This window comes from Pipistrellus kuhlii, unplaced genomic scaffold (assembly GCF_014108245.1).
Source record: "Pipistrellus kuhlii isolate mPipKuh1 unplaced genomic scaffold, mPipKuh1.p scaffold_m20_p_8, whole genome shotgun sequence".
NCBI classification, from domain to species: domain Eukaryota; kingdom Metazoa; phylum Chordata; class Mammalia; order Chiroptera; family Vespertilionidae; genus Pipistrellus; species Pipistrellus kuhlii.
In genome coordinates this window covers 59,552,185-59,696,363 of record NW_023425584.1, presented here as the reverse complement: position 1 = coordinate 59,696,363, position 144,179 = coordinate 59,552,185, and the positions used below count along the sequence as shown (strand labels likewise).

General features: G+C 38.5%; 2 protein-coding genes and 1 pseudogene across 6 annotated transcripts; all 3 read left to right on the top strand.

Moving 5' to 3' along the window:
* The first annotated feature begins 34,580 nt into the window (after positions 1 to 34,580).
* On the top strand, positions 34,581 to 34,750 carry LOC118711993 (annotated as a pseudogene).
* Positions 34,751 to 37,668: 2,918 nt separating this feature from the next.
* Positions 37,669 to 82,845, top strand: GUCY1A1 (guanylate cyclase 1 soluble subunit alpha 1). Of its 4 annotated transcripts, XM_045576428.1 has the most exons (10): positions 37,669 to 37,920; positions 38,276 to 38,353; positions 60,732 to 61,105; positions 64,319 to 64,380; positions 67,947 to 68,005; positions 69,893 to 70,602; positions 72,063 to 72,548; positions 75,419 to 75,562; positions 79,676 to 79,830; positions 82,452 to 82,845. In XM_045576428.1, the coding sequence occupies exons 3-10, from the start codon at positions 60,839 to 60,841 to the stop codon at positions 82,651 to 82,653; spliced, it is 2,085 nt and encodes a 694-aa protein (XP_045432384.1). In that variant the 5' UTR covers positions 37,669 to 37,920; positions 38,276 to 38,353; positions 60,732 to 60,838; the 3' UTR covers positions 82,654 to 82,845. The 4 variants fall into 4 exon arrangements, with proteins under 4 accessions (XP_045432384.1, XP_036280102.1, XP_036280101.1 ...); XM_036424209.2 differs by lacking the exon at positions 38,276 to 38,353; XM_036424208.2 differs by lacking the exon at positions 37,669 to 37,920 and having other exon boundaries at positions 38,043 to 38,353.
* Positions 82,846 to 97,735: 14,890 nt separating this feature from the next.
* GUCY1B1 (guanylate cyclase 1 soluble subunit beta 1) lies at positions 97,736 to 137,896 on the top strand. 2 transcript variants are annotated; one of them, XM_036424206.2, is made up of 14 exons: positions 97,736 to 97,887; positions 98,488 to 98,561; positions 115,165 to 115,265; positions 117,300 to 117,418; positions 125,062 to 125,259; positions 126,603 to 126,833; positions 128,309 to 128,425; positions 129,348 to 129,481; positions 131,519 to 131,716; positions 132,502 to 132,739; positions 134,042 to 134,182; positions 134,702 to 134,856; positions 135,205 to 135,331; positions 136,712 to 137,896. In XM_036424206.2, the coding sequence occupies exons 1-14, from the start codon at positions 97,885 to 97,887 to the stop codon at positions 136,733 to 136,735; spliced, it is 1,860 nt and encodes a 619-aa protein (XP_036280099.1). In that variant the 5' UTR covers positions 97,736 to 97,884; the 3' UTR covers positions 136,736 to 137,896. The 2 variants fall into 2 exon arrangements, with proteins under 2 accessions (XP_036280099.1, XP_045432438.1); XM_045576482.1 differs by lacking the exon at positions 97,736 to 97,887 and having other exon boundaries at positions 98,506 to 98,565.
* Positions 137,897 to 144,179: the final 6,283 nt, after the last annotated feature.

The window sequence follows — 144,179 nt, the reverse complement described above, 5'->3', positions numbered from 1 at the left end:
GAAAGAGATGAGGGACCTCAGATAGATTTACACAGAGTGACTTAGGCTGTTTTTGTTTGTTTGTTTGTTTTGTTTGTTTGTTTGTTTTATTATTATTATCAGAGGAACTACTTCACTTTTATTGCTGTAGACCTAACTAGACCTGGAAGTCATACATGATAAAGGCTAAAGGTTGAGAATGCCAGCAGGCAGTGTCATTGGGACTTTAGGAACTCCAGGTATCATAATATACTCTCTTTTTTTTTTTTAAGACAAAGAGAATGGAGAGGAGTGGAGAGGGGAGTAGAGAGAGAAAAGCATGGACATGGATGTGAGAGAGAGACACATACATCAATTGGTTGCCTCCTGTTCCCACCTGACTGGAAGCCCACAAGGGAGGTATGTGTCCTGACTGGGAATTGGACCCATTACCCTTCAGTCCTCAGGCCAACAGTCTAACCACTGAGCAAAACAGGCCAGGGTTCATAATTTACTCTTTAGATGGAAGAAGTTCCCACCAACTTTTTCCCAGAAATATAACTGTCCATTTCCCAGAAACATTCAGGAATAAAACTTCCTATCTTCTCATGGGAATACACTTTTCTTCAAGAAAATAAAATGCTTCCCATTATCTTTTCATGGCAGACCCAAGTGTGAGAAAAAGGTTGCCTGATGATTTAGCACTTCCCTGTCTGAGTAATCCCAGGCACACATTTTTAAAACATACACAAAGTTATCTTTGTGAAATGTATTCCGTACCAGCTTCCAGCATCCACAGCCTGCATTTACACAGATCACTCTGTTTAATTCGTGCTCACTGGTACTAAGTAGTCAGTCAGAGTTCAGATGCTTGTGAAAATTCTCCCCTGAAGGCCAATCTATTCGTAATGAAACCACATTTTGAGTAGTCAAAGCGTCCAGCTGGATACACTGGAAAGTCGTTTTCATCTTCTTGAGAACATTTCAGCTTTCCAAGTATTGCACATTTGGAATGGAGAATGGTTTCTGAATTTAAGCTCAATGAAACATGAAGTGCAATAAGCAAACATCCCCTCACTCCCCTCTGTCTGAGGAAACATTATTAGGAAAACTCACTGCTCACTAGAGAATTCATCAGATCCGCTGCTTAGCTATTAACATTCCTCGGATCAAATGAAGCTGCTCAGATGAAAGAAGAAACACAAGAACTCAACCAGGGAACTATTACTCCAAAGTGAAACACTCTAAGATACAAAACATAACTGACTTCAATCTCACATGACTACTACCCATGCACACTTTAGACCTGCTTGTTGAGTGTAAGTCATGTGAGAACTTTCACTTTGTGTAATTCTCCTCAGACCCATGGTTTTCATGTTTTATAGGACATCCAGAATTTCATCATTTTATTTACTCCATCAGTAAAAATGCACTGCACAAGAACTAAATAGATTCCTTATATAGAATTTTCCAAAAACACGTTTTGTTAAGACTTTGCTTTCATTAGAAGTTTCTGCAAAGTCATGTTAGGTAAGAAAGCCATAAGCAATTTAGAGCTTCATGACTAATTCAATGCCAGTCCCTTTCCCCAGGATTATCTTCTTTTCCATATTTATTTACATTCTCATTATCTTTTTCTGATAATTCTTTGTCCCTTACAATATTGGATAATACAAATGATAAATATGTTTAAACAGATTTTGTTTACATCTTTGACTAAAGACTAAACTTAAGAATATCTTAGGTAAGTTTACTTAGAGTATCTTAATAATCAAATTAAGCTGTATTTTGCTATGTGATTTCTAAACTATCCACTTAAATTTAATTACAAGCTTCAGAGAATTATAAGGATACCTTCTAAGGCAGATTTCCTTGTTGGTGCCCACACACTCTTATTTGTTATTTATCGTATTACTGGGACAGCTTGTCCGTAGCATCAGGCATTTTCTCCTGTACCTGGTCAACTACTGCTTAACTCACTCCACATGTGTATTAGTTGGACCTCCAGCAAAAACTGATAGCTTCTTCAACCTGGTTAATTGGGAAGCAAACATTTAATAAAAACTATTTTAAAAGATGTGGGCTGAGCCTAGGAAAAGCAACAGATATGATGACCACTTCAAAGCTGGTGACAGCAAAGCCATTACTAGTCTTCCTCTCAGAGAGGCAAGGAGAGGAAGCCACTACTGGGATACAGAGAGTGAGAGCTCTGCTGAGAAGGGAGGTCCCTTGATGGGAGTGTGTACTTTGGTTGAGGGATGAGAACCACTCATGGGACTACCTTCTAGGAAGAGCCAAAAAAGTAAGTACCAGGTCTTTATGCCCCTCCCTCCCTCCCTCTGATCTCTTCCCAACATCCCTCATTTGTTGAGTCCAACTAGAAATCAGAGAGCAAAAAAGACTTGATGCATTCTTCACAAGTTGGGATCTCAGGACATAGAGCAAAGTGGAGAGGATGGAGAATGGATATCAAGAGCAAATGGGGCATTTCCAGCACATCTTCCAAATCATGTTCTGGTCCGCTGGTTAGTGAACTGAAGCAATCAGGTAAGCAGCCTCCTCTGCTGAGGATGACTAGAAGTTCTTATGGAAAACCTGTAATAGTTGAGTCTACTTATGTTTCTTCAGAAGGGCCTCTTGAGAGGCCTGTGTAAGAATCATTGCATGTGTAATCAATTTCTGTTGACAGCCCTTCAAATATATCTATGATTAACATGCTATTGTTAGTAATTTTTTAAAAAAGTGACCAATTTGTACCTATTTTTAATTTAGTGGAACTACTTAGGCATTGACAGAGGTTCAAACCATGAGTTTGAAGGGAATCAATACAAATAAGAAAGCTGTATATAATAACTGCTGGCACTGTTCAAGTTTCATCCTATTCAACAAAAGGCCAGATTTCAGAATGTCATTAAATTTTAGAATCACTTTGAGTTATTTTATTAATTCTCTTTGGAACCAACCTCAATTCATGCTCCCTAAAATGAATCCATTAAAAGAACCTTTTAACAATGTCAGGCCATCCTATGGTTCACCTGAGAGGAGCTGACTCTGAACCTCAAATATTATTGGAGTGCCATTCTGAGCCAGGTCAAGTTCCAGGCACAGACACCCATTATTTTGAGGGATCAAACTCTGTTCCAAGAGTTGTAAACACCTAATTTGTAGGCATGCATTTGGTTCAAATGTACAGTGATTTCTATTTGTTTTCATTCGTCTTTAGATGAATTACAGCATCTTCAGATGTGCTATCTGTTCTCAACTTCAGTGTAGTCTGTTTCCTAACTAGCTTCTGGAATTTGAGTTATGAACCAAGGTCTATGCTTAGAGACAAAGCTCTGGCCTGTGTACAAATAAAGAAGAGAAGGAAAGCATCCATGACCAAATAACATTATTATTCTTTTTCTCTAAATTTTAATGTTGGATATAAAGTAATCTGTTCTGGGTTCCATTCATAAAATCTGTCTCAGTCACATATCCTTTCATTTTTAACATGTTTGTGTCTTTGTGTTAAAAACAGGTAGCATTTAATTATATTTTTTCTTTTTCATGTTATTGAAATACTTTTCTTTTTAATTCATTTCTTAAGGTTATTTATAATTAATATGATCACTGACATGTTTGGGTTTAAATCTACCATCATATTTGACTTTCCTTCCTTACATCTGCTCTTTGCTTTCCTTTCCTCCTCTTCTGCATTCCTTCAGATTAATAGACTTTTTTTATTATTGCTGTTTTATTTTATCCCCTTTGCTGGCTTCTTAACTGTAACTGTAACTCTTTTTTATTTTTTCATACAGCTTTAGGAGCTATATCCAGAGCAGATAAGCTGTGTTGGTTATTTCTGGTGGGAGAGTAAATCTGGATCATCTTAACTTTAACTTGGTTGGAACCATGTGTGGATTTTAAGGGTGTTTTTAGGTCTTCAAAGCAATCTCTGTCTATTATAACTTTTTCTTTGCATTACTTATATAAGATGTTAAAAGGGAGCATAACCATGTTCACATTAAATCTTTGAGCAAAACCATTCTTATCTATGATCACCCAGCTCCTTAGGAGGAAATGTTTGCCCTAGGACAAATGGTTGCACTGGAGGCAACCATAAGGATTCCCTAAATAACCATGTCATAAAATGACATTTTCACTTTGAAAGGTAAATAGTTTCAGATCTTAAAAAGGCTATGAGGAAATTATTTGCATAACCTTTTCCCTAAAGCTTTTGAGCTTTTGTTAAATAATTTTTTAAAAACTGGTGTTTTTTATTTTATTTTGTTTTTGTCAAAGATTGAATTATTTTCATCTGAAGCTAAATTTCCAAATGAGATGGAAGATATATAAATAGAATTGACAGTATATTATTAGTGTCATCTTATCAAATACACCTTTCAGTCTGAACTTTCTACACCTCATTTTGGGTGCATGAATTTACTGCTAATGTTGATATACAAATATAAGACAAAATTTCCAAGGTTAGTTTTAAGGACTAATTAAAAATCAAGTGTACCAAAAAAAACCTATTTTCAGTAATATTTCATAAAAAGCAATGTGATTTTTTGACATAATTCTAAGCAATTTTATTGTAAATATCATGCACATCAATTGTTAACATTTAAAATAGGAGAAAAAACTAAAATTACTTATATTTTTAGAATCAGAAAAACTGTTATTTGCATTTTGATGTATTTCTTTTTAGTCTTTATGCTTCTCTATTCAAATAGTTCTTTATTAATATATATTTACTTTTGTTGTAAAACAATATATTATAGTTAAATTGCACATATTTTGTAAACTTGCTTTTTGGCTTTAATATCAGTTCATAGCTTTCTAACAGTTTCAGTTCATCAGTTTTATGATTTAATATTTATGGCATGTTTCTCTTCTATGTAAAAGGCAGCTGTTTGTCATTTGTGAATATAAAAGTAATTGTTATCCATAAAGGAAAAAAAAAATTTTGTCTGTACCCCAAAACCATTCAAGGTGAATATTTATATTGGTTAATCAATTATTTGTTGAACCAATCTTTATTGTTAGGGTGGATAATTTTTCCAAAGCTTTGTTTCAGGAAGCTTCCCCTTTTGGATGTTTCACAGGGACTGGCAGAATTATGCTTGGGCTTGTCAAGACCTTCACATAACAGGCCTGTTCCTTTCAGAGGTGCTAATGATTGATGTTACAATGGCAAACAGGGAATCAAGGTGGCAGCAACACTGTAAGTGTTCAAACTTTCTGAGAATAAATACCCTCATTACTCCTTAATTAATGAGTATAAGGAGACAGTATTAACAACATGTCACCCAACATATTTGAGCAGTGAGATATTCTATTAAATAGAGATATGCATTTCTTTGCTTCTGTGTTTTCCATTCAGCCTGTACAAAACACTTATGAAAATTCCACATCCCTTTTCTACCCCAGAAGCACTAAACCAACATTTCTAGGGAAGATTCTACTTTTAACAATCCCCCTTCCCAGGCAATTCTAAAGATACGGCAAGTTTGAAGAAAAACACTTCATATGAATATGCTTTTTTCCCCCTCAAAATATTAAACTTCAGCCAAAAAAAAAATGTGGTTCTAAAACTATATTGAATACATTTGTCTCTGCTGCTTCAGAAAAGGCATTGCATGATCTTATTGGATGCCAAGAACAGCAATAATAACACACACACAATTACTCAGAGGGTGTTTTATGTTATGTGTTTTTTGCTTGGGGGAAGGGGAGAGGGGGAAGAGCATACATTATAATGGAATTAAGTAGGTTATAGGAAAGAGTGTGCTATTTAACAGATCATTTTAATAGAAAGTTCATATATTGTTGATGTTGAGGTTATTTCATGGTGTTCTATAGCATTCACACTCTACCTGTGTTGATTAGCAAAATAGAGTTGTTAAACTCTAAGTTATTTTATACAGGTTTATCTACAGAAATGTATTAAATATATTTTGTTTCACCATTTCAATGGTTCATGCCATTTCTTACAAAACTAGAGACCTGGTGCACAAAAATCATGCACAGGTGCAGTCCCTAGGCCTGGCTGGCAATCCAAGTGCAAGTGTCTTGTGGGGAGGGGCAGATCCCAGCTGACTTCTGGGCCCTGGGCAGCACCTGGGTGTCTCCACCTGAATCACAGCACGTGAGTCCCCATGTGGAGATGCGGTGAGCGGGGCCGGACACTGTGGGCCACCCAGTGGTGCCACACGGAAACCAAGCAGCCAGAGTGCTCTCCCCCAGCCGGCCTCACAGACTGGCTCCTGTGTGAACCCACAGGGAGCCCAACGGGCCCCTGCAGTCCTGGTGGCTGCGACCCAGCTCACCCAGAAGAGGCTGTGCGGGTGTGGGGTGGGCCCCTCATGGGTGTCCGGCATTTGAGGGGAGGAGGAGGGCTTCCCTGGCATGCAGGCCCTGGCGTCCCAGGGGAGGGTAGCAGGAGGAGTGAGAATGAGCTCAGCAGACTCCCGGCATTCTCACTGCACCTTTCTCCCCATCACACTGGCCCCCAGGTAGTCAGCGAGAGGTGGCAACCCCCTGCCTGGGTTCTGTGGAGATTGGTCGCTACCACCCACCCCCAGTTCTCCATCCTAGCCTGAGGCCTGGCTCCAATTGGGCAATCAGGACCTACCGAAGGCTAGTTGCCATCTATGAGATGATTGATTGGGACGGCCTCCCCCCCCACCCCCCCCCCCCCCCCCCACACACACACACTCCCTCAGCTCCTGGAAGCAGGATGGCAGCCCTGACATGGCCTCTGGTCACTGTTTCTGGGGGAATCAGTCGGATGGGACGATCAGGTCCCCACTCGTACTGCCTTGTCCTGGTGCCACCTGCTCACCTGATGTGTTCCTGCTCTCATTGGGGCCTGTCAGAGTCAGAAGCACCTCTATTGCCACCCACTGCCAGCACTTTGCTGCTGATGCCTGTCATGTTCAGCGCCGCCTCCGGGTGGTCAGCGTAAGTCATAGTGAGTGGTTGAACTCCCTGCCTCCTGGTCAAATGACCGCCCAACGGGACAATTTGCATATTAGGCTTTTATTATAAAGGATAACTCCTTTCCTGCTAACTTGAGCCAAAACTCCTTCAGGACAAAGCTAGTTTCTCTATTAAAAAAAAGTAAACTCCTAATACATTTACTAAGAGGTAAATGTATTAATGCTTTTCTAATAATCACACTTACTAAGGCATGAGGGGGTAAAACACATGGATTTACTCAAAAGTTTAAGAGAAAGGTACAGAAATACCTGCTGTGATGGGTCATCAGAGTGAGATGCTCTCATAATAGTAATCGGTAAAACACAAACTTAGGATTAAGTTCTCTCTTATGAGAAATTTCTCTTCTTCTAGATTCCCAAGTGGTGGCCTGGGAATAGCATGCACCGGCAGCTATAAATCTTGACCAGCTTGTTTCTATTTTTCCTGGTTACTAATAATTCAAGCAAGTCTAGCAATTACTGTTTTTAATTCACTACTTTTCCTTTTTGGGTTTTTTTTGGTCGCCTTTTCCCCTCTTTGATAACCTTACTTCATTTCTACATTTTAATACTTACATGGTTTTCCATTCCAATCCCTTTAATATTTATATAAGTTAGTATGTGAGATAGTGATTATTAAGTATTCATAATTTAAATGTCTGTTAAAATTTGCTCCTGTTCCTTTTGTAATGTGCATTTTATTTCATAATACAAAAGAGAATGGCATAGATTTTGGAACTGATTTTCCTTCGGGTAGAAAAGTAGTAGTATGGGTAATAGCATGGATGGGGTAGCAGGGCCGAGTAAGGTCTGTGTAATGCAAATGAGTTTCTAAATTTGGGGACACATGTTTTGAGTATCTGTATCTTTGACTTTCTTTTATTTAATCAGTGAGCTAAGAGCAAACTGCAGGTATTTTCCTTGAGATAAGGTAAATGCTTTGAAACACTACAAAAGAACAAGGAAGACAAAGCCAGTATATGTCATTGCTTTGTCTGGCATGCACACGATATTCCAGTTTTCATGGATTATAAAGCATCACTTTGGCTCTTGGTTTGGGAAGCCTTAAACAGTCACAGTTTCATATCAATGACTTTAAATATCCCTATCGTTAAATAGTTATTTTCATTCTCTATTTTCTTTTTTTTTTTTAAATTAATTCTTTAAGCACAGTAGCATCAATGACCTCAGTTATTTTATGTATATCCTACATTGGTAGATGGTATATCGGTGCATAGTGTGTGTGTGTGTGTGTGTGTGTGTGTGTGTGTATGTGTGTATATATATATATATATATATATATATATATATATATACATATATGCACATGGTACATTCTCTCCAATTACTTTGGTGCTATGTATTTGTGATACTATTGTTTACAAATATATACTCACCTCTGTTTCTGGCACAGATTTCCCCAAACCCTTGAAATTTTTTAAGTGAGGAGAGCAAGGTATCTTTTGTAGTGTTAATGAGACGTTAGAAGCTCCTTAAGTAAAGGTGTTGGCTGGTTGCCAGGAGAAACACAACCTTGTAATTAGAGGATTAGAGCAGTTCCACCCCTGACCTGGAGATAGAGTTTAATCATCTATCCAACAAGGGACAGTGATTTAATCAATTATGCCTATATAATGAAAAACCCAAAGGGAAGCTCTATGCCCTTTGTCCCATGCATCCCTTCCATCTGGCTGTTTCTGAGTCATATTCATTTATATTAAAGGAGTGATCTAGTAAGCAAAATGTTTCTCTGAATTTCCTAAATTTTGGGAGATGCTCTAGTAAAATAATCAAACTCAAAGAGGAGGTTGTGAAAACCTCTGATTTTTAGCCAGTTGGTCAGAAGTACAGGTAACAACCAGGGTTTGTGGTTGGCAACCTAAGGAAGAGGGGGTCTTTGGAACCTATAATTTGTAGCTGGTGTTGGTCCTGGCCAGGTAGCTCAGTTGGATAGAGCATCATCCCAATATGTCAAGCTTATTGGTTCAATCCCATCAGGTCACAGACAAGGAGCAACCAATGAATGTATAAAAAAGTGGAAAAACAAATTGATCTCTCTCTCTCAAAATCAATCAATCAATAAAAAAAATTTAAAAGATAAAAAAGAGTAATTGCCTGGCCGGTGTTGCTCAGTGGTTGAGCATTGAATTATGAACATGGAGGCCACAATTCAATTCCTGGTCAGGGTAAATGCCTGGATTGTGGGCTCCATTCCCAGTGTGGGGTATGTAGGAGGCAGCCCATCAACCATTCTTTCTCATCTTTGATTTTTCTCTTTCTCTCCTTCATCCTTCTTTTCTGAAATGAATAAAAATATATATTTTTTAAAGAAAATATAAAAAAGAAGCATAGGTAATAACCTGAATTTGTGATTAGAATGTGTATCAGTGGGGAGTGGTACAATCTTGTAGGTTAAATCATTAACCTGTGGAGTCTGATGCTATTTCCAAGTAGATGTATCAAAATTAAGTTGAATTTTAGGACACTGAGCTGGTGTCCAGAGCACATATTGTTGGAGATCTAGGGCACCATCCCCCTTCCACCCTTCACACATAAACTGTACTCACACATTCATTAGAATTTGGTTACAGAACCAGATTTAGTATAAATTGTTCTAAAGTTTTCAAGCCATTCTTATTTTGTCATGTAAAAGACAAATCTTAGTATAATATAATGATGGTATTTTATCAGGAAGGGATTATACAGGCATCTGATCCATTATTTCTACAAAAGTATTCTGCAATAATGTCTATATTCATCATAAATCACCAAACTCCTATGAAGCTAGCCACATTATTGAAACCTATTAGTACCTGATATGCCTTAATTAAGTATCATTTATGAAAGGGATGGAAGGGAGAGGGCATGGTGACAGGCTTATATAGGATGAATAGTGGAAGGACTACTAATTATGAATTCTCTTTAGAAGAGATCTGCCAAAGACTATTTCATTTTTTAAGGAAAAATAATCCTAAGAGATAGATATTGTCATTTTCATTTTACTGATGAAGGTACTGGGGCTAAGTGATGTCAAAGACTTATAACAGTTCAGCTAACTATTATGTCAGAGAGCAGGGATTGTAAAACAAATCTGTCTGCCAAGCACTCATCTTATTAGATAACACTTAAGAAATAATGTTTCCTTATTAAATCATAATTATTAATATCCAATACTGTCTCCCTTAGTCTATATCAATAATTTTCAACTTTTTTTCATCTCATGGCACACATAATTCTAATTACTAAAATCCTGCAGCACACTGAAAAAAAAAATTTTGCCAATCTGACAAAAAAATAGGTATAATTTTGATTCATTCAGACTGGAAGTCTATTGTGTTGGCTATTGTTATTTTTTGTTTTGACAGTCTAAGGGAAAAGAGGTCATTGTCCCAGACTGAATAGTCAGCTATTGCATGTTTTAAAAATTCTTGCACCACACAGGTTGAAAATAGCAGGTTTATTATGAAAATATCATTTTCATTCTACTGTCACAATGTTCATTCATTAATTTCCTTAGTTATGAAAATGACTTCATCTTTTATGTCATTTACACTAATAAAAGAGAAATATGCAAATTGACCATATCTCCATGATGCCCACCAACAAATCAGGAGTGAGTTTGCAAATTAACCAACAAAGATGGTGTATTAATTTGCATACACAGGCAATGAGTAGCAGGGCAGGGCGGGATGCTTGCTATGAGGGAGTGGGTGGGGAGAAGGAGGGAGCTAAAGGGAGTGGAGCTCCTGTCAAAGCGGAGAAGACTGAAGGCCCTGGCCGAAGCGAACACTGAAGGCTCCAGCCGGAGTGAAGGCGGAAGGTGGGAGCCAGAGCAAAGGCCTGGGTCCTGGAAGTCGGAGGAAAACCAGTGCCAGCAGCCAGGAGAAGGAAGGTCTATTGCACGAATTTTTGTGCAATGGGTCTCCAGTTAATTATAAGACTACAAATGGAAGTTGGGTTTGAAATCTTTAGTAGCAAAAGTTTATATTGACTGTCATTTTTAAAATAGAAATGAAATGAATAATATAATTTTATTCACTTCTATGTGCAAAAAACCCTGTATTGTTCCCTAATGGACATTCATATTCAATGACATTGTAGAATTACATTATATTTTGAACTCTGTAACTTATCTTGAAGTTTGTTTGTAATTTATTTCTTTAAAAAAGTTTTATGTCGTAAAAAGCATCCAAGTTAAAGGAGAAAAAAGACTGGCTAAATATAACTCTAATTTATTTTATTTTTAAAAATAATTCTTCTTATCTAAAAAGCACTAGGCTCCGAAACCGGTTTGGCTCAGTGGATAGAGCGTCAGCTTGCGTACTAAATGCCCAGGTTCGATTCCCGTCAAGGGCATGTCCATGGGTTGCGGGCACATCCCCAGTGGGGGGTGTGCAGGAGGCAGCTGATCGATGTTCTCTCTCATCGATGTTTCTGACTATCTGTCCCTCTCTCTTCCTCTCTGTGAAAAATCAAAAAAATATTAAAAGGCACTGGGCTAAACTTTGGATGTAAGTTTTTTGAAAAGCCATCCCAGCAGTGTATCACAGTATCAGAATACCAGGCATCATTTTTCTGAGATGTTGCTGGTGAATTTTTCTCCAAAATTAAAGAAACAATCTCTACTCTGCCTCACCTGACAACTCCTTGAATTGCTGGTAAAGACACCCTCAGCACCATCTGCGCAGGCCTCCATCACTCTGAACTCTTTGGACCCTCATCTCACACTATCCTTGGGTCTCTGAGAGCAGAAGGGCCCAGACTGGGGAGGGGACAAGGGTAAAAGCACTCTTTGGTCTCCCTCACCAGAATGTGGGGCAGAGGGATGTGAACAATTTCATGAATTTACCTTTTTTTCCATATATATATAATATCAACCTAAGGACATGCTTATTGATGAGAGAGAGAGATAGAGAGAACTGCTTTCCATTTGGGACCCAATCAGGAATTGAACCGGAAACCTAGGTATGTGCCCTGACTGGGAATCCAACCCACAACCTTTAAAAAAATATATATATATATTGTTTTTTTTTACAGAGAGGAAGGGAGAGGGATAGAGAGTTAGAAACATCAATTAGAGAGAAACGTCAATCAACTGCCTCCTGCACAGCTCGTATTGGGGATATGCCCATAATGAAGGTACATGCCCTTGACCGAAATAGAACCTGGGACCCTTCAGTCTGCCACTGACCTGACGCTCTGTCCACTGAGCCAAACTGATTAGGGCCAACCCACAACCTTTTGATGTATAGGACGATATTCCAACCAACTGAGCCACCTGGTAAGGGAATAAACTTACTTTTTTAAGTGCTTACTACATGCCAGTGGTTATATTACTTTACAAATTTTCTCTCATTTATCATCAAAATAAATCTGAGAAATGTAAAACTCAAGCTCAGAAGGCTTGTCACATATATCCAATTCCACAGTTTGAAAGTACTGGAATGTGTATTCAAATCTAGTTGGGTCTGGCCCTTGCATTTTTCTTTGTTCAGTGCTGTCCCTCAAGGACAAAACAAAGACTGGGTGTTAGGTTTTCACATCCTCAGTGGCAGTTATAGCAAGGTCTCAACAAGCAGTTATTAGAAGGAGGAAGGAAGGAAGGAAGGAAGGAAGGAAGGAAGGAAGGAAGGAAGGAAGGAAGGAAGGAAGGAAGGAAGGAAAGACAAGAGAGGCAGGGACAAGGAGATACAGTGAAGAGAAGTTAGAAGAGAGTAAAAAAGCCATTCGGCAATCCAGAACCAGAGGCAGAAAGTTATATAGTGTCCACCAGGTTACATCTGCTTCTCAGGGCGATCAGATCCTCTGAGCTTAGCTTGGCAGTATTTTGTTGCTGCCTGAATCACTGAAGATGCAAGGTAGTGATTTTATAATTGCCTCATTTGGCAATTATTAGTTGGAATACTTATAAAAAGCATTTTCTAGCCGAAACCGGTTTGGCTCAGCGGTAGAGCGTCGGTCTGCGGACTGAGGAGTCCCCCCGGGTTCGATTCCGGTCAAGGGCATGTATTAATATGTTGGTTGCAAGCATATCCCCTGTAGGGGATGTGCAAGAGGCAGCTGGTCGATGTTTCTCTCTCATCGACGTTTCTAGCTCTCTGTTTCCCTTCCTCTCTGTAAAAAATCAATAAAATAAAATAAAATAAAATAAAATAGCATTTTCTATCTTCAACTAGTACTCTTTAGTTGTGCTGAGGCCTTTTCAAGAAGGAAAAGCTTAGAAGTATTATGCTTTCAAGGCCAATCATTGGGCTTGGAAAACTTTGTGCTTTCCACATCTTCTGACTAAGCAAACCAGCACTTCAAGTAACTGGCCACAGCTCTGGGCATTCATGTCTCTGACTTTAAAGTGTTTGTATTCTTAGGACAAAAACCACAGAAACTTGGACATTTTCCTAAACATTCTGAAGTTTTGAGCCATTGACAGATAAGCCGAATTACTTGATGTCATTCATATATTATATAATTGTGAATTTGGCAAAGGCTTGTGGAAGAGAGAAGCAAACAGAGGGTTTTTAATATGCTCAGTCCATGACAGTAATCCGCTTCATATTCTGCAATATATTTATACAAAGGAGGTTTATGATTTAGAAACTACTTAGGAAGACACACCCTCCTGGCTAAGCATTTCTTTCTTCACCGTCTAACCTTGAAAGCCATGAATTGGAACTAGTAATTAGATGTTATTTCTCCATATTATCCCCACCTTCAGCACTATGGGAGTCTCCCATGGTCTAGGGGATTGAATTGGATTTTATAGATAATAAGCGACACCCACTGAAGAGTCATTTCTGCTTTCCTGTAAAACAATGTGTTTGCCTACACAACTTGTCAGGTTGTTTTCCTCAATCAGTGTTTCCGTTTGTGTCAAAAGCAAATCAGTGTCAGCACTCTGCCAATGGAGACATGCTTTTTAATTGTTTATGAAGGGTTGCTTGATTACAGCAGAATCAATGTGATCTTTGAAATACTAAAGTTAATTTATTAGTAACTAAAGTTAATTTATTAACTTTAAAAAGCCCTATAGAATTATTCTGATATATTACTAGAGGCCCAGTGCATGAAATTCATGCACAGGGTTGTGCATCCCTCAGCCCAGCCTGAACCCTCTCCAATCTTGCACCCCTTGAGGGATGTCTGACTGCCAGTATGGATCAGGCCTAAATGGGCAGTTGGACATCCCTCTCACAATCCAGGACTGCTGGCTCCCAACTGCTTGTCTCCCTGCCTTCCTGATTGCCCCTAACCCCTTCTGCCTACCAGCTTGATCACCCTCTAACCACTCCCCTGCCAGCCTGATTAATGCCTAACTGCCCTCCCCTGTGGGCCTGGTTCCCCCCCAACTGCCCTTCCTTATAGGCCTGGATGCCCCCAACTTCCCTCCTTTGCCATCCTGGTCACCCCTAACTGCCCTCTCCTGAAGGCTTGATCACCCCCAACTTCCCTCCTCTGCAGGCTTGATTGCTCACAACTGCCCTCCCTTGCAGGCCTGGTCTCTACCAACTGCCCTTCACTGCTGGCTGTCTTGTGGTGACCATCTTGTGTCCACATGGAGACATCAATTTTTGACCACATGGGACCAGCCATCTTGTGTGTCGAAGTGATGGTCAACATGTATATTACTCTTTTATTAGATAGGATAGGGGCCTGGTGCATGGGTGGGGGCCAGCTGGTTTGTCCTGAAGAGTGTCCAGGATCAGGGTGGGGATTCCCTTGGGCCATGGGGTGGCCTGAGTGAGGGGCATGTGGTGGTTTTCAGGCTGGCCACACACACACACACACACACACACACACACAACCCTGGCAACCCAAGAAGAGACCCTGGTATCTGGTATTTATTTATCTTCTATTATTGAAACTTTGTAGACTTGAGCAGAGGCCATGGCTGGCCAGGGTGGGCAGGAAGCTTGGCTTCCTGCATTGCTGGGAGAATCCCAAGCCTCCTGCTTGCTCCAGCTCTGTGGCCACCACCATATTTGTTGTGTTAATTTGCATACTTGCTCTTGATTGGATGGTGGGCATGGCTTGTGACCATAGTGGAGGTATAGTCAATTTGCATGTTTCTTTTTTATTAGATAGGATTACTATTTCTTCTTTACTGATAAGAGTTTTTTAAAATATATTTTTATTGATTTCATAGATGAAGGGAGAGGGAGAGAAACATGAATGCATGTATGCTGAGGGATAATCATTGATTGGCTACATCCTTCATACTCCCTACTAGAGATCGAGTTTGCATCCTGGGCATGTGCCCTTGACCAGAACTGAGCCCATGTCCCTTCATTCTGCAGGATGACACTTTTGCCACTGAGCCAAACCAGCGAGGGCCCTGATAAGTCTTAATTTGTGGGAGGAACCATTTGTTAATACTTATTATTAAATCAGATTGAATGAACATTTAATTTTTATTTATTCATTTGTTTTTTGCCAGTGCCAAAATTCTTGGTCATAGATACAGGACAAATGTCGTGTTCTTATGACAGAGTTTGAATATACTGGATTGTGTATGTGTGTGTGTTTGTGTGTTTGTGTGGCCAAGATGAATCAAAAACAAGTTTTTCATAAAAGAATGAAGGCAACTTGCTGATAATGAGTTTAGATCTATCTCTAAATTTGAAAAGACCTTTTATGAGCATTACAATACCTATAGCAAAGAAGCATAGGTATTATAACTATATAACTTGGATATTATAACTTGGATATAAAAATATTGATTTTATTTTTGGTTATGTACATTTTATCCATTGGTCTTAAGAGAAAATTTAAAAATAAATCATGCAAAATATTAACTTTGGGTATTATAACTATATAACTTACTTATTGTTAAGTCCTTTTAAGATGATTCTGACTATTACCCCAAGCCACAGTAAAAATAAGCTGCTTTTGCTGCTCATTGGCAATTGTATTCTCTTCTATTCAGAATAAGATTCCATGTATGTGAGGGCAAGTCAGAGGACCCAGACTTCAGCTAACACTTCTCCTTAGCTACAGGGAGCTTTCTTAGTAGAACAAGATAGCTGGCAAATGAGCCAAGTCTCTTCATCTCTTCTTAGCTTAGACATGTACCTATTAGATAAGTGCCCAGACACAAACACTGGGGACAGAGGGCACTCCATGAAGCTGACCAATCACAGACACCCAGAGGATTGATGAAATGAATGTCCAAGTCACAGAGAGTGGCACCATCCATCAGGAAAGAAGTACAGTTTTGATCTTTGGTAATTTCAAGAACAAATGTCTACTGCCAAATAGCTATCATCTCTTCTAATCTCTCCCTCTTTTTTTTTACCCCCCCTTTTAACCTCTTATCTGCTTACTTTGTTCTTTTTCTTTTCTTTCTTCTTGCTAAACATTCTCTTTCTCCTGTTATACTCCTCTCTTTTTTTCTTACCATACATCTCCTTAACTTTATATATATATATTTTTTTCTCCTTCTATTCTCTATCTTATTTTTCCTTTTCACTTCCAATTTCCTTTTATTATTGTTCTCTTCCTCTTTATAAAACCTACTTTGTGTTGTTCTAATATGTTTTGATTCAAGTAAAGATTTATTAACTTTTTGTTCATTGTAAGGATTTTTAAAAGGATAAGCATTATTCAGATGGCAAAGAGTACTTTACACTTCCTTCTAAACCTACACTAATAAAATATTAAGACTCAAATTGACCACACCTTCACGATACCCACCAGCCAATCAGGAGTGAGTATGCAAATTAACCCAACAAAGATGGTCCACACTACCCCCTGCCACTCTAGGCCTCTAGGCAACATGGGAAGTTGGAAAGGTGGTTCTGGTCTCAGAGGGAAGGTGGTTCTGGCAGCCAGGGGAAGGAAGGCCCATTCTTACACAAATCTTTGTGCACCAGGCCTCTAGTAAAATACATTTTCCAAAAGAAGGAAGTAAAAATTAAAATCATATAAGCTAATTTTATTTTTTCTACTATCATTCAAGGTACATTTGGTCTTTTGAGGTTTAAGTTCCTATACTGACTGAAGATTATTTTTTTCTATCATTTCAAAATTGACAAAATTTTCTCTTAAGCCCAATGGATAAAATGTATATAACCAAAAATAAATCATGCAAAATCAATGTGAAAAAGTAGTTGCCTATCAGATTCTTATGTATCATACTTACTATATGTTTTAGCAATCTACTTTCAGAATGGAAATGATTCCAATTTCTTCAATTTTATATTTGATAATAGAATAACCGATTCTATTTGATAAGAATATAACTTTCTAGTTAGTTTTCTTCTCTCCGTCTAAACAAAAATTAAGTTTCTTCCATTCCTCCTAACTGAAGTTACTAATTTTATCTAAAATATTTTTATATCCAAGTTAAAAAGTCAATTCTGAAATTGCATTTTTTCAATGAGACTAACACTTGTGATAAAAGACCAGATTGTTTTATACCTTTTCCAAAGCAGCTACATGACAAGCCTAAATAAAAACATGTTGAAGGAAGATTATTTAGTAAGAAAATGTGTATGGCCTGTTTATTCTCATTAAATTGTTTAGTTAGTGTCTGGTCTTAACTCCATATTCACTGACATTTCTGTCTGCTTATTCTCAGAGAACAAATAACAACAATGCTTGTTTAGGGAGGAGGGAAGACATATCTAATCCTTTCCAGAAACATTTTGAACTTCCTAAAGTAGGGTGAATGGACTTTGGGGGAAAATAAATTAGCTCTTGATCAAAGGAACAATTTATTCAAAACAGATTTTAATCAGGGCAGCTACAATCATTCAATTGGGAAGAAGAAAACGAAAAGCAGAAATTTTGTTATTCAAGAGAGTTTAGAGGATTTCTTTCAAGTCTAAAAATTACAACCAAAAAGATATAAAGCTTAACCAAAAATAACAGCATTATGATTCTTGAAGAAGAATCAAGATTTTTTTCAATAAAATAATTAGTATATCTAAGGGATATACTGCACCAGCAATTTTATAATATTTATATTGATGTTGCAACATAGAACACTGTATATTTTGGACCAAAGTCATGCTAAAATAAGGCATTGCAGCACATGGTAGATCCCAGAGAAGTTATTTTACAGTGTAAATTTCCATTAATAACAATATAGATACATATCATAAAGCTTACACTAGATTTAATATGAAACAACCATTCCCACAATTTGATTTCAGTAATTTACATGACTGACTCACTTTAAGTCAATTTTCTAAAACATAAAAGTGTCAAATTAATATAACTTTATATATATTAAAATAAGGAAAATGCTATTATATATAGTCATGTATGAAATCACAGTTTATTTAATTAATAATGTTCTCTAAAGATTCAATGAAATCATGATATTGTAAAAACATAAAAATGCGTTAGGGGCTAATTGTATAATGGACATATTTTATCTGAAAAATATGATGTCTATAAAACCATTTAAGCATGTATGCAAAAATATATTAGAAACTTTTTATTTATTTTGTAAATATCTAAGCCATTTATAATAAAGAAGAAACTACATCATTGGGTTTTTAAAACAATCTATAGCAGAATTTCCAAATTAATGGAACAAAATAGAAAAAAGTACTTAAACCATAAGTTATATTTAGGTATTTGTCAAGAAGCCAGATTCCATGGGTTTTGAATATCTGACCCTTTGGCATCTTTCCACATAATCAACCCTTTAACCCAGACTTGGAGTAAAGAAAATAACTGTTTTTTTCCCCTTCTCTGTTTAACTTGGCTTAACTTTCTGTAGAAACTCCTCTTTCCCACAGCCTAATTCCAAACAAATTGTAATGTTAACAATGCCCTTACCGTGGTTAATTCAGTCATTTTGCCTGTTTAACTGATGAAAGGCCAATGTTAGATATCATTTCCTTTTTAGGTGAAAAAGTAATTAGGAATTTCACCCTAGTGAAATTCTGACTAGTAAAGTTACTCTTTCCCTTACTTGAGAGAGAAAAAAAAAACAGTCATGGGGAGATCGTAACAAAAATACAGGTGGGAGATATCAGATGATCTAGGAAAATAGATCTTTCCTTCATAAGTAACCAATAAATAATAGAATGCTGGAAAATGAATCACAAACCCTAGAAATTAGCACTTTTCCAGGGTAAATTTGACAGCATCAAATATCTTTTTTTTTTTTTTTTCCTGAGAAGAGAAAACATAAGAATTTAAGAAATGATTATACTTCCTAAATCAGGAGAGAACAAAGTGAAAACTTTTCTATGGTCCTTTTGGTAGAAATTAAAGAATAGCTAGAGATTAAAGCAAGACCATCTAATCCTTTATAAGGAAATTGAACATGATACTATTGGGATTCTCTAATGGATTATTTCAGCTTTCCTCCATGTTTGGATAGTTCATTTGACAGATAAGTAATAACCAGAAAACATGTCAAAAGTCTTCCTTAATGAGGCAAGGAGGATTCAGGGATTGCAGGTGTGCTAGACATCACACTGGGCAAGTAGCTGGCCAGTCTCTGTGTCAGCATTTTCTAGGGTAGACCCCAATGGAACACATTATTTAAATAGTGTCCACAGTGGTGAGAGTAAAAGGTTCTGGGTGGTAGTGATTACATATGTTATATACTTTTTATTCATGGTTTGAAACTTTACTGTGCTAAAACGAAGCTTTAACTTTGTTTAATCTAATGCTTTTTAAATGAACTTTGGCAAAGAATGTCCTTCTCTGTTCCTCCCATATACCCCAAATCTTTAATAACCCACATAGGTGTCCTGCAAAAATATATTTCACTAAATTAGGATCATCATTGTCAGCTGTCTGAACCAATGATTGAGTGTATTGATGAAAAAGGAGAAAAATGCTAAGGCCTTTTGAATTCCCAGGATATATACAATAGTAATTGGTCTAATACTTTTGATGAAAGCTAAGGAAAAGCTCAAAGGTTAATGCCCATTTTTAGAGACCTAAAACTGAATCATCCAGGAGATTATCACTCAACTATTTAGAGTACTTTATGCTGACTGACAGGGAAAAAATGGAGTCTTTACTATCTTTCCCAGTAACCAAAGAAGGAATGTGACATTCTTACTCAAGTTTGAGTGATCATAGGGATTGGTATTTAAAGACTTTTAAAAATTTTTCTTTATCAAGTTAATTGACTTCAAAATCTCCTCTAGACCATTAGATATTTTCTATAACTGTAGTTCTTTTTTTCTCATTGCAAATTAATTTTCCCAATTTAGAGAGGATCATTAAATGCAATTGATTTAAGAGGCAATTCTGTTTAATACAGTACCTATAAATAAAAACCAGGCCCTAGAAATAATTTAGTTGATAATCACTGCCTATTCCTGAACACTGTAGGAAGGAAGAAATGTCTGAGAAAAGCAGAATTGGAAAAATATTGAGGATGTTATGTGTATGTTATGGTATCTTTGAAGAACTCCTCTGATTTGAAATTGAAGTATTTTGTTCTCATCCTATAGGTTCCAAAAGAGTTTTTTTTTTTTTAATATATTTTATTGATTTTTTACAGAGAGGAAGGGAGAGAGACAGAGAGCCAGAAATGTTGATGAGAGAGAAACATCAACCAGCCGCCTCCTGCCCATCCCCTACTGGGGATGTGCCCACAGCCAATGTACATGCCCTTGACCGGAATCAAACCCGGGACCTTTCAGTCCGCAGACCGACGCTCTACCACTGAGCCAAACCGGTTTCGGCAGGTTCCAAAAGAGTTTTAAAATAGCATAATTATAAGTCTTTGTTTGTGATCATTTTATTTTCTATGGTATTCCTACACTTCGAAGATCCACATGTGGGTGGGTAATGGGCGGTTCTCATACTAGATAATAATTTACAAAAATATCCACTCTTTATTGTTGTTATTGGAAGTCAGGAGAACCATATTTAAATAATGTCCTTTTACAATTAACATATGACCTGAATATAATGTCTTTTTATAATTAACATATGACCTGAATATAAACATTCTTACTCTCTTTGCTGGTAGATATTAGTAGTCTTCATGGTATAAAATTAAAAAAAAATATGGTTCAGGTATGGTTCAGGTAATTAAAATGTATTTAGTAGAAAGGAATCCTGAGGATTAGCCCCCAGTTTGTGTCTTCATTAGCTGTATGATTGTGGAATCAAGACAATTAATCCTTCTGACATGATATTTTATTTTTAGATTAGAAAAATTAATATCTCCCATCTTGTGGTATATGGTTTTGTGGTAATCTCATGTTGGAACAAACACATTTTTAAAAATATATATTTTATTGATTTTTTTACAGAGAGGAAGAGAGAGGGACAGAGAGTCAGAAACATTGACGAGAGAGAATCATCGATCAGCTGCCTCTTGCACACCCCCTACTGTGGATGTGCCTGCAACCAAGGCACATGCCCTTGACCGGAATCAAACCCGGGACCTTTCAGTCTGCAGGCTGACACTTTATCCATTGAGCCAAACCGGTTTCGGTGGAACAAACAAATTTTTAAAATATTTTTTTTTTATTGATTTTAGAGAAGATAGTGAGAGAGAGAGAGAGAGAGAGAGAGAGAGAGAGAGAGAGAGAGAGAGAGAGAGAGAGAGATTCTCTCTATCAATGATGAGAGAGAATCATTGGTTGGCTGCCTCCTACATGCCCCACACTGGAGATTAAGCCTGCATCATCTAGGGCATGTGTTCTGGCCAGGAATTGAACCATGACCTCCTGGTTCATTGGTTGCCACTCAACCACTGAGCCAGGTAGAACAAACACATTTTGAACAATGAAAGTTGCTATGTTTCTTTAAGATAGTATTAAATTATAGCTCTTCGCAGAATAGGAGGGTCTCATCAAGAAAACTAGCAACAACGTAAGGGTCTTAGAGGATCCACTTGTGTCAAGTTCTTTTTGCTAGAGCAGTGTATTGTTCTCACACTACAAACACCTGATATATTTTAATCTCCAACCTTCTTTGTGTAAGAGTCAAAGTTTTCTTCAAGTTAAGAGTCAAAGTCCCAGAGAGAACATCAGATTGGACAAACCAAACACATCTCCATGCTTCCTCCCATATGCAGTCTTGACTGTTTCCACAGAATCTGTCCACTGTGGTTTCCATGAACCCGTATCAAAGTTTTTCAGAGAAAGAGAACACATCTCTACATCTCCTCTGCTTCCTTTGCTAGAAGTCCACCTAATCTCTCATCCGAGAATTTCCTTCTTTTTGTTAATCTCCAGTGTCTGCTAGATATTTCCACTTGGGTGGATCACTGTCATCCCATATTCAATATATTTAAACTTAAATTTACAAATCTTTCCTCCACTAAAACACCTTGATGTCACATTAACCCAAGCAGGAACATGCTGTCAGCTTCCTTGTAGGCTGAAAACCTTGAGTTATTTTTAATTCTCAGTAAATGACTGCTCTAGTTCCTGTTCTCTTCCAACTTGTTCATCTGAGATATCAGTTTATTTAATTTACTATCCATTAGTGACCCCATGTGCAGAATGACTGGGATCTGTACCAGGTCCACTGATGGGCTGACTGTAAAATGTCAACAACAGTAAGTCCAATCAGGTTCAGAAACTTCTTTTGAAAAATAGGTAATGATAGAGAGAGAGAGAAAGAGAAAGGGGAAGAAGGAAGTAATGGAGAGAGGAATGAGCAGAGGGAGGGAGGAAGGGAGAGAGGAATAAAGGAAGAAAGGGAAGAAGGAAGAGAGGAAGAGAGGAAGGAAGGAAGGAAGGAAGGAAGGAAGGAAGGAAGGAAGGAAGGAAGGAAGGAAGGAAGGAAGGAAGAAGAAAGGCAGGAACAAACAAGAAGAGAAAGGGGAAAGATGATGTAAATAAATAAGCTAATCTATAATAATAAAAATGTAATATGCTAATTAGACCATTAGACAGGATGTCCTTTTGGGCATCATTTCAGAGGAAGCCAGGGAGGAGTGAAGCTGAGTCTGAGTCTCTGGTGCCTGGTGGTGAGAGTTAGAAGGAAGCAGCCTGGGTCCTGGATGCTGGAGGGAAGCCAATGCCGGCAGCCAGGGAAAGGAAGGCCTACTCTTGCACAAATTTTTGTGCATCAGGCCTCTAGTTAGTAAATAAATAGCTAATTAGTGCAAAGTATAGAAAACTAATTCTCCTAAAATTTTGTTGATTCAATTTGGAAAAAATAAATCAGCAATGGTTGGCAAATGCTTAGATATGAGGGATTAACAGGGAAGAAGCAAAGATGTAGTTTAAATTTTGGTTACTTCATTAAAGAGTAGTATCAATTCCAATACAGAAAACAGAGAGGGATTGGGATTGGGAATAAGATAGTAAATTACATTTGGGACATTATTAGTCTGGCTCTTTTAGAAGGCATTCCAGCAGAGGTACTAGTAGGTAGGTAAACATTTAGGTTTAAAATTATGGAAGAAAGAAAATCTTAGTTAGACATATAAACCTGGGACTCATCAGAATATAGATTATAAACTAAGCTAGGGGGTGATTGTTGTTATCCAGAGTGATGGTATGAAGAATGAAAAGTAGAAAGGATAACAATGATAATGGTATTTTCTATGGCTTACTGAACAGCATTTATGGATGTCCATAGAGAAAAGGCATTGGTTCTTGAAGAAATGCCATGGGTTCTGCTTCCTCAGGATCTCCTCCCCAAACATTCGACCTGCAGTGGTCAGAAGTACAATTAAGATGTAAGTCAGACTGGGATCCAGGTCCAACTTTTGCTCATAGCAACCGGGTGACCATGGAAACCCCCTTAATCAGCCATGTCTTACCTTCCTCATTTGTAAAACAGAAGCGCTAACACCTCGCTTCCATTCTAAACAAGGTTCGCAGGACTCACAAAACTTCATAACATAGGAGAAAGCCCTTTGGAGACTAAGAGGTACCCTTTAAATACAAGCTGGTATTATAATAATGTTCACACTCAGAGGGGAAATTCCTAACTCTATTTTGAGGTCTCATAAAATATGAAGAAAATGGAAAGTCCTTTGCCAAAGCTCATAAAAGCAAAATTGACAACATTTCTGACATGACTCATTTTTCCTTTGAAAACCAACTATCAGATAAGGGTCAGCCCATTTTAAATAGAAACTTAAGAAAAATAAAGCTTTTAAAGAGTTTTTTGTGTTTGTTTGTTTTTGTTTTTTTTTGATGAGACTGTTCTTTTTTGCATTGCTTATTTTGAAGGTGTCTATTACTTATATACAAGTTAATGCTTGGCTTTAACCCTAGCACTAATTTTTAAATTTTTCCCTTCAGAAAAAATATATTTGAATGGTGGCAAAATAATTAACATTTTCTATTATGTCATCAAATCTCCAATAACATTTCTTGTAGAGCTCTCAGTATTAACTAAAAGTTTTTAATGTTCTTATACTTATAAAATATTAATTCCATATGACTGGTCTAGAGACAAAAACAAAACAGGAAGTAGAGCATTTGCACTCCCAATGCTCCAGAGAATCTGTATTCTATAACTTACATTTTCTTTTATTTTTTTAACATATTTTTATTTCAAAGAGGAAGGGAGAAGGAGAGAGAGATGGAAACATCAATCATGAGAGAGAATTATTGATTGGCTGTCTTCTGCATGTCCCACACTGGGGATCTAGCCCACCCGGGCATGTGCCCTGAGGGAGAATGGAACATGGCCTACTGGTTCATAGGTCAACATTCAACCACTAAATCACACCAGCTGGGCTCTAACTTAAATTTTCAAATAGTAATTTGATCTCCTTTTCAAAAGTTTTTATTTATTTATATTAGAACCAACCTTCATTATCATTGTTCATGTATTTTGTTCTTGTAAACTCCAATTTAAAAACACTCTAGAACCTGTTATCCCAGCAGTTTATAAAAAAAATTTGGACTCTTGGTTGTATGTCAAGTGTTATTTGAAATACTCTGTCAAGAGTAGGACTTATGCTTTATGCTCATTATAATCTCTTCATTTTATTTTCACAACCAAAAATGTGCTCCAAATAAGAAAACATTATGAAAGTCACCATATGGCTTAGAAAATATTATATTTGGAGGGGGAAAAAAACACTTTGACTATACATTTGAATTTTGTAAAGCTTTGTAGAATAAGATGTTAAATACATATTCAGTGATATATGAATCATCAAATTTATTTTGTCTTTGCAGGTAATTTCTAAGTTGCATTGGCTCTAGGGAAATAAATATTAAAATTGTGGGCTATCACTCAATCATCACTAATATATCATTACACACTTTCTCAATGGGTCCTCAGACTCTTTCTCAACACAATGCCCCAGGCAGCCATCTCCAATGATTTAGAGTTGACAAAAAGATAAAATTTATTTACCATCCTGATAAATATTAATAATCAAATGTGTTTCATCCTACTTCATCTATAGCATAATATATAAAGTTATCTTTTTAAATATATATATATATATATTTTTTTATTGATTTCAGAGAGGAAGGGAGAGGAAGAGAGAGAGAGAAACATTGATGATTTGAATTATTGACTGGCTGCCTCCTGCACGCCCCACATTGGGGATGGAACCAGCAACCTGGGCATGTGCTCTTGATAGGAATTTTCAGTTCTCAGGCTGATGCTTTATCCAAGGAGCAAATCCGCCTGGAGCTAAACTTTATCTTTAAGTGTAAAAAACAAACAAAAACTTTCTTGTATCTTAATTTACAATATAAGTATTAACCCTACCAACAACTGTCTATTTTTCACAGGTATTAACACTAAAATTATCACTGTCCTATCAGTCCGCTCTCTGTCACCCCTCACTGCCATCCAAAAAAAGTGTTTGCTAATTCTTAATCACTAAATGCTTATTTAGTAATTATCACTACAATCATTTCAGATAAACTCTTAATTTAGGAAGGGAAGAGAATGTTGATTTTAAATCTTATGCAAACTTTGTTTTATCACTTCCATGACTACAGCCTTCTTTTACAATCTCAGCTAATCTTTTCATTACAAAATGGACATTTATTATGCACTAATGTGGAAAGTTATCATTATTCTTCTAGAATACATCCTTTTGTCTCTTATTGAATAACATTTGCTCCTTTTTTACATTCTTGTAGACTCTTCCAAATGAAACTCCACTAATTGCATCATAAAGTCACACCATGTAGCTTTTGAAATCATGCAGATGTATGTTGACAAAATAGCTATTTTGAACCTTGTACGTCGTCTTGAAGGAAGTGTGGTAATGACTGGGAAAGGAGATGTGTGAGAGAAATGAGTTGACGGTAAGCAGCTGTTCCTGTTTTAAACATCCCATCACGGGGAGCACATTTTATATCTGTCCCCCTTTCAAGTCAAAGCTTCAATAGATTCATCTTAGTCATTATTTACTTAATAGTATTTGGTAGGGTTTGGTTCTGATATTTGGAATAAGCTGCTTCGTGAGTATTATATTGCTCCCCTTGGCTGGGTACCCCTGGAAACTTTATTGTAGTGCACCATTCTTACTGACAATATAAAACTGACTTCTAATTTCTGTGGGAGAATGGAATAATATCTCTTTATAGCACAATAATGTGAGATCTTAAAAATGCAGCTCCTGTAAAAACACATTTGACAATATCCAGGGGTCCTCAAACTTTTTTAAGTGGGGGCCAGATCACGGTCCCTCAGAGAGGTGGAGGGCCGGACTATATGAACTACTAATTCCTACTGTAACACCTTGGCTGCGCTCACTGCCCAAAAAACCTGGCGGGCCGGATCAGACTCCTCTGCGGGCCGTAGTTTGAAGACCCCTGATATAGGCTTTAGAAGTGTGTTTTGTACAGACACATAATATGTGTATTTGTAGATTCCACATTTAAAACTCACCTTCTATCCACTTAGTAAGTCCTTGCTATGAGAAATCTTAATGACTACTTAAGAAAGGATCTTTATGTAAAAAAAAAAAAAAATGAATGTAAGTTGCTACAAAGATTTTATGTAAAACTATGAGTTGAACTTCACAGTTGAATGGTACATGTGACTGATATCCCTGGATTTGTGCAGTGCAACTTACACAATAGTTAGAGTCCCATGAGCCTGTAAAAATCTTGATATTAATATTTTGACCAATAGGTTTTATGGTAGAAAATGGGATAGTATGACTATGATATGATTCTTAGCTTTATGTCAATATAAACCCTAAAACAAAATATCCCCAAGTTTGCCAAGAGATTTACCATTTCATGTCTGTCCCAGTCAAACTGATTCTATTAAATGACATAAAAGTTCTAAATTGTGGTTTGCCATGCTCAGCTGTGAAGTGTGTTAAAAAATTCACTAACTTTAGCAGAACAGACAAGTAAATTAGAGTAGATTCAAGGTTATCCCTCCAACAGTGTCACTCTCACATGCATCTCAAAGTGTTTTCTTAAGTGGGAGTGACATCACTGCAAGTGCCCCTAAGACTCCATCAATCCTGCTCCTGTCTTGTCTATACCACAGTCCTTAGAAGAGGTAGACCCACATGGCATAGTGCAGCGTTTTTCAACCGCTGTTCCGCGGCACACTAGTGTGCCGCGAGATGTTGCCTGGTGTGCCGTAAGTGCAGACAAGACAAGAATTTTATAATTTTTCACTATTTTGTTTACTTAATATTTCATAATAAAGTAATTATAAAATACTTTCTTTGTGTTTATTTGATTCCTATTCAAGAGAATTACTTTATATATAGTCAATATAGGCACAGAGTTAAATTTTTTAACATTTTCTAATAATGGTGTGCCTCGTGATTTTTTTCATGAAACAAGTGTGCCTTTGCCCAAAAAAGGTTGAAAAACACTGGCATAGTGCATGTCATTTTCTCTGTTGGGCAAAGGAAGAGAAGCTCTATTCTGAGCACTAAACTGGACTCTCATATACAGACTAGTCAGAGGAAGTTCAGACTTTTGTTGAGAATGGGAAAGAAAGAAAACCTTGAGACCATCGTCAAGAGCAGCAGATTTGCATTGGAGCTGTTTCTGGCCCGATTCGATGCCTCCTTTGGCCACCTTTCCATGAGAACTGCAAGGCGAGACCCTCTGCTCACTGGGCCACTCATCTCAGTTAAAACTTAAAGGGAACAAATAATTCAATCTAACTATTGAGTGACTACATAAGTTTTATTGTTATCATCCATTTAACAAATATTTATAAATTCCATTGTTCTTATCCTCAGAAAGCTCATAGTCAAGTAGTGCAGACAGATGTAAACAAAATACTGCACTATAGTATCTTAAGTCCTAAATACATATATGAGCAAAATAGACAAATGCTTGCTCAACTTTGTTCAGGGTTTGGGCATAGAAAGGAAAGACCTTATACGGGAGAAGTTAGAGCAGGTAAAGGGAGTGGGAGGGGGGATCCAGAAGCATGTCAGTACCCCTTTTAGCCTCTCTAATCGCTGAAGGGTCTGCAAGGGGCTGTGGCTGGGACTTCCTCACAACAGAGCCAACTTTACCTACATCCTCGAGGTGGTGATGCCTTCTGGAAAGAAAGTGGATGTGGGTCCAAAGTGGATGAGGCGATAACAGAATGTGATCTCTGATTCCTACCTGGACCAATGTGCTTTTAAACACAGATCAGAGGAAATAATTCCTACCATTGTCACGGCCACTATTTCTTTCTCTCTGTGATTTCTGCACCAGCTACACACACCTCCTTTCCGTTCTATCAAAATGCTTTGTTTCCTGTCCTCAGGGTTCTCATATATACTGTTCCTGAAATCCTCCTCCTTCCCCAATGATCCAGTTATTTGCCATGTACACTTAATATTTCAGCTTCAACTTCATTCCCTCTGGAAGGTTCCCTGACCCCATATCCACCTCTGATCTGTGGAAATCAGATTCCCTTTATAAGTTCTCATGTTTCTCTGTACAAAACTTTTATAACACTTAGGCTATTTTAAATACTTGGCTAGTGTTTCCCATCTCACTAATTATGGACCAGTTGGCAACATATTAAACTGTTTTGTTCACAGTTATATTTTGTGAATGTGTTAATCTAGGCTTTATTTAATACACAAAAATAAAATGTGTGGTTAAATCAATTTGAAAAAGTTATCTGTGACAGTCTCCTTTATTGTGCCTACCTTGGTGATATCCTCCATTTTTTAATCTCCTAGATGTTTTTAGTTCTTTTTTATTGTACCCTCTCTTCTATAATCTCAAATAGCCAAAGGAAAAAAGATCTTTGCTCTATTAAGAGTAAGACTTAAAGAAAAAATCCTTAGTGTCTCCTTTTTCAACTTTGCTGTTCTTTTGATATATCTAACTTGGCAGTTAAAAAAAAAAATCTGAGAAAGAAAAGATCTCTGAACCACAGGCCCTTCCACAGTGGGATGGAGGAAATTTCTGTTATAAACAGAGGATGTCAGATGTTTCCTCTTCCATAACTTCTAAGAAAATTATTATTGCTAATAGCTAATCCCACTTAGGAATAAAGTAATTTAATACAAATCCAAGAAAATGAATCACAGAAATGTATTTGTTCCAGCCAGAGAAATAGATGGTAAACAACCTTCTCATCAAATTTGCTGTTGGTAAATTAAGAGAGATACGTGTACTTTAGTTATTGATAAGTTTATACCTCTTGATACTAAAGCAGAAACTATGTAAATGGTACCAGCGGGCATTAAAGTCAAACACTGGCACAGGTCTTCATAACTGTAGGTGCTTGAGTCTTCCCATATAATTTATAATCCAAGTCAAACTTTTTTTGAGAGTGTGAGAGGATACAAAAATAATTGAAATTATATAACTCTTGAAATGTTTAATTTTTTTCTAAGAAGATAGTCTTAGTACATAGTGGATATGTATTTTATTATTAAAATATGTTTTTAAAAGCATTTTCTTTTTAAATTGAAAAATAGCATGTCTGTGAAAATTAAAGCACAATGATGTTTCAATTCTTTTTATATCAACTATCTTGAATTCTATATAATAAAAGGCTAATTTGCAAATTGGCCAAACAGCAGAACATCTGGTTGCTATGATGCTCATTGGCCAACAGGGGGCAGACACTCAATGCAGAAGCTGCCCCCTGGTGGTCAGTGCGCTCCCATAGGTAGAGTACTGCTCAGCCAGAAACGGGGCTCTCAGCTGGCAAGCACAGCAGCTGTGACAGAAGCTCCCCAGCCTCTGCTGCAGTGCTAAGGATGCACCACTCCCTGCCGGCTCCCAAGCTGTCAGTCAGACATCCCCCAAGTGCTCCCGGACTGTGAGAGGGTGCAGGCCAGGCTGAGGAACTCCCCTGAGTACACGAATTTCATGTACTGGGCCTCTAGTATAACATAAATAGAACTTTCAGTTTTAACTCTGACATGTAAAGGGCTTGGAGGTTGTCACTCCCACCTATAAAAGAAGAAAAATGCTGGATAGCCTGACAATTAACTACTTGTTTATTTTATTGATAGGTTTTTAGAGAGGAAGGGAGAGAAAGAGAGATTTTTTATTTCACTTAGTTATGCATTCATTGGTTGATTTTTGTATGTACTGGGGATCAAACCCCAAATTTTGGCATCTTGATGTATTGGGATGATTCTCTAACCAACTGAACTACCTGGCTGGGGCCTCATCTAATGTTTTTGACCCAACAGAGGATTAGATAGAATGGAAAACCACAATCCCTAACTCTGGAGAGATGGGAGAATCGAGAGAATCAGAGCTAAGTCACAGCCACTGGAGACATACACTGGTAGGAACATTTAAATGGTGATTTGGATTAATTTCTGGGTGCTGACAGTAGACTGGGGCGAGAATGAGAAACTCCTGGAGACCACAGTCTTAGAAGGGGTCCCATACTTTTGTGGATTTTACCTGCAGGAGTCCTATCAGATTCTCATGGTAGAGAGATCTAGGAAAAATGCCTATAGAGTTATATATATCATAGAGAAAATTAAATGTATTTACATATATTGAATTATATAACAGTATATATGTAATATATTATACTTTATAAGTTGACATTTAATTGTAGATAATTTTAGTTTTTCTCTGGACACTTTTAAGATCTTTTTATCTTTGGCTTTATCATTGTATCAAATAAATTTATGAGTGGATATTTTACATGTTTATGTATCCCTCTTGTAAATTGTTGGGCAAAAAGAGGATGAATAATTAAATTAAATTCTGAGAAACCTAAGGTGTTGTCCCTTTTAATATTGTATTTCCACTAAACCTCTACTCTTTCAGTAGCACCCTGCATACATCTTAACCTACCCATATTTTCATCCAACTCTTTGACAATTTCTTTAGACCTATTTTCCAATTTATTAATATTCTCACATTCCCAACACCTGACCACTTTAAAATTAAGGTTCTGCCTGTGGGTGTCCACACATTGAATTTGTATGAATTTCCATTCCAAAATGGTGGAAGTGCAGGCTTAAGATCAGGAAAACTCAGGAGACACTCTGTCTCTCCCCTGCTCCATTCTGAGTCAATACCCAAGGAGAGAGACTACTTTGTGCGAAAATAACCCCTCCAAGATTTCTCCGAAGTGTTTTTGTCATTCCTATTTGCATTTGGCTTTGCCTTCTATTTCCCATGCACATATTGCCCAGTATCCCAAGCTCCTGCCCACTAATTACAAGCTGGCGACCTCAGAGCAATTGCCAGCTATTGAAGTGAAGCCTTCTTTCTCATCGTTTCTAGTCTTAGCTTGTCCTCTATGGACACCAGCCTGGATAAGCCTTAAAATCGTGTTTCAATCCCACCCCCTCATGTAGTAGCTATTTATTGTGTTTCAATTTTTACCCAATATGGACAGATCCTCTCCACTAGGAAGAGTTTCGCTACATATTTGCCATGAAGTTGGAAAGGGAGGGGCCCTCTTGCCACTTGCATTACTTTTATGATCAGACCAGAATAAAATATTCTACGGAGTAAGAAGAAAGATTTGGTAAGACACCAATTTTCCTTAGAATATTGTCAAATGTTTAAACAGAGTATTTTATAAATATAAGAGCAGCAGTCATAATTGTCATTTTCATAAAATGATATTTCCAGAAAGTCTGTCTCTGCATAATTTGCCTTCTCTTTGTGTCAAAACAGAGCTCTCTTTGCTCTGAAGAAGCTTGAATCAATTTATTTTTCTCAAACCAAGGCGCAGGATATACGGTCCGGCCCATCATTGAAGCAACCATCATTGAAGAGCATGTCATTCTACTTGGCTGCCTTTTGGCTTTGAGGTCTCTGTGCTTCACCTCTCCCGGAAGAAGAAGCACGTGTGAAAAACTTTTATGAGCACGGCTCAGTGAAGACATCTTGACTTCGGGATTAAACTGAAAACCAAAAGCAAAGTTAATAGCCACGCATTAGCTGGTTCAGGCACTGACTCATTAGCTTGTTAGCGCAACACATCACCAGTTGGTCACTCTCCTGTGAAGAGTAATGCAAACCATCCGGCCTTCCTCCCATTGGGCTGCCCAGTGAGAGGCATGTGATTTTCTTCTCATACCAGCTTGAAATGAGGCAAGTTTAATAGCAAGCAGGAAGAGCTTTCTCTGTTGCAATATTTAAAAGGAGAGTGGGCACGTCATTTCTTTCACCATTACTTGAAAAGTTGCAAACATGCCTTTCTGCACGGATAGCTTCTTTTCTGTAGGTCAGTAGGTCATGTTGCTTTGGAGAGCTGCTCTTAAAATTAAAGGACATGTAGATGTTCACATATTTACAGTCCCATGTAAAAAATCTTCTCATTTTGATTAAGTGATTTCCTCTAAAAGTGATATTCTAGCCCTGCAGCTTGGCTCAGTGGTTGAGTGTCGACATATGAACCAGGAGATCAGGGTTCAATTCCCAGTCAGGCCACATGCTCTGGTTGTAGGCTCAATCCCCAGTAGGGGGCATGCTGAAGGCAGCCAATCAATGATTCTCTCTCATCACTGATGTTTCTATCTCTCTCTCCCTCTCCCTTGCTGTCTGAAACCAATAAAAATATATTTAAAAAATAAAAAGTTGTATTCTATTATAGCTATGGGTGTATTTTTTAAAAAACTTTATTTCAAATCAGCTTTGCAGGGAACCCCTGGAATAGTATACTATTAAGGAAGAAGCTTGGGGACTTAACCACAGGAGCTTTGGAGTTGTTTATAAGTCTGGTGCCTAGAAATAGAAAGTTTTAAAACATTTTCAACTCTCTATAAAAGGCATTCATTTGATCAATAATTATTATTTAACATGTCTTACTATAAAAGAAAGCATGAACAAGTTAACCTTTAAGATATAAAGGAATTGGATGCAAGTTACCTGGGTGTACTTTCTTAATATTTTCTTCTATAAGTAGCTTTAGTGATTATACTTTCGATGCTTTGCCTATCTGCTTCAGTAACCTTCCTTCTTTCTCACCTTTCCTCCTCACCTCCCTCCCTCATTCCCTTTATTCCCCCCCCCTCTCTCTCTCAATGAAAATATCCTACTCCTATTTAGTTAACCATTCTATTAGAAAACAAAGCTATTGAAACTCATGTTCTCCACTGCTTACTTGGTAGCTTAAACTAATGTCAAACAAAGAAATAAGAGAATATATAAATAGTTTGAAGGCAAGTGTTGAATATGATGGTGTCAGGAATATGTACCTGCCAAGGACTTCCTCAATAAGACAATTTTACTATCTTGAAATAGTCAGTGTTCCTGGGTACAATCCTCAACCATCAGAGTGATTCAGGGATGCTAGTTAAAATGCAGTTTCTGGGACCTGCCAGTACCCAAAGAATCTGATTTAGGGAGTATAAACTGGGACTTTTGGTTTCACATAATTAATAAGCCCTTTGCAGGATGACCAGAGTGATTCATACCCCAGGGCGCTGAGCCAGATGGCCGGAGTTTGAGTCTTGCTTTTTCCACTCGCTCGCTGTGTGATTTGGGAAACTTACTTAATCTCCCTATACCTCAGTTTCCTCATATGTTAAGCAGCTATAATAATAGTGCTTGCTGGAGGAAACAAATAGCACAACACAGATAGTGTTTAGAAGCGTGGCTGGCACATAATTAACAACCTACAATGTTAACAATTGTGATTCTATTTTTAGCAATTAAAATGTTAGAACCCCAGAACATTTCCATCACCCCAAAGAGCTCCTTATGCCCCTTTGCTGGTAACATCACCCTGGCTCCGGGCAACTACCAATCTGCCCTTTATTAGTTTTTCTCTTTGTAAAGTTTTATATAAATGGAATCATGTGGTACATACCCTTTAGCGTCTGTTTTCCTCCCTCAGCATGTTTTTGAGATTCATCTATGTTGCTGTGTGTATTCGTAGTTCCTTCCTTCATATTGCTGAGTAGTATTTCATTACATGAATGTGCCATAATGTGTTCATCCACTCATCTGTTGCTGGACATTTGAGTTCTTTCCAATTTGGGGCTGTTATGAATATGTTATGAATAGTCCAAATAGCTTATTTGTTGGCAGACAGTGTTAGTTTTTCTATTAAAAAAAAAATATGAAGGCAAAGACCTAGGGTGTGCTCCTGTAAACATTCCCACGCCTTTCTTCCCTCTCAGGCATGCGTCTCCTTAAGGTCCCCACAGGACTTTCAACCAGGAGAGCAATGGGCGGAGGCAACTCCGCCCAGGCTAACCCCCTGAATCTGTCCCCAGAGCCCCCTTTTCTACGACCTTTCAGGGAGCCAAAAGCCACCCTATCTAGGCTCTCTTATTGCTTCTTCTGTCGTAAAAGCCTTTCCTTGCTTCACTGTCCCCAGCTTTTAATAAACACACTCTCAAAGTAACAATATAATCAACAACATATTGCTTCTTGGCCTTTTGGTTCAGATCGAGTATAATATCTGTTCTTACCAGTTTAACATCTAATAAGGTGTCTGTCTGAGGACAATATATTAAATGGCACTGGGAGCAGGGAGGTGGAATAGAGCTTGCTCCATCCACCCAGTATTGCTCTGGGAATGGTGCACACAAAAAGTAAACTCAGAGTCTGCCTTCATATGGCCAATTATTTTGGAATACCAAGACTCTTGTAAAAGCAGGGTGCAGTGAGGGACTAATTTAGAGAAGGAAAAGCAATATTAGAAACTAAGTGTGTTTTTGAACTAATTTAGAGAAGCGCTTAACCATAGCAATGGACTCTTGTTTACACACATCATATCATTGTATGGCTACACTGTTCTTTTTAAACTTGTCAATTTTTATTCATGTGAAATATCTTTAACTGGATCGAGAAAACATAGTTACCCTCAACAAATACTTTTGAACAAGTTTCCCACACTTTTGTTTTGTAGTATCCCATGAATGTTAACCCATTCATCTCAGGGACCTTTTATGTCCTTGTCTTCACTGGATGCTTTCTTTTCAATTTCTGGAAGTCAATGGAATTGTAAGTTACTTCTATGGTGAAGCATTTTAAAAGAATCATTAAAATGGATACCAGTTTGGTCTCTTTTTGAAGCACAATTTATGGAATGCTAGCGCTATGTAATGATATTAGGGACAAAGAAGTCAATATAATTATTACTTTAGGGCATAAAATAAAAATATGGGGATCTGCCATACTTTTAAATATAAAAAGCAATAAAATGCCCCAGTATCGCCACAGTCCAAGGATGCTATGTTTACCTGGATAAGGATGGCGTAGCTTCTTCAATCTAGATAAGCTGAGGATTTTCTAAATCACCAGACCCTGGTTCCTTTCTTCCTTAATAGTTATTCCTTCAGTTTCCCCTTCCTCTCACATTTTACAATAAGCTGCAAGAGGAAGTCAGGCAATGCCTTCAACACTTTGCTTAGAATCTTCTCTTCTAAATATGTAAATTCTTCATTTCTGCATATGGCAAACTACAATTCAACTAAGATCTGCCACTTTCCAATAACAGGATCTTCATTTCCATCTGTGTCCTCACCAGCAGCACTCTTAATCATCATATTACTACCAGCAGTCCCTTTATGGCACAGTAAGTATTCCCTGAGAAGACGCAGGTGTTCTTTTCCATGGCTTCTGATTCTCTACCAGGCTTTTGAGTCCTATCTTGCAGGGTGAACATCCATGTCCTTTCCAACAGTGCACACAAAGCCACTTAAGGTTTTTAAAAACCATGCTCCACAAAATTCTCCCAGCCATTGCCATTTCCCCATCCCGAAGCTACTGTCATATTTTTAGGTATTGGTTACATCAGCACCCCATTTCCCAGTTCCAAAATCTGTATTGACTTCCTATTGCTGCTATAACAAATAACCATAAACCTAATTACTTAAGACAACATACATGTATTATCCTACATGAAGGTCAGATGTTTGAAATGAGTCTTACTAGACTAAAATCAAAGTGTTGGCAGGGCTGTGCTCCTTTCTGGAGGCTCTTAGGGAGCATCGTTTTCCAGGCTGATCCAGCTTCTCCAGGTGCACACATCCCTTTGTAATAACTCCCTTCCATCTTCAAAGCTGGCAATTACAGGTGAACTCCTTTTGACATTGCACCTCTCTAACTCTGACTCTGACTCTCTTGCTTCCATCTTTCCTTTAGAGCAGTGGTTCTCAACCTTTCTAATGCCGTGACCCTTTAATACAGTTTCTCTTGTTGTATTATTCTCGTTGCTACTTCATAACTGTAAAGTTGCTACTGTTAATGCATCATAATGTAAATAACTGTGTTTTCCGATGGTCTTAAGCTCTACAGCAGCGGTTCTCAACCTGTGAGTTGTGACTCACAGGTTGAGAACCGCTAGCAGGGTTGCCTATCTCCCTATACTTGTAAATTTTACTTTGTATACATATATATATATATATATATAATCAACTGATACCAGTTCCTGTTTCTTGAATATCCATTTCATGCCTTCCCATCTCCATGCCTTTGCCCAGACTGAAAAAAATAAAGCAAAAACAAAAACAAACTATTATATATTTTTCCAAATATCACCAACCTTTTAAGGTTCAACTCTAAAGCTTCTTCTTTATGAAGTATTTCTCCTTCTGTGCTCTCATATCATTGAATTTATTTTTAAAATAGCATGAGATTTTGGTTCAATGATGTGCTAGTAGGTATTTCTTTTTCTACCTTTCGATCTTAAATTCTAAGTACCCTGAAGAGAAAAGCTTTACTGACCCGAGATTACCATAGGTGGATGGGCTGGGAGTTGAGGAAAAGCAGGTTTCAGAGGTGGCAAAGTTTATTTAAATGTGTTTTTTTTTTAATATTTAAATGTCCTTTTTTTCTTTACTTATTCTGACTGATACTTGATATGAGAAGATGATAGGCAAAAAATAGGAGAAAATTTGCAAATGTGAAAAGTCTAAAATGAGATCGGATTGTGTGGTAAGTTTGGGGACAAATATAAGAATTGGAGATAACCACGAACAATTTGTCTTAGAGTTCCTGAGTTTGCAGAAAGATCACATAATCATGATTAATTGTGAATTCACAATGAAACCACATGAGATTTTTTTTTTTTTTTAAGTCAGAAAGATGACCTCAAATACTATATCAGAACTTAATTTTCTGTGCTGGAATACACACCACACGTGCAGCCTTCTCCTTTCCCACCACCACCACCAAATAGAACTATATATATGAAACCAAGCAGAATCAGGACCTTACTGGACAGATGTAAATATCTGCAACCACTGAACTGCGCTGACAAGAGAAGATGGGCTTGAAACCTGGAAACCAGGACAAGAAAACCATCCCTGCGGACGTCAACTTCGCTGCAGAAATGTTGGAATGTTTAACTGTGGTAACCTCCAGTTTTTCTGGACCAGAGCGTAGTGGAGAAGATCTTTTATTTTTTTTAAGTAGGCCAAATTTTTCTTGAGTCCCCTCCTTCCCTTTTTCTTTCTCTTCTTTTTGTCCCTTCCCCTGGCCTTTGTCTCCACAGAGTAGCTGTTGGGATGGCCATTGGGTAGCTGCAGGGTCCAGGAGTCAGTTCCCCAGCCCTAGTCTGGTTGTAGTGGGTGGGACTTCAGAGGTGGTTTTCCACAAGCAGTTGTCTATGCTGATCTCCTACATGATCCCGAGCTAGACTGGAGGCCAGGAGCAGGCAGCAGCCTGGGAGCCGCCCCCAGCGACCTCCACCTGCGCGCAGAGGGAGCATCGCCCGCCCGCAGCACAGCCCAAGGACCCCGAGTGACCTCGCCATGGTGCGTTTTAGCCGCTACTTTCTTTTTCAGCTTTTCCCTGCAGAGAAGGGGAGGGGTTCCGAACACAAGTCCAGGGCCGTGGGGAAAGGAACTGCCGGGGATCTTTTGGGATCATCGCAGAGAAAGAGAGAGAGAAAGAGAGAGAGACACGAGATACAGGGAGAGACCGCTACCCTAACGCTTGAATGGGAAGCGGGTGCGAGAGGCAAGCGTCCCGCCCAGCCTGTTGAGCAGGGAGACAGGGGCCTGAGAGCTGTGGCCGCGGGTGCGGTGGGTGCACTCCCGCGGGGACCGGCAGGTGCCACCGGGGGTCCCCGCCCCCGCCCTGACACCCGCTCCCTCTCCACGTTGGCAGCGCGGGCTGGCCAGGCGCGCCCCGGAGCAGCGGGCGATCCATCCGGAAACGCAGCCCCGAGCTCCGCGAGGCCACCGAGTAAGTGGTCCCTGCGCGGGCTCCCCGGAGGGCCGGGTGCTGCTCCGGGGCCCCGGCCTGGGCTCGTCCTTCCCCCTCTTCCCCACCCGGGAAGCCTACTGGGTGCTCCCACCTGCCCAGTCCCGGGGGCGGGGGGCAGGGGCCGGTTCCCACGCTGGGAAGGAGCGAGGGGACAAAGGAGCTGCGCCCAGGAGCCCGGCTGAGGGCCCGGGGGACTTAGGGCGCCCGAAGGACCGGGACGGACTGGGAAGGGCCGGACGGGGCTGCGCCCGCGCCGCGGGGCCGTGGGAACCGGGAGCACCGGGCCGCCCTCTCCCACGGCCTGGGCGCTCAGCCTCCGGCCCCGCGGCGCCACGGCCTCGGGCGCCTGGGAGGGCGAGCTGGGAGGTCGGGCTGGGGCCTCCAAGGGACCGGGACCTGGAGCCTGGGCATAGCTGCAACTCCGTCCCGCGCGCTCCGCTCCGGCGTGGGGAGCCTTTCGCCCTCCCTGAGCCAGCGGCTACAATCCGAGGACTGCTCGTAGGAAACAGCCGCGAAACTTGCAGTGGGGCTGCTCCAGGGGCTCCACTGAAGAGTAAGTGTGTGTGTGTGTGTGTGTGTGTGTGTGTGTGTGTGTGTGTGTGTGTGTGCCTGTGTGCATGGTGTGTGCGCGCGCGCCCATGTGTTAATTACTGCATGGCAGTCTAATTTCTGTTGCCCTTGTGCCTGCCCCACCTGGGGAAACAGTGCCCCAGGGGTCACCACCGCCTCTGCCCCTCAGGAGGGCTGTGCCTGGAGCCTGTCATCCGTGAGCTGAGCAGCTGCCCTGTGACATGGGTGTCAGGGGCTAGGGAAGCAATGGGGTCATGTGGTTTCTTTCCGGGTTTGCATTCATGAATCTCCCCCCCCCCCCTCACTTGTTTTCACAATTAATCCTTCATTTTGCACTTGATAAGCAGTTAACATCTTCTGAAGTAAACCAGAAGGTTGTACATTTCATATATATGTATATAAATATAAATGAAACTACATATATTAAAGTAGAGCTTCATTTATAACATATCAATAGTGGTTTTTTTCAGGGTTAGTTCTCTGATGGTGATTTCATTAAATTCCCACCTACTTATTAGAACTAGCCTTGGTTAGAAAATAGTTAACCCTCTGGTTACATATATAAGATTTTGAAGCACTTGATGATAGATACAGATTTAATATCTTCGTTCATAAGATACAATTAGTCTGTTGCTTTTCCTAATATGGTTATATTTTTTTCCTTCAGCTGTGGTATTTCAGGTAGTATACTATGAAGAGTGGTCAGAACCATTGACAATGTAAAGACAATATGAATGTCTAAAATTCCAAAGCAAACCTTATTGGTCAAAAAGCTGTGTAACTTGACTGCTTTTCCGAGGAGGTTGCTTGTGTGGTCTGTGTTCCATTCAGTTACCAAACAGCTCGTTCTGAGGCTGTGCTTCCAGGAGCCCTGACGTCGGTACCTGAAATTGCATTCACACATCTGAGTTGCTGCATTTTTAGGGAAATATTTCATAGCCCTTCGATAGCCAGAGGTCTGTGACTCCATAGAAAAACAAGAACCATAAAGTTAAAACTTATAAGGTACACTTTTCCTTGTCAAAACAATAGGCTTCCTACATAAAGCCTTCTGGCAGAAGAGCAGGAAAAATTCTAGAATAAATAGAATTACAATAATGAGACATGTCATTGAAAATAGATCCACCTGTATGATTTTAAATGTGTCAGATAGGAAACTTAGGTAGGTGCAATTTATTTAGTAGAAACTTAAAATGAATAAATGGGTATCTTCTGATTCTTCTTGTAAGATCTCTTTCTAATCTGGTGTATAACATAGAAATACAATTATATTTCTCTCTTTGAAACCCAACAAAAGTATAAAGTACTTACGCTTGCTATGGTGTTTCATAGGGTATAAATACAAAGAGCCTCTTATAGGCCCTGCTTCTAGATGTCCAGGGAGAAAATGACTGGTCTAAGACAAATGTCATTCACAGAAGGCGGAAGGAAATGTAAAGATATTTTACTTATACCTGGCAATACCACAGGAAAAAGAAATGTGGAAAACTTCCAATGCTTAGTATTAATATTTCTTATGACTATGGCTTATTAAATAATCTTGCTTTAAGGGGTTATTTTGAAACCTGTTTTAGTTAACATTACCTTGTGCTAAAAACTAAAAAAAAGCAATAACTAAAATTAATTTACATTATAACTATGCCAATAAAATATTATATGACTAAAGGTCAACAGTTTTGTCATAGAATTTTCAGGCAAAAAAAAATCTTTATTTAGCATTGCTTTTTTGATTTTGTCTGAAACTATACAAGAATTAAATTCTATATTTACACTTGTAGGCTGCATTCCCCAACAATTAAAGTGAGTATAGGGAGGAGAATACTGACATTTTTACAAGCTAATTTTAAACAACAGCTATACCCACAACATTTCTATTTAAACTTTTTCTAAAATAGATAAAAAATCAAATTAGCCTTAAGAAGTTATCTCTCCAGGAAAAGAGAAATGAAGATTTAAAGCAATATTTGAAAATTCCAAGCCAAAAAGTATGTTACTAATGGGATAAAATTTTGGAGGAAATTATTTATTCATAATATTTTCTGTATGTCAGATTTCCCAGAAAGTTTCTATGCTTTTCTTTTATCTGCTAGGATATATAACTTGTATAGTACTGATTTTTCTATCACTTAAATTATAAATATTTACCCAAACAACTTCTTTAAACATTACTATTTATTAACTTTCTGCATAGTTGTAGAAATGGATAATTTTAATTCTAAATTATCAATAATGTCAATGCTTATTAGTCTCTAGACCATCTAGATTTATTCAGTAAGTATTGATTAGGTGCCTGTCCAATAGCTTTGTTTTGGATATCTTCATTTTGACTTGATGGAAGAAGAGGTTTTGGCAATTTTTAGGTCTTTAGATGAACACATTTAGTTGCCCATAGAGTAGTTGACTTAGTTTGGCTTGGATTGATTTTTTGGCTACTCTGAATCACATTTGCTTCTGTTTCTCTCAAACAGTTTATAAGTATCTGATGGAAGTCTCTGACCTGTTCCATATTTTTTTCTCTCTCTCTCCCTCTCCTGGTTTCAGGCCAATAGGTTTGATCTTCCTATGGATAGAATTATTTGCAAGGAGTGAAGAGCTGTAGACTACATTATAAAACTCTGGGGTCTCTGGGTCATGGCGCACCCGCCATCCGCGCCCCCCCCCCCGCCCCACCCCCCAGCCCTTACCATAAATGTGTGATTTATGTGATTCTTAGTACTCGTAATTACTAACTTCACCAACCTGGAATGCTTTCTGTCCATTAATAATCTTTTATTAAAATGAACCATCTCTTTTAGAAAATCAAAGGCAATTCAAATTAATTAGCTTACACACCACCTCTTTCTTCTCACCACAGTAGGAATTAGCAAGAGGCCAACAGAAGACAATGGCCTGGGGAGTGGACACCTGGGGAGAGAAGGTTGGGTAGATCAAGGAAAGCATCTTAATCCTGAAATTATTTCCAGGTCTGACCTAACCTGCATATTCCCTTTCGCTATGCTGCGTTGCATTAAAAATACTTATTTAAGTGTCTGTATCTTACTAACCCCAGTATCCCTCAATATATTCATCATTAGCCTCAGTGCCTGACACATAGGAAGTGTCTAATAAGTGTAATTGTGTGATTCTTGTAATTATTAAATTAAGTTGTTTTGTTTTATATGCCTTGATCCTATAGGTTGGTCTGTTTAAGAATGCAAGTTAAAGAATGATGTTCGTTTTGCAATGACCTTACAAGGAATATTATGGTTTTCTCTCAGAGATGCCTTGCAGCCTATTCAGAACTGCTTGTAAACTGTATTTCTCTCACCATTGCCCCATTACCCATTGTCTTTCTAAGTTTACAGCCTTCATTAATGTTATCTATCCTGTCCCCATTAGCAATGCTTAATGGCCTGAGCATTCCACTTTCCTCAGGAATCTGAAACAATGGAGGTTTTTCTTCCTTCACTTTAGTCAGCTGGAATTTTTCAGGACTTCATTGAACATCTGTGTGTTTGGCTCTCACAGGACCTTAACCTGCTGCCCTTCCCTTCAGAAATCCACTGGTATTCACCCACCTAGGCCTTCATGTCACTCAGAATGACCACAGCTGAAAAAGCTGAGAATTTTATATTCTCCTTCTGACCACAATTGCCTATCCGTCCAATAATTCCACTCCCTCGCCGTTACCTGACACCAGCCTCTTCCATTATTTTTCTTTGGCTACCCTTAATCTTCTCATATTTCTCTTTTTACTTATCACAGTGGTCTCAGCAATGTCAACTCTGCTCCAACCCTCAAATCGCCAGCCCCTAGACCTGATTCACTCTAATCTGATTAAGTTAAAGGGATGGTTAACAGCCCTTGGAATTTGATTCTTTCTTAGATAATTTCATATGAAAATCTCTATAGTACATGTTCCAGATTTTTCCAGGTTTTAAAGTCCACTCAAATTATCCTTACTCTTTTCTTTCTTAGCAGATAAAGTTATTTCTGAATTCATAGAAAATATGAAGATTAATGTAGGCAAACTATCACGATTGATCTTCAATGTATTGTAGGAGGCATGTCTCTATTTCTTCTGCTCTTAGCCTAAGAACCCCTTTCTTACATTGAACTATACTATTTGTCTCTATCAATTTATATCCCAATGTTTACCTCATAGAATACCCATACAAAATGCTTTCATAGGTGACAACTCTTCTAGTCCCTTGGGTAGTATTCAGTTCCTTCAACTCATCCTGAACTGGCAAGGTTTGAGAGTCTCATTCGTCCTTTACACTCATACTGCACTATGTAATTATGCATTTTTTCTGCTTCTTCTTGTGCAAATGTACTTCTCCACAATTGCACACTTGGCCACTGGATTTGGGATTTTTAAAAATACTGCAATTAAATTTAACCTTTACCTTTAGTCAGTCCATTGTTTTGGAAGGTCAAGCTATTTTTGGATTCTGAGTCTATGATACAGGTTAGCAATTCTTCCCAATGTGGAGGCCTTAACAGATTTGGTCAGGAAGTAATTAATAGCTTCTTCTGAGTAAATGTGTAGAATGCTGACATGAAAGGACTTTGGGCATGATCCTGGCCACTTTCCTCTTGCTTTTCAAGAGTTCATAAATCAATCTCTTTTATAAGGCTGTTCAACCAGTTATATAGTCAAGTAACTCTGTTTCCTCAGTTTACATTCCTTTGTGTGGCCCCGGAGTATTCTCTCACACACTTGGTCGAATTCCTTGCTGAAATGCATTTCTACTTTCTGCAGAATAGATATCAAGTAACCTTATTAAAACAAAGAGGAAACAACACGAGCTTGTAAGTAAGGACACTTCTCATTGTAAGTGCTCACATTCCATAGTTTGGGAATCGAGTCTGGAACTAATGTCAAGCTCTCTGGGCTGGAGTTGCTGGAATCTATGTTCTCTACTTTGAAAATTGAGACAGTGGCTCTTTGTTCTCTGTAAACCATTCTATCCACTGTAGTATCTGTAAAAATAATTTAAATTTTTCACTTACGATATCTACAAATGCTTTCAGTACTTTGCAGTATAATTTCTCCAAATTAGTGAAATCTAACTTATTTAGAATATTTAATGTCCTGCTATATCTTGGGCTTTAAATTTTATAATTTTTATTTTTGTCTTACTTTTGCCAGCATGAATATTATTATTTTTTGATGAAACAGAGTAAGAATAGAGTATTATTATTTGAATTTCTTCATTTCCCCCCATCAGTGAACTCTTTCTATTGATATATCTAATAAGTGCCATTATCACCACTTTGTCTAACAATATTAACAAGAAGGAGAAGAATATTCTTTTGAATTTGTAATTTTTAAAAGCTTAGCTTGTTTTATGTTTTATGACACTCTTCTCAGAGGTCTGTCACCTTTTGTACTTCTCACAATGAAGTTTATAATGGGTTATGCTTGCCACTGCCAGAGATAGAAGCGAAGTTTACGACATGGTCCCTGACTTGAGGGGATTTAAAGTCTGCATGTGGAGATAAGAAAACCCAGAAATAGTCTCAGAATCATACATGTCAGCACTTAACAATCAGCTTAAGACTTGTGGTGCAATTTTAATAACTGCTAAACAACTTAAAAGAAGGGAGAGAATTCTGCAAGATGGAGATACTGAAGAAGGCTGTCTAGTTAACATGGAGCACTTGTCGAGGTTTTAAAATGGGGCTAAGGTGTTGGACTTCGCAGGACTTGTAGGGTTTAAATACAGAGAATAGTGGAAGAGTGTTTTCTAGACAGAGGAAAGGAGCATCACAGAAAGCAGGTGAGTGGTGTGTGTGTGTGGGGTGTGTGTGTGTGTGTGTGTGTGTGTGTGTGTGACCAAGGCATGGAAGGAGAAAGGGTAACACCAAGTCTTTTTAAGCCACAGCTTTGAAGTATTTCTTTGTGGAAAATACTTCTTCCCTTCCCCTTTTCTAGATTTTCTTTTCCCTTGCTAGACCATTGACAGGCCCACTCATTCTTTAAATCTCTACTTCTCAGAAACTTGTCCTGACCTTCCAAATCTGAATTGAATGCTTTCTGTTTTTTGTCAACTCCCTATACCCTATTACAGTATTAAGCTCTACTATAGCTGCTTGCTGAATTGTTATTTTCCCCATTAGCCTGATACTCTGTGGGAGCAGATATTATTTCTGCTCAGTTCTCATTCTATTCACAGACACCTAATAGAAGTGCTCCATGGATCATAAGCACTCAGTAAAAATGTGTGAGACGATATGGGTCTGCTTGGAGCAATGAGGTTTGCTGGAGAATATTTATAAAAAGATTGAAGGTGAAGAGGGGTTAGATTACAAGACCAGAATGGCAGGCTGGCTCTGCTGGACTAGGTCATGTGGAAGCATTTTGTTAATTAGATCTTCATAAATCAATTTCAAACTATCCAAAGTTAGATATGCATGTCTAGACTTAATGAGGAAATGTGTCTCCTTACTTATATCAGGTGTTTCTATTTGTGAAATTGAGAAACTCTGTAACTTAAATACTGTGTGTTTATATTAGAGAAAATTTGTTATTTTAATAAGCTGGTTTTATATGTATGCACTGAAATAAACAAACTGCTTATTGTTCTCAATTTTCAACCAGTTTGTATTCATGCTCTATTATAATTAGTTAACTGTGCAGTTTATACATCATTAGTAAACATAGGACAGGGGATTTCAATGTTTCATTAAGCTGTGTATTTGTGAGTGTAAAGTTCAATCAATATAGCAACATTTTTGAAATATATAGAAGATTACAAAAGTAACCTGGAAGAGATTTAGATAACACAATAACATCAATACTTGCTAGATTTAAAGCAAGATAGATTGGATTAGCATTATCCATTTGTAAATTCGATTAGCAAAAGGCAGTCTTCCCAGTGAAAACTCTTCCCTTTAAAACTCTTTTAATGTTTTAAAATATTTGCAGTCACCAAGTGTAAGTAACATTCCTCCTTGTCCACTTCTACCCCAAATGACAATTTAATATATCACAACACTTATTTCTGTGTTTCTCCCCCCTCCCCCCCTCCCCCCATGGTAGTTATGGAGAATAATATTCTTTTTCTTGTTGTTAATCCTCATCCAAGAATATATTTTTCCATTGGTTTTTAGAGAGAGTGGGAAGGAGTCTGGGGGTGGGGGGTGGGGAGCGCTGTAGGGAAACATCAATGTGAGAGAGACACATCAATTGGTTGCATCCCTCACAAGTCCCTATGGGCTGGGGATTGAACCTGCAACCCAGGTATTGTACATGCTCTTGACCAGGAATTGAACCCAAGACCCTTTAGTGCACAGGCCGATGCTCTAGCCTAGGGGTGTCAAACTCAATCAGAGAAGGGGCCAAAATCTAAAATCCAGCCTAAATCGCGGGCCGAATGGTTTACTGAACAGTCATAAACTGTCATTGTGATGGAAACGCAGCGGAGTGCAGTGATGACAGCGCGGTGAGGGCCACATTGGAAGGCCTGGCGGGACGGATTTGGCCCGCGGGCCTTGTGTTTGACTCATGTGCTCTAGCCACTTAGAAACACTGGCCAGGGCTGAGAATAATATTCTTAAGATCTTTTTGTGTCTTTTTATGCTAAAAGATATTCAGTATTGGTATGTAGGACAGCTGTGATATTTCTTGATTGAGTTTGTATTTGGTTGGATAGCAAATTATCACAACTGAAGTTGTCTATTCCCTCTCTTATCCTTTCCTTCCCCTTTCAAAGCAACAGAATTTATCCTGATTTGACTGGGTTACCACCTAGAGCTCACCTGCCTGGTTGGCCAAGAGCAGAAAGGACATAAATCAGGGGTATTGTTAGGATACCCCTCACAAAAATTTCTCTCTCATTGTCCTGCCCCATGGCCTGAAGTACCTCCAGACCTCTACAGTGTTTTGAATTGTATGTCTTAGAGACCATGGGATAACTGTTTTACCCAGAAGAGCACCACAACCTTGTTTGTGCAACAGCAGAAATCACTTATCCTGTTCCCTTCTGCCTTTCCTTAAGAGCATGGTTTCTTGGACATAGATTTTTTTAAAGTTAACAGAAAAAGGAAACCAAAAGACCCAATATGTGGGGCATAGACAAGAAAGGTGGCTACACGTTGGGCGTATTGGGCAACTAGATGGTGCTCAACAGGAAGAGGAAGGTCAAAAGAAAGCACAGAAACTCCTAAAAAGTACTGTTTCTTCTCACCTTTGTTCCCTGTTTTCTTCATTGCTAATGAAGAGATGTTCCAGGGGGTGGGGGTGTTTAGAACTTTTTTTATCACCAGCAGGTTGTGACCTTCATTATCTATTTAAATCAAACCAGAGTAGCATCGGCTTAGTTATCTTTATCTTCCTATCAGGTCTGTTTTCATGCTTTGTGGAAACTGGTAGCTGCGTGTTATCATAGTTTGTTTTACACACGGTAAAATGAATGGTGCCTGGCTGTGATTCTTAACACCAGCTGTCCTTAATAAGTAATCATTGGGCAGTGTTAACCACCAAGAGGTTTTGCTTCATACCATGTGCTAAAGGCCATGTTAAGTGATGTAAGAATCATGTTCATAACCTCAAACAGGTGATCTGATGGCCTAGCTCTGTCACCCACTGTCCGGGTCATTCTCTTACTGGAATATGATGTTAGAGCCATATTGTCTCCACTGTAATGTTTACCTTGATCTTTTTTTGTTTCTGATGTTAGGCTTCTTATATACTTTGCTTTTCTAATATAGTATTTTTCTTTTTCTCTTTTTACTTTTTTATTGAATTTATTGGGGTGACATTGGTTAATCCAGTTATATAGGTTTCAAGTGTACAATTCTGTGATACATCATCTGTATTGTATTGTGTGTTCACCACCAGGAATCAAGTCTCCTTCCATCACCATTTATGTCCCCTGGACTCTCTTCTACCTCCCCCACCAACCCTCGTTCCCTCTGGTAATTACCCAGCTGTTGTCTGTGTCTATGAGGTTTCCTTTCTTTTATCTATTTCTATTTCTCACTGGAAACTTCCTGTTTATGTATGCTTCCCAACTCTGCCACTGGATTCTGTAACATATTTATTATGGTTATTTTTTAAGTTCCTGACTGATAACAACAGCTGGGCCAATTTTGGTTGGTTTCTATTCATTGTTTTCTCTTTAACCCTTAGTCACTTTTTCCCCCCCTCTTCATGTGTCTTCTATGTGTCACATGAGTGTATGTGTCTTATCACACATGTATATTAATTAGCCTGCAAGTATGGGAGAATGAGTCAAGCTAAGCTATGGAGCGCCTCAGGATTCTAATCTGTCATATATCACTTTCAAATTGGATAAACATTAACCAGTTTCTCTTGATCTCTGTCGATGGGAGATCTGTCACCGTCAACCACTTGATCTGGGCTGAAAGTAACCATGATTCTCATCTCTCCTAGAGCCTGTTATTATTTACTTATTTTGGAATCTAAATCATTTGGATTTCTTTGAGTCCTTGACTGAGGGTTTTGTGTTTTTTTTTAATGACTTGGCTAATGTATAATTTATGTACAATAAACCTCACAGATGTGAACTATGCAACTGAATAAGGTCTGACAGATATATACCTCTATGAAACTAGGACAAACAAGATAAATAACATTCCCATCACTCCTAAAAACTTTCTTATGTTTCTTTCCAATCAGTTCCCCCTCCTCCTCTGTCCCTAGACAGTCATTGGTCTTCTTTCTGGACTTACAAACTTGTTTGCAGTAAATAGATTTTATTTATTTATTTATTTATTTATTTATTTATTTATTTATTTATTTATCTTGAACTATTTTTTTAATCCTTACCAGAGGATATTTTTTCCATTGATTTTAGAGAGAGAGAGAATATAAGGGAGAGGGAGAGGGAGAGACAGAGAGAAACACCAATGTGAGAGAAACACATGAATTGTTTGCCTCCCTTATGCCCCAGACCAGGGCCAGGACCTTGCAACCTAGGTCCATGCTCTTGACCTGAATCGAACCCGAGACTCTTTAGTTTGCAGGCCGATGCTCTGTCTATTGAGCCAAACTGGCTAGGGCTGAAGTAACCAGGTTTTATATAAAAGTAATTTTACCATATACAACCTTGTTGGTGTGAACTCTCACTTAGAACAATTATCTACTCTGTTGCATACATCTGCTGAGTAATAGTTTTTTACATGTCTGGCTAGACAACATTATTTTATTCATTTACATGAAGAAAGACATTTCAATAGTTCTGGTTTTTAGCTATTATAAATAAAGTTGCCATGAACATTTACATACAAGTCTTTGTTGGAATATAGTGTTTACCTCTCTCTTGGGTAAATCCCCAGGAATGGAATAGCTAAGTGATATGATAGGGTGTTTATTATTTTAAGAAACCACCAAACTGTGTTCCAAAGTGATTGTATTCTCTTGAAGTCCCTCCATCAGAGTCTGAGAATTTCAGTTATTCCACATCAGCACTAACTTTTGGCATTGTCAAACTTTTAAACGCTAGTGGATTTTTGACTCATGACTAGCAATATTGAACATCTAAAGAGTTATTTATTGGCTATTCATATATCTTCTTTAGTAAAGTATATGTTCAGATTTTTTGCCCACTTTTAATAATGTATCTTTAGTGTTGAGAGTATTACAGATGCCCCCCCCCCACACCATTGGCTCTTTCTATCCCACTCTTTCCCCCTTTCCCACTGTTGTCTGTATTCATGGATATGCATCTATGCATACAAGTTCTTTGGTTAATCCCTTTCTATCTGGTATAAATGTTATAAAGGTATAGACAGCTTACTTTTTGTTATTAAATTTATTCAATTTTTCCCCTCTATTCTCCTTATGTGCAGACACAAATACATATATGTAATTGAAGCAAAACTTGAAGAAAAAGGTTTCAAAAGTTTTTCTATATATTTGCCTTTTCCATTTTATTGTTATTAGCTATTTATCCATTTGTATTATTTTTACCAGTTATTTTACTATTGAGAAAGAATGGTATAAGTGAATTCAAGAAATGAAGGAAGTAGTGGCAAGGGGCAGGAAAGAATGGGTGCTGGAGATACTATAAAATTAACACTGTCATCATGTGGCAACGGACTAGATCTGAGGAACAAGATGACTTCTGAGGTCTGTCTGGAAGGATAATGGTCCTTTTAACAGAAAGAGGCAATAGATGCAGGCTTGAGAGAAGGGATGTGGAATTTTGTTTTATATACAAGGATGTTGAACTTGCTAGTGGGGCATCTAGGTAGGGATGCAATTAAAAACTGGAGTCTTTAATTAAGGAGTGTTTAACAGACTAATGATATGAATTTTTGGTCCTCCACATCAAGGAATCCATTAAAGTCTGGAGTTTATTTCAATCTGTTCCATGTCAAGGGGCTACCTGTAGAGAGAGAAGATGGCCAAATTTAGTACTTTGAGGAAAATTCGTATTTAAGAACTGGAGGAAGATGTTATGACTAACATAGAGAAGCAGCTATCAGATAAATATGATGAGAATGTAAACAGAAGAGAACACATTCAAAAAGGAGTGTACGTTGAGAGTCTGAAGAGGGTAAGGGGTGTATTAGTCAGCTTAGGCTACCATAATAAAATACCAGAGACGGGTAAATTTAACAGCAGACATTCATTTTCCCATAGTCTGGAGGCTGGAAGTCTAAGATCAGGGTCCAGCCTGGTCCAGTTCTGATGAGGTCTATAAGGTCTGTCTTCCTGATGTGCAGATGGCCACCTCCTTGCTGTAACAAGCTCTCTGGTATATCTTCTTATAAGGGCACTAATCCCATAATGAAGTTCCCTGCTAATGATCTCATCTAAACCTAATTATCTCCCAAAGACCCTGCCTCTAAATACCATCGCATGGGGTATTATTTTATAGTGTCTATTAATATTAGTGTGAAATGTAGATGAACCATAAGCCTAAGATGAATGATTTACGATAACTCCCAAGCGATTAATTGTGGAACTTGAATTAAAGTACTGTTAATTTTTTTCTCAAAGCTGCAGCTGTAATTGTTGGGGATCCACAAAAGGAGGAGGGGTTCTCTGTATTTCAGTTCAGGGGGTGATCAGACTTCACTGATGTGAACTCCGGTCTCCTGGTGAAACTGTGCGAATCTTGTCTGACCGCTATACCTCACGAGCTTTGGGATTGGGGCAATCTAAAATATTTTAGTCCACTAAAATATGGACTTCTGTCACCTGCAAGTGGAAACTATTGCAATACATTATCTTATATAACTTCTAGTTCTAAACTTCTAATCTTGAAATGCCTGTGTCTTTATGCAGACTTTTATGTAAGAGATACGGAAACGAATAAGAAAAATTGGTTGAGGTTTACTGTGAACAGGAATATTTCTTTTCACTTTCCCTGTTTTCGAACCATCAGAGAGGCAAGAAGGCATTAACAGAATATGGTTGTGGTTTGGGGTTTAATGGAAAAGACCTCAGCACAGCATGAACGTTGTGAGTATCCAAATATATACCTGCAAAGCACAGGTTCAGAAGACAAAATTCATTTCTGATAACGATTTCCTCTAATTATTATACACAAATCCAGATCTACTCTAGTTCCTAGAACAAGAGAGGCTCAAAGTAATATTTTGCAAAAGGGAGTCTCTTTAGAATTCACCGGGACCCTGAAAGAGTCTCTCATGCCAACAATTCCAGAATATCATGGCTTCGTTCCCTCAGTTGACATTCCAACAGTCTTCTTTATTCTTGTTTAGCAGAGGAGTTTAATCTTTGTATTCCAGGATGGTATTTATTCATAGAGGAATTTAAGTAACAAACACTATGGTGTATAAAAGACCACCTTAGAGCATTGGTTCTGTAATCAGATAGGCCCAGGTTCATTTCCTATTTTAGATTCTTCTAGAATAAAGGGATGTTAAAACCCTGGCCGGTGTGGCTCACTTGGTTGAGTGTTGTCCAGTGTACCGAAAAGTCACTGGTTCGATTCCCAGTCATAGCACATGCCCAGGTTGTGGGTTTGTTCCCTGTCTCTTACATCAATGTCTCTCTCTTTCTCTCTCCCTATCCTTTCCTTTCTCTCTCCAAATTCAATAAACAATATATATTTTTAAATCTTAAAACACACACACACACCTCTTTCCCCATAGAATTGTTGAGAAGATTAAATGACGTGTATGTTCTTCATCACCCTTTAAACAGAGGTCAACAAGATGATTCTAAAGGACAAGACAGTAAATATTTAGGCTTTGCTGGCCATGTGGTCCCTGTCACAATTATTCATCTCTGCTGAACTTCCACAGCAGTAGCCATAGGCCATTCATAAATAAAAGAGCTTGAGGAGGTAAAACTCCTGTTTTTCCTTTACTATCAGTACTTAACTTCTGACACCAAATGTGTGTGTGTGTATGTGTGTGTGTGTGTGTGTTTTCCTCACCAAGTGATTTTCAACACCAGCTGCATGCCCTTCAACTTAATTCCATTCTGACACTATAACCCAGAGGTAGCATCAGATCCCACCAATGAAGGACTCCATCCTACCAGAGTGCTCCCACTTCACCTGACAATCGCAAGTCTGGGCATCTGGTCCTTTTAAGCAACAAGCTATAAATTGAAGGTTCCCAGCACCTTCTCTTTGGGACTCATAACAGGATGGCTCACAGAATTCAGAAGAACAGTTTATTTATTAGATTACCAGTTCATTAGGAAAGGATACAAGGAGGGAACAGCCAGGTGGAAAAGATGCATAAAACAAGGTATGCAGAAGAGCACTCAGAACTTTCATGTCCTCTCTGGACACAGTACCCTCCTGGCACTTCCATGTGTTCAACCTCCAGCCCCTTTCTCCTCCCCAGAGGCCTGGGTGAGATGGAAAGTTTCAACCCTCTCATCACCTGGGTGGTTCCTCTGGCAACCAGGCCCCATCCTGAAGGTACCCAGGAACCCAGTGCCTCCGGTTACCTCATTAGCATACAGAAACACACCTATCCCTTTGGAGATTTTAGGGGTTTTTAGGAGCCACGTGGCAAGAAACAAGGAAAGAGGGCATGTTCCAATGAAACTTTAGTTAGGGAAATCTGAATCTCATCTAGTATTCATGTATCCTGAAATATTCTTCTTTTGATTTTTATTCAACCATTTCATTATGTAAAGGCCATTCTTAGCTCGAGGGCTGGACAAAAACAGCAGCAGGTTGGATTTGGCCCACAAGCTCTGCTTTCAAGGGTCCTGAGTGTCTGGTGTTCTCAGTGGTGGTTTAGCCTTGTCTGGCCCTCCCAGGCCTGGCCCAGTGCGAGCCTCTCCTCCACAGCCTGAGCCTCCTCTGACACATGTGTTCCTCTTCTCCTTGCTTTTCTCTCTGTTGGTTGCTGTGTGGCCATGTCTACACTTCTTGATAAATTTGTTCTTGATTAGGTTGAGGAAGGTTCTATCTCCTGCATTACAGAAATACAGTATTAATCTGAGAGTAGATAAAAACAAAATGGCTTATTTATAGGAATAAAAAGGAATTATATTTCTTAACTTCTTTCATACCATCTATATAGTTCTCCCTTTACTTTGATGGGGAAAATAAGACATGTTTTGGGGGCTAGCAATCTGAATCAGTGCCAGTAACTTAATGTACATTCCTGTTAGCCTATAGTCTAGCCCCTTCCTTAATTATCTGGTCTTGCAAACCTGTTTACGTACCTAAAATACTCATATTTTATAGAGGCCATAAACCATGAACAATAACCAAGAGGGGGTTATTAGTGTTGGCACCAGGCCAGGCCTTTAGGTATGGTCTCATGGCCCCTATCCCAATACACAGGTATTTTTGTAAAGCCCCCAAAAGTTCCAGAAGTCCATCCATATTTGGAGTACAAAGAAACAAAAAGGGTATAAAGAGAAAGCTTCCTCCATATTGATTTGCTCAAGATTTGGATAGAAACAGTCTCCCCTGAGTCATTGTACTAGTTCATGTGAAACATCTGAAAATAAATAGGTTTTTTCCTCTGTCTCCAAGTACTCCTGTTGATTTTTTGGTCACCCGGTAAATTCTGTAACAACTTCTGTAATAATTATATTTTCAGTAAATATAGTTTTAAATGACTAAGTCTCTGGAAGGAACTATTACAGCACTATAACTATGATGGGAATTACCGAAGTAGCTGCAGGAAATAGTTTTATAGAGTTCAGGAACAAAATATTGAAACATTTATCTGATTTCCTCATGACCTCTCCTAAGTGGTAGTGCTATTTACTTTGAAGAGATGCCAACTGCATATATTCAAATTTTAGTGATTATGACACTCAAGCTTTAAAAACATGGATATTTAGGATTTATAGTCTCAAAGGTTTTGCTCTTGCTCTTTATAACTAATTAGAGTTATAAAACATTCTGTACACATTTTGAAATAAAAACTGAGAATCACAAAATGCTAATTCTTAGAGGTAAGATCTTCCTGCTGTAGAGTATACTAAACTTTGCTGTTACCTCAAAGATCTCACAGAACTAGCCCTTAAGTCTAATGAAAAAGATTGTGGATCACATCCATCTTATTTTAAAAGAAGAATTAATACAGTTTATTACACATTAGAGGCCCAGTGCATGAAATTTGTGCATGGGGGAAAGGGAGATGGTCCCCTCAGTCCACCCTGCACTTCTCCAATCCAGGATCTCTTTCACAATCCTGGACCTTTCACAATTGATCACTTGGCTGCTGGCTTGATTGCCCCTCATTACCTCTGTGTGCCTGTCTGATCCGATTATTCCTAACTGCCTCCCTCACCAGCCTGGTCACCCCTAACTGCCCCCCTGCTGATTTAGTCACCACTCACTGTCCCCCCCCCCCCCCCCCCACTAGCCTAATCACCCCCAACTGCCTCCCCTGCTAGTCTGGTTACCTCCAACTACCCCTTTATCCTGCTAGCCTGGTTGCCCCTCACAGCCTCCTCTTCAGCCTGGTTGCCCCTCGCAGCCTGCTATTCAGTCATTTGATCATCCCTTACCCCCCCTACCAGCCTGGCCACCCTACGCAGCCTGCTTATTCAGTCATTTGCTTGTTCCTTGGGCCGGCCATGGGCAACTGGGCAGCCGCCATCCAAGGCTTGCCTGAACCTTAGGCTGGCCCAGGGTGACTGGGGGGCTGAGGAGACTAGGCGCCGCCATCTTGTGGCTGTGGGTGCTGCCATCTTTGAGGGCGTGATGGTCAATTAGCATATTCCCTCTTTATTAGATAGGATAATTTATGTTCCATACTGTAGCTTTAGTGAGGAGGTTGTCATCAGGATAGGGGGTATTGCTGTGTTGGGTCCCCGGAGGTGAGGCTGCCATCACTTTTAGAGTTAACATCTTTGTTTTGGGAGGGTTACCAGTATTGTGACAAAATTTAGGATAAACACCCTTCTCTCTTCTTGAAGATAGAAAAAAGTGCCTTATACTTGCATGCATATGCAGTCCTTGGGAAGGTGGATGCTCTGTTCTGTAATGTGAACTGGAGCCTGCTTTCTCTTGTCTGAGCTTTTTCAGAGAAGAAACTGCTTTCCAAAAGGCTATTTTATCAGGAGAGTTGGAACAGGCCAACCCCCACAAGGTATTACATAATCCTGAAAATCCCCAATCGGATCCTAGTCAAGATTCAATAACCAAAGCCATGGGAAATACATTACAGGCTATTTTTATTGTCTTGCAGGCCCTGAAAGCCTTCCTTTGGCTGTAGTGTTGAGAAATAAAGTCAGAAAAATGTATCCTCCCTTTTCTTCAGCCCCCAGATCTAGTCAGTAGCCAAGTCTTGTGGAGTGCCTCCCTGAAATACTTCTGCAATTGGTCTGCTTGTTTCATTCTCCCAGGGTCACTCCTAGTCCAACTCAGATCAGCCACCTACCCAACTGTGGCCCGTTTCTCAGTCTGTGTCCCAAATAACATCTTAAAAATCCAATCTAATCGATTCACTTTCTCACTGCTTAGGCATTGCATTGATTGCTCTTAGAATAGAGTTTTACTTTGTCTAACATGGTTTACAGAGCCTCCCCTTCCCCGAATTCTGACCTCTGCCTGTCTCATCTCTCACCACCGCCACCTTGTTCTCCTGACCCTGTGCTTCGGCCAGGCTGGCATTATATCAGCTCCTAGAACATGACTGGGGCTGTCTTAGCCCCCAAGCCTGCTGTTTTCTCTGCAACTCTTGTTACCTGGCTCAGAGTCACAGCTCAGCTCAGAATTCTCTTTCTCCTGGGACTGGGTTTGGAGCCTTGACTGGCTCTTGTAGAGTGCTTATGTGCCTGCCCTTCCCGTAGCACTGGTCACACCTTGGGACTGATGTGTATGAAATAGTTTCCCCGCTGCACTGGACACTCCATGAGGACAGGTGATATGCTTTACTCACTGCTCTGGCCCTGCCTCTAGAAGAATGCCTGACACATAGTAGCCACCCGTAAATATTTGTTGAATAGAATGAAAAGTGAATGAAGGAATGAAGTAGGAGGCAATCCAGGGTATCAAAGACTGTGGGAGTGGAGATTATGAAAAGGAAGATGCAAATGGAATGAAGAATTCAATTATTAAGAGCCAAAAGATCCTTGAGGTTTAACTCCCAGCAGCTTATTGTTGAGTTTAGCAGGGAGGGTTTCAGTAACATAGTGGACACAAAAGCCAGAGAGTCGGAGACTTACAAATAAGTATTATTTTAGGAAGTGAACACAGCACATAAGTGTGACTATAAGTGGAGCCAAGATAATAGTAAGACTAGGAAGGAGTGATGGCCTGAAAGAGTCTGTCATCTGCTTGTCTTTTTTCTTAACTTAGTACTGGAAGGACTTGGGCCTTCTCACCAGTTTATCTACTGCATTGTCCTGCTTTCCTTATATATCAAAGGGAAAAGTTCTAGAAATATTTCCTACTGCAAAGTGAAATGAAATGCTTTTAAAAGCTTGATCTATTTAATTTTTTTTTTCAATTTTGGGAGAATTAACTTTTTTTAGATTTTCAGTCTGCCTAAAAAGTAAGCTGCGTTCTTGACATTTGTTTACGAACATGGTTGCTATAGTTTGTACTGGAGTATGCAAACTTTATCCTTACTAAGGCCCTTTGTTTTGAAGTTTTCAGTTCCTTTCAGCATGTTTTCAGTTCCTTTCAGCAACTCTTAAAAATCTGGACCTTGACATTTCATCTTAAAACACTTATGTCTCTTTTTAAAATTGATTTTAGAGAGAGAAAGAAAGGCAGAGAGTGAGAGAAACATTGATTTGTTGTTACATTTACTTATGCATTAATTAATTGATTCTTATATGTGCCCAGTCCACTAAGTAATTTAACTACCCAGTCACGTTCTCATATATCCTTTTTAAAGATATATATTTTATTGATTTTTTTACAGAGAGGAAGGGAGAGGGATAGAGAGCTAGAAACATTGATGAGAGAGAATCATCGACTAGCTGCCTCCTGCACACCCCTCACCAGGGATGTGCCGCAACCAATGTTCATGCCCTTGACTGGAATCGAACCCGGGACCTTACAGTCTGCAGGCTGACGCTCTATCCACTGAGCCAAACCAGTTTAGGCGCTTATATATCTTTAAGCACAGATTTTTGCATGACTAGGTGCTAGGTCTGACATTGATCATTAGATATATGGAGATTTAGTTCTTAGGTTACACACACACACACACACACACACACACACACACATCATTTCTAATTTAAGATCTGCTCTTGTAAAACATGCTTTGTGTGTCAGAGTACCTGTGGGGTGTTTTCCTCGGGTCATTTTACTTGTAGAAAAAAGAAAAGAAAAGAAAGATTTTTGTGCTTAAATCTCTGAGAGTTGACACGATGAAGAGGCCCCTTACCCGAACAGTAAAGCATCTCGGTTATTAATATGAGGCCAATAGCTGGACCATTATTCTCACCACAGTAGTTAATCACTTACTACTAAGAAGGAGAGAGCATTCAGTATATTTGGAGGCTGTTTAATCATCAACTTTGGGAATGGCAAATATTTCCCTGGATGTCTGAGAACACACAGGGCCACTGTTTGCCAAGCCTTTGCCACCAAATTTATTATTATAGTTAATGTGTTTTTTCCTTCACAGGTTACTCTCATATTTATCACAAGCTGTGTATTAGGTTGCAAGTGACCAAGTCATTTGTGAAGTTACCACTAGTGTTGCATGTAGAAAACATCACTGGTTGGGTTGAGGAACCCGTTCTGTCTTCCTGTCAGGCAAACATAAGACAAACATAGGTTTCCAAGGTATCAGCACCACGTGCATCTGTTTCACCGTGTAATTTCATCAGTTGAACAGATGAAGAATGCTAATTAGTTTGTTTATACATGTGTGATTTAATGAGACTAAACACCTAACTGATCTTGAAGTACGTACAACTTTGTTTCCTGTTGCTGTTTTTAGTTTAATTACAAACAGTGTTAGGCACATTTTCTGGAAATTTTAGAACTGTGTGATAGGGGAGAATCTCAAGGAAGGATGGGTAGTCAGTTGTATCCTGCCACAGTGAGACTGAATAGGAAGATGAGAATTAAAATATCCAGTTTCAGGACATGAGTTGAAATCCATTGTTAATGAGAAGATTAAGCTAATGAAAAACTTTATCCTAAATGACATTATAGCAAACTTCTAAATCCAGTATTAAAGTTCTAAGAATAACTTACTTTAGGAAGTAGTTATATACCTTCATTACATTCAACCTATAATCAGAATTCTATTTTTTATCACTTTGCCTTTTATTTGAATACCCTAAAAAATTCTAATGATTCTTCCTCTAATTTTTTCTTCTTGTGATTGCTGTAGCTACATCAAAATATAACTGAAATCATGGCATTCAGTCATTATAGCTCTTCTTCCTGGAAAGTAATATAAAATAATGTTGTTATGTTTATTATAAATTAATAATTATTTAATGCCTTCTAGAATAATCTCTTTTATTACTTTCATGTTGTGCAAAACTGGATCTGCAGAGGTTGTTATATTTTGGGAGATGAGGAAGTAATTTGTCCTATTGTCAAAATTATATTTGGATTAAAATGCTTCAGTTAACTTATTCAGCTTTGAACAACCAGGGGCCAGAAAACTACAACCTATGTATAATAGCAAATCTACAGCCTGTTTTTATTGAAGGACATCCGTATTGATTCCTTTGCAGCTATGGCCTTCATACAAAAATGACAGAACTGAGTCAGTGATAGAGACCTACTTTCTGGCCCTTTATAGAAAGGCCTGCTGACCACAGATCTAAAACCTACATGAGGATAGGAAGTAGTAAATAGTGGTAGAGTTAATCTGATATGCTTTAAAGCCTGAGAAACAAATTTTTGTAGAACTGAGTCTTCCAAGGAATGCAGTTGAGAGCTTTAAATTTTTAGGTCTTTCGGAGTCTAAGTAACCATTCCACCTATTGCCAAATTGCCTCTGAGACACTCAGTAGCCCTCTGAGATAGCTCCCTATTCTATTCTGGCAGAATGTTTTCTGCTCCTGAATATATAGGATCTTCCTTGTACCTTCTTAAAGATTCATAAATTACGTATGATCACAGATTTGGGGTATGACTTTGAATAAAAGAGAATACTGACAGCTTCTTTTGGTCTGTCAGCATCCATCAACTTCACCTACTTAATAGCCATGAGACTCCAAAGGTTGTCAGATGGTGAATTTAGGTTTCCTATTTGTTTCAGTTCAGAAAATGAATTTTCCATTGCTCTAAACTTACTAGATAAATCACCTGCGACAAATTAAAAGCTACTGCTTATGCATATTAAGAATATATTAAGAGCATTAAGGCACATAGGAAAGAAAAGAGCTGAACTCTAGTTCTAAAAGACGGAAGTATAAGGCTCTATCCTGGATAATTCAAATTCCACCAGCCAATGAACAGGAGAATTATGTTCTTGTTGGCGCTTTAATATAAACTTGTAAGCCACCTTTAAGATAAACTAATCCTAGTTTCTAAATTAAGCCTTATTATTTAGAAACTAGTATAATTTGTGCTTGAGTTAATAGAAAATGCATTGGCTCTGGAGTGAGATGGACCTGCATTTGAACTCGAGCTCCATCACTTTCTAGCATTTCACACTAAAGTAAATGACCTAAACTTTCAAGCATCTGGCTCATTGGGAATAAGAATATTTGTGTCATATGGTTGCTATGAGGATCAAACAACTCCTGTGAGTCTTAAATATAAGTACAGAGTTCCCAGGCATATAGAAGGGGGAGAGTAAACATAGGCTCTTTCCCACTCTTTTTTTAAATGTTTTCCCCCCCAAGAACGATGAACCCAGTTAATCAAGATCATTAGAATTGTTGATAAGCTCAACTTACAACCAGTGTTTCAGTTCTGAAGTATATATTCAATGTTTTAGATCTGAAAAAATATGAACTTAGGCATCAAGTATATGTATTTGGATATGTTTTGGGAGACATTAGTTCATGCTATTCTGATTTATCAGAAATGATAGCATAGTGAGAATGTCATAGTATGAGCACTAATTAAACATACCTTCCGATTTGGCTTCTGTCTTAAAACCATACTATTCCACCAATGCGGAATCAAATTAGCCCAAAAGGATTATAAAAATGGACACCAGTAGCTTGTGTAAATAAGGGCATTTTGGAGAAAACTATTTTCCATTTGAAAAATATTGAAATATTAAAAGCAAGTATTTTACTAGTGTACTAAAATGCACACATATTATAGATCTTTACCAAATGTTCCATCCATTTTATAATTGAAATTCCCACCAGATTTTTTTTAACTTGAAAAATGCAATATGACTATGTGTTCTTTGCTTTTTCACACCATCTTTTTCTGTTTTCATAAGTTCACTAAGTCACTTGCTCTCTGATCTGACTTTCTACTGCCCATAGACACTCCCATCGCCAGTGTCCTTGATCTGATCGTGGCTTCCATTTGTCCACACAAGAAGAGCAGCTCGCCAGGACGAGATCCACAGCAGGGTGACGCCACGGACACCATGTTCTGTACGAAGCTGAAGGATCTCAAGATCACAGGGGAGTGTCCTTTCTCCTTACTGGCCCCAGGGCAGGTTCCTAAAGAGCCAGCAGCAGAGGAGGTGGCGGGGAGTGCAGAGAGCTGCCCAGCCTCCCTGCCAGGAGTGGACGTCTGTCAGGATGCCCCCGAGAAGAAAGTGCAAGGAACTCACCCTCAAAGAAAGACCAGTCGGAGCCGAGTCTACCTTCACACTTTGGCAGAGAGCATTTGCAAACTGATTTTCCCCGAGGTGAGTGCTTGCTCTGTTCAGGATTTTACTGATGTTTTAAAAATTGTAAAATGATGGTTTTCTAAGGAAAATGTAAACACGTGCTTTCTCACTCTCAAGTCTCTGATAGATGTTTCCTGGAAACACAGAAAAGCATTCCTTTAAAGCAATCATCGTCTTAAATTGTGTTTCTCTTAAGATGTTTAACATCTTGAATTCTTTTCGAAAGGATCCTGCACTCTGACAAGCTTTTGAGCAACTGCTTAGTCCCTTAGCACCAGTTTCCTTATCTGTAAAATGGAAACAATATTAGTCTCTGTGTTGGAGAGTTTTAATGTACATGAAGTGATCCTTACCTCTTCCCATACCATAATTGACCAGTAGTTGTCAACTATTATTTTCAAATCAAGTTCCTTGAAGAATAGCTTCTTTTCTGTCATGTTTTCTTCTTCTAAATCCAAAGAGTAAGATGTATCCCCTGATAATTTGTTGAGGTGGGGAAATCTCCCTTTTCCTGCTGTGTCTGAGTCTGAAATCTCTGTTCGGGCCAGGCTTGACCTGGTCCTCGGTGTCAGAGTTGTTAGTTCAAACACTTCTTGAAATAGCTCTGTGAGCTGCACAGCCTAATATCATTTTGAGATATGGAGCATCTTCTGTTAATCTACCGGTGACAGAACACTGGGAATAGAGCATATACCTTATTAGGTCAAATATTTTAGGAATAGAAGAGGCATGTAGAGAGCTCCTCTCCCCCTGCAGGGCTAAAGAGAATAGCAGCTGAAAGTCTCCATGGTATCTTCTTCCCTCCATCCGAGTTCAGTTTTATACAAACTCACATAACCTAGGAGTCGAACATTGATAGAATTAGACTCCATCTATCATAATCCACCGGCAATTTTTAATTGACTCAATACCAAAGCATTGAAGAACCACATACTTGCTGACTTTTAGGAGTAAAAGGAATTTCAGAGGTAGTCCCCAAGGACTAGGGGAGCTAAGTAACTTGATCGAAGTCACACAGCTTTTGAAGACTAGAGCAATTTCTGCTATCAAACAATATGGGCTCCAGTGAGTGAGAAAGAAGAATCTTGAATTGAAGCTTGAAGTAGAATTAACTGAAAATTGAAGGGACTAATTTTGAATATAGTATCATCACAAAAATACTTTGCCTTTGAAATAAAAATACTTAATTTTCTTATCCTACTCTAGTCACCAGAGAGCGAGCTTTGGCTGGGATGAGGGTCGTAGCCCTTGTCAGGGATTTGGTTGACATCCCAGTATGGGGAGTGGTTGGTACTTTCATTTCCAAGGAAAGAGTGAGGTGCCCAGAGGGGAACAGATGGGGATGATGGGGATGGCGGAGAATCCGGAGAGCCTCCATGTTTCTCCTGAGTCTTGTCATTACCATGTTGGCTTCATTATTTTGTCTGACAGATTTTGAGTTTCTAAAGTAGAAGTCACCCAGATGCTAAAACATTCCAAATACTAATATAAGTGATGTTTTACTGTACTCTTTGTCTTTGTTTAGAGTAATCTCTGTTGTTTGTGAACTCATAGAAGTAGTCATTAAGGTTTGATAATGCTGTCAGGTAGTAGACGGAAAGGCAAGGCTATAAGAATTCTAAGGGGTAGAAGGGGTACAGTTGCTATTATTCACAAGAACTCCTCTATGACAATTGAGGTCATTTGCCTTATAACAGTAAATGGCCTAATGTTGGATACATTTGGACTGAGTAATAATAATCTAGACTATTCCATCAACTGCCCAAACATCTGCATGCCTTTAATTAAACAGCATTTAAAAAAAATGTTAAGGTAGACATTTAATTCTTCTACTGTTTGGATAACAATTCTATCTGTTATCCAAAGGAAGAGATTCAAAATACCATTGGATAGACTATATTATAGTTCTCATTTTAGATAATCAGACATCATTACCTGATTTGTTGTTTTGGCTAGAGTATTAAAATCCACAAACCTGCCAGTCTTTCTTTCATCCTGAGGCAGACATATCCTCCCTCTCTTTATCGGACCAGTCAGAGAAGCTGTTCAACATTGTACATTTAAGTTTTCTTTTATTTCTTTTCGGCACTTGCATTTTTTCCTAAGAAATTTTAAATCTTTCTGAAGCTCTATAATGGAAGTCCCCTTCATGACTTATTTTATTAAATCAGAAGCTTGGTCTATTTTGCTGAACTTCACTGCCTCCCTTAACCAGTGGAAACTCTAAGTGAGATATAAATAGTGCTTAAGGAGAAAGGAATTTCCCAACTTGGAACAGAGCCAGAAAAGTCACCACTTTCCTCTGGGTAAACTACAGAAAGAACTAGAGGTTATGTATATCATGTAGGTACATATGATTTTTATATGCTCTGCCAAAAAAAAAAATTGGTAGCTCTATTTACCAATGCTCTCCTTCCCTTTATTAACTAGAGACAACAAGCTGTTAAGAAAGATTGAGAGCCAAGTATTTAAAAAGTATGGAGGCTTATATGCAATATCTTGAAGGAAAATTTATGAAATCAATAAAAGAGAGTAAAATTATTTGTGTTTGGTGAAGATAATTAGTTCAAAGAAAGGAAATAGTACAAATTAGGGGAAATCCAAGATTTGTTTCAAATCAGTGATCAACTGATGATGGTAACAGATTGGATGCAAAGGATAAAAGAAAGGGAGAGACAGATAATGCTAGAGTTTTCTAGACCTGAGGGTGTAAATGATACTTGAAACATAAATATGCATGTGGAGTTAAGGGCAAGGCGTCACTGACATGGCTGGGTGTGGGATTTGTGACAGGAACTAGGGGTTGGCTTGGCTTGAGCTACACTGACATATTGGTAGCTCATCCAAAGGGGTTTCCTGACCCAGAGGAAGTGATACCCAGAATTCCTTCATGGAAGACCTGACTTGGCCAAACTCGAATCTTCTATTTCTATTGCAACTCACCTTGACCTTGGTCTGTGGCTGTCAGGGAAATCACCCATGGCTGGTAAAGCCTGAGGCCCACAAACTCACATCCAAACTCAAATTAGTCTGAGCTCATTGCTTCTTCCGAAGTTTGAAAAACCCATGGAGAACTAGTCCCACTTTCCAAAGTGTACATTCATGACACGTACTGTTACAGCGATAACATAGCCGCTTCTTCACAAGAAACTTTCAAGGAGAAGGATTAAAACATATGGTCAAGTAAATTATTTAAGGAAATGTTTACAACTTTTCTTTTTCAATTTTCAGTTTGAGCGGCTGAACTTTGCACTTCAGAGGACACTGGCAAAACATAAAATCAAAGAAAGCAGGTAAATTGAGCTGTTTTATTTGTGTGACCTTCTTACTACCATCTCTGAGGCCACTACAAATAGCCAACCCTTGCTGAAAGTATCCATGTATTTTAAATAATTACACTATGCCAAAAACTGGACTGTTTTAGCTGCTACTATTCCAAAAAACAAGTGCATTTTCACATGTTATGCATCACTAAGCTCAAGTTTATGTAAAATGTTTAGGATTTTCTAGGGATTTAGGAAAAGGCAGAACTGAGTTTCCAAGCTGGGTTTTTTCAGAGCCCATGATTTTAACGTTGTTGCTATCTAATGCTGCTTTGAACAAGCTCCCATAGGCCTCTTCTTTCCTACTAAAACATGGATACCAGCCCTAATCAGTTTGGCTCAGTGGATAGAGCGTTGGCCTGTGGACTCAAGGGTCCCAGGTTCGATTCTGGTCAAGGGCATGAGCCTTGGTTGGGGGCACATCCCCAGTGAGGGTGTGTAGGAGGCAGCTGATTGATATTTCTCTTTCATCAATGTTTCTAACTCTCCCTCTCCCTTCCTCTCTGTAAAAAAAGATAAATAAAACATTAAAAAATAAAATAAAATAAAATAAAATAAGATATGGATGCCAAACACTCGGTGCACACTCCTTGAGTGAAGAATACTGCTAAAAGGTTGAAGCAGGGTTCCTGTGCCCCCTCTGTCCCCACTTCTCCCTCCTTGCAGATTAGATTTTAGGTGCTGCATTAGGAGAAAATGAAATGGAAGAAGGATGGGGGAGCAGGGGCCGGGAGTGAAGGAGTGGATTCAGGGGCCTTGGGGAAGCAGCTATTAATATTTAGGAAAATTTTTAGTATTTTAATAACTAATATGGTTATTCTGGTGTGCACTGGCTAAATATCAGTTCTGTTCATACTTTTTTTCTTGTACTATGTCTTTGAAATTTTATTTAAGCTAGCTTCCTGTAGAGGCTTAATCTATAATAAGCTAGCTTTCTGTAGAGGCTAAATAGATAAGGTAATTTTAAAAAGTAATCTAATTTATATAGTTAATTTTTCAACTATATCTTGGTGCAGTCACTGTTGGTGGATAATTTTACTTGGCCTTGTTTTCGATCCTCTCAAATGCCAAGGACTATTCAATCTGCCAATGGTAGAATAAATACTGGAGTTCAAATTTACAGAGTTGAACATTGAAATTTTGCAAACAAACACCATTGTCAGAGGTATTTTATAACTTCATTCATCTCCCTGCTATTCATGAGTGAATAATCTGTTCTGTGGATTATCTGCGCTTAATTTTCCTTGCTGACTAACTGGTCCCGGACTGCAGGCAGCAGGCTGCCAAGAAGAGGTCCCAGACAGCCCCAAGGAGAGAGAGTGAATTCGTGTGTCTGACAGAAGCTTTGTTTACAGGAGCGATATGCAAAGTATTCCAGAGCCCCTGACCTTGATTCTCAGTCAGGCTGATAAGATAGCCACAAGTCATCCTAGCTGTGCTACTGTGTCTGTCTGCCTAAGTCCCTGACAGCCAGTTTACACAAAATCTCAGTGCTTTGTGTTCTGAATGTTCCTAAGCTAGAGGCAGACATTCCTTCAGGATGTGTTCCTAGCAGCATATCTCTTTTAAAGACCTCAAAACTAAAAAAATATTAAATAAAAATATTTTATTTGCAAATATTGAAAAATCTTTAACCACTTTCTGACTTTTTATAGCGCTGATCATACTTCTAAATTGTCCTAGTGGTAATTTTCAGTTGTTGAAATAAGATGAGCCCCCCCCCCCCCCCCCCCCCCCCCCCCCCTTTTTTTTTTTTTTTTTTTTTTTTTTTTTTTTAACAAGAGTGCCTGTTGATATGCCAAATGTCTTCTCTCTACTTTGTCTTTTTAAATTGTTGCATATGCTCTTTGTGCCTGGGTCTCCCACCACCACCATCTTTTTGGCAAGGCAACAGCTGTTTCTGCTGCTCTCATTTTGCAAACTGCTGAACACACCTGACTCCCACCCTTTTGCAGACTGCTTCTTCTCTTATGTGACTTTAAAAGCAAAAGACCAATATATTAAATAATAAGCTGTCCCTTGATGGAGTCCTGGAGCTCCCTACCCACCACCATCTATTTTTTAAGTGAATGGGTTTTAGTAGAACCATTCTGATATCTCCCATCATCATATGTGTGAATTCATGGCTGGTGTGTGTATAGCACACATTCAAACTTATACCTCCTTTTTGAAGATGAAGACAGGGGACTTATTTTGAATTGCACTATGTGCTGTTTGGACTTACTTTGCTCATATCTCATATCATGGTTGCTTGCAATTGGCAGCATTATAGTTCTCTGAGCAGGTTTGCTCTCATTCTTTAGGGGGAAAAAATAAGTTGCTTAAATGACAAAAAATGAGCCAATTAAAGGCTGATTAATACAAAGCAATATATATCAAGGGGTTTGATGATGAAAAACTAGACTTTGGGTGGTGAACACACAATAGAGTATACAGATGTTTTATTATAAAGGAGTACTATATATCAAAGTGTTTGGGGGTCTCTAAAGTCAAACTAGATAATATCAGTTAGTGTTCTTCAACCTGTTAAAATATAATAAGAAAATCTTTCCACCTAGTATTTTAAATAATTATAAGCAATATCCCTTTATGTGGCAAAATAATGGACTGAGCGGTTTTCCTTCTTTAAAATAATCCCTTTTGAAACTTCTCTACATGTGTCATATTCTTCGAAATCTATTAAAATTTTTAAATTCATGCTGTTTGTACACTTGGCTTGTCCAATGGCATACTGAACCACAAACAGAACTTGGGTGCCTTTTAATATGCTTCTGTAGTTTGGCAAATTTGCTTATGATCAGTCATCACTATCAGAAATCAACAAAAAATTAGGCAGACATGAGTCAGCAAGTTGTCCAGTTGAAATCACTATAGCCTTCTATTAATCAAAATGTATGCTATTTTCAACTTCTATGCTACAGGAACCAGTGCAGTAATTGATTAAAAGAATAGTTACTCATTTTTATATAAGATCAAGGATAAGACTTAACGTAAAGATGTTTGAGAGTTAAATATATAGACTTTACTGTATGTTTATAAAGTAAATGTAGAGAATTTACTGTATATTCACTTCAGGAAAAAATTGTGATACTTAAAAGTTAAATCCATCAGTATGTAGGTTTTTCTTCTTGTGGGTCATTTTATACTCCTGGTTCCCTGCCAGTGTAGACCTCTATAGTATTAGCTTAAGTCTGTGGTCGGCAAACTCATTAGTCAACAGAGTGGCAAACTGTGGCTATCAAGCTGCATGTGGCTCTCGAGCCGCGGTTTACTGACTACTGACTTAAGTGCAGTTCAATTAAAGGCAAGTACTTCATAATAAATGATGAAACACTCCATATTCATATATATTTTGTGGTTTTCAACACTGCTTTGGTCTGTACAGGTCACTGCTCCTTTTCTGTAAACCTGATAGTTAAGACTTGTCTCTCCAGAAAAAGTTACTTAAATTATTTGTCATGATTTTTGTTTGTTATAATCTGAACTTTTGACATTCACATGTCAGTTTATAACTTAAGATATTGAAATATTTTCAGAAAAACTGTGGAAAGAGAAGACTTTGAAAAAATAATTGCAGATGAAGCACTTGCCGCAGGTAATAGAATTATTTCATGTTAATTGTCTAGTATATGTAATTAGGAATTAATTATGCTTATAGAACTAATGTTTTATCTGTAAACTAATGTTTTCTATTAGTAAAAAAAAATTACCTGTAAAACTAACATTTTCTCCTAAAATATTTATTTTTATTAGCTGGAAAAGTCCAATGTGAATTATTCAATCTATGTATTAACATAAACAATAACTCTTTGTCATACTATATATTTTTGTTTGACCTTAAGTATTTTCTCTTCTTTTATTGGAATTTATCTTTAATAAATGTACCTTTCTTCCCCCCACATTGACCCCCTCCCAACCTCCAACCTCCCCACCCTCCCACCCCCAGGACTCATTTCCTCTTTGAACAATGTTCATTTGCTGAGAACAAGATAAGGCTGCTTGGAAAGCTGACTCATATACATGTATACAGTCTTAAAGTTAACTACGTGTTCCTTATTTATGCATAAAAAATCCTACTTCACAAGGCAAAATAAAGAATTTTTTAAAAGTTTGAAATAATATGGGGAAAGGTGTTAACAGTGTTTTCATATCAATAATTAGTTTAGAAAAAAAGTAGATGAGTACCTTTGTCCTACTACCTTTTTCAAAGTTTGAGTACTTGGACCAACAAGTTCATTTTTTTCTGAACGTACAAGATGTTAAGATTTTAATAATAACAATGATGATGGTAGTGATTATGGCCGACTTATTATAGTGAGTCCTTAGAAGCCAGGGACTATTCTAAACACCATTCCCACACATCATGACAATGGCATAAAGAAGGCACCATTGCTCTTCCTGAGTTACAGGTGGAAAGGAATGGGTACAGGGAGTTGAAAGAATAAAAGAGGTTCTGGAAGAAGTTGTAGGAAGTGATTAATATATTCCAAACACATGTTTATTAGAGTAACAATAACAAGAATGCCATTATACCCAGAAAAAAAATACTTTATGTCATCACTAATAAAAAATGACAACATTTAGTTTCATAGCCAGTGATTTCAAATTAATTCCTGTGTCTGAAGCTTACACTCCTGGAGATCCTGTAAGGTGGGCAGTACCCTTTCATCAGAATGGACTTGGGTGGGACAGCTTTTTCTGAAATGGACCTGATCCTGCAATTTCTATTGTCCTTTTCTAGCTGTTTAAGGGGATAAAATGTTGTACATTATATTCAACTGACCATTCTTTTTTTAAAAGAAAATGTTTTTTATTGATTTCAAAGAGGAAGGAGAGGGAGAGAGAGATAGAAACATTAATGATAGAAGAGAATTATTGGTCAACTGCCTCCTGCACTCCCCCTTACTGGGGATCGAGCCTGCAACCCAGGCATATGCCCTGACCAGGAATCAAACCATGACCACCCCTGGTTCATAGGTCAACACTTAGCCCTAAGCTACATTGTCTGGGTGATCATTCTTTTTTAAATAAATGACTTGGGATTTTTAGTCAGAATTACCAGAATTTTAGTAACTCACCTATGTAGATAATTAGAATATAGATGGTTAGTTTGGGTTGGGATTCTTTTTTTTTTTTAATATATTTTATTGATTTTTTACAGAGAGGAAGGGAGAGAGATAGAGAGCTAGAAACATCGATGAGAGAGAAACATCGATCAGCTGCCTCCTGCACACCCTCCACCAGGGATGTGCCCGCAACCAAGGTACATGCCCTTGATCGGAATCGAACCCAGGACCTTTCAGTCCGCAGACCGACACTCTACCACTGAGCCAAACCGGTTTCAGCTTGGGTTGGGATTCTTACTACCAGATATAAAAGGAATGAAATCATCAAATAAAACAATGTTTACAATAGTTGTAACAATACAGTTCTACCACACTGACCTATTTGACATCACAGGAAATGTGTTATCTGCTTTCAGGAGTTCCAGAGGAGAGCATCAAAGCATCTCTGGGTGAAGAGATTTTTAAAATATGTTATGAGGAAGATGAACACATCCTGGGTGTGGTGGGAGGAACCCTCAAAGATTTTTTAAATAGCTTCAGCACCCTTCTGAAGCAGAGCAGCCACTGCCAAGAAGCAGAGAAGAAAGGCAGGCGGGAGGCTGCCTCCATTCTCTGTCTGGATAAGGACCACGAAGTCTTAAACGTTTACTATTTCTTTCCTAAGAAGATCACATCCCTGATTCTTCCAGGCATCATTAAGGCAGCTGCTCACATCCTGTATGAAACCGAAGTGGAAGTGTCATTAATGCCTTCCTGCTTCCATAATGATGGCAGCGAGTTTGTCAATCAGCCCTATTTGTTATACTCCGTTCACGTTACAAGCACCAAGCCATCCCTGTCCCCAGGCAAGCCCCAGTCCTCCCTGGTCATTCCTGCTTCTCTCTTCTGTAAGACATTCCCATTCCATTTCATGTTTGACAAAGACATGACAATTCTGCAATTTGGCAATGGCATCAGGAGGCTGATGAACAGGCGGGACTTTCAAGGAAAGCCGAATTTTGAAGAGTACTTTGATATTCTCACTCCAAAGGTCAACCAGACGTTTAGCGGAATCATGACTATGTTGAATTTGCAATTTGTGGTCCGAGTGAGGAGATGGGACAACTCTGTGAATAAATCTTCAAGGGTAAGAGAAACGTAATAGTATTTTGAATATGAAATCAATTATTTCATATTTAAGGACCAGAAACAAAAAAGTGGTACAAATGCAAATGCATCACTTCAAATGTTTTCTTAAAACATTTAATTTGAAAACAATTCTAGAATATTTCTAAGGCTGGAATAAATTTAAAGCAAGGTCCTTTCTGCATGTGTTTCTTCTCTACTTGACTCTTACTTCACAAATATCATTGAATGCAGTGTAACTTTTAAAATCTTTATGACATATTTTACAACTGAATTATAAAAATATTTATATAAAATACATTTTCAGTCATCATCAGACAGTCGACTTAATTTGGAATAAGAGGTCTTTTTCTATAACAAACAAAACTACTTTTTTTTTCTTATAGGAGCCAACTAAATAGATTTTTTACTCAGTATTCAATAAATTGGAAAAAATCAATACATTTTGATTAATTGTTAAAGGATGTGGGGAGAAATGTTCTGTCACCTCCTGGTAGAGAACTTTGGTAATTATTTACTCTTAGGTTACAAAGTTTGCTAAGTCATAGTCAACAGTACAGCAAAATGCATAGAGAGGCTTATGTTGCATATTGATTTTAGTCATGTATAACCCCAGCAGACACACTGTTCCCCAAAATGAAAACAGCTTTATTCTTTTTTATCATAAAAATTGTATAGATAGGTCTTTAAAAATTTGGTATTAATTAAATATGCCCATTGTAGCAACAACAAAAAATCAATGACATTAGTTATGAAGCATGCTATAATTCAGAGTATGCTTGTACAGGGAAAAAAATTGTAACTGTAAAAATAAAACATGAGGGTTATAGATTTTTGTTTAAAACAAAAAATAATACTATTTACAACTTCTTCCCCCCTCCCGACCCCCAAACTGTATATTTTGGGCATCCTCCCATGTCATTAGATATAGGTCTGTTTCACTTTTCAAAGGCTACGTCGTGTTCATTGTAAGGTTGTCCTCTATGTAATCATCGGCTCTGAGAAAGACATTTGGCTTGCTTTTGGCTCTGCCGCAGTGAGCCACACACATGTATGTATTTGTCCACACTCATCCAAGTAAATCTTGTGATCCAGGATGATCACTTGAAGCCTCGCCTACCTCAAGGCTCCCTTGGCGCAATCATTTCTGCTGGCTGCTCCTCTCAAAAGGGAGTAGGCACATGCCATTTACTGAGGAGGCTTTGAAAGAAGCTTTGTTTGCGCCGCTTATTGAAAAGTATGATCTGCGTGTAAAGTATACTTTTCAAATAGCTGCACACGTTTTAGAACTCACAGTAAACTGGAACTATAAGAAAACATATATCTTGGTCAATAGGTAGAAAAAAAAAAATCAAGTTCAATACAAAGGGATTGTCACTATACTTCCTCTTCCTTTTGTCTCCAAAAAAAATGTTGGAAACTTGAATGAATCGCATCAATTGGTTCTCCTTTGCTTCACAGGTTATGGACCTCAAAGGCCAAATGATCTACATCATTGAATCCAATGCGATCTTGTTCTTGGGGTCACCCTGTGTGGACAGATTAGAAGATTTTACAGGGCGAGGGCTCTACCTCTCAGACATCCCAATTCACAATGCACTGAGGGATGTGGTCTTGATAGGGGAACAGGCCAGAGCTCAGGACGGCCTGAAGAAGAGGCTGGGGAAGCTGAAGGCCACGCTGGAGCAAGCCCACCAAGCCCTGGAGGAGGAGAAGAAGAAGACGGTCGATCTTCTGTGCTCTATATTTCCCTCCGAGGTGGCGCAGCAGCTGTGGCAAGGGCAGGTCGTGCAAGCCAAGAAGTTCAGTAATGTCACCATGCTCTTCTCGGACATTGTTGGGTTCACGGCCATCTGCTCCCAGTGCTCGCCGCTGCAGGTCATCACCATGCTCAACGCGCTCTACACCCGTTTTGACCAGCAGTGCGGAGAGCTGGATGTCTACAAGGTAAGGGTAGAGCTGGACGATGCCCGCTTTCCAGGCAAAAGTCACTGAGAGAAAGCACTGTGACTAGGGATCTGAGTTATAATGCAAACGAAAGGCTGTCCTTGTGGGGCCATCCTGGGAGCCACATCCTGGGAGTAGGCATTGTGTGTTAATTGCCTGGCTGTTAGCCAGCCAGAAATAGCTCTGAATCTACTCAGAGAAAGAGATGATTCCATGAGAAATCATCTAAGGAATAAGCATTGAATGGGGGGGATGATAGACAGCGTGGAGGATGGGGTATAGGACCCATGAGCAGGTGAAGTTTAGAAGTCATTGACCATGACACTTGACTGTGGGAACTGAGTGGAGTTGTTAAGCATGGTGTAATTCAGAGAATCCCTTGTACAGGGAAAGTTTGTCCTTTGTACCTGTAAAAGTAAAGAAACCTGAGGATTACACAAATAGTATTTAAATAGATTAATTCAATTCAGGGTTGACATGATACGTTTGATGACCAGTTAGCAGAAACTCAAATTACCTACTTAAGGCTTTATTTTAGAGTGGCCGAGGGCAGAGATACCTAAATCTTGTCTTCACATCTTGTTTCTACCTGATGTGTTTCACTTGTGAAACAGAGAAAATATTATCTACCCAAAGAGTTTATAATATTAATGATAACATGCATATGTCCTATAAGCTTTGTTTTAAATATTATGGTAAATAATATCTGTTATTCATCAGGCAGCAGGATTTTGGGGGTTCCCAGGATGTACCTGCATCATTCTCTAGGCACTGGGGATGCACAGTGATTGTTCCCAACGTGTATTTGGCTACTTTTAAAAGCACCAATGAAGAGATTTCATGCTCTGCCTTTAGAAGTAAAACTATATACATTTTTTACTGACATAATGCATTTTGCACTGTTTCAGACATTATCATTAAGCACAGAGCACGCCTCTCATCTGTGTGGTTTGAAATCATCTGTTAATTTGCCACACAACAATCTGGCATTTCAGAACTTAACCCAATACAAAATAGATAAGTGATTAAGGAGAAACAAAAATTATTTATGGGAATATACAAGACCCTGCTTTTTTTTTTTCAGTCTAGATGCTAAAAGTAAAAACAAAATGAGAAAATAAAATAAAACTTCCTTTAAAAACTCTAACAGGAAATTCCAGATAGAGCTATGATCCCTGGGGACAAAAATAGGCTCATGGATAATTACAGATAGTAAAATAATTGGCTTTGGTTAGGTTAAGCTTGATGGCCTCTTGTGGAATCTGCTGTATTTTTGTGTAGACAGTTTCTATCCTGAGAATGTCTCCTCTCTCAGCAGAATTGTGAGAAGAAAGGCTTGCTGTTCTTGGCAAACTACTGAGGTTGATGTCAGAAGAAGTAGCCCTCTTCTTCAACTTGTTGAAACTTGACAAAATTGGTTATTTTTGTCAAGTATTTAGAATCTAGCCTCTTTACTACCAGGATGGTAGCCACAGAGTTCCCTGACTCACCCAACTGCAATCTAAGCTAGTCAGTCACCTTCTTTCCTGTCCTTATGCCCACCTTCTCTCCATTCTGATTTCTCATGAAGATACCTAGAGGTAGCTGTAAACAAGTAAAGAGGGTCTTAACCACTAAATACATTTCAAATACACAGAATGTATAATCATAGGCCCACCTATGAGTGTCATGGCTTCCAAGGAATAGTCAAGTTTATTTATTCAGGGATCTGATAATGCCAGAACTTTATTTAGTTTAATTTTCTGTCATTCCATCTTTTGGTGTTAGTATTTATTTATCTATTGTTTTAGCAAATATCTATTGGTTATCCAGCATTTTCCAGCATGAGTGTGCAAAATCCCTGTGAGAATAGTTGACATATGTGTGTGTGTGTGTGTGTGTGGAGTGGGGGGGGTTACTGGCAAATACCAGATTTTAATATGACATACTAAGGCCCCATTTCACTCAAGTCTGGACCAGGTGTTACAATAGCACAGAAAATGGATACCTAACTCCAAGTAGGGGTGAGGGTTCCACTTAAAATTAGCAACACTTTTTTGAACACCTATTAGCCTTTCTGTTAAACACTTCATATATATTCACCGCTGAGGCAAAGCTTATGGAAGGTATTGCTGCCTGGTCCTTTCATTGGTGAATATACTGGGCACTGATAAGAATTAATAACATAGACAAACTCAGAGAACTTACATCCTACTGGTGGTGGTGGGGAGACAATAAACAGATGAGTAAATATATAGTATTTCGTGTGGTGTAATATTCTGGAAGGAAAATAAAGCAGATTAAGGGGGAGAGGGTAAGAAGTGGTTGCTGTTTCACAGAGGGTGGCCTTTCTCATAAGGAGATGTTTCAGAGGGGCTGAAGGAAATGAGGGACAAACCAAATGGTTATCTGCAGAAAGATCATTCCAGGCAAAAGGATAGCAAGTGGGAGTCTGTTTGGTATGTTTGAGAGAAAACAGGAGAGGCAAATGGCATTGAGACAAAGTGAGCAACAAGGAGAATGAACAGGTAGTGTCAGGAGTTAGCAGAAAAGGAGGTCAAGAAGAAAGTTGGGCACTTTATAAGGGTTTCAGCATTTATTTTGAGTAAACATTTACATCTCTTTTTCTTTTTCTCACCTCCATTTCTCCACACTGGAAGCTTTGGATAAGAAAAATGCGATGATCTAATCCGTTACAATAAATATTTAAAAAGAAAAATGTGATTATTACAATTTGGTGGGTTTAAATTAATTATTAGCTTCTTGTAGCCAGTATCATAGACAAAGAACACTGAGATTGTTGCTATATGATTCTTAATTTCTGTTGTAAGTTATATGCTATAATTCTTCCTGAACTTTTTATTTGTAATGTGGAAATCTGTTACGTGTAGGTGGAGACCATTGGTGATGCATATTGTGTGGCTGGGGGATTACACAAAGAAAGTGATACCCATGCTGTTCAGATAGCACTGATGGCCCTCAAGATGATGGAGCTCTCTGATGAAGTCATGTCTCCCCATGGAGAACCTATCAAGGTAAACTAGATCATATATTATCCAGGAAATGAGAATAAATGCTTATTAGTTAGTTATCAAAAGAGAGGTGTGCCCAGCCTGTGTGGCTCAGTGTTTGAGTGTCCACCTATGAAACAGAAGGTCATGGTTCAATTCCTGTTTTGGACACATGTCCAGATTGCAGGGAGCATGCAGAAGCGGGCATACAGAAAGCAGCTGATTAATGATTCTCTTTATCATTGATGCTTCCATCTCTCTCTCCTCCCCTCCTCTCTGAAATTAATAATATATATCAATAATATATAGAGAGGCCCAGTTCACAAAATACGTGCACTGGGGACAGGGGCAGTGTGTGTGTCCCTCAGCCCAGCCTGAACCCTCTAATCTGGGACACCCCTCTTACAATCTAGGACTCCTGGCTCCCAACTGCTCATCTGCCTGCCTTCCTGATTGCTCCTAATCGCTTCTGCCTGCCAGCCTGATCACCCCTAACCACTCCCCTACCACCCTAACTGCTCCTCTGCCAACCTGATTGCCCCTAACTGCCCTTCCCTAAAGACCTGGTTACCCCCAACTTCCCTCCCTTGCAGACATGGACCCTCCTAACTGCCCTCCCCTGCTGGCCATCTTATGGCGTCCATCTTGTGTCAACATGGGGGGCAGCCATCTTGTGTGTTGGAGTGATAGTCATTTTGCATATTATTCCTTTATTAATTAGGTTCTTTTCTTTTCTTTAAAGAATAGTGTATCAGTCTGGGTTTAGTTGCAGAGAGCAAACTCACACTTGTTGAAGCAAGAAAACATTTACTACATGGTATGAATCTCAGAATCATTGAGAGGACCAAAGAAGCCATTTATTAAGTTGAGCTTTTTAAAAATGGGCCCTAAAGCCACATTTCAGAGCCACTGCTTTTTCCTCTGCCAGGAAGCTGGCTCCAGAACTATTCCACCGTAGCCAGTCAGGAATTGGTTGTGTTCTGAAAGCTGCTACCTCTATTTCTGGCTACAGGACACAACTACATGCCCCTCCTCTAATCTGGATCAGCAACGTGGAATTCCTGCATCCTGGCCCTCACACAATGAGCGCCTGGGGACTGAGCTCTCCTCTAAGCATGCCACAGAAAACCCAAAGCTTCTCCACTTGTAAGCATCCCAAGTGCAGTCCCAGAGGCAATCCTGGCTTCCATATCTCATGCACATGGCTCTGAGTCACCGGACCTGAATGCATCTAGGTGCTGCCAGGAAGTTTGGAATATGTAGTGTTTAGTGTTCCAGTAACTGCAGGGAAGGACATCACAGTAGAATGAATGTTGACTGTTAATCCACCAGTGCTTTCCAGGACACATAAAATTCTAAAATGTCTAGATCAGTCAGACTCCAGAATAATATTTTATTGCACATGGAAAAATAAAATTAACACACTAGACATTGGTTTAATAGACAGAACATGACCAGGTTATGTTTATTTGTAGCACTGTAGTCAATCTGGTGCTCAATTTTTATTAAATAAACCTCAATTGATGACTCAGAAGTGGGCCTTTGAAGAGACTTAGAATCCTACCTGGTATGCTATAGATATAGGGAGAAGAAAGAAAGAAAAATAAACTATACTATTTAGAATTTTAGTCTTGGCTCTCTTCACAATTAGTAGACGCTATACATGTAAGTCACCATATTGGTTTTACAAGTCTACTCTCTTTCCAGTTATATGTTACTAGAAGCCTGTTGTATGATATTCATGCAAGAATAGGCCTTCTTTCCCCTGGCTTCACTCCCAGCTGCCTGGGAGCCATCATGTCCCCACTCCCAGCTGGTCTGGGAGCAGGCAAGTCCTTGCTTCTGTCCAGAGCACTGCTCCTGTAGCTCCCTCTGCCACCCCCTGTCCCCTCATTAGCAGGCATCCCGCCCCTATCAGCTGCTCTGTGCCTGCATATGCAAATTAACCTCAATCTTTGTTGGGTTAATTTGCATACTCACTCTGATTGGCCATGGATGTGGCAGAATGATGGTTAATTTGCATATTTCTCTTTTATTGGGTAAGATTGTATGACACATTTTGTATATTTAGTGCTGTAAAAATATAAACCTTTTATTACTCATGGATTCTGTGCATTGGAAATTAGATGATGCATAGCAGAGATACCATACCTCAGCTCACAGTCTCTGGTACCTCAGCTGGGAACACTCAAATGGTTGGGAACAGTTGGAAGAGCTGGATGTACCACTTGGAGCTGGAGGATCCATTCCAACATGGCTGCTTCACTTACACGCCTGGTTCCTTGCTCACTGGCAATGGCTGAAAGATTGAGCTCAGCTAGGACTGTCAGTCCATGTGCTTATGTGGCCTAGACTCAGAGTAGTTACACTTCCCACATGGTGGTTTATGTCCCAGGGAACTTGATTAGTGGCAGCATGGCCTTTGAGGACCTAACCTTAGGAGACACACAGTGACGCTTCCATTCTATTCTATTGGTCAAAGCAATCATAAGCCTGCTCAGAGGGGAGGAGATAGAGGTCATATACTAATGGGGAGAGTGTGACGTAAATTGTGGATTAAAAGGGTGTGAAGGGTTGAGGGTTCCATTCTGGTCAAGGACACATGCCTGGGTTGCAGGCCCAGTTGGGGTGTGTGCAGGAAGCAATCAATCAATGTGTCTCTCTCACATCTATGTTTCTCTCTCTCTCTCTCTCTCTCTCTCTCTCTCTCTCTCTCTCTCTCTCTCTCTCTCTCTTTCTCTCCCCTTCCCTTCCACTCTCTCTAAAAATCAATGGAAAAAATATCCTTGGGCGAGATTAACAAATAAAAATAATAATAAAATCATCATAGCATCTTACTTTTTCAGACTTCATTTCTGTAATTGCACTTTTTAAAAAAGATAACTCTCTCTTTTTCTCTGTCTCTCTTTAGTTTCAATGAGGAAAATCATAGCATCAAAGTACATGCTTAAAATAGCAACATTAACAATAAAATCAGCAGTTTGAGCCAGGGGGATCAGTAACATGAGTTTTGTTATTTGTAGGAATGTAATTTTAGAGTTTTGCAACTGGAGGAATTATCTATAGCTAGTTTCAAAGACAATTACCTGAGTAATAAGAGTTCAGCTTTAATGACCTGTGAAGTGAGATGTTCAGCGGACTGTTTTATTTGTTCTAACCTACAGTCCTCAGGACTATCTGATGGCTTTAGGAGCCGCCTCGGAGACATCCCAGAGGCAGAAGGGAAGAGCATTTTCAGTAGAGAGAGAAACCTCATTGTGTATTGGAGGGAGGGGAGCATATTGTGACAAACATCATCTCCTTTAATATTTACAACAACATTATGAAGAGGAAACTTCCATTCCCTGGTGGACAAAAGTGGTCAGGTCTCCCCTGCATCTGGATTTGGAGTTATGTCTCTCTGGCTTCAAAGCCCAGGCTTATCCTGGCTGATAGCTCAGTTGTGGGTTCTGTCCCCCATCAGGGCACATACAAGAATCACACAATGAATATATAAATAAGTGGAACAACAAATGGATGTTTTCCCCTCTCTGCCCTCCTGCCTTGCCCCTCTTCTAATCTGGGCCACAGCAACCACTTCCTGCTTCCTGTGTTATTTTTTATTTAAATATTGCAATTCACTTTCTCTAGTTAGTCATTTGAATAGTGGAGTAGTGTTGGCATGAAGTTATTTTCCTCAAAATGTACACTTTATATGGTGAGAGCGAGCTACTTTTGCCCCTCTCTGACTGTGTTTTGGGAAACAACAACTGTAATCCAGAAGGTATGCCTATCTCATTCAATAGCGCGGTTTCACATAAACATCCCATAGACACTGTCTTGTCACCGTGGTGACAGCAATAGGTCTGCGTGGAAATCTGTCTCAGATACTGAAGAGAGGTGAAATGAGAGTGCTTTGTGCATTAAGCCTAAGGGCAGAAGTAGAGAAGAATTAAGAGGTGCAGCTGATTCTTCTCCGATAACTTTTAATCAGCTGTGAAAAGTAGAGGGAAATTGGCTGAGGTTTTTGAGGAAGGAGGGAGCGGTGTGGTAAGAGCAGTTGTTATGATAATTTATACAGGGCATTCAAACACGGACAAGTGGGAAAAAATTTAACCAATGACCAGGAACTTTGTGGCACTTTTTTTTTGCTTTCAGATGCGAATTGGACTGCATTCTGGATCGGTTTTTGCTGGAGTTGTTGGAGTTAAGATGCCCCGTTACTGTCTTTTTGGAAACAATGTCACCTTGGCTAACAAATTTGAGTCCTGCAGTGTACCAAGGAAAATCAATGTCAGCCCAACCACATACAGGTACTGATTGCACTGACCACCTAAACTCCATTCTTTTACCAGTTCATTGGGGGAAATGGTATCTGGTCAAGAGGGAGTAAAGTAAAACTTCTACCCCATGTGGACATCTGCCCTGGGCCTGTGGCTACAGTTCTTGGATCTTTTTTCTATCGGGCTTTCATTTAAATGGTTTTATTTTTCCAATCTATTTTTCTTACAAATTTTTATCTTGTTTTGAAGATGATCTAATGAACATTTCTTACTCATGAGAAATGAGTGTCATTTCTCAATTGACATTCTGTGCTTATCTGTAAATTTATTTCAAAAGCCTAGGATTTGTATTCAGAAGACGTATTTTACAAGTTTACCAGATGTGAGATCTTGAGCAAAGCACTTGATAAATTCAAAAGATATAAAGGTTATGATTGTAATTACCGTTCTCACAGGAGATGTTGAGCTAATATGGACATAAAAATATTTTTTAAATTTACCAATTTTATACATTTTATTTATTAAAACCTTGTAGTTATATACATTTTAGAGTTAATTTTTAAATATTCCAAAGATGCAGAAAAAATTCAAAGAAAATATGATACCCATGTAACCAATATTTATATTTAACAAATGTCAACATTTTGCCAAATTTGTTTCAGATCCCTGTTTTATGAAAGAAACAAAATATTACAGGTTCCTGGCCCCCATTTTCTCTCTGACATGCTGGACTTTATATCCCTTAAGGATTGTAGGGACATTTGAGAATGTGTACTTCCTGAAGACAGACAGGCTCCTAAAGAGAGAGGTGGGAAGGCACTGAATACAGCATAGCTTATATTGCTTCTGTTTACCGGGAAGGAAATGGCCAGAAGTGTAACTCTCTTCATTTAAGTTCCTCCAGATTAGAAATAAATAAAGTCAGAGAAAAGTAAATTTCCACTGGACCTATTCATATTCTTTTTTGACTTGCCTTGAACTTACTCAACATATTTTAAGGTTTTTTTTTTTTTCTTGATGAAATGTAAATCTAGTTCTTATAAATCTAGTTCATTTATTCTAACTATTTCTAATGCAGCGGTGTACTGGTAAACTAGCTTTGGGAAGTAAAGTGGAGAATCCCTGACGTCTAGCATTTACCAATTTCTATGGTGTAAATACTCCTACCATGGCAGGTTTTAGGCGACTAATAATTTGCAAAATTCTTAAATGTTAAAAGTTCACTGTCATGAGCCAGTACAAACCAGATCAAGTATGTCACTATGCATTAAGGTGATATAATATGTATTCTAAAGTATGAATAAGCCAGAATCTTATCTTCTCCCCAGGGTTAATTAGAGTGTACAGTATCAGATTTTCATTATTATAAAAGTGACTTGATAAATATTCTTACACATATATCTCTAGATATTATACCTATACATGCTATTCCCAGATCATAGGCTGTACTGTTTCAACTTTACTAAAAATCAATTAGCTGTCCAAATTGCTTTTACCAATTTGTATGCCACCAACAATGTATGAAGGTTTGCATCTCTTCTCCAAAGCTTGATATTATCAGACTAATTAATTGTTAGCAATATGATAGGTACTAGGTGATATCTAACTGATGTTTAATCAGTCTTTTTTGTAATTGATTTTTTTAAATTTTCACAACTATCCCCATTTTCCAAAGATAGAAAACTGATATCTTTGTTGCTATTCAACAACTGACTTTGAAGCTTATACTTTGAGATTCTGTAACTTTATTTTAATATATCACCAAATATCATCCCTCATAAATAATAGGTAAAAAACATTTATGAATTCATGACTGACTAAAACATCAGTAGAAAGCCATGGTCTAGTTGGGCAGATGTGATGAGTAATCTAATGTTCTGTAGGAGTTGATTTAGATTCCAGAACTTTCAACATTTTTCATCCATGGCCTAAATAGTAGATTAGAGAGATGCTTATTCAGTTTGCATTTGATAGAAAGCTAGGGAAGCAAATAGAAAGATGAGTCAGTAACTTAACCAGTGGAATCAGCATTAAAATGAGTTTAACATAATGAAGAAGTAGCAAATTTTTTTAAAAATTGGGTATCAGTATGTACAATTAAATCTCATTTTAGTTCTATTAACCTTGGACTAGTAAAAATTCTATTGAGAGATCAAAGCTCTTCTTACAGTCTTATATACATATGCATAAAGCTTACATATAACTCTTTTTTTTATAGCTTCTTGCCCATGATTACTTCTCAGTAGTACTTACAAAATGAATGAATCAATAAATGACAATGTTTTAACTCAGAAAGACTTATGCTGTAACATTATATTTATGGGGTGTTGCATTTTTTGCTGTTGTTAAACCTTTGGATTATTTGGGGTTTTCTCCCCATTACTGTGAATTATACTGCTATTCAGATTATATCTCCTCAAAAATATTTTATAATTAATTTTTCAAATATGAGTAAAATGAATTATTTGGGTAGACTTTTCTTGTGATTGTGAATTTGTTTTTCATTGTACTTCTGTGAAGATGTTTATTAACATCATTAGGAGCTTTCTGTCAATCACAGTGGACATGGTTTATTAATATTTTGAGGAATATTCATTTACTTATGTGTCTTTTCTTGCATAGAGAGTAATAATTTTATTTTACTCTTTCAGATTACTCAAGGACTGTCCAGGTTTTGTGTTTACCCCTCGATCAAGGGAGGAACTTCCACCAAACTTCCCCAATGAAATTCCTGGAATCTGTCATTTTCTGGAAGCTTATCAACAAGGAACAAATTCAAAACCCTGGTTCCAAAAGAAAAATGTTGAAGATGGTAATGCCAATTTTTTAGGCAAAGCATCGGGAGTAGATTAGCAAAATATGTCCCTGCTTATCAGTCTTTGGGGTTTGATTCCTTCAAACATGTATGGAATCTCTGAGAGCACTTTAGGAAACAGATGGATAAAAGCAGTATTACCATTTCAGGAGCTCACGATCTACTTATTCTCTTCCACTTAACATGAGAAAAATGTATTCACTTCAATACTTCAGCTCCTCAGTGAAAATTATAAAAAAAAAAAAAAGAAACCTCAGAAGTGACCTTTGGAGGACAGTTCTGTTTTATAACAATCACTTAATCATTATTCAAAATTTAACACATTGTACATATATCAGGTAATTATAGCAACCTATACAATGTGATGGAGTCACTTGCAATCCTGTGTCCTGGTGGAATGCTATGGTGATTAGAGTGTGTTTGTGATAGCATTGCCTTATAAAAGCTTTTGAACAGAAATCAATAGTCTTCAATACCGTAAGCTCTTTGAACCTTTCAACTCTGAATTTCATTACATTTTCTCATTTAGTTTTTAGCTTATATAACAAAATAGATTGAGGTTTTTCTCTGTTGCACTTTTATTTTTTTCCCATTTTTAAGAAAATAAGCAATTCTGGGTTAGAGGCAATATGAATATAAAATAGGTCTTCTGTAAATATCAAAGATTATTTTGTAAAAATATTCTCCAGCACATATTGTGTCATTAACAATAAATGTTTCCCTTTGTTTGACTTTTTAAAACTCCATATATGGTAAAGGCTATTTTAATTCATATCAGCATTTTCATTCCTATTAATTCATTTGTATTTTACAATATTCAGTATAAAAGAGTCGTATAGCCTATATTAAAATGCAATAATATCATTCTGATTTAATGTAACCAGAAGCAAGTGAAGTAAGCATTTAGGGAACAAACCATGAAGTACAGAAATAAGACATTTATAACATGCATACATTCACCCCACCCCACCTCACAACACACAGAGGAATTTGGCTGTTTCAGCAGACATTCTCTATTGCCAAGCTGAGCCAGATAAAGTTCCAATAAGAAAATTTAAGCCCTAACCAGTTTGGCTCAGTGAATAGAGCATTGGCCTGCAAACTGAAGGATCCCAGGTTTGATTCTGGTCAAGGGTATGTACCTTGGTTGCAGGCACATCCCTAGTAGGGGGTGTGCAGGAGGCAGCTGATCAATGTTTCTGACTCTCTATTCCTCTCCCTTCCTCTCTGTAAAAAAACAATAAAATATATTTTAAAAAAGAAAAGGAAAACTTAAGTTCACAAGTGGGAAATAAGACTTGTTCTTTTCTGACATTGTATCGTTAAATACTTGTGTTGAATACTTTAGTGTGTATATTTCCTAAGAATAATCAGGGTGTTTTTTTTGTGTGTGTTTTTTTTTTGTCTCATTAAGTACATATCTGAATGTTTTATTCTAGTTGAAATATCTCAATGATATTCTTTAAATAGAATGTTAGTGTTGATGAAGAAAATTATGCTGCGATTTCATTATAGAAAGTTTTAAACACTTTTTTCTGGAAGTTGAACTTTAATTTTTAATGATGTTAGTCTAAGATCTCTGGTGAACTAAACATAAATAGGGCTTTGATTTTAAAAAAGCTCAACTTCAAAGCAAGAGAAAAATGATGTTTATAATATTTAAATCACTATTAGCAGAGCCATAGATACACTGAACTCTTATTTGGGGTTCTAAGAAATAATTCAATTTAAAAATTATTTAATTATCTTCACTAGTTCCCAGACTACCCCATGGTAACTTCAGGAATAAAAAATAATTACTAATTGGCCTGTAGTATTCTATGTGTACCACTATAGATATTACAATCATTATTATTTACTGATTCCCCAATATTTTGCAGAACTGAATGTGTCTCATTAAATACTGATCTTATTGTTATAGGTGTTGGGAAAATATAGTTGCAATCTTACAATTATATGAAGTTAATAAAAATACTTAAAAGGAAAATAAATAAAAATACATTTTCTGTTTGTAATGGAACCCTTATTATAGGAAAAATAATAGGAATCAAATTAAATATAAAGGCATAAAATAAAATGTCACCTTTATAAAAATATTTAAGCAGACCCTAATTTGTTAATTTGTTTTCTTAAGTTTTTAACCTAATTAGAATTTAAAAAAAAATTTTTTTTCTGTGTGTATTCACCCCAAAACCCATAGAGGAAAACAGAATCAGAGTAAAAGCTATCTGAGAATTCCTTATATTAGTCCTACAACCTTTCCATAAGTTTGACATTTTATCTAAATAAAAAAGCCAGCAAACATGTATTTTCCCATACAAATGAAATAATCTGTGATAGGTTCCCCAGGCCAGCCTATAAAGGCTCATTAATTATGGGATACTTTGTGGACCTTAAACAAGATGAGCATACAAGATTTCCATGATAGAATGCATTCAAAATCCACAACTGGGTGCTAAAAACTTTAAGGAATTTTCTTTCCCCCTCAATTCAATTTAGGGGATAGAGGTTATGGATACATTGTCAGATCCAGGGGCAGAGAATCTGGAAGATATGTTCTCAAGGAAACAGGGACCAAAATAGGAGCTCTGTTTTAGGAGTGGAATTGAGATGGAGAAAAGAATGGACAGAGAGGACCTATGACAAGGTGGGGAGCCAAAAGCTCTGAATATTGTTGCCAGGTTAACTATCCTGAAAAAAATAATATGGAGTCTAGTCCCCATTGGTTTAGCTCAGTGGATAGAGTTGGCCCTGGTTGAGGTGGATGCAAGAGGCAGCCTATTGATGTGACTCTCTCACATCAATGTTTCTCTCTGTTTCTCCCCCTCTCTTCCATTTTCTCTAGAAATCAATGAGAAAATATCCTCAGGTGAAGATTTAAATAATAATAATAATAATAATAATAATAATAATAATGTGGGGTCCCAAGATTGCTTTTCAATCAGATGGTTTTTCCTGAGAATTCCACAAGCTGTTTCATTTGTTCTAATTTTTGTTTTTGTTTTCACTCACAGCTTCTTGCCCCTTTATTAAATGTCCAGTACACAAAATAAACTTGCCTTTATACCTATTTCTCAAGCAAGCATAGAGTTCTGTGGTTGTTTTCTAAAGATGTCTGCATCAAGAAGCAAAAATAAATAGAGTTAAAAAGTGTCTTCCCATTTTTCTTCATCTTTTTATTTCTATCCAGATTTTGTAAGAAAAGGCAAAATCTTCCATATTTACTTTAAATATGAATAGGTTCACTTACTTATTTTCATTTATTTAATCATAAGTTCTTGAATAACTACCATGTGCCAGAAATAATTCTGTTCTTGGAATTCAAAGATAAGGCGTGACCCATTCTATCAAGAAAATGAAAAATGAAAAATGAACAGAAGGTAAATAATTTCGGAATTCTGTGGGAGCACTTAGTGCTTGGAGAAGTGTCTTGGCCTTAGAGGAGTTCATCCAGCAGAGGGGGATGGACTTGACCAAGCAAGTACACCAGCACACAGGAAGAAATGGAGTGTCCGGGGTGCATAGTATGTCCTAGGCAGAAAGCTGCCTGGGATGAGATGGAGGGGAGGAGAATAAGGACAGAAAGACTACTCAGATACAGACCATGAAGACTGGGGGCTCTCTTTCATGGTAAGATGTGTGATTTTGATAATGATAATGATGGTAATTAATCATCATTATTACTCATTTTCATAAAACCCTTGGTTTAAAATAAATCTTACAAATGAAAAAAAAAAAAGGTGCAAAACAGAAAAAACAAAACAAAACACCATTAGCTTCCACTTCCTTCCCCAACACATTTTTTCAAATCTTTTTTAAAAATATATATTTTATTAATTTTTTTACAGAGAGGAAGAGAGAGGGATAGAGAGTTAGAAACATTGGTGAGAGAGAATCATCGGTCGGCTGCCTCTTGCACACCCCCTACTGGGAATGTGCCTCAACCAAGGTACATGCCCCTGACCGGAATCGAACCTGGGACCCTTCAGTCACTGAGCCAAACTGGTTTTTGTAACGCTTTTTAAACTAGTAGGCAAAGGAGACACCAAATGCTAAAGGAAGAAATGGTATGGCCATGAGTGTCTTTCTGAAAGGCAGTGTCAGAAACAGCATGGATGAGGGTTGATATTTACTTGCATAGATGACCAAATGGTCATCCCTCTGTGTCTCAGAAGAAAATGGTTTGTGCTCTATCCTGGATAAGTACGAACATAAAGCTGGGTGTCTGGCATAAGAACTTCCTATTACTTTCAAGGCCACTAGTCCTGCACATCCTTCGGTAGGAAGGAAGGAAGAGTTGCTTCAGCTTTTTATTAACCTTTCCTGCGAATGCTGCTCTGTGATATTACCAGTCACACAAAGCAGACCCTGCCAGGTCTGTCCTGTGGTTAGGCTAGAAGCTGTCCTAGGACGGGGCACAGTGTCTATGGAGGACCTCGCCAGTGAAAGAGACTGCCTATTTCACCTAGATCTGAGGATAGACGTGGGCCCCTGACATTTCTCAACCCTAAAAGTGCCCAAACGGACCTTGACAGACAAAGCACGAAGGAAGTCTAGGGCTGTCTAATGGTTTGAAAGCCACATTCAAATCCCTGTTAAAGCAGCAGGTAATAATCTCCAAGAGAATGCGTGAATGAATTGCTGTAGTAGTTTAAAGTGTATGGATTTTACCTGCAGAAAAAAGTGTTAATGTGAAATGGAATCTCTCGGATTCATATTGTTGGGGTGGCTTGCAAGATCAGTACCCGTCACTGGACAATAAAACATAAGGAGTTTGTGCTGTGTCACTCTTAAATGGCTGTGCTTGCAAAGTGAAATGAAGGCAGATTTGAAGGGAAGGATAGGGGGTAGAGGGGGCAGGTGGGCAGCCAGTCACTAGAGGAGGTGACACCAGAGGTGCTGCAATTCCTGTAATAAAGATTAATCTCCTGCAAAACAAAAACTCGGTGCTGCAGAGATGATAGGAAAATGCAACTCCCTTGTCTAATCACAGGCTGACAGGGGGGACAGCTTGCTTTATTAAGCGGAGAACACACAAATGTAATTTTCAACCAAGGTGTACAGTGTTGTCATGTATGCACTTCGTTGGGATTCTTCACAAATCCTGAGAATCTTGGTATCTTGAAGTGAGAAGCGGAAGAATCCTGCTGTGAAAGCCAGGAGCTTGGGAAGTATTCATGTCTGTTGTAGTCTTTGTTGTCCTGAATTTTCTTCCTGCAAGTTTTTGCTTTCAGATGCTCTGTACAGTGTGAGTCCCTTTTAAAGCCTTTTTTTTTTTATTATGTTGATGATTTGCACTCCTTTCATATTCTTACTTTCTGCCACTTCAAACATTTTACATTTTACTGCCATCACTATTTCTCTTAAAGTAGTTTTCCTCTTAACCTGCACACCTATGTCTATTTTGACAAGCTCACACAATCTACACACGTTTTCATCCAAAATTATTCCATTATGTTCTTCTTTATGTCCTCCTTTCCCCATATTCAGTGCAAAAAAAAAAAAAAAAAAAAAGAAAAAGAAAGAAAGAAAGAAAAAGAAAGAAAAAAGAACAAAAGAAAAGCTTCATAAATACAGAGATTTAAAATTTAAAAAAAATAGCAAAAGGTGAGAAAAGTGATATTCTAAAATCGGTGGTTTTTTTGTTTTGTTTTTGCACATCATAACATACTTAGTTTCAGGAAAATGTTAGTATTTTAGACTTAAATATTGGGATAGAAACCAGGGCAAAATATGAAATGGCAGATCTAAGACTTAATATCAGACATTTCTGGTACAAGATTTTAGATAAGTTTGAGCTGCTTTTCAATAATTTTAGTGTTTAATGTCACAATATTAAATTGCCAGTAAGCCTTACTGTTTGTGGAGAAAGCTGCTTATCAGAAAAGAACTTTGCACAATGCCCAAAACTTAAAGTATCTGCCAAGATGTTCATTTAGTTTGAAATGTTGCCAAACCCATCTGTGTTGATCAAAGAACTATGAATTGGCTTCACTGAAAACTAAAAAAAAAAAAAAAAAAAAAATGAAGAGAAACAAAATTTGCTGTTATGGAGGTTGGACACTCCCAAATACTCTAGAGGAGCAAACTGAAGCCTTTTGAAAAATTATAATGACAATGGTCATGGAATTCTGGGAAATAGTGATGCTCACAGTGACTCAGGACTATTCAGCCTGTAGGCACTGCTCTCTCCGAAGGAGCTGCCTTCTTCCCCAACTTGTATCATGTGAAATTGAAGTGAATAAAAATATATCAGTATTTGAGAATTTACTGCCTCTTCACTTCTTGCCCCTTGTAAATTAAAGACACGCTGTAAAATCTTATCACATAAATGATATTTACCAATCTGAAGCAGTGTTCTTTAGCTTTTTGGATTCCTGCACACTGTGAGAAAACTATTTTAGTACACCAACAATATATTATAAATATCAAAAGTAAGTATTTATAATGTAAATATTAGTAATACTTATGACAGATGGACTTAATATGCTGCTTTTCAAGCCTATATACTATGATATAGTAGTAAAGCTTACTTTATTTATGAACATGAATATAAATAGAAATTTTAGTATTTTCTTCTCTTACCCTAATGTATCATCTTTATATTTTACTTTGGGGATTGCTTCGATTGGCCAGTGGGTTTCATTTTCATTGAGTCACATCACTTTGAGAACTGGGTAAAACATAAAAGATATAGACCATCACCCTGTCCAAAATGTGCAGATGACCTACTAACTCAAGACTTCCATATACTTCAGAGGTTTGGGGACTTCCTTTAGTTTGCTCCTAGATCATTCCACGGAGGCAGCATAGACTCTCAAACTTAGAACATACTATTTAGAGGGTGAAAGAGTAAATAATGTTCAAAATAAGAAGAGAATGAAAAATTGAGAAGAGTCTGTGCTTTTGATTTAGACAAGACCACTATTGATTATTGAGAAATAAAGGAAATATGTGGTGTTTTTTGTTTGTTTGAGAAATGATTCATGGGTATTCACTGATAGGCAAGTAAAGTTTGTTTGTTTTCAGGAAGTATTTAACATCTCTCTCAACATATCTTTCTCTAGTTTTTGATAGATGTGTATTGCTATTGGTATCCTTTTCCTCTTCTACTTCTTCTAATTTTGATAATTTGTTTTATTTTATTTTTCTCTATGTGAAAGAGGATAGTTATTGGACCTTGCATTGAACACCTTCTTGATACTGACAACATTCCTTTTATTATAACTTTCATAGTTGCTTTAAATAACATGTGTAGTTTGAGTTCTGCTTCTGGCAGAGTGGCAAAGTCTATCAAAAAGTTATCATGTGTCTCAGAAGCTGAGACAGATATCTGTGATAGATATCTGTGATATTCTGTGACAGATATCGCTGTCACTGAAATATTATAATATAAGTGCTAAAGTGAGTTCTATGTAGAAGAAAAATAATCCAGTGAATAAAATAAAAACTGTTCTTCCAAGACATACAAATACATTTGTTCTGACATAGGTCTTGCTGCTGCAAAGAGAGGAACCCTCCAACATAACAGTATGGAAGCCCAGGACCAACAACCACCATCACTTCAGGCTTTTGCTGTGCACGGCCCAATGTATAAACAAAATCTCTTTCCAAAAAACTATTTTTAAATAAGGTACTAATATAACTAAAGTAATTTTTTTTAGGCATGTAAAGCTTCAATTTCTAACAAAACTCATTCCGGTTTTTCAAATAACATAAAATCAAAATAGAAAAAAAAAATACCCTAAATGTAATAAAACTGTACTCAGTGTATCCAAATGTAATTGTTGGAAGCACAAGCTTCGGGGTCAATTTGTCTCCATCACTGTCTGTTTGGAGAATATATTCTATCACTTGCATTTCTGTAGAGAAACAGGAGTATGGACTGCCTTTGTTCTCCATATTTTAAAGGATGTTTGTAGAGGAAATAATCTTAAAGAATAATGTTCTCCTGAAGATCAAAGGGCAGGCATGCTTACTACCCATTGTGTTCTTAAATGTAGGGCTTCTCTCCTCTAAAGCAACCTACTGTGTGTGCTGGTATCACTTGGCTTTCCTCACATTGCCCCCCGAAAACTGGGGCAAGGAAATCAATGTAAGAGGTGGCTTCTATAGTTGTGAGTGATAAAGTCTTTTGTCTCTAACCCAGGAAGCTTGCGTCTTCTGCCAGCACCCATAGAACTGTGACGGTTTTACTTGTTAACTTGCGTGTAGAGTAAAATCTCAGACCCTTCATAGTTATTCACAGTTATTGACCGTTTTGGCCATGACGATAGGATGCCTGTGGAAATATGGTTTCCAGAAAGAGAAGGTATAGAAGTCTTGTGGCTGGTGTAGAGGATTAGAGGGGAGAGTCCATGTGAATCAACAGCAAACACAGTGACTAAATTGTGTGTTCAATAGGGTAATAATGCTCCACCATTTTGTTATATGTCAGTGAGGAAGAATTAGGGAAGGAGCAGCATGCCAACTATCAGAAATGAGTTCAAAGTCACTTCCTGAACAGTGGCTTGGTTGTTGCTAATATTTCTTTGGGTTAAAAGACGTTCTTCCCACTCAAGCTGCCAGTATTAAGTCTACCTCATTGTCATAACTCATACAAAGAATAGTCCTGGGTTAGAGGAAGATTCTGATCCTCTTCAGAGAAGAGTTACAGAGATATATGTCAAGGTAAACTGCATGCCCTCTGAGCAGAAACCAGGTGAATTATTAGAACATTAGCTAGTCCACTTGGGAGATGAGCATGCCAAATGCATAATGCTTGTTAAGGAAGAATTGCAACAGCTGGGCAGTGTTAAGGTTTAGTCCTTCTGGTAGTCTTTCATGCCAACCTTAGATCCTTTTAGAGATGACAGTCTTAGAATTTGTTTTTCAGTAGTTCTTGCTACAATAAGGGGATTTGGCTCTTTTCCAGAGATTTCCCTGATGCAGGCAAATTTCCATGGAAACTATAGATAAAACATTGCTATGGGTAAAATTGTGTCACCTCAAAACTCATATGTTAAAGTCCTAGTTCCCAGTACCTCAGAATGTGATCTCATTTGGAAATAGGATTATAGCACTTGTCATTATTTAAGATAAGGGAATACTAAAGTAGATAAACCCCTAATCTAATATACCTGGTGTCCTTGTTTTTTAAAAAGGACATTTTGGACACAGAAACACACAGGGGGGAGAATGCAATGTGAAGATGAAGGTGGAGATTGAGGGGATGCTCCTATAAGTCAGACAATATGAATTATTGCCAAGAAACAACCAGAAGCTAGGTGAGAGACATGGGACAGATTCTTCTCTCGGCCCTCAGAAGTTAACCTACCTGACACCTTGATCTTGGGTTTCAAGTCTCCTGTAATGGAAGACAATACATGGCTTCTGTCTGAGCTGCCAAAATACTTTGTTTCATCATACAAAAGAGGCGCACACTTTGATTTCCTTCTCTCTCCCCACGATCCCTCCCCGACCCCCATACAAAGATAGATGCTTAAGACCTTTGATTTCCTATGAGGGCAAAGAGAACTTGGCCAGCCTTCTTGGCTGATAGATCGGCAACTTCTGGCTGTGTCCTCACATACAGACTCTTTGTCTTCTTATAAGGACATGAATCCCGTCATAGGGACCCTACCTCTATCACATCTAAACCTAATTACCTCCCAATGGCTCTAGTTCCTTCTAAAAATACCACATTAAAGATTTGATAGAGCTTCAACACATGAATTTTGGAGGACACATACATGTGGTCTCTATCAAGGATTCTGAGAGATCTCAGAATTTGATTCAGAAAAGATACTCAGCCCACGGTATTATATCCTATTGTTGCCATAACAAATTACCAGAACACAAATTTATTACCTTACACTTCTAGAATCAGAAGTCCTAAAATTAAGGTCAACAGAGTTGCATTCCTTCTGGAGGCTCTAGGGAAAAATCCTTTTTCTTACTCTTTCCAGCATCTACAGGCCTTCTGCATTCTTTGGCTCATGATGCCTTCCTTATGCCACTCCCACCTTTGATTCTAATATTATACCTGCTCTGACTTTGACACTCCTGCCTCTCTCTTATAATCTTCTTTGTGATCATCAGAAAACCCACAATAACTCACCCCATACAGATATCTTTTGCTTAATCACATGTGCAAAGTCCCTTTTGCCAAGTACTGTAACATATTCACAGGTTCTGGGGAATAGGACATGGACATCTTGGATTGGGGAGAAGACTTATTCTATCTGCCAAAGCATACTTAATGTTACATATTAGAGAAGATCCACATCACAGCTCAGGATTTCCTAATGCAATTCACTCTATTGTAGCTTTTTTTTTAAAATTATTTTTTAATGTGGGAAAACTCTTGGTTAGAAAAACCACAAATTTCCACACCAAACCTAAAAAGGAGGTCTGAGTAGACTTGGGAATTATGGTTAATTATTTGTGGTGTTTCTTATTGGTTTCTTGCCAGAGATGAAAATGAAAGCAACAGAGTATAAAGAAGAAAAGATAAAAGCAGTTCAGTCAAATGGATGTGCATTACTTTTGGAGGTAGAACAGAAATACACAACCCAGGGTGGTTTGATGTTCATTCACTTAGGACAGTGGTCGGCAAACTGAGGCTTGGGAGTCATATTCGGCTCTTTGGCCCCTTGAATATGACTCTTCCACAAAATACCATGGCCTGGGCAAGTCTATTTTGAAGAAATGGCGTTAGAAGAAGTTTAAGTTTAAAAAATTTTGCTCTCAAAATAAATTTCAATTGTACTGTTGATATTTGGTTCTGTTGGCTTTGCCTACCACTGACTTAGGATAATAGAATGGAACAGATCAAGGGATGCTTCATTCTGCTGACTTTGGCTCCAATTTGTGGGTCTTGACTGATAATAAAGGAAGGAATTGGAAACCATAGTTTATGTTCTCTGCATTGCCAGTATGGGAGTTAAGCATTATCTTAACCCAAACTCAGCACCTATGAAATGGTCTGTTTACATTATGATAGACACATTTCTTAAATGGATTATCAAGTTCACATTTGGTGAGCATTTACTATATGTCAAGCACTGTAATACATCATTGACACATATCATCATATTTCATCTTCATGATTGCCTCATTTTCAGAGGTTTAGATAGGCTTAGTAACTTGTCCACTGTTGGACCAAAGACCATATGTCTTATGAAACGCATTGTCTTATCTCCCTCACGCTATTTTCTCATATGAAGAATATTACAAATTTACATAATTCAGACAAAGAATCATATAATAAATGTAGTAAAACCAATGTGCAATAAATTGTACTCTATATAAAATACCTACATATATGTTAACTCATTTAATTCTTACCAAATCCTACAGAAGCTATAAAAGTTACTATTTGTAATGTCCTCATTTTACAGGAGGTATAAAAATTACTATGAATTTATAATGTCTTTGTTTTACAAACAAGAAAATTGGAATTTTGGGAAATCATGTGTCCCATTACCCCCAATTTACATAGTTATCAAGTTGTATATGACTATTCTTTTGATTTCTGTCTAATCTATTTGGCATTAAACACCAACTGTCAGACACATAAAGAGAAATAATTATATTTAAGGAAGGAGTTATGGGTTTGGGGTCAAAGATCTGCAATAGGGTCAATAAGTCAAAGGATGGCCCTTAGTAATGTATGAGGAATCCCTCACTCCTCTGAAGCTCAGTCCTCACATCCAAGATGAGCAAAACACTATCTCCGTCATAACCAATGAGACAATGAAAAGGGGACAAAGTGTGTGGAAGTACTTGGTAAATTACAAATGTTATTTAGAAGTAAGTCATTAAAAAAACACACTAAATAGCATTAGAATTATTCCAATGGAGTAAATGTTGTTTTACCCTCTAATCTTTTCAATAGGGTATTGATTCTCAAGTGAAGCATCATTAAAGGCTCATTGAATCTGGTTAAACCAGTTTAGGTCTTTTTGTTTCTGTATTTCAGTTTGATGTTCTTTGTCATGTGGGAGAAGTATCACATGGAAACACTGGAAATCATAGTTAAAGGTCCATCAAAATGCATTCTAAATTAGATCTTATTAAATATGTATTTAATTCTTAAACTGCCCAACTAATTTACTTTAATGTTTTTTATTGATTTCAGAGAGAAGAAAGTTGAGGGAGAGAGGAATAGAAACATCAATGATAAGAGAGAATTATTGATGACCTGCATCCTGCATGCCCCCCCCCCCCCTCCTGGGGATTGAGCCTGCAACCAGGGCATGTACCTGACCAGAAAGAACCATGACCTCCTAGTTCGTGGGTCAATGCTCAACCCCTGAACTACACTGGCCAGCTACTAATTTATCTTTATTAGTTGAAAATGTGAGTCATTTCAGCGAACATTTCTCAAAGCCATATATGCCTTTTGATTTATTTAATTTTTATGCATTGGACTGATTTTCAAATAATTAGGGTTGACACTATGGCTGGCTAAGCCATTCCCCAAGCTTCTCCTTTTCCTCTCTGAATCTCTTCAGCTTGGGCCATAGAGAGAAAAAGGGCAATTTATTGTTTCTGAGAATACAGCATAACCTACTTATGACCTGATTTCTATGCTCCATTGCCAGCAGTAAGGACCATGGATAGGGCACTTACAGAAGCACAGTGACCTGTTTTGGGCTCTTTCATGGCTGGTGGCCTCCCTCTCTCCCTGATTGGCAAATCCTTTGTAGTATCTTGTGGGCCAAACAAAAATTGGCAAAGTTTTAGTGAACAGACCTTCCTTGAGATTCTGAGTGAATGTAGGACAGTGAGAAAACACACACACAGTATACCATTTTTACAAATGCAAATAGGTGTTGGACAAAGGGCAATACGCTCAAAGAGTTACTGGTCAAAAAGAACAGTGACGGTGGAAGTTAGAACCTCAGAAATAGAAACAAAGTCGGCAGGGTGCTCATTCTTCATTTTTGCTCTCATCTTTCTCAAGATGAACTTTCTTCATTTTCATCACTAGAGAGCAATTTTCTTCCCTGTTTTCACCTATCAAGAGTCTAAAGTCCGGGACACCACAGCTCACTGTGCTGCTGGTCAAAGGAAGACAGGTCAAGAAATGAGAAAAGGTCTTTTTAACAAGTTAAAAAAGTATTGCATGTGAATAGAAAGCAATCAAAAGATACAGAAGGTCATAATACAAAAAGTAAAAACCTTGGTCTCTTCAGCCACTGTTTTTTTTTTTTTTAAAATATTTTTATTGAATTCAGATAGAAGAATGGAGAGAAAAAGAGAGATAGAAACATCAGTAAAGTGAGAGATTCATTGATCAGCTGCCTCCTGCACACCCCTACTGGGGATCGAGTCTACAACCAGGACATGCATCCTTGACCAGAATCAAACCCGGGACCCTTCAGTCGACAGGCTGATGGACTATCCACTGAGTCAAACCATCTAGATCAGCCAATGGTTTTAATTACAGACAATAGAGATAAAAATTTTCTTATTCATCTTTATGGCAATGTGTATGTATATGTGTTCTTGTTATCCAAATGACACCTTATTCTGTACAACCATTAAAAAACTGAGGGTTGCCCTGGCTGGTGTGACTCAGTGGGGTGAAGTGTCTCTCATACACCAAAAAGTAAGGGGCTTAATTCATTGACAGGACATATACCCAGGTTGTAGATATGAGAGGCAACCAATTGATGTTTCTCATGTCAATGTTTCTCTCTCTCTCTCTCTCTCTCTCTCTCTCTCTCTCTCTCTCTCTCTCTCTTTCTTAAATCAATAAACAAAAAATATTGAAGGTGATTACATACAGATGCCATTCATTTATTTAACTATCTGTATCATTTTGTATCTAGTTTTTTCATGGCTGCATAGAGCAATGGACTATTTTAATCATTAAAATTAACAGATAACATTCATAATAGTTTAATATTTTAATATTTGTACAATGTAAAGTCTTCCATGGTATGAAAAATTCTAATTTATTTTGTAATTTCACCATTGATAGACATTAGTACTTTTATTATTTGTCATTGTTTTATTTGTTTCCTATGTAATTACTTCTGTACCAATTATGCCTCAAGATAGGTTCGTAGGTATGGATGCTAGTAGTTTTACAGTTTTGATATTTCCTCTCACCATGTTGAAATTGTTCTCACAGCAAACTATCCATATCACCAAATATCATCTTGGCTTCTCAGGGCCACTTGACCATTGTGATTGGAAGCAATGCTTACCTTCCCTTCCTCACTTTTCACCTAACCCTATCAATTGTGTCCATGCACCCCAAGCACAGAGCTTTAATCGTAGACAGTTCCTTCCTATCCCTGTGGTGGGGCTCAGAGCATTAACTAACCCAAATGCCTCGTAGATTATAGACTGGGGTTAGATGAATTAAGTCTACTCATTTTGTACTGGGCCTTTTACAGTTCATCAGTTAGCTTCGAGAAACACCAACAGGGACCAAATTCTGGACAGTCAAAAACTTCAGATTCATGGTTTTTGGCTATGATATGGGATCAGGCATCCCTCCAGGAGCAGGAACAGAGCATGACTAGATCTGTAGGGAAGTTTAGTAATGGGCAAAGCTTGTTTTGACACCACACTCACCAAACTACATTGCTGAAAGTTTTAGCTGACCCACTCAACTAATCTCATTGACTGAAAGCAAAATGTGTGAAGCTCAGTATTATTAGCTTACTATAAACTGTTGCAGGACCAAACCACAAAGGAAATATTTATCTGCAAGATAACATTAAATAAGAAGGATGCTGACCACGAGGGCTTATTCCTTTTAAGGCTTGTGCTTTGCAAGATAAACACACACACACACACATACACACACACCTCACATACACCTCTACTCAGTTTTTGCTACTTCTGAGGGTAGATGTTTGGATATGAATATATTTGGGGGGACTACAATCCTTGCATTCTTCCTGTCCCCAAAAATTCTTGCAAGGCACAAAACTGGAGCTTCTCCAACGTCATCGTTATGGACTCGAATGAAAGCCTAGTCACTAGGGCGGGGGCGGGAAGGACCCTGAGCACAGCAGTAGTGACAGCATCTGAATTCCCTCCTCTGCCGGCGATTGGTTGGAAACGAGGAAGCCGCGGCCGGCCTCCTGCGGCTCGACTCGCCATTGGCTGGGAAGGGGTGCCAATCAAGGCGGACCGAGACCACTGCGCTCCTTCCAGTTCTGCGCTGCCGCCGGGGTCCTGTTGCGCCGTCGCCTCCGTAGCCCGGGTCCCACCGGCCGCGCCTCTCCGCGGGGGCCTCCTCCCGCACCCCGGGCGCAGGCACCATGGTGAGTCCCCCCAGCCGGGGGTCAGGCCGAACCCGCAAACCTCAGCCGGACCGGGCCCGGGAGCCCCAGCGAACCCGCCCGCGCCACCGGAGCTTGGCGCTGGGCCCCGGGAGCGCACCGGAGCACCCCCGCCGTGTGCCCGCGTCCGGAGCGGAGGGGATGGGGACGCCGGAAGGGAGGGGGCGCGGCGGGGGGCATGGGGTCCCCGGTGCCGCACCGCACCGAGCTCGGGAACGGGATGGACGTGCCACCGAGATGCGGGGCTCTCCCGGCTCCGGCGGGCCCTGCGGGTGCGGGAGGCCGGGAGCCGCGGTGCGGGAGGTGCGGGTTCGCCCCTTCTGCCGGGCTCCCCCGCTGCCCAGCCCGCCTCCTGGCCGTGACAGGTGAGCGGGGGGGAGGAAGGTGGCACGGGGGTGGGGAGGGCGGTGATGGGGAGGATCTGCCCTCTATTGGTGGCGTGGGGGGCGACCCAGAGATCCCCCCGTTTTTAAAAGGAGAGTACCCCGCCTAGGTTGGACCCAAAGTTAGAGCAGCCCAGGGCGGTCCTGCAGCCTCGCCCCCTGTCCAGCCTTCTGACGCCCAGGCTCCCTCTCCCCGCAGTACGGCTTTGTGAACCACGCGCTGGAGCTGCTGGTGATCCGCAACTACGGCCCCGAGGTGTGGGAGGACATCAAGTAAGTGGAGGGTCCGGAGGGTCCTCAGGGCCCCCATCCCCACCCCGGAGCTGCCCCCGCTCCTGGATTCATCCTCCGCTCCCTGCTCCGCTCCGGTCGCGGACGCGCAGCGCAGCGCTGCCTCCGCCCGCCGCTCCCGCCGCAGCTGCGCTCCCACGCCCCGGCCGGACCCCGGGGGAGGAGGGGGAGGGCGGGGAGGTGGGAGAACGGGGAGGGCGGGGAGGGCCAGAGCCGGGAACGTGGGGAAGGAGCCTCCGGGTCAGCGCGGCCTCCGGGCCCGCCCGGGCGTGGGAACGGCTGCCCGCGCCGGGCGCTCCCAGGCTCCGCGGGGCCTGCGGCTCCCGCGCGGGGAAGGGCCCCGGGGACCACGGGGGCCGCCGCCGCGTTCCAGTTCCCAGAGAAACCAAGGGGAGATCCCGCTCCTTGAACGTGTCCCCACACCTCGCAGACATAAACAGAGTGAGTTTCACCATGCTAAAACTGGAGGCTAGCTCGTGAGCCACAGTGACTCTCACGTGCATTTATTAGTGGTTTTTTTTAATATATCTTATTGATTTTTTTTACAGAGAGGAAAGGAGAGGAATAGAGAGCTAGAAACATCAATGAGAGAGAAACAGCAATCAGCTGCCTCCTGCACACCCCCTATTGGGGATGTGCCCGCAACCAGGGTACATGCCCCTGACTGGAATCGAACCCGGGACCCTTGATGTTCTATCCACTGAGCAAAACCGGTAAAGTGGAATTGGAATGTTTGCCCTTTCATTTTCCCCAAACTACCCCTCTCCCCCATCACCACACACACCCTTTCTGCTTCCACTCTGGTGGAGGCTGTCAGTTGCAGGAGGGCACCCTGGTTTCAGGCTAGCACTGTGAGCCCAGGACTCCTGATGTGACGGAAATACCAGACACCTGTGAGTTTAAATCTGTTGAAAGGATGGGATGGGTGTCTCTGTGGCCGTACTGAGCATTTCCTTTTAACAGGGGCCTTTCCCTTTGTCCTAGTGGAATATGCATTTAACCTATCGCATGGATGACCAAAACCAACTAGCTATAGCAAAACCGTTATTTGTGGATTTTCATAGTGGAACAGCCATCTAATCTGTCACGTTAAACGAGGCGGAGGGCGTGGTTACCTGGGTGGGTGGGCAAAGGAGAACACATTGCTACCCGTGTTTTCCCAAAAATAAGACATCCTCCGAAAATAAGACCTAGGCAACTTTGGGAGAAAAAATTACTAGAAGATACTGTCTTATTTTCAGGGAAACAAGGTATTAGATACTTCTTCCTGATTTTAGTGTATCAAGTAGGTGATGCTTTCATGCTGTTTCTCTACCCCCTCACACACCAATACATTATACTTATTAGGAATTGGGCTTATTATACAGTTACACGATAGGGATTTTTTATAAATATGTTTCCATGGAAATGACCAGGGTGAAATATGAAATACCAAAATGCAACTTTTCCTTCCCTTGGGTCTGTATCAATGAGCATCGTTTCACCATCCATAAGCCATGTTTATGTTACCCAGAGAGCACACCTACATATTAAAAACAGAAGTGGAGGTTTGGCAATTATGCAGTAAAATCAAATAAGAATCTTGATACTAAACTTTGAGATTTGAATTTTCTGTGAATCTTATTAATGACTTCAGAATTCTTATTTTACTTAGTGGACATGTATATGGGAGATATCTAGAGCAAGATTTTAAGCAATGTAACAAGTTTAGGAGTATTCTTAAGCTGCTTTCTTTGTAAATTTATGAAAACATGTTGTTTTCTCATGTGTAAGTTACAAATTCCCAATTTTTCTGGTGGATATGCTATGAGAATTTTGAGAGCACAATAAAATATGGTTATATGGTTAAACAGTAGTTATGCATTTTAACCAAATTTAGAATGTATCCTACCCATTATCAATTTAGATTACTGTTAAATACAGAGATGGAAAATTATACATCATAGAGAAATGTATCAAATTTTTTAAAAATTAAATAATCAAGTTATTTGCTTGTATTGGCTATGTTTTCCCAGAGAAGATCAAAATATCTAAATATATACAAGTACGTACACTAATGTGAAAACTTAATTCTGCCAAATCACTAAGAATATTGGTACATTCTACTTTGAAAAACTATAATTTTAAATTAAACATCCTTTTTTATTTATTTATTTTTATTTTTTTATTTTTTAAATATATTTTATTGATTTTGTACAGAGAGGAAGGGAGAGAGATAGAGAGTTAGAAACATCAATGAGAGAGAGTCATCGATCAGCTGCCTCTTGCACACCCCCTACTGGGGATATGCCCGCAACCAAGGTACATGCCCTTGACCGGATTCAAACCCAGGACCCTTCAGTCCCCAAGCCGACGCTCTATCCATTGAGCCAAACCAGTCCCGGCAAATTAAACATCCTTTTAATGCCCTAATGTATCTAAATAGCTTTAAACAGTGTTCTTAATCTATTCAAATGTTGACAATTTAAATTATTCCAATACCTTTTTATGTTAAAATGGGTGTTTTTTAAAATATATATATACTTTTATCAGTTTCTTCAAGGAAGGGAGAGGGAGATAGAAACATCAATGATGAGAATCATCCGCTGCATCCTGCGCACAGGATGGAAATCACTGGGTCAGGTGCCCTGATGGGGAATCTAACCATGACCTACTGACTCATAAATTGATGTTCAACCACTAAGCCATACCCAGCTGTTTCTTTTTTTAAATAAAATTATCTGAAGGATTATGTGCCCTTAAAAGGGAAATACTATTAGTTAAACTCGCCTTTGCAATCCAGGTGTTCATTTTGATTATTTTTTCCCCAAACGTACTTTTTGATGGAGCCCATTTGTCTTGGGCACAGTTTAATCTGGACCAGAGCACATAGTTCAGGGAAGCAGGTCATTGGTTTCCAGTTAGTACCACTGAGGGATTATTACTCAGAGCTCCCCAGAAGAACATTGGCCCATCCAAACAGATTCCCACCACCTAGGGGCAGGTGAATAGTTGGAGGAATTTAATTTTAAAATGCTCCTTGGAGAGATTCTGATTCCCTTTTCCAGACCTCACCCTCAGCTCTAAGGAGGATCACTGTAGTCAGTGGTACAAGATACTTTCAGTTTCAACTTCTTATGAAAAACTGAGAATATGAAAACATATTGTTTTGTCTTATTAAGTACCAAACTCCTCTATCTTAATTTTTGGTCCGTGAGAAACTGTCTACATTGATGTCTCTAAAATTTACATAATACTTTTTTGATTTAGTAGGAAATGGCCATCCATTCTTCACGAGAAAGGATGCCAAATATTTAATGGCAAATAAAATCCTAAGTAACAGAGTCCAGACAGAAAGTTCTAAGTGGGTAAGAGCCAAAAATGCTTCATTATAAACTCAGCATCTACGGTACTTACACTCCCACCAATGTAACCATTTCTCAAGTACTTTAAATTCCCCTTTTTAAGAAAAAAATAAATAGTCTAGATGGCAGGTAGACAGTGAAAGGTCTGATAGTAAATATTTTAGGTGCTGGAGGCCAAGAGTCAATATGGAGGATATCATGTAGGTGTCTGTATAACTATTAAGAGGTAACCATTTAAAAATGTAAAAAGTTCCCAAACCGGTTTGGCTCAGTGGATAGAGCGTCAGTCTGCAGACTGAAAGGTTCCAGGTTCCATTCAGGTCAAGGGCATGTACCTTGGTTGCAGGCACATCCCCAATAGGGGGTGTGCAAGAGGCAGCTGATGGATGATTCTCTCTCATCGATGTCTCTAACTCTCTATCCCTCTCTCTTCCTCTCTGTAAAAAATCAATAAAAATATAAAAAAATAAAATAAAATAAAAATGTAAAAAGTATCCTTTGCCCTAGGGCCAGACAAAAACAGGTAGCGGGCTGAATTTGACCAAGTGATTATAGTTTGTCCACGTCTGATCCAGACCGTAAGTACATGTTAACAAGTAGACAAGATCTCTGAGTCTGCTTCAAGTGTTTTGTTGGTTTCCTTTCAGTTTTCAGATGGTCCTTTTTGGAAGTCATGATTCTTAAGGGAAGAGAAAAACCAATCTTTATTTCAGAAAGAAAAAAAAAATGAAGTCAAGTCATACATATTGGAACAGAACCTAAATACTTGATCTAATCAACTGTTACCTTTTCATTAGCCCTAGCAAAACTCATCATTGGATCAAATTACTGGATTTGATTTTAGGTTTTTTAACTTCACTGGAACATAAAGATGGATTCAAATTTTTTTAAAAAAATCTAGGATGATTAAATATCTATTAAAAACAAACAAAAACACCTTTGTAAAAACTATTTTGCCTATAGTCGAGCAGACCAAGGAACAAAAACTGACTTGAAATGCCTAAATGCTACACAGTATATTCCTTAGCCCTTCTCTGTTTTACTGAAAGATCAGAGATAAACATTGGGATCAAAATTTTTGTAGATTTAAAAATTATATAATGACATTGATAGTTGACAAATACTGGAGTAATTACCTCTAGTATCTGTCAATCATCATCGTTGTATAAAGATTACATATACAGAAATATAATGAACAATATAAACTGGTGAACAAAAACAGATCCAGAGACAGAGAAGCATTGATCAGACAGTCAAAACTCAGAGGAAAGGAAATAATTTTCCCTTTCTCTACATTTATACTCTTAGGGACCTCATGTTCCATTCATTCAGTTTCAATGATTCATTCATCAAGTATTTTTTGAATACATATTATAAGTTGAACTGAAGAAAGTATTGCAAAGCTATTAAGAAGCAACATAGAAACCCAGCACTTAGAGAATTCTAAAGCCGCTCACATACAAAAGTTTAAAATCTATATATCAACTGAAATGACAATAGACTATCTAGAATGCAACTTGTTTGTAACCCATTAAATCACATTTAAACAAACAAAAAAAAGATTATATATACATTTAGTATGCTTATATCTAATTTACCTATAGTAAGACAGGCATTTGTTGATTCATTCATTTTTTCATTCTCTAGTTAATCTTATTTTTAAAGAGCATAGTCTGTGTTGGAAGATGGAAAAGTGAATGATATAATCATGTGGGAGCACTTGGTCCTCGAACCCACACACACTTCTGAATCCTCCACACAGTGCCAAGTGTCAGAGCAAGTTCCTCCTCGAACCCTGCTCACTTTGCTAACTGTTGGGAACTCAGTCCCTCCTTCGTTCTCTGCTCGCTGTGTCGTTGTCAGGTTCACAGGTCCTGATCCTGTCTGACTATGCCAACTGTCGGGTCCGAGCCCCTCTGCCAGGAGCTGGAGTTTCTTGGATGCCAGGTGGTAGATGAAGAAGCCATGAGAAGTAGTGGATGTGTAAGAGAGTCTTCATTGTAGGAGCTAGTGGCCAGGTAACCATTGCTAAAGAGAAGCCATTAGACAAAACAGTTCTTCAAAGCAAAGTCGCATATAGCAAGTAGCCACACGCTGGCTAGGTAATACATCTTTCCCACATGGCAGTAGCAGCCTCTGCACACACAGCAGCAGCCTGCCTTATATAGGAACAGCCTCACCAAACAGTGGCACTGGCTGGTCAGTCACAACTCTATGCTACTTAGACAAAAGAGGCTTCTTTCCAAATAGTGACCTCAGTCTTTTGCATTCTAGGAGGGCACACTTATGCAGTGTACATACAGATTACCGTCACCTTGCTCTTGTACCTGTGTATAGTCCTTGGACAACCTGATTAAGATTCTCATACTCAGAGTGGCCTTGAACATCTGGCATACTCTGAATAGGGTTCCCACAAATCATTACTTTCAAATAAAGTCTAGAAACATCTGAATATTTTTAGTCTTATTTCTTTCTTGATTTTCCTGTCTATGACTCAAACCTGGAAATGTTTGACTGTTGGATAGCATATACTGATCTTCTGGTTTTGACATCATTGTCTATACTTGAATATGCTAATGACAGATGAGTTTATTATGGTTCATGTAAGCAAACATTTTGCTATAAGTTAAATGTGTGATTTTCAAAGTTTCTTAATCTTCTCAAGCCTCAATGGTATAAAGAGTAGATAATACCTACTTTATAATGTAATATGTTGAATACTGCTAAACACCGATCTTGAAAAATAACATTGATAAACAGTAGCCATTATTTTTTATTTTATCCTAGAACCAAAGTGTTTCAACTCGTCCCTTCCCCAGACCACATGAAAGATATGAAGCTCTCCTTTAAATAGTAGTAGCTCATTGAAGTGCATATACTAGCCCAGTGTAAATATTCCTTCATCCCTCCAGGAAAAGTAGCAACTTCATTGTCATTTTCACTGTTTTTCATTTCCCTCAACTCCTATTTGTTGTTTGAAAATGCAGCCTATGTTCTTGGTATTCATTTTATCAAAATGAATGAATGCAAACAAAATGGTATACTGTGTTTTAACAGATTTTCATATTCATGAGGCTAAGTAAATTGCTATACCCTTGCACACATAGATTTTAATATATTAGTGGTACTTTTTCTCTGTCATTTCAGTTGAGTAGCACAACGCCCTTTTGAAATAGGAAGGGCCTTTCTAGCACAGTCTCCCACCCCCACCAGCTTAGTTTAAAGAGTACGATGTGGAGATTTGATAAATTTATACATTGTGAAGTGACTGCCACCATAGCAATAACTGCCACCACCATCCTGCCCCAAAACAACCATTTCCTTTCTGGGGGGGAACATTTAAGATCTATTTTCTTAGCAACATTCAAGCATATGATGCATTATTTATTATTAGCTACTAGAAGCCCGTTTGTGCATGAAATTTGTGCTGGGATGGGGGATTCAACCTGACTTGTGACCTCTCGCAGCCCAGGAGCCCTTGCGGGGTGTTCTGCTGACAGCTTTGGCCTCTTCCCCATGGGTAGTCAGACATCAGCGCTGCCACGGAGGCAGAAGAGGCTGCTGCCACTTCCGCTGTGCTCTCCAGCCTTGAGCTTGGCTTCTGCCTGAGCGGTGCTCCCCCTGTGGGAGTGCACTGACCACCAGGGGGCAGCTCCTGCATTGAGCATCTGCATCCTGATGGTCAGTGCGCATCATAGGTAACTGTTGTTCCCCAGTTCCATCAATTTGCATATTAGCCTTTTATTATCGATATATAGGATAATCAACTTGGTAATCTTATAACTGGTTGTCTGTACCCTTTGAGCAATAGCTGCTCATTTCTCCCACACCCAAGCCTTCGTCACTGTCACTCTCTGTTTTTTTGAGTTTATTCTTATTTGATTCCACATACAAGTGAGCTCAGTGTTTTTATTTTACTCAATCTTATTTATTAAGTGTTTATTAATTTTAGAGGGAGAGGAAGGAAAAGGGATAGAGAGATAAAACATGGATGAGAGAGAAACATCTATCAGCTGACTCCTGTATACCCCCTCCTGAGGATCAAGCCCACAACCTGGGCATGTGAGCTTGGTCTCCTGGTTTATGGGTTGACACTCAACCACTGAATCACACTGGCCTGACTCAATTTTATTTTTTTAATGATAAAATCAGCTTTATCATTGAAGTCATTACTTCAATCCAGCTCTTTTGGTGCCATTTACTGCTCCTTTTAAGGTAGAAATTGGAGCTAATGTAGTATACATACAAAAATGAAACCATATTAATTTTTGTACCCAGAAACTTCCTCAATACAAATAAACAAATCAATATTGAGATTTTAAAAAAATAAGTAAACTGGGTAATTGTTAGGATCAAGACCTTCCCCCCCCCCCCCCCCATAAAAAGATAGGCCAGTTAGCCTGAAAGATGAAAGAAGGCACAGTACATTATCTGATAAGTACATTCACCAGTACATCACCAACATTTGAAGTTATTCTTTTAGGTAAAATTAAATATCTGACTGTAAAGCCTTCACAGTGAGCACTTGCAGAGGATTCTCCCAGAACCTAGGCCATGAAGTATGGAGCCCAGGTGGTAAACCTGGTCTTATCTCAGGGCTTTACTTTGGTGATCCCAGGCAACCATGGAATTCAAGCTGGGTCTTTGTTTTCCTAGAATTCTGCAATTTTTGAGAATTTAAAAGAAATCATAGATGCATGTTATTGGGTGGGTCATTAAAATGAGCATCAGAGGATAAATCAGAAAATCTGTATTCTCCTTAACATACCCAGACATAATTATGGCTGACATTAACTGGACATCGGTGTAGTTTGCAAGGAACAAATGTCCTTCTGACTCTTTCCAGAGCAAATGTTCCTCTTCATGGTGTTGGAAAGTGATAGTTCTGGGTGGATGCTCTGTGGACGTCAACAGGAAAACACTTAAGGAGTTCGGTATAGCTGGCCCAGTGCAGAGGCTGACAACTCAGAAGACCTGAGTACTTGCAGCTTTTCCATTGGCTACTTTGCCACTTTGTTCATTAAAAAGGAAACAGTGGGGGAAATGGTGCCTTTGTTTATGCCTAGCAAAACTGAACGCTTTTTTTTTTCTATATCAAAGATATTGAGATTAAAGAAGTTTCTACTCCAAGTAAAGGTAAACACTCAGAAGTATTTACTTGTTACTTCAGCTTTGCTTTTATCGTATCTTCTACTTGTACATCATTATTGAATCATGTAATATGAATTGTTGCTTTATTGAAATTATTTGTGCTCAATCTTCAAGTCACTCAAACCTTTCAGTCCTTATGTCCCAGTCACTGTCAGTACTGAAGCCAGTTCTCTGTTCCTTCTGCACACTGAGTTTTTACGGGTGTTAGGATGACAAGAGCCCAAGCTCCTTTTCTTCACTCTCCCCACCATTAACTTAAATACAACTCAGCTTTGAGATGGCAAAACTGATGTTATTTCTTAAGAGAAGCCTTCCTTTCCCTCCAAAACCATACTTATGTCTCACCGTACATGCAACAGTATATAATTATGCTATTTTTAGTACTTAGTTGTCTCTCTTGCCTCACTAGACTCTAGCCTCTATGAAACTTTAACCATTGCTCAGGAAAGCAGATTTGCAACCTTTTGCATCTCATGGCACACATAAACTAATTACTAAAATTCTGAGGCACACAAAAAAACATGTTTTTTTTTGGCAATTTTACAAAAAAATAGTTATAATTTTGACTCATTCATACCAGATTGCTTGTTGCTGTGTTGCTGTTGTCATTTTTTATTGACAATCTAAGGGAAAAGAGGTCAATGTCCCTGATTAAATAATCAGGTGTTGCATGTTTTAAAAATTCTTGTGGTACAGTGTTTGAAAATATGTGACCTAGGGAAAAGCCCTCTCTCTCTCTCTCTCTCTCTCTCTCTCTCTCTCTCTCTCTCTCTCTCTCTCTCTCTATATATATATATATATATATATATATATATATATATACACACACATATATATTACATATATACACACATATACACATGTACACACATATAAATACATATATGTGTATGTACATATAATGAATGTACATGCACTCTATTCTCTGGAAATTAAAATATGAAAGCTAATTCATATATACCTTTTATAATTCACATATATATGACACCATATGGTTCTACACTTAATTCTCACAATAACCATCATAGAAAATAGATGTCTGTTATTCTTATTTTCTAAATAGGGAAGTGAAGCTTCAGTACTTTAAAACTGTGTCTCAAACTACTCAGCTATCACTCATCAGAGCAGGAATGTGGACACAGATAAGCTTGTAACGGTCATATTATGTGCTTTCCCTCAAAGAGTAGAACCTATGACCTTTTCCTTCCCAAAGACAACCAGTTGAGCATGAAGATGAACAACAAAGATGTGTGTTAGTACCACCCATTCTTGTTTTCGTCTCCCCTGAACTTTTCAAGAACTTGCACGGGTTATTTTGCTTGTCATATTTATTTTATTGATTTCAGAAAAGAAAGAGGGATAGAAACATCAATGAGAGTATATTGATCAGCTGCTTCCTGCACACCCTAGGGGGATCAAACTCACAACCCAGGCACATGCCTTGATTGGGAATCCAACTGAGACCTCCTGATTCGTAGGTAGACGCTCAACCACTGAGACACAATATTTTAAAAAAATATATTTTATTGATTTTTTTACAGAGAGGAAGGGAGAGAAATAGAGAGTTAGAAACATCAATCAGCTGCCTCTTCCACACCTCCTATTAGGGACATGCTCGCAACCAAGGTGCATGCCTTTGATCAGAATCGAACCTGGGTCACTTTAGTCTGCAGGCCGACGCTTTATCCACTGAACCAAACCAGTCAAGGCTGCTTATCATATTTTTAAAGGTGGTTTTATTCACCAACTGGCACATCTGCTACAGGAAATCAGAGACTCAGAAATTTTGAGCAATTTGTTTTATTTTTAGAAGAGCTGTGACCAGTTGTACTCAGGAGGCCAGTTGACGATGAAATGGGTGGCTAATAAGCAAATTCATTTGTCTGCTGAAGCTACTGAAGAGGGCTAATTTGAAATGTTTGTGCATATGGTTTCAAAATTCAAGCCATTACTAATGAAACTGTCAGAAAGCTGAATACAGTCAGAAAAAAAAAAGCAATTATATATCAAGAGTAATGTTACTTTGCCAAAACCCATATCACTCATGCAAGCATTTACTGTTACTGTTTACAGTCCTTGGATGAGCAAACACATTGAGTCAAAAGGACTGACCTTTACCAACTGAAATAGGACCCAAGCAGGAAGCCATTGCTGCTTGTGAAGGGCCTGGCTCCTTGGCAGCTCTCTCAAACCAGAGTCTGTCTGCCCTCCAGGGATTCAGACTCACTGGGAATCATTGGATTGGGTTATTGAAAGTTGAGAGCCATTAATGCTTCATACCCACTCATAAAAAAAATTATATATATATATATATATATATATATATATATATACACACACCTTTTTAATTAAGATGTTGCAAATGGTTATTATCTGTGTTTTATATTGGTAGATTTTTAATTTTAATACTGGTTGGGCACAAATCAGCATTCATGATGTCCTTTACAGCTTACTACAATGGAACATTCCAGGATTTATTAACAAGATGACACCTACATACTGTCTTTTGTAGGACATGCTCTGTGATAGGGTTTTTAAAGGATCAGGACCCCTTTGAACTCTCATTGGGCAGGTTGATTGTATGATGTCTGTTGACCTTTTCTGCCCGAGACCACACCCTGTGCTAAGACCCCATTCTCAGATGCCTGTGTTCAGAATCTCCCACTTCAGAATACTCATTTTTTCATACTTCCAAGGGAAACATATTTACCTCAAAGCCAGCACTCCATGTAGAATACTAAACTTACTTGAAAAGCGTATAATAGCTGGAGCTCAGGTTCAGAATATTAATTCAGTTTTTGTACATTCACATTTTGGAGTTAAGGAATATCTACTTAAGTAAAGAGTTATTAGAAATGTTGCCCGGATATTTCCAACAAATTGCATATCTTTTTTAAAAAATCTTTTATATGTGTTTATTGATTTCAGAGAGAGGAAGAGAGAGGGAGAGAGAAATAGAAACATCAAGGATGAGAAAGAATCACTGATTAGCTTCCTCCTGTACCTGGACATATCCCTGACCAGGATTGAACTGTGATCTCTTGCTTCATGGTTTGATGCTCAACCACTGAGCTACACCAGTCAGACTATACCTTGTAATTAAAAAAAAAAAAATAGAACAATATTTTCACAGTAATATTTGATTGTTTGATTTTTAGTAGGGACTTTGGAAACTCATGGGGGAAATATTTGTAACTAATTCATTCCTTCACTTATTTTAAAACAAGCATGCATTCAATAAGTGCATGCACGTTCTGCTCCAGGTACTTGGGTTAGAGTAATTAAAAAAACAAACATAAAAAAAATCACAAATCAAAATTACAAAATACTACACCCCCATCCCCCACACACAAACCTTTGGGGGAAGGATAAGTGGTGCAAATAAATGATCAATTTAAACTATAACAAATAACCATCTCTAAAAGTAACTAGGAAATGAATTGCTACTTGGAAATATTTTCATGTATAAATAGTTTTTAAACAGTTATTGTAGATACAAATGTCTAGAATGCAATTATTTGCCCTTTCTCCCCAGGTGAGAGTTTGTATTCAATGACCATATGGCCTGGAATTCTATTGTTTATTATTTCGTTTGCACTGTAAATTCTGTTCAGTTCAATGTATTAAATCAAGTCTCTCTAAACTGTTTATTATATTTCCAACTAGCTTTTCCTCTAATAAGGGAAAAAAGATGAAGAATGGGCTACAGGAAGAAGGGAAATGGGTCCCAAAAGATTATGAAGTCATAGAGATCAATTTTACCTCCTGAAGTCTTTGCTGGGATGCTAACTTCTCCAAGCAGCCTCCATGCTGACTGCATCTAGCACTGCATCCTGCCCCTTGCTCCTAGGTCTTGCTCTCACCCCTTTATCCTCATCTACTTTCTTTTGCAGCATCTATCACTAAATTTTATCATCATAGGTTATAAAATTTGAGCATATATTATGCTTATTGCTTATTGCTTGTTTCTGCCAGCTGAAATGTGTGCTCTGTGAGGACAGGGAAATTTATTTTGTCCATCGGTATATTTAAAGTGCTTAGAAAAGTTCCAGGGCATAATAGAGGCTCAAATATTTGTGGCAAAACTCCTTTCCCTGAGGTGGGGTGTGGAGTGGGGGTGGGGTGGTGGAGGGAGGGCATTGGTGGGAAAGAATAAAGAGTGACCTGAAGCTGCCAAAGATTTTAAAGATAAATATAATAAACAAGGAATCTTAAATATTTTGGATAAGTCATTGGAATCCAGTGTGAAAGTTTTAGTGGAAGTGATTATTTCCTTTCATGTCCTACTGTCTTATTTTTATTTCATCCTCCCTCCAGGGAGCATGTTGGGTTGATCAGTTCAGGAAGCAAAGCTTAAAAGATAAGGGAGCTTATTTTATTAAAAGGAAAACTAGGGAAAAAAAGAGTGCCTTGACTCATGGTTAGGGGAATAGGAAGTGGTCATTCCTTTATTTTATTTAGAGGGACTTTGTATTCTGTTTGTACGTCATTTACGTAATGGGTGCTATGGACTGGTGCTTCCAAGAAACTGAGACTGTTAAGGATATGTATGTCATTTGATTTACCCCAAGTGGAAGAAACAGAATAGGGCACAGTGAGAGCATGAACTAATTTGCACTTTATTATATATTTAGTTAAAATCAATTTATATTTTATTAGGATGCCCTAAATCAGAGACTTTGACTTATCAGTCTGTAGGGCAATGCTGTTTCATAACAAGATATTAGTGACAACGTGAGAAAAATTAGCCTATCCAAGTCCTTCAGATCGGCAACTCCACTTCCAGGCATTTATCCTATTTTACACAGAAACCTAAATTGTTCGCTACAAAACGTTCATAACAACATTGTTTGCACTTGTGAAAAATAAGAGCAATCTAAATATCTACTAAAACTTTAATATGTGGACAGAATACAATTTTATGCAGTCAAGGTGGAGAAATACATTTAAAAATAAACGGATGCCTATCAAATAGTAAGTCAAGAAAGGGGGTTTGAAAGCAGTATAATCTAGTGTGTGTTATTTATACAAGTATATTTGAGCATGAACAAGTTGAATATAATATTAATAGTGGGTATCTCAGGACAGTGGAAGATTTTTAAAAAGTTTTTTTCTTACACAAACGAACCCTGACTTACCATGATCTGACTTAAGATTTCTTTGACTTTGTAATGGAAGGAAAGCAGTATGCATTCAGTAGCAATCACATTTCAAATTTTGGATTTTGATCTTTTCCCAGGCTAGTGAAGCTGGGCAGTGGCAGTGAGCTCAGCCAGCCACGCAGTGGCGAGGCTGAACAGCTGGTACGCTACAGTGCACTGTTGCCAGCATTTTCCAGATCCTGTAGCCCATAAATTACATGCGATGTTCAATACTTTATTATAACACAGGCTTTGTGTTAGATGATTTTTTTGTCCAAATGTAGGCTAATATAAGTGTTCTGAGCACATTTAAGGTGGGCTGAGTTAGGTGTGTGAAATGCATTTTCAACTTAAATATTTCAACTTATATTTTCAATTTATGATGTTTACTGGGACACAAGCCCATCATAAGTCAAGGAGCATCCGTATTTTGAATTTTTATACAAATAGAGATTAAACGCATAGGTATATAATAGCATTTATCAAAAGATAAGTCAGTGTTTGTAGATTATACTGTTATGATTTTGCAGATATGTCACTGACTTTGAGTATTAAAAAGATTTGAGGTTTTTGAAGATGTGTTTGTGTATGTGCCGCATAAGGGAGAAGGATTTCACATCAAATTTTTTAATATATAGATATGGGAAGTACGATGGCCGTTCATAATATATAAGTTTTCAACTGCTTAGAACATGCTTTTGCACTTTATCTCTTTACACCTGTGGCAGATGGGTTATATAATTGCTCCCATTTTAGAAAAGACGGTTTTTAATGCTCAGGTGCTTTATTTGATTTGTTCAAGTTCATTTGGATTGTGGGCTCTGAAACTGAAATTTCTGTGCCTCCAAAATTATGCTCTTTTGTTGTTGTTTTCCCCCCAGTTGCACTGCTATGCATAACTGACAGCAAATAGATGGTATGCTCTGAAGGACACAGGGTTTTTCAAGACCATCTCCATCCCACTTGGACCTCAGACATGCCACTCTTTGGAGCTGTTCCCTTGAACAGACGTTGGTAAAGCCACGGGCAGCAGCTGTCATGGCATAGCTCCTGAGGAAGAGAAAGTGGTGGTGACTCCCTGTGGCCGCCCTTGGCAGCATTGAAGGAGCTATTTCGAGCTCCTGTGTTGAAAGCTTACCTAAGAATAGTGGCTAGTTTCTCTCGTATTCTCCTGGCAGCATACAAGGATTTAGAAGATTTGGACTGAGAGTCCGAGATTGATGTCCAAGCTCCACGTATTTTTGTGAATTTAACTTCGGAAATGGTATTTGGGAACTTGTCATTTCTCTTCTACAGCTGGCAGTATTTTGGACAATAGATTTTTTCTTCCCCTTTGGACACTAGTTTGAGAAAAATAATCCAAATCCTATCACAATAGATGTATGTATGCACTCTGGACAACTATTAACGGTTACTCTAAAGCCCTTTCATTAACACTGTGTATATTTTGAGCTACTGTATGTAATAAGCTAAGGAGATGCTAGGAGATGTTTTCAGTACACTTGGCACTCAAACTTTAGTATGTTTAAAGCACAGCTCTTTATCTTATCCCCCTGTCCACCTCCAACAGTCTTTCCCAATTCAGCTACTATCTGAATTGGGACAACTTCTATCCAGTTGCTCAGGCCAAAACCTCAGTTTCATCTTTGTGTCATTTCCTTCTCTCACACCCTCCATCCAGTCTCTCAGCAGATCATGTTGAATTTGCCTTCAGAATATATCCCAATATGGACCACTTCTCACTCCCTTTTTTGCTTCTGCTCTGAACCAAGCCAGCAGCATTTCTTGCCAGAATGTTGGCAATGGCCTTCTAACTGGTCTTGCTCTGTTATAGACCTGTTGGTCCGTTCTCAATGCAGTAGCAGGATTGACCTCTTTAACCAGGTCCGCTAGTCTCAGTGCTCATATCAGCAGTGCCAGGACCCTCCATCTCTTTCTAGTAAATGTCAGTCATTCCAATGCCCAACCTCATGTTGCCTCTCTGATCCGTTCCCTAACAGCTACTCTGCCCTGCCTTGTTCCAACCCCAGCCTCTGCTGCTCCCACAACTCCCCAGGGTGCTCCTGGCTAGCCCTTTGCACGTACGCTTCCCTCTGCCCAGAGCACACTTCCCCGCTGGCTCATGGCTCACTCCCAGAGCTCCTTCAGACTCCACTCAATTTCCGGCTACTCAGTGAGCTTCCAGTTATTGTACTTGAACTCCTTATCCCACTATCTGGCTTTATTTTTCTCCAAACTTACCATTATATGTGTCACTTGTGAGTTTTATGCTCCTTCTGTCTGCCCTCCTGGGATATGAATGTTCCAGGCAATCAGGTATTTTTGTTTACTTTACTAAACACTGCATTCCCAGTGCCTAGAACAATGCCTGACATAGATAGGGACTAAACAACTATTTATTAACTATTTATTAAACCAAAAGTTATTTCTTGGTTGTATTTAATATCAGGTGTTGGATTGAGTATTAAAGTACTATAGAAATGCTAGCCCTGCTAAAATATACTTACCTATGTCCCTTTTTTTTAAATATAATATTTTATTGATTTTTTTACAGAGAGGAAGAGAGAGAGACAGAGAGTTAGAAACATCAATGAGAGAGAATCATCGATCAGCTGCTTCTTGCACACCCCCTACTGGGGATGTGCCCGCAACCAAGGTACATGCCCTTGACTGGAATAAAACCTGGGACCTTTCAGGTGGACAGGCCGACACTATCCACTGCGCCAAACCGGTTTCAGCTACCTATGTCCTTTTAATTTGGAGAGGGGGGTGTGAAATAATTTCCTCTTAACCACTAGACTTTTAAGTACAGCACATCGATTTAAACAAATTTGCCAAAAAGGAGTTATATTTCAGATATAAAACCATTATTTATACAACCATTGTAACTACAGAACCTATTCTTTTATTCCAGCTTTTTTTCATGTCTCTCTCATTTTTGTTTTCCAGAAAAGAGGCCCAGTTAGATGAAGAAGGACAGTTTCTTGTCAGAATAATATATGATGATTCTAAAACTTATGATTTGGTTGCTGCTGCAAGCAAAGTTCTCAGTAAGTTGAATATGACTTTCCTTTGGCTAAGTTACATATACAAGTGCAAAGGAATCCATGGTCCATTATATAGTGACTAGAGCCCCAGTGCACAAATTTGTGTACCAGTGGAGTCATTTGTCCTAGTCTGTGGGAGAGGGACAACATCAGCTCTCTGACACCCCCGAGGGGTACTGGATTGCGAGAGGGGGAAAGGGTTCACGATTGGGGTTGCGGAGAGATGTGAGAGGTTGGCCAGCTGGGAAGAACTATGGGAGGGCTCCAGGGCATGTCTGGCCCATCTCGCTCAGTCTGGATTGGCCTGACCCCAGCAGCAAGCTAACCTACCAGTTGGAGCATCTTCCCCCTGGTGGTCAGTGCATGTCATAGTGAGTGGCTGAGTGGCCTTAGCATATCGTTAGCATATTACATTTTGATTGGTTGAATGGCAGACTGGTCAACTGGACACTTAGCATATTAGGCTTTTACTAGTATCATATAAGATGAACAGGGATGTAGGTTATGCATTGCACAAACCTGATGGGAAGGACATTTATGTATAATGTTAGGCTTAGGTTATGCTCAGTCTGTTTCTTCTTTTATGAACTCTTTAGAGTAGGGGTGTTGAACTCAATCAGAGAAGGGGCCAAAATCTAAAATCCAGCCTAAATCGCGGGCCAAATGGTTTACTGAACAGTCATAAAGTGTCATTGTGATGGAAACGCAGCGGAGTGCAGTGATGACAGCGCGGTGCGGGCCACATTGGAAGGCCTGGCGGGACGGATTTGGCCCGCGGGCCTTGTGTTTGACACATGTGCTTTAGAGAATAGAGGTGCTCTCTGCCCCTCCCCACAAAAAGCCATATGTTGGAGAAGAAAAAAACAATTATTGCTCCTTAATGTAATAAGTTCAATAATGTAATAACACATTACTATGCCAGCAGCACAGAATTGCACAAGTGTAATAATTACTACATTACTGCATTATGAAATGCAGAAAATATAACTCCCAAATCTCTTTTATAATAAGTTTTGTTAGCTATTGGTAAAAGAAACAGACAAAACTTATGCAATGACGGCAAAGTTAAAAAATAGCTTTATGAAAAGTCTTTCTGAAAATAGTTTCTCTTATTCTTAGAGTAATTGGATAGAATAGAAATAAGCTTTTAGCTTTGCCAAATATAACGAGTAGAGCAAATGCCATCTATTGCAGAATATAAGAATTACAAAGAAAAATGGTAAATTGTTAATAAGAAGAAAATATTCAATCTCATTTGTAATCAAAATTGAAATAAGTATGATTTTTTCATATAAATTTGTCAATTTTTGAAAATTAAATATCTAGTGTAGAGTTTAAAAATAAAACAGACACTTAAAAAATAAACACTTGAAGAATTTTTCTGATGGAAATTATTAGTTTTATTTGCATTAAGATTTATGTGCTTTCACTTCAGAGTTACTTATAGTATCAAAAATTGGGAAAACACACATTTTCAATAAGGGGATTGATTAAATAAAATGTTGCATCTCTATGTTGAGTGAGGTAGTGATTGAAATTACAGAAAAAATCTTAAAGTTTTAAGAAATAGTAATTGGATATAAACAAAAAGCAGGATATTGGGGTACATACTATATGCAACCAACTTATTAATATGTGTATTTAGACAAAGAAAAATCCTTTTACACCAAAATATTATCATGTGCATTCTAGATGATTTTCAGGATCTTCCTGTATTTTTCAGGAAAAAAAATGTTCTAAAATAAATATACATTTGAAAATGCTTAAAATTAATTAACTAGTTTGTCATGGAAGCTGAGAACTGACTGCTTTGCTATTAAGTACAAATGTACAGTATTAGCATGGCAATATATTCTCTTTGCAGATTTTATTGTATTGTCCTGGCCAGAAATTTTTCATGTGATGTATATTCACTGGGCACAAAAATTGAGGATCTTTAACATTTTGTTAATATGCACTTATCTTCCTTCTTCCCATTAATAATAGTCTATGTATAATATGTTTTGTTTTTATTATTCTTTCAAACCTATAAAATAGACCTCAATGCTGGAGAAATCCTCCAAATGTTTGGGAAGATGTTTTTTGTCTTTTGTCAAGAATCTGGTTATGATACAATCTTGCGAGTGCTGGGATCTAATGTCAGAGAATTCCTACAGGTAAGCGATTTGAGGTCTTGTTAAAAGTGCTGAATTCATGATTTTTAAACATAGATTCTAGCATCCTGTTGTTGAGTCAGCTGCATGAGAGTGTCTTGCTGCTGAAATGGAATCAGTGACATTTTTTTTCCAATTCAATAACATAATAGCTATTAGGTCTTGAATACATTTTTAGCATTTTTGCTTCATATTTTTTCTTCAACTTTTGATTGCTATAAATATGCAAGTTGTAAATTAATGTTCTTTGAAAAACTCATCATGGCCTATTGTGGTATAGCCAACTGCCTTTTAAAAAATGTTTTAATTGATTTTAGAGAGGAAAGGAGAGAGGGAGAGAGAGAGAGAAACATCAATGATGAGAATCATCGATGGGATGTCCCTTGCACATCCCCTAATGGGGATCGAGCCTGCAACCCGGGCAAATGCCCTTATTGGGAATTAAACCATGACCTCCTGACTTACAGGTTGATACTCAACAACTGAGCCACACTGGGCAGGCCCAACTGCCTTTTTTTTTTTTTAATGGTCGTATTTGATACTAGTTTTGGTTTTATGTAGGCTCTATAACATGGTCTTCTTCTTATTATTATTATTTTGCTAAGCATTCCTAGTTTGTATAGCATAATCAAATAATGTCAGTATCTATGACTTTCTACCCAGAGCTTGTTGTTTAAGAAAAAACGTGCTGGCTTTCAGGTGCTCTGCCACCAAGCAAATCTGAGAACCATAGCTGTGAGTTACATATTAATCAATCTACTAGAGAGAGGGAAGTAAGAGACCTTGCAGAGGCAATGTCAGGTGCAGGACAAGATAAATAACGTCACCAAAGGCCTTCGTCTTATGTTCCTGCTAAAATTACCTTACAAGATTTTCACTAGGGAAGCACACATTGGACTCAAGACTATTTTTGGATTGTCTGTCCTATTTTAAGCAGAGGCCATTTGTGAGACCTTCTTCTTGATGTGTTAATGTTGAAAATTATGTGGTTGTTTGTAAAGGATATTTCCAAACTGGCTGCTGAGAGCCGCCAGATCTTGCTGGAAAATGATGTCAGTGCAATAGTAGCTGAACCGAAGCCCAGTTTCGTGGGAATGTAAACGACTTCCAGTCCAGCTGCATTATTGATTTAACAGCCAAAATAAGAACTTCGGTGCTTAATCAAAATGTCTGTTGTTTACACAGTGACATTTTTCTTATAAACTTAAAACTGCAATAAATCAAGATGGAAACTGATTTGCAATCGCCTGCCACAGGTTTACCTAACTACTGGTGTCCAACTACGCTGCCACTTCCAAATGGAGTGGCTGCCAGGAGACGTGTAAATTAAATGGGAACAGGCTGTATTTCAGTGAATTATGTTAAATGGATTCAAGGGAGATATTTGGAAGTATTTTAAGACTTTGGATTTTGGAATACATCTTCCTTTTTTTAAAAAAATATATATATTTTATTGACTTTTTACAGAGAGGAAGAGAGAGGAACAGAGTTAGAAACATCGATGAGAGAGAATCAATCAGCTGCCTCTTGCACACCCCCTACTGGGGATGTGCCTGCAACCAAGGTACATGCCCTTGCCCGGAATCGAACCTGGGACCTTTCAGTCCACAGGCTGACGCTCTATCCACTGAGCCAAACTGGTTTCGGCTTTTTTTTTTTTTTTTTTTTTTTTTTTTTAATACTGTCACCTTATCAACAAAGTCTGGATTTGCTTTTTTCCCATCTTAATTCCTCTCTTGCTCTCAATGGTGACATTTACATAGCACAATAAATGTCCCAATTGCTTTTGTTGTACTTTGGCTCCTGGTGGCCACCTGTTCAGGTCGTCATGGTGCCATGAGAAAGCAAGCTGCCTCTGTGTGCTCCTCTCTGTTCCAGGCTGCACTGTTCCAGGAGGATAGCCATAGCCATAGCCACATGGAGCTGGATTCTGAGAGTTCTACCCCTTTTCTCCATTGTCTCGTCTCTCTCATGACTCCTCCAGTCTCTTCTCCATTCGATGACTAGAGTGATTTTTCTGAAATGCAAATATATTTCATCATACCATTAATTTTTTTTCTCTAAAACTCTTCAGTGATTCTCCATTGCTCACTGGGAAATGTAAAAAAATAGTTAAAATGATTGAAACTACTTACATTCCCTATACATTCTGCCTCTTCCCCTTCTGCAGCCGAGCCAAGCATAACTTTTTTTTTTTTTTTATCTTGCTCTCCTTATCCTCTGAGCTTTTGCATCTGCTCTTTCCTTCATCTGGAACACTGTTCATGTTCCTTTTCACCTCGATAAATTCTGTTTATCTTGCTGGTCAAATTACTTCTTCTGGGTCATTGGCACTTCTCATGTTTTCATAGTATATTTATTTTCCCAGCCTAGTTGTTCTCATACTGTATCATCCCTTCCTGTTTGTTGGGCTGGAATGTAAACTTCATGAAGTCAGAGACCATGTTTAATCTCTTAATGATGGTATCTCCACAGATACAATCTGTCTATCTGGGAATGAATATATGTCCTTCTTCCTTTTTTTTTTTTTTTTTTTTAAGGAAGATTCGCTCTTTGTGTAAAAATAGGAAGCAAATGTGACTGTAGCTCAAGACTAGATATTTTATTGAGAATAACAAAACCCCTTTATAGATGAAACTATGTAACTTTATTTAGAGAAAAATCATAGATTGAATATAGAGGATTAGACAGCCACACACTGGACTGATTTCCTTGAGTCAGAAGCTTTGAGTATTGGCTATCATGGATAAGATGATATATAGCTTTGAGGAATGAAACCCAAGTCAGTCCACAGCAGAACTACCAATTCATTTTTAGTGGTATTTCATTATTTCATTATATGTTCTTTACCTACCCAGTGATTTCACAGAGGTGAAATGAAATTAAAGGAAGCATCGAAGGCTGCCAATGCAATCTGAGAGAAGAGTTCGAGTTTAAATTATGGGCCTGTTTAAATAGGCATAGAAATCTCAGTTGAATCATACTGCAAATATTCTGTCAGAGTTTGCTGGAAACACTGGCCCATTCAATGGGCAGTTTCACCCATTTTCTCAATTCATATATATTTTTTGCTCAATCTGCCCCTTCTCCCCAAATGTATATACTTCTTTGTAATGTGTATATATAATATGTGGGGGTTCCTCTGGCAGGGCCTCTGTGTGGCCTGCAGTGGGACTTCCAGGTCAGGACAGCTCCAGGTTTTGGCCTCCAAAACACAACACCGTGGCCAACCCACCAGGAACAATCGAGATTGATGACCAATCTAAAATCTTAAATGTTTGTCCAAAGTGTTATTTTGGGAAATGTGAGGATTTTTCCTGAACAGCTGTGAAATTCTAATACTTCCCTAAATTATTTACAGTGTTTCTTATAAAAAAAATGCTCCATCCATTTTATTTTTAACTTTTGGGTTTCCAAAGGCCCTGTTTTTTTCAACATCCAAAATGTTAATTTCTGTAATCGGCAGTTTTTAAACAGACAAGTGAGGACTTTAAAGGAAGATAAGTATTTGAGTATATATTTTCATAATATTGATTGTCAAATATAGTAAGTATATAAGTGTGATTTTTTTTTAAAAAAAACACATGAATGTAAGAGCTATAGCATAAGTGAAATATTTTACACAGGCAATTCTATAATCACTTGTCCTTTTTCTTTAAAACATTTCTCTTGAGAAGATGGTAATGATAGCTATATGTAATTCAAAGTGTTATTATTTAAAGAATTTTAGTAACTGGTATAATTTTTTTTTAATTGGGCCTTGCATTATTTCTTAAAAGAAAAAAAATATATTTTCTGTATCTTTCCAATGGGAGGGCTATTTCTCAAAGAGCAGCTCCAAGGAGTAAAGGCAGGAACAGGAGCGTTAAAGTGTGAACTTTCTGATTCTGGCCTCATGCTGCCCACACCCTGACCTTGGTGCTGACCATTCTGTGGGTTGTGTTTTCCACTTTATTTAGGTCTTACTTGCTTAAATTTCTCATGTTCAAATTCTAAGATGACTCCTTTCTTATAAAACTTAAAATAGTTGTCAAATTACATGACTCTCACAAGTATCATAAATGTTGGTGTTGGTCTTGTTTTTCAGAAGTGCAAGGAATAAAAAGAAAGGAAATGTTGTGTCCCATTCTTTTTCTTTAAAAAAAAAAAAAAAAAAAAAAAAGGAGGTTTGCAAGGATTGATCTTAAGATTTCTTCCAGATCTATACACCAGTAATGTTCTCAAATAACAGATATCTCCCGCTTTCCCATCCTCTCAGATTCTTAGAGACTGAAACATCTCTCTGTCTCAAAACTTTCAAAGCAAAGTTTTACTCTGCCCACTTATGTGGATTTTAGGGATTTTTAATAAATGCCCTGGAAGCAGGAAAAAGAAGTAGCTAAGTTCTAGAAATTCTGCCTCTGTAATTATGTATGCACTCCTCTTTGCCCTGCATATTACCAAGAAAATTTGCATTTAGGTAGAAACATTCCGAGATCTTTGAACCTGTAGAACTTCAGTGTTTCTCAGAGGAAGGATACATTCTCTATGGTTGCCTACATCTGTGGAATGTGCTATGTGGAGAACTCCATACAGTGTCCCAGATTGCCAACACTCGTTTTTTATCTGCAAATGATAAGTGCTAGGTGACAAGATGAACTGAGAAAAAGTACATTTATTTTGCATGTCAGAAAACCAGTAAAATTATATCAGGGCATTAAGAAATAAAATGAAAGCCTTGGAGTAACTTTTTGGCATCGTGAGGCAAAAAAAGATAGTGGGCCTGCTCTCTAGCCTTTCCCGTTTCCTAATTTCATAAAGCTGAGAAAAATGAAAGGGAAGCACATTTGAGGTTTTCTTTATTGACTCTTGGGAATCTACTTGTGCTGGAGTATATGTGTTCACTTTGTTTTCTTATATTTAATGTGTATACTTCCTTTTAAAATTTTTTATTTTTCCCATCACCATTTATCTTCCTATGCCCTCTTCCCCTTCCACCCCCTCCTCCACCCCAGCCATCACTGTTGTCCATGTCCATGAGTCCTCTCTCTCTCTCTCTCTCTCTCTCTCTCTCTCTCTCTCTCTCTCTCTCTCTCTCTCTTTTTTGCTCAATCTGCCCCTCCCCATAATGTATATACTTCTTTGTAACATGTATAGTTCTTCTTTGTATACCTGCTTCCTTGGTATATTTAAAACAACAACAACAACACACACAATACCAATTTTAATATGAAACTTTTATTCTCCAGAATACATTGCTACAGCCATGTGGATGAACAATTCGCTTTGTATAAATCATATTATAAAATGTAGTCAAGTTTTTACCCAGGCTATTTTGAAAATCTTTTTTGTTGCCTTTGATGTGGCTGCAAACGATTCTAGTCTAACTATGGTGAAGGTACATTTTTAGCAATATAAGTGTATGCAAATGAAAATAATTTAATTTTTAATCACAAATTCCATTTCTCACGTTAGATAGGCTGTGGCAATCACTTCAATTTTGAAAGAGTAAAACCAAGTAAGGAAAGCTGTAACTTAAGAAACCCCAAGAGTGTTTTTATATTAGATGCTATCTAAAGAAAATCAATATCGCATTAAGTGGTATTAAAGCTTCCATGTTGCAGGAAAGCACTTCACTTGTCCACTTAATTAAGAGTAAATTCAATAAAACAGTAAATCTCTGGAGAGTTGGTTACTGCAAAGATTAAAAGATGAACATTCTGATTTCAAATGTTTTGCTTTCCCACTTGTTTTGAAGCAATAAATTAAGCAACATGCTATTAGCAACACTTATACCTTTATTTAAATAAAAATGGCTCAGCATTTAGGCTGAAGTGCCTATCTTTTTTGTTGTTTAATTTAAATTTTGTAAAAATTAATTTTTGAGAGAGAGGAGAGAGAGAGAGACTGAGACTGAATTATTGTTCCATTCATTGGTTGCTTCTTGTATGTGCCTTGACAGGAGGTCAAACCCATGACCTTGGCTTATCAGGACTATGCTCTAACCAGATGAGAAACACGGCTAGGCCTAAAGTCTCTATCTCTTTGTGACTCTTAGCTACATGTAAGAAATGTGCTCATATAATATGAACAAGATGAAAATGGATGAGTATGAAAATTATATAGGCATATTGACTTGTGATATAAATGCTTTGAAGAGAGAAAATTGAAAAAAAATATTATTAAAATACATTTTTCAAATTAGTGGTTGAGTTTTCTTTTCCTTTAAAATGAGCCACAACACAGTAGCTGAACCCAAGGACAATGCAGCCACAAGCTCAATTTTGATTTTGTGGGAAATGGAGATAAGTAAAAACCTCGGTGATTTTTTCCCCTCACCAGATTTTCTCTCATAAAGTTTTGTTGTCGTTGTTGTTAATTCTCCTTCGAGGACATTTTTCCATTGATTTGTAAGGCGAGTTGAAGAGAGAGGGAAAAACAGAGAGAAACCTTGATTTGAGAGAAACGCGTTGATTGGTTGCCTTGTACATTCGCCCCAACCAGGACCCAGGCTGGGGAGGAGCCTGCAACCAAGATAGTGACCTTAACTGGAGTAGAACCCTTGACCCTTTGGTCTGCAGGCCAACGCTCTACGCTGAGCCAAACCAGTCGGGGCTCTCATAACCTTTTTTGCAACATCAGCAGATAGGATCTGGTTGGGTTATGTGTTCAGATCTTTCCTTCTCAGAAAACAATTACCTTGAGAAGAACTTGTCATAGGAAGAACCCTTTGTACTTCTTAACCAAGTAAAATAGTTTTGGGACTCAAGAGGCTTGAAGTTTATATATTAACTTCTAATACTTAGTGTCTGTCATATTTTACATGACAATAGCAGCCCCTGCAGGCAATGCAGATGAACTGATGTTTTTGCTGAGGTCTTGGGAGGCCTCCCTCCACACTTGCATATAAATCTCCTACATGTCAGAACCTGGAACCAAGTATCATTCTCATGCCACCATCTCTTTGACCTTTGTCTTTACACTTCTCTGTCCCTATAACCAGGAAAAGGTCCTGGCTTTTAAGATCTCAGTCACTATTATGATTAGCTGGGTCCACCAGGATCATGTAGGACCTTCTTCCCAATTCAAGATCCATAACCTTAATGCCATCTGCAAAATCTCCTTTGCCAGGAGAGGTATCATATTCAAAGGGATTATTAGGGCATGGAAATTTGGGGGAGCACTGCTATTTTGCTTACTGCACCTCGGATGTGTTTGTATTTTATATACATCATTTTAGTTATCTCTGTTTTATCAAAAAAAAAATCAAGTTTTAGAAAAATTGGGTAAGCTGCTATGTTACCATGAAATGATAATGTCATGCATTTACAGCTGCCCCAAACCTATAAATACTTGTATCTTTGCTTTAGCCCTAACTGTGTTCCTTTTTTCTGCTTTAGGCATTCTTTTTATACCCCGCTCATTTATTTATCTTCTCTTAAAATGCATTAACTATTAATAGCCACGGATGTTTGTTTTAATTACTGTACTAGAGTTTCAAGTTCTCTGTGGTTCTTGTCTTACAGATGTCTCAGTGCAGCAAGGGAGGGGCGTAAATGTTTACTCACTAAGCTCAGATTGAGCTTTCTGTCTTTATCTTGCTTTCCAGGAGCCAGCAGCCATTGTGGGAGTATTATTTATTCATCAGCATTTCCTCTTCATTGCAGAACCTCGATGCTTTGCATGACCACCTTGCTACTATCTACCCAGGCATGCGTGCACCTTCCTTTAGGTGCACTGATGCAGATAAGGGCAAAGGACTCATTCTGCACTACTACTCAGAGAGAGAAGGACTTCAGGATATTGTCATCGGAATCATTAAAACAGTAGCTCAACAAATACATGGCACTGAAATCGACATGAAGGTAATGATCAGCAATGGACACACCTCTAAATAGAGATGGCAGAATATTAAAAGTGAATTTACTTTTAATTCTTGCAGCTAGTGGATCTCTCCAGAGGCATATATAAACCATAACACTGGCATCACCAGAAGTCTATGCTTGGCCTTGGAATGCAAGGATATACAGGAATACAGGCTATTTTTTCCCCTTTGTCTCAGCAGATTTTTTTTTTATACATTGCTTAATTTAGTTTGCATTCTCTGTGAGCACACAGAAGCTGAGAAGCAGCTTAGCCAGTCAAATTCTATGATAATATAAAATTAGATATTATATTATTGTACATTGTTTCCTTGTGTTTTATTTTTTGTCTGTGCCTGAAGTTTCATTGGCATATCTTATTTTGTGAACTAAAAGTTTTGCTTTAAAAAAAAAAAATTAGATTACTTGTTGAAAGAAACCAGGTTTCATACTTTAAAAAGGTATTGCTATTGATAATACAGATTGTTAGTTTTAGGTGAGATTTTCAAGATATGAATACAACCCTATGTACAATAATAAAGAGCAAATATGCTAATTAGATTGGACAGTGGAATGACCTTCTGGATGACCTTCCGAACGACCAGTGGGTGGGGCCACAGGGCCACTAGGCAGCCGGCCTGCCAGGGCCAAGCCGCTTGCATGAATTTCGTGCATCAGGCCTCTCATTATGCAATAAAGAGAACCATTTTTTTCTATATTTAATCCAGACAGTCACTCTCAGTGAGCTGTTTTTGTGTGCTCAGCATATTCAGCCCAAAGAGTCATTTTTCAGTGGCCCCAAATTTGAGAAAAGTGGGGAGATGAATACCCTTTTTCAGCCTTATTTTTTAATGTATCCTAACCAACTTGGAGTTCTAATTTTATATACTTGCCAATTGATGGGTAAAAAATGATATTGCATGTATTTTTAAATGTGTGCTTCTATTATTTTATTTTTGTCTGGAAATATTATTTTTAACATGTTAAATAATACTACATGTATAGTTTGTTGGTCATTCATTACAGGAGTGTGCCAGACTGAGAGGCTAAGTGCACCAGGATAAGTGATTGCTTTTCCTCCAATTCTATCAGACTCTGTACTGGCTGAGAGGGGACTGGTAACAGATTTGCAATTTTGCTGTGAATAATTATTCAGTCTTTGAATTTCATAAATAGATGTCCAGACAGTGTTTTCTATTTTAGTCATGTGTAACATTTGCACACATTAAATTTTTCAAATTAACCCTCTAAATGCAATTCTCAAAACTAGTTTCTCAGATACTTAGGCCTTTTTTAAGTAAATTGACATGCAGACAATTAAGACCATTTTCCCGTTTGTCATCCAGGTTATTCAGCAAAGAAATGAAGAATGTGATCATACTCAATTTTTAATTGAAGAAAAAGAGTCTAAAGAAGAGGATTTTTATGAAGACCTTGACAGATTTGAAGAAAATGGTACCCAGGACTCACGCATCAGCCCCTATACCTTCTGCAAAGCTTTTCCTTTCCACATAATATTTGACCGGGACCTAGTGGTCACTCAGTGTGGCAATGCCATCTACAGAGTGCTTCCCCAGGTAAAGGACATCCCCCTTCTTTGGGGACTGAGACAAAAGGCCATAAGGTGCTATTGTTACACGTGAACATTCATTTATGCACCTTTCTACTGTGCATTAGGTGATGTGCAGCACATCGTATGTTACATAAATTGTTAGAATGTGAACATAGTATATTTAAACATAACGCTACGTTTCCTATAACACATATTTTTTCTTTTCTTTTTCTGTTAAAAGCAGGGCAAGTGCTGCCCTGGCTGGTTTTGCACAGTGGTTAGAGCGTCAGCTGGTGGACTGAAGGGTGAAAGATCTTGGGTTCGATTTCTGGTCAAGGGCACATACCTTAGTTGTAATTTCATCCCCAACCCAGTCGGGCGTGTGCGAGAGGCAACTAAGTGATGTGACTTTCACATGAATGCCTCTCTCTCTCTCTGTCTCTCTCTGTCTCTCTCTGTCTCTCTCTCTGTCTGTCTCTCTCTCTCTCTCTCTCTCTCTCTCTCTCTCTCTCTCTCTCATTTCCTCCCTCCGTTCTACTCTTTCTAAAAATCAGAGGAGAAAATACCCTTACATGAGGATTAAAAAAATAAAGCCAGGGCAAGTGGAAATGCTATACTTTTCAAAAATGAGATAAAGGATCAACTTTCACTTATTTATTCATTGAATAAATATTCATTGGATGTCTACTTTCTGAAAATGGTTTTCAAAATCAATCTTTGACATTTTTAGGGAAAATAAGAGAATTTAAAAAACACTAAAACGACAGAGCTTATCATGGCACTTGGTAGAAAAAACGTCAAAGGATAATAATTGAGGCGATGATGAGAATCTGTGTTTGATTGACATTATTCTGACCCATTTGAAAAATCCTTTCTTTCTACCCTACCAACTTTTGGATTGTACATGATATGTATCCAGAAATATTTTTTTTACTTTGTAATTAAAAAGCCTTGATAGTCCAGTATTAGCTCAAATGGGATCAGGTGTAAACCTATAAATCCAAAAGCCTGGGCTTTTATGCTGGCTCTGGCTCTCCCTCATTATGAGCTGAGGTTTGTTACTTGGCCTGGCTCTGACCTTATCCCTTAGAAGCAATCAATAACTGTTTCCTATTACTATTATTAACCGTTTCTTAATAAACTGTATTTGATGATGGTCTTGATATTTAAATTTCATTTTAAGCCACTATCATTTACTAGGTCATGCTACATTTTCAAAGAGAAATTTCCATTCTCCATTGAAAATACTTCGCTCATTTCTATGAGCTTATATTTGAATATTAGTCACCTGAATCCATATTAGGTTTTATGTTCATGAAACTATTTGATGTCTATTTCATCACTGAGTTGCATAGGTCAAGATATGAGTCCATAATTGGGGTAACTTTCCTACAAAATAATATATTACTGTGCTTATATGTAATTGAGCAGATTAACCTGATAATCTAAAATAAACAATGTTTTAAATAAGTGTTCCTTTCCTTTTTATCTACATTTTAGCTCCAGCCTGGCACTTGCAGCCTTTTGTCTGTCTTCTCTCTGGTCCGTCCTCATATTGACATTAGTTTCCATGGGATCCTTTCACACATCAATACGGTTTTTGTATTGAGAAGCAAGGTAAGCAAGATGTTGTTTTATTAAATGTGAGTAAGTAAGGTGTGTTACATACTAGAAGTGTTTTTTGGGGGTTGGGAAAGTAGCTACTATGACATTCTAGAAGATGGAGGAGGTATAGTGAGATCAGAAGCAAACTTCAAAAGGAGTCCTATTTCAAAGGCGACACTGTTGATTTTTCATTTTCCCAAGGAGCAATGGGACTCTGTCACCTGGTCAGAATTAACAAAAGTACCTGTTGAGAATGCCTCGATGGGACAACCCCACTTTACATATTAAACCAACATCTTTTAGTCCCAGTATAGCTATGAAGTCCTATTTTAGAAGTCAGAAGAACTGATAAAGACTTTAAAAAAAAAAAATTACCCACTTTCTTAAAGTGTCTGTTATTCTTGGTTCCATTTTTTGTGATGGAAATAGGAGTGATAAAATATTCATTCAGTTGATACTTTGGGATTGATAGAGCAAAAGTGTCCTAAAGTACATACTTCATCCTTCTTACAGCCTTCCCAAAGATCCTGTGTACACATACCTTCTCTATTTGGAACTATTCCCAGTTGCTCTGTAAATGCAGGAGTGAAATGTTTTTTTTGTGTGTGTTTTTTTTTTAAGACAGGGATTTATGTTGTAGCCATACTGGAAAATCAGAAATAATCATGGGAGCTTTAGATAAATATGTGAACAATAGTACACCTACTGGCTTTCTGTGCTCACAGAGAATTAATTCAGTTATTTGCAGTGTTTATAAGGGAACCACTATGCTTATGCCCTGGCAGAACTCTGGTGAAATCCCTTCCTTGTTCCAATTGTTGCACTTATTCTCCCTTAGGGTTTGGTGGGAAATGAGGTTTTGTGTCCTTCCTTTTGCTGGATTGTTAGGTAGGGAGAAAGGCACTAGTTAACAGTTATGTCTTGCCTTTTCAAGGAAGGATTGTTGGATGTAGAGAAATTAGAATGTGAAGATGAACTGACTGGGACTGAGATCAGCTGCTTACGTCTCAAGGGTCAAATGATCTACTTACCTGAAGCAGACAGCATACTTTTTCTGTGTTCACCAAGGTAATGCTTTTTAGATTAATTATAATACATATACTTGTAAGAACCCATCTTTAGCTAAACTTTATCTTTTTATTGACTGCTTTCATTGGTCTAATTCTATATTTATTTGCTATCAGTATAGTTTTTTTTCTTCTGCCTCTTTCCAAGTAGAGCTTTTATAGTCTGAGAGCTTCTCAACAGGAACAGTTTCTATTCATGGTGACAAAGGTTTCTATGGAAACAGAAGCAGACAATTTGGAGTCTATTTCTTAAGTGCCATCTGCAGAAATCGGTTGCATAGTGACACACATGCAGATTGCTATGTGGTACCAGTCCCTGTGTGAAGAAAGACGTAGTCACCTTGAACTTTAAGAAAGAGATCAACTAAGAGCAGTTTTACTTCTAAAATAATTTCAAAAGAATTAGTGGAAATTTAGAAAAAAATGTTGGGATAGTTCCTCAAAATAATAAATATTTTTTAAAATAAGTGAGAAATAATTCGATTGTTTTTAACTCAGTCTGAACATTCATAACCATTCATTTTTAAAATATATTTTTATTGATTTCAGAGGAGAAAGGAGCTGGGAAGAGAGAGAGAAACATCAGTGATGAGAGAATCATTGATCAGCTGCCTCTGCACACTCCCTTACTGAGATCAAGCCTGCAACCTGGGTATGTGCCCTTGACCAGAATTGAACCTGGGACCTTTCAGTCTGCAAACTGATATTGTATCCACTGAGCCAAACCAGCTAGGGCCATAACCACTCATTTTTATTTTAAGCTTATAATCTTTTTTTTTTTTTTCTCTGCTTATGGGCAGGCCTATCCCAGTTTATCAGATTATCTGGCCTCTTTCCAGAGAGGTCTATTTCTGCAAGTGAGTGTCACTTACATATTCATTTTAACAAAATCTAAAGAGACCATGTGCTTCATTAGTAAACTTTTTTTTTAAATCATTTTATATATCTATGCTGACATGCTAATTTTTACTTTTAAATATGGACATTTCTGCTGAAAACGTATTCTAGGGGGACATTTTAGCAATCCTTAATTCTTTAGTAAAATCTCAATTATGTCATCTTAGAGAAATTATTATTGTGAATTTCTAAAAGTAATTACTTTCCATTTAAAGAATTCATACCATTAAAGTGACCCTAAAACATTTTAACGAAAGATTGCATTTTTTAAGAAAAAATTTTAAAAAGCTATTTCTCACTTACCAGATATTCACTGAATCAATAAATATTACAATGTTTCTAAAAATGACTTAAGTTGCAAAGATGCATAAAATTCAGCAATTTATATACGGATTCAAATAAATGAGAAAAATTAGTCAAAGAAAACAAGAGCAGTATAAGAAATTAGAACCAGAAGTAATAGTAGCATATAAAAATACATGTCAGAAAGCCATCTATAATAATAAAAGTGAAATATGTTAATTAGACCTGACATCCTTCAGGATGAAGTTGTGGTGGTGGGGGCCGAGCCCCTTGCATGAATGTCCTGCATCGGGCCTCTAGTAAATACAAAGAATACTTGTAGAAGATGGGTCATAAATCTGGTTGTCAACTTTTAATCATCATGTCTGAAAGGGAAAAGCAACCAGTCATGGGAGTCGCAGAATCCATAGGAAGAAACGAACAAGTTTCTCAGAAGAAGCACACATATCCCTGTTAAAGAGAGTAAGGATCAGTTGTTTTCATCTCTTGATAATGAGGGGAAATGTGATAATAAATCACAGCCTTGTGTTAAGTACTTGAGCAGGTTGTATAGGGCAAATGTCTACATTATCTTTCAATTTAGGCTAATAGCATTAAAACTATAATTTGGCAAAAAAAAAAATGCATTTTAAATTCACTGCTCTGTGGTAGATTGTGAAATCTCTAGAAGAATGAATAATGATTCTTTGTATAATTCTCCAGGTTTTTTTTTTTCTTGTTTTCAACCTGAGAAGCTTTAGAATGTTAGGAGATGGCAGGAGTATGCTCCCTGACAGCAGTCAACATTGGTATTGTCATGTGGGTGAGTTGGAATGACTGTGCCTCGTTTCTCTAACAGTGTGATGAACCTGGATGATTTGACGAGGAGAGGTCTGTACCTCAGTGACATCCCTCTGCACGACGCCACACGGGACCTCGTTCTTTTGGGAGAACAATTCAGAGAGGAATACAAGCTGACCCAGGAGCTGGAAATTCTGACAGACAGACTGCAGCTCACGTTAAGAGCGCTGGAAGATGAAAAGAAAAAGACAGACACGTAAGCCCTGTAACCTTGCACGACTGCTAGGCATAGTGTGGTTCTAGTCATGACGCCCTCTGACTGCCGAGAAGAAAAGGCCCTCAGACTCCCTGGTTTCTGTTTCTTTCCCTGTGAATTCAATCATCAGAGATCATCCTTCTCCTGTTGTGTTTCCCACACTTGTCCCCTCGGCGGGGTCCCTGAGGCCATTGTCGCAGTCTCAGGATTGACTAGAGAAACAAAATATGTTCTTGTCTAGACCAAGGTTACCAAGGTTCAGCTGTGTTGCCAGTTCCTTCCACAGAAGAGGGAGGGATGAAGGCGATTGGAGAGGAATCTGCTTCTCTCAATAGGGCTTGACAACAACGGAAATCAGTTTCTCATTCGAGAGAGAGAAGCTGCTCCCGGGGTTGTGCTGGCCATGCCGTGTTTTCAGGGCTGGCTGTGACAACTTCCATACGGTGACTATCCGAGCAGCAGAGTCAGAACACAGGGCTGGAGATGAAAACTGACTCTTCTTTGTTTGGTCTCGTGTTTGCTTGTCTTATTTTAATTTGTTTTGAATTGCTTTGACCTTGGGGAATTGTATATATACTTAAAAAAAAATCAAACAAATTATTTATACTGTCTTTTTTTTTTGACATCAAAACAGCTAACATTTCATGCTAGTTGTAGATGTTTCCCTATAAGAATTCAGGCCTTTACAGAGCAAATGATATCAATGTTCTATGAAATGGTCAATAGAAGCACTACACCTAGTCCCAGCTTTCCTTACCACAGCTTTTTCCAATCCCACTGACCAGGTTGCTGTACTCTGTCCTTCCTCAATCTGTGGCCAATGAGCTGAGGCACAAGCGCCCTGTGCCTGCGAAAAGATATGACAACGTGACCATCCTCTTCAGTGGCATTGTGGGCTTCAACGCATTTTGTAGCAAGCATGCCTCCGGGGAAGGGGCCATGAAGATTGTCAACCTCCTCAACGACCTCTACACCAGATTTGACACACTGACTGATTCCCGGAAAAATCCGTTTGTGTATAAGGCAAGTCCTGACCTGATGGGGATGCAGTGCCGTCACACCATGCCCTCTAGGGGCATTCCATTCAGTTCTCTGACTGTAGCCTCCGTAGATAGGAAGCCTCCATGTGTCCCATACTTACCATTATCTTAAATAATCACCTCTTACTATAAAGCAAGCGTGGCAAACTCAAACGCCAACACGGGCCAAATAAATGAGGCCATGGGTCTGACATGCTTGCTATAAAGCATTCTCTTTCTTGTAACCAAAATTCATGGAGCAGATGATTCCCTAGTTAAAATGTAATGTTCAGCAGCTTCTTGGCACTCACATGAACAAATTTGAGCACACGTGATATAAACATAGCATTTGTTTTTATGCTCTGAATGAGACATTACATATATTTTTAATTGATTTTTTACAGAGATAAAGAGAGAAGGATAGAGAGTTAGAAACATAGATGAGAGAGAATCATCGATCAGCTGCCTCTTGCACACCCCCTACTGGGGATGTGCCTGCAACCAAGGTACATGCCTTTGACCGGAATCGAACCTGGGACCTTTCAGTCAGCAGGCCAACGTCTATCCACTGAGCCAAACTGGTTTCGGCTATACGAGACATTCTTGCTGAAATGTATAGTAGTAAATGCTTTGTATGGTAAAGAAATCCTGTAGCGTGAGACGTGTGCTGCAACTTTAGACAGCATCAACCTGAAAATAAACATCTATGGGGCATTTCTGCCTTGGTTTCAATGAGAAGCAATGATAACATTGGAAAAACGAAGCCAGTGGAATATTGCTTCATAAAGGAAAGAATGTTAACTAAGCCATCCACGGGCATCTGGAGTAATATAAGTGCCACGAGAACTATTTATTTTATAGACATTTTCTGAGCTTCAGTGTAGCAGTTGGTGAGCAAATCATACAAATAAATGGGTAAGGACAGTGATAAATCATTGAACTTCAGGTAGTGGCTCTTGTGCCATTAAACTCTCACTGCTTGGGTGAGTTTGGGGGAGGGGAAATAAGGCAATGCGTTGTTTTACTGAATTATAAGGGTATCTGAGATGTGACTCCAGGACTCACAAGAGGAAAAATAATGCTGTGGCTACTCCTACCTGTAATCAAAGACCTCAACTGCTTTGTGTGTACATTTCACATAATGACAAAGTTTCAGGTTGTTGTTGTTAAAGTTTTTACAGAACTAAGAGGAAGGAAGTTTAAAGTTATGGCTAGCCTTGGACAAGTAATTTTTTTTTGTATAGGAATCGCAAATGAAACAGTCATATTTATGCTAACCAATAAACATCTGTCTGTGCTCTGTTAGGTGGAGACTGTTGGCGATAAGTATATGACAGTGAGTGGTTTACCAGAGCCGTGTATCCACCATGCACGATCCATTTGCCACCTGGCCTTGGACATGATGGAGATTGCTGGCCAGGTTCAGGTAGATGGTGAATCTGTTCAGGTTAGTAAACAAAATGGGTATCACACTTGTGGCAGTAGACAACCTCTGTAGACAACCGATTCATATTCTTGATCAGTCACAACTTATGTACAAGGACGGCTATCTTTACAGCAAAGACTGAAATATTTTAAAGAATCCATTGTATTACATTTTTTCATAGAGATGGCACATCTCTCCACTTATCTGAAACTACTTAGTCTACCCTGTGTACTGACAGTTATGAGAATGAGATAAAACCTCCTTTCCCTTCTATTTTTTTTTTTCCATTTTTCTTAAAATCTCTTTCTGTGTCTCATAAGTTGCCAGAGTCACATTTTTGAAATCTTAGGTCTTTAGAAAGGGAATGTTTCTCTTGGAAGACAGATTTTGTGATGGTTTTTATATTTATACATTTGGAGTTTTGGTAGAGAATTCTTCTGATTTTTGTACAGTGACTCTACATTATTCTGTAATACAAAATAAATAACTATTAGTGAGTCAGTGGTCAAAGTTACTGAAGCAAAGCTTTGATTTCCGCAGATAACAATAGGGATACACACTGGAGAGGTAGTCACCGGGGTCATAGGCCAGAGGATGCCTCGCTACTGTCTTTTTGGGAATACTGTCAACCTCACCAGCAGAACAGAAACCACCGGAGAAAAAGGAAAAATAAACGTGTCTGAATATACGTACAGGTAAGAGAACGCGTCTGGATATTTACTGATTTGAAAGGAAAATGTCTGTTTGCATGTGGTTCCACTTTCTGAGTGAATTTTGTACCGTTTAGCAATTGTCACCTTCACTCTTAGGACTGTTTAATATGTATTTGAGAAGATTGCATCATTATTCTCACTTTAAATGTTTTCATATCACCTCAGAAATTCCAGATATGATCAACACTCCTAAAATCTTGAACTACCGTTAAGCGCAGTTTTAGTGTGTGGTCCTTGCTGTCTCTGTAACTTTGGTACTTGCCACTTCCTCTCTCCATGCAACTATACTCCCCCTAATTCTCCCCCTTCTCTCTGCCCGCTGTCTTTCAGATGTCTTATGACACCAGAAAATTCAGACCCACAGTTCCTCTTGGAGCACAGAGGCCCAGTGTCCATGAAAGGCAAGAAAGAACCAATGCAAGTTTGGTTTCTATCCAGAAAAAACACAGGGACAGAGGTATGACTCATCAGAGGCTAATTATTTTTTTTTCAAGACAGTGTATAAAAACGGGGAGGTAAATCTTAATCACTGAAAACATGTATCATTTGAAAGGAATTCTTGTTTCCAGAATTGAACTTTTAAGTAAAGCGGCCAAAATACTGCACTATCAGTGAGCCAGTTAGAAAAATAAACACAGCATGTCCCCCCCAAAATGTATACACACTTTAACAGCTGATAGCTCGATTTTGAAAATGAAATGTATTCGAATAAACACCATCTTTACAATTGTTCAAAATCTGTGTATACGTTTTTGGAGGCACCCTATACTTCTTAAGGGATACTTTGCGGTTGCTGGCTTTTGAAATTAAAACCAAAATCACTGGATGGAGAAGACCTGTTTTTTTGTTTTTCCTCTGTCAACTGGCTCAAACACAAGTGAGATGAGGGGAATCCCCGGGCTTTCTTTCCTCAACTCAGAGAGGAAGGGAGAGGGAGAGAAAGAGAGAGAAAAACATCAATGATGAGAGAGAATAGTTGATCAGCTGCCTCCCAAATGCCCCCTACTGGGGATAGAGACCACAACCTGAGCATGGGAATCAAACTGTGACCTCCTGGTTCATAGGTTGATGCTCACCACTGAGCAACACCAACTGGACAACCATGAGGTTTTAGATCCTTCTACGGGCCAAGGATCTCCCTGTGGAATGTTTTGGGGGAATCTTTGGCAATTCTGGTCCCTTGGGTGTTTTACCTACAGAGAAGAGTGATTTATACTTTTCCAGAATGTAAATGGAAGCTTTAGGTTCATGTTAGCGCTGTGATTGTCCTCCAGCCAGAACCCACGTGCTGGAGTGGACCTCAGAACCCTGGCCCCAGAGCTGAAATCCCATGACTGCCAGTGAGCTTGCGCACATGCAGGTCAAGTCCAGCCTTTCCCACTCAGTGTGTGGCATCAGAAACTAGTTATGCACTCTGCTCCCCTATTGATGTGTTGGTTCTGTAGAAGGGGTGAGACCACTTGATTACATTTCTTTTCCTATATGTATACATCCCCTGAAAATGCTTTTAGAGTATAACAAGTCCTGAAAGGAATAGAATGCCAAGTTTTAAAATATTTATCTTTACCCTCTTTCAGCTGTTTTTTACTTTAAATAATTTACTTCTGGGGTTGGCATGCTTACTGATGTTTTCTGATAAGTTTAACTGTACCTCAAGTGTTGATCCTTGTAGTTGGGTGGCCCTCTTTTACCCAGAGTTTTGGTGGGAATGCTTAGAAAAAAAGGTAGACAGATATGACAGATATGCAGGTCCCACTCTTAAAGAAACAATTTTTTGAAGGGTTCTGTCAGCTTTATCATCACTAAAATGAATCCCTTGTGTCTTCCACTTCCCAAGGAAACAAGCCAGGATGACAACTGAATCTTGGACTGTGGGAGAAAGACTGGGATTAGGTTCCGGTTATCCCCTAACCTATGGCAAGCCCAGGAACATTGTTACCCTACGGATACAAATTCTTGTTTTGTCTTTTTCAGTGATCCCAAGCCTTTCTCTTAGGTATATCTTTCACTACTCATTACTAAACTTGAGCTCTGCTTTGGATTCTTATCGAGGTTTAATATGTTATCTAAAGTTCGGCTTTAGATGTGGATGATATGTGCTTCACGTGTCTAAAATCTACTACAAGTATTACTCAACATGGAAATTTGCAAGTAGTAAGCACCCAATACGTATTGGTTGAATTTAGTTAAATGAAACTGAGTGGTATTTGGCCTTGTGTGTACAGACCATGGTTGACCAAATCTGTTTCATGCTTCATATATATAAGTACATGTATATTTTAATGACTATAATGTATAACAAACTTTATATCATGATGGTGTATAGCATTATAAGAATCATTTTTTTAAAGGAGTGGATTGTAAGTTTTAGGGAGAAAAAAACGATTTATTTTCAGATTCCCAAAGTAAAGATTAGTATATCATGCTAAGAAAATAGGGACTATTTTGAAGTGTGTCAATTTCCCTTCAGAAATCTAGAACACACATGTCTGTTGTTAAAATATCTGGTTGCTCATTCAAATCATGTGGCAGTTACAATCCCTGTGAAATGCTATTGTTTGTATTGTATGTCTTGCATTAAACCTCATTAAGGATGCGCAGTGGCCACAGAAAGCTGCACTCTTCCCCAGTAAGCTATGACAGTGGCTCGGGATACAGGTTCAGGCCTCTAACCACTTCCAAGAATAAAGCTGGGGCACTCGGTCAATCAGAGCCACTCCTGGCCTTTTGTTCTCAGAAACTAACTTCTTTTTCTTAGTTTAGAAGGATGTGATTATATCGAGGGCATCATGTTCACATAACTTAGTTTAATTGCAACGTAGAATGCATTCCTATTGGAATAATTGGCCTGTTCTTCAATGTCTCCATAATTTATTAATGTCTATCTTTACAAATTGTAGTGCGACTACTTTTGTGTAAAAATGTCTTTAAATTGAGTATTTCATATCAACACATCAATATATGTATAGATGTTCCATGTTAATGTGTAAAAGAATCTGCAATAAATTATTTTTTCCACTTGTCTCTCGACAGTTTTTATATCAACAAACATGATATGGATGTTGTCATTTTATTAATGCTATTTTTGTACATACATTTTATGATTTTACTATTGTAAAGATAAAATCAATTTAGACTCATTGCTCTTATAAAGTTTAACGCTCCTATTAGATAGTCATATTCTAAAATGCGATTTTTCTTTAGAACTGACAAATATGACAGAAATAAGACTAGATCTGGCAAGGGGGGTGAAGGAGGAAAAGAATATACAGATTAATATGCAATGACAGCAGCTCTTGAAGTGCTCACAGTCTTTTAGGAATGAAAGACACGTATACAGATAATAAAAAATATGTGATATTCATAGTGATAAAACATACTCAAGATAAGGAAAAGACTACATAGAGAAAGAGAGAGGGGAGGGAGCACAGGGTGGGGTAAGAATAGGAGAAGATAGGGAGGCCAGTTGGATTTTATGGTGCTCTAGTTTAAAGATGAATTAGTGCCATAAAGTAAGGACCTGCATCTCTTCGTAGCTGTGGATGAATAAGGGGCCACATACTAAACTTGACAAGCTCAGGGAAGGCATAGCAGGCCTTATAAATTCAGAGACTGAAATTAACCACATAGGATGGTCTGAACATAAAAATTCCTACCTAAAGGTAGGGCATGGAGAGTAGTCACGACTTAGGCCTGCAGCTTCTTTGACAAAGGTCTGTCTTTATCTAAGTGAACCTGTATACTGTGTTTTTGCACCTAAGATAACATACCTTTGAAATGTCAAAGTAGTCTTTTTCTGATCCTTGGGGCACACCCACCTCACCAGAGCAAGACGCCACAGAACCCCTCATTGCTATCTTGTTCCCAGAATACCACCCCCATGTGCTGTAAATGTTCATGGTTAAGTATCCTATACCCACCATGTAAAAGAAGTATTTGTCTCCCCATTTTACTTTTCATCCAACCCCAGTGACTACGTTGCTTTGCTTTCTCCTGCCTCCTTAATCTACCACCAATGGATTTCATGTATCCCTCCTAAATCTCCTCCTTTGATTCTAATCCTATATAATAAAGAGGGAATGTACAAATTGACTATCTCCGTCACAAAGATGGTTGCACCCACAGCTGAGGCCAAGTTCCCATAGGAGCCTTAACCAGCAATCAGCAGGGACCTGAGGCTACACCCTCCCCCGCCCCCTTGGAGCTTGACAGGGGACCTCAGGCCATGCCCCCACACATAGTGGGGCTGCCTCTACAACAGTGCTAAAGGGGGAGTGGGCCTAAGCTGGCAGTCAGACAGCCCCCGAGGGCTCCCAGACTGTGAGAGGATGCAGGCTGTGCTGAGGGAACCCGTCCCCCCACCCCGCCTTGAGTGCACAAATTTTGTGCATCTGGGCCTATAATATATTCATAAAATCCTGAAAAGATCAAGTTGTAGAGCTTCCAGATTGGCGTCCAGTGAGGATGCGGAGAGAGTGGTGCCTGCAGAGGTGGGGGCACAGAGGCTCTGCACCCTTTCCTCACACTTTTTGCCCCATGCATCTCTCCCATCTCACTGTTCCTGAGTTAATAGGCTTTTAAGTGAGCAAACTATTTCTCTGAGCCTGTGTGCCATGGTAGCAGGTTAATCAAGCCAAAATCAGGTGTTATAGAAATCTTATATGTGTAGCAGGTGGGCGAGAAGCACAGGAGATGGCCTACACTTACAACTGGCCCCTGAAGTGGGGGGCAGTCTTCTAGGGCTAAACTCTTCAACTGTGGAATCTGACACTATCTCCTAGAACACTGATTTTCAACCAGTGGAATTTTAGGGAATTTTAAAGCATGCAATATGCATGGCAGTGTGGCTCAGTGTTTGAACATCGACCAGGAGGTAATCGTTCAGTTTCCAGTCAGGGCACATGCCTGAGTTGCAGGCTCGATCCCCAGTGTGGGACATATGGGAGGCAGCCAATCAAGATCCTCTCTTATCAGGGATGTTTCTCTCTCTCGCTTTCCCTTCTTCTCTGAAATCAATAAAAATGTAATTAAAAAACAAGCAAACCTGCAATACCTGACTATTTAATCAGGGACACTAACCTCTTTTCCTAGATTGTCAAATAAAAAATAAAAAAATAACACCAGCCAACACAACAATAGCATTCCAGTGTGAATGAATAAAAATTATACCCCTTTTTTTCAGATTGGCAATATAGGTATATTTTGGTGTACCGCAGAATTTTGGGAATTATTGTAGTTTATGTGTTCCATGAGATGAAAAAGGTTGGAACTCACTATCCTAGAAGATAGTGTCAAAATTGAGTTGAATTGTAGGACACCCAGCTCGTGTCATGGAAAGTGTTTGGAGGTGTGTGTTTGTATGTGTGTGTTGCGGGGGGGGGGGGGGGGGGGGGAGGGGGGAGAGGAAGCCCAAATTATAAATGGGTACAGAGAAATCATTACTTATCTGCTTATGCCTAAGTACTGCAGCCTTCACTAAGGACTCATAGAACCTCTGGGGGGCAGCAGAGAGTGGTTTAGAATGCAAGTCAGGAAAGAACAGGGAAAGACACATGATGTCTTCTAGAAGTGCATTTCACCATCTCTGCTCCCAACTGACGGGCACTTCCTGTGTGCAACCTTGAATCCATCTCTTCCATCAGCTCCCAGGTTCAAAGGAATGTCATAAAAATAACTATCTCTAATCTCTTTTGTCCATTTGTGTAACATGAAATTCATTCACACATACCTAGTTCAGAATTTCACCCAAATATTTCCTCTGAAATCTTAGGAAGCCATGTACACTTGTTAAAACAGGCACTTTGTAATAGAAATGATTTGGACAGAATAATTGTAGGCAAACTAAGTTTCATGTAGTTCATGTTAAAAGCTATACACCACAAATATGAGAGTACTGTATATTTACAAGGAGAAAATTGGAGAACCCCTCATTTTGCATTGTTTTAATTTCTGAACCTTGAGGCATTTATACAACTAGATTTGGGGTTGTTTATATAAGCCACACTGGCATTACAACTACATTAGCCTAATGGCCTTTTTGTTTAATGAATTTAACACCAGCCACTTTTCTAGTGCTCAGTGGTCACATGAAGCAGATGGCTATCATGGGGCAGTTCAGGTCTAGATATATGGGCAACTGATTAGATTTTACATAAAAAAATGAGTCATCTTAGATATTTTATTGTTTTGGTTCCTCATCAACACATTGAATCACATCGTGCTATTTCTAAAAACAAAACAAGAAAGGTATCTAAATAGTTTAGAATGAAAGTGGTCATTTGATAAAGAAATAGAAGGTATATGCTTATACTTTTTTTCATTTTGTTTGCTTGTTTTATTTATTTATTTATTTATTTATTTATTTATTTATTTTTATTAAGGTATTATATGTGTACATACCTTACCAACCCCCCCCCAATACACGCCTACCCTCTCCAGAGTTTTGTGTCCATTGGTTATGCTTATATGCATGCATACAAGTCCTTAGGTTGATCTCTTATCTCACCCACATCTCCCTACCCTCCCCACTGTAATTTGACAGTCTGTTTGTTTCTTTACTGTCACTATATCTATCTTTTTGTTCATCAGATTATAATGTTTCTTATTATCCATAAATGAATGAGATCATGTAGTGTTTTTCTTTCATTGACTGGCTTATTTCACTCAGCATAATGTTCTCCAATTCCATCCAGGTTGCTGCAAATGATAAGAACTCCTTCTTTTTTATGACAGCATAGTATTCCATTGTGTTATATTATCCAGGCGTCTTCAAACTACGGCCCGCCGGCCACATGCAGCCCGCAGAGGAGTCTGATCCGGCCCACCAGGTTTTTTGGGCAGTGAGCGCAGCCGAAGTGTTACAGTAGGAATTAGTAGTTCATATAGTCCGGCCCTCCAGCTCTCTGAGGGACCGTGATCTGGCCCCCACTTTAAAAAGTTTGAAGACCCCTGGTAGATGTATCATAGTTTTTTTATCCAATCATCTGCTGACTGTTTCCAAATCCTAGCTATTGTACAATAGATTGTGCTGCCATGAACATAGTGGCGCATATATCCTTTTTGATTGGTGTTTCTACTTTCTTAGGATATATTCCTAGGAGTGGGATTACTAGGTCAAATGGGAGTTCCATTTTCAGTTTTTTGAGGAAACTCCATACTGTTCTTCACAGTGGTTGCACCAGTCTGCATTCCCACCAGCAGTGCACAAGGGTTCCTTTTTCTCTGCATCCTCGCCACTACTTGTTGTTTGCTGATTTGTTGATGATAGCCATTCTGGCAGGTGTGAGATGGTACCGCATTGTCGTTTTGATTTGCATCTCTCAGATAGTGACTTTGAGCAAGTTTTCATGTGCCTCTTGGCCTTCTGTCGGCTTTTGAAAAGATTCTATTTAGGTCCATTGCCCTTTTTTTTTTTCATTGCCCATTTTTTAATTGGATCATTTATCTTCCTTTTATTAAGTTGTATAAGCTGTCTGTAGATGTTGGATATTAAACCTTTATCAGTGATAACATTTTTATTTGAATTTTTAATGTACTAGAGGCCCATTTTTATTTGAATTTTTAATGTACTAGAGGCCCAGTGCACAAAATTCATGCATGGGTAGGTTCCCTAGCTATTGCTGGCCACTGTTCAGGGCCTCCCTTCCCCAGCTACAGGGACCTGCCTTCATTCCACACTGCCTCCTGGTGGTCAGCACATGTCATAGCCAGTGATGGAACTCCCAGTTGGTCAAACTCCTGAAGGGACACTTTGCATATTAAGCTTTTATATATATATAGACAGTTTTGAATAAAGCATTTCTTCTAAACTTAAATATCTTGTACATATACAGATGGTTATTAAGAAGAGTAATAAAGGAAAATTAATTCTCAGGAATTTTTAGGAAAATATTTAAGGAAAGGAAATTAGCCCTTTTTAAATGTTATTAACATTAGCAACTTAATGTCTTGAGATTATAAAGGTCCTTGAATTTTCACTTGACAATTCTTTTGCAAATTCTGCATAAGCAGCAATTATAAAGTTTTAAGCAGCCCTTATTATCTTTAGACAATGCTAAGAATCTTTATAAAGATTTAACTCATCATTCAGTAACCTCCCACATTCCATTTCTCCTTTTCATTTCTTTTTTTTAAGTTTGTTCTTTCTCTGGCAACCCAACCTAGTATGTTTGCACTTGACAGGAATATTAGAAAAGCAATAACTAAAAAAAGAATTATGCAAAAGATGACTACTAGAGATTTTGCGCGCCTCTGTACACATGAACAATTATAACTTGATTTGTGCGTAACAGAATGTCCTAGAACTTAGTGGGAGGAAATGTTCCTACCGTACAACATGCCTTTCTCTGTGAGTTTACCAAAAGTTCCTTCCAATTTATGAACTTTTAAGATTTGAAATTCTTTAATACAGCTCTTTGCAGTTCTTAACATGTAAAGGCCTTTTAAAAAAATAAAAATATTGATAAATAACGTTAGCAACACTACCATTACAATTACAAAACTCCTTTTTAAAGTATACATCTCTTTAAATGTACTATAAAATAACTGCTGGTCGAACTTAGTGAGCATGGAAAACTCAAGATAAAAGGTGACCAGAACTCCTGCTGCCCTTCAAACTCCCAACAAAATCTCTATCACCAGATGGCAATTGGGGAACAATACTAACATTACCCGGTGTCCCCATGGACCCAACATCTTTTAAACATATGATTAATCCTTATAGCAACCCATTTAGTAAATAAATACTCATTATCACCTCTATTTTACATAAAATCAACTGCAGCACATAAGTTTGGGTAACTTGCCAATCAAAGAGCTGGTAACTATCTATGCACACAGCTAATGTCAGAGCCTATGCTTCCAACCAGTATGATATGATCTCTCAAATTACACGCAAGCCAGCGGTTTTCAACCTTTTTTATCTTATAGTACAGGTAAGCTAATGACAAAATTCTATGGCAGCTATGTGACAAAAATATAGGTGTGATTTTAATTCATTCACATTGGACAGCTACTGCTGTGTTGGCTGTTGTCATTTTTTGTATTGACAATCTAAGTGCAAAAGATGTCAGTAACCCTGATGAAATAGTCAGGTATTGCATGCTTTAAAAATTCTGTGGCACACCGATTGGCAACCACTGATGTAGCAAAGCAGTTGGCCAGGGTGATTTGACATTAGGTGATTGAGCTTCAGGTAACAAAGTTCTAGTTAGACAAATGGCCAAGGAGTATAAATAAGATATAACATGAGGTTTTTGGCTCTAGGTTTCATGAGGCATGAGGTCCAAAACATGTCTAGCAAGAAG

What these genes read in the sequence shown, in the direction of transcription:
- GUCY1A1 (XM_036424209.2), top strand. Translation starts at nt 60,839, where the DNA reads ATGTTCTGTACGAAGCTGAAGGATCTCAAGATCACAGGGGAGTGTCCT. An exon ending in GCAAACTGATTTTCCCCGAG is followed by an intron (nt 61,106 to 64,318) that starts GTGAGTGCTTGC and finishes TTCAATTTTCAG; the next exon opens with TTTGAGCGGCTGAACTTTGC. An exon ending in GAGAGCTGGATGTCTACAAG is followed by an intron (nt 72,549 to 75,418) that starts GTAAGGGTAGAG and finishes TGTTACGTGTAG; the next exon opens with GTGGAGACCATTGGTGATGC.
- GUCY1B1 (XM_036424206.2), top strand. An exon ending in CTTTTTCTGTGTTCACCAAG is followed by an intron (nt 129,482 to 131,518) that starts GTAATGCTTTTT and finishes TTTCTCTAACAG; the next exon opens with TGTGATGAACCTGGATGATT. An exon ending in GAAAAGAAAAAGACAGACAC is followed by an intron (nt 131,717 to 132,501) that starts GTAAGCCCTGTA and finishes CCCACTGACCAG; the next exon opens with GTTGCTGTACTCTGTCCTTC.